Source organism: Schistocerca americana, chromosome X, assembly GCF_021461395.2.
Source record: "Schistocerca americana isolate TAMUIC-IGC-003095 chromosome X, iqSchAmer2.1, whole genome shotgun sequence".
In the NCBI taxonomy this organism is placed as follows: domain Eukaryota; kingdom Metazoa; phylum Arthropoda; class Insecta; order Orthoptera; family Acrididae; genus Schistocerca; species Schistocerca americana.
Window position 1 is genome coordinate 452,378,412 of NC_060130.1, and position 144,179 is coordinate 452,522,590.

General features: G+C 42.4%; 1 protein-coding gene across 1 annotated transcript; it reads left to right on the plus strand.

Annotated features, from left to right (window-relative positions):
- The first annotated feature begins 28,410 nt into the window (after positions 1-28,410).
- Positions 28,411-102,904, plus strand: LOC124556070 (toll-like receptor 7). The gene is made up of 4 exons (XM_047130099.1): positions 28,411-28,432; positions 43,760-43,966; positions 44,352-48,418; positions 102,385-102,904. Exons 1-3 carry the CDS (start codon positions 28,411-28,413, stop codon positions 48,398-48,400), a joined length of 4,278 nt encoding a protein of 1,425 aa, XP_046986055.1. The 3' UTR covers positions 48,401-48,418; positions 102,385-102,904.
- The last annotated feature ends 41,275 nt before the right edge of the window (positions 102,905-144,179 follow it).

The following is a 144,179-nucleotide window of genomic DNA, read 5'->3' on the forward strand; positions in this document are numbered from 1 at the left end:
CCTCTTCTCCTCCTGAGTCCCTGCACCCCCTCCTTGACTGTTTTCCTCTCCCATCTCTTCCCTCCCCAACCCTCCTTTGGCACGCCCCCCACCTCATCTCCCATTCTCTTCCCTCCTTCGCGCCTCCTTTTCTCTTCTTCAATGTCCCCCCCCCCCCCCCACTAGATCCTCTCAGGTTTTTCTTCATTCTCAAGTGTGTTGCATTAGTGTTGTGTTCGGTGCCATTATAGAGTGTAATCTAGTGATGCGGTTTTAATTATGTGCTTGACCTGTATATAGTCGAGGATTGTTGGTGTGCTTTCTCTACTGTGGCCGGCTTTTACGTTATTTTTGCCTCGAGTGTTTTTCAAGTGTTCTTTTAACTTTATGTCGACTTTTAACTGTCCCCCAGTGCATGTCCCCATATTATTGTGTATTTTAACTCCCACCATCTCCATATCTAGTGTTTTTTACGTACCCCTTTTTTATCCCCTTTTTTGTGTAAGTGTTCGCCTTTGTATACTTTATAAAGCCGTCTGGCTGAAGAGCTATAGTCTGTGCTGCTGCCAGCCCTCCCCTGCCCGTATGGAGCGGGGGAATGTAATTGAAATAACAAAAAAAAACGCATAAAAAGCATCAATCACATTGGGTTTTAATTGTCTGGAGACCAAAAACCGCGCAAAAAGCATCAGTCACATCGGTTTTTAACTGTCCCGAGGCCATAAACCGCATAACAAGCATCAATCAAAATCAAAGCGGATTATTAATTTCTGTGTGACCTGCACAAATCATGTTCAATATGCTGTCCACCGTTTTCTGCAACAAATTGAAATCGGGAAACATCATGTTGCACAAATAAAAAAAATGGCTCTAAGCGCTATGGGACTTAACATTTGAGGTCATCAGTCCCCTAGACTTAGAACTACTTGTAATGGTACTTGAATTACGTAACCATTACGGCACCTGACCTTAACCTCTCGATACCAGCAATATTCTACTGTGTTTCTGTAAAGTAGTTAACATATTTCTGAGACAACATTCAGATTTGATTTCACTAATGTAGAGGTACTTTAATACATCGATATGTTTATGTTGCAATGATATTATTCTTATGTGTATTTCTTTTGTCACTATGATCTTTGTCGTACTTGTATCTCTGATTTTTGGGCGCGTAAGCTGTTATTAGAATCAAGTCTTGGTTGTCATGTTGAAAAGACGCAAATTGTAGTCAGTTTAAAAAATGTGAACTTTAACAGTGAGGAAGATATTTTCAAGTATGTTTTATATTGTGAAGTGATGTTTTGTGAGTTACGCGATATTGCAACAAAAGTAATAAAAAAGGAGTGTAACTAAAATTCGGAGTGCTGATTACTTTTTTTACATCACCATTGTGGTAACTTGCAAAAGTTTAATCTTCAAAATGGTTCAAGTGGCTCTGAGCACTATGGGACTTAACATCTATGGTCATCAGTCCCCTAGAACTTAGAACTACTTAAACCTAACTAACCTAAGGACATCACACAACACCCAGCCATCACGAGGCAGAGAAAATCCCTGACCCCGCCGGGAATCGAACCCGGGAACCCGGGCGTGGGAAGCGAGAACGCTACCGCACGGCCACGAGATGCGGGGCTTTAATCTTCAAGAATGTTTTATGAAACACATACATAAAACTTTTGAATATCGCAGAATAACACCTAGGCCTCTTTGCATCCGAGCTAGGAATCATCACCACCTAGATTTTCGACGATTGAGCCATGAGTTCACAACGAGACCAGCGTAAGAAACATGAAAAGATGAGTGCCTAGTTTATCCATTATTTCATAAAATGACTTTATTAACTGCCACATAATATAACTTTGTTGTTGCCCGAAAATGCAATATCTAGCAGTGTGAGCAACACTACAAATCATAATTAATTTTTGACCTTTGTTGTGGTAGGGTTGTTAGATACTTTAACCGAACTAACCGAAGTATATCACACACATCCATGCCAGAGGCAGGATTCTAACCTGCGACCATAGTAGCCGCGTGGTTCTGGACTGAAGCGCTTAGAACCGCTCGGCCACAGCGGCCGGCGGTTCAACTACTGATCGAAGCGTTTCCGATGTCACGTTCAGAATTTGTTGGGCAATGCGTGCTTTCAAAGCAGCTAAGTTTGCAATCGGAATACTGAACACATCTTTCAGATAGCCCCACAGCCAGAAGAAACATGGATTAAGATCAGGTGGTGGGGACAGTCAGGCAGTAGGGAAATATCGGCTTATAATTGTAGAATGTCCGAAATGACGCTTCAGCAGCTGCTCCACTGCTTTTGCAATGAGCGGAGGTGCGCCATCTTGTATAAAAATGATCCCATCCACACATCTACGCTGTTGGAGAGGTGGAATGACGTGGTTGCGCAAAACACACTCAAGGTGCTTACCAGTGGCGGTACAGATAACAGGACCGAAAGCAACTGACTCTTCGAAAAAATATGGGCCTATGATAAATGATGCCATAAACCCGCACCACACAGTCACCTTTTCAGGATGAAGTGGTACTGGTTGATATGCGTGTGGATTTTCCGTTGCCCATATTCGACAATTCTGTATATTGACACATCCTGTCAGTTGGAAATGGGCTTCGTCTGTCCACGAAATCTTCCACAGTCAGTCATTGTCCAAATCCATGTGAGCAAGAAATTCTAAAACAAAACTCTCTTGTTGACAGGTCTACAGGAACAACTCGTGCACATAGGTAACTTTGACTGGATATCAAAGAAGGATGTTTCGTAGGATTTTACGCACCGTGCTCACTGGTATGTCCAATGTTTGGGGCAATTCTCCGTGCACTACACGTTTGCACACCACTACTCGTCTTCTCCTGCATTTCTGTTACCACCTCCCTCAACCAGGCTGCACACGAAAAGAGCCCGTCTTTTCGAATTTACGTGTCATTTTCTCCAGATCCACGGCAGTCATCGGACAACACCTTTTTTCAGACCCTTCAGTGTCCGGAACATCTGCAGAGCGACGTGTGCACAGTCATCATTCTTGTACTACAGCTTTACAAGCAGAGCCCGAACTTGCACTGAGACACTCACAGCGAACGTCGCAGACGTGAAAGGAGGAAAAGCCGTGTGCCCGGCATGTTTATACCAACTTCAGTGGCGCATGACAGGTGTTTTCATTTACGTATTCTAACACATACAGCACCATCTATTCATCAATTTTCACACTATTTTTTTTCCTCTGACATACGTTTTCCACCTTCTCCGATAATATTCCGTTGCAATTTGACGCCATTCTGACCGGTGGTGTTACTTCTACAGCGTTTTGAAAGTTTAACTGTAATCACTCTGTATAAAAAAAGGTAAATGCTAAGCAACTACAGACAAGTCGTGCGTGAAGAGACCATTATCTGACATTTGTTGTGTCCTATTTTGTTTTATGGACTCTCAGATCCCTTGTTCTGTTTGCAACCCAGTTTCCATATGAACCAAAAACATTAGAAGAGAATAGTTGAGACGATATTTATTGCACCTAACGTCCACGACACCGCTTTGTAAGACATTCCTTTTACTACTGATCAATGTGCCAACATCGCCGCTGCACTGCGTTATTATTCACGACTAAACTGTAACTGTCATGTGATAAATACAGTACTACCAAATACTTTTAAAGCGGAGTATATATGAGACAATTGCCCATAAGTTCTTGATATTTTGACTGCGGTGAAAGAACTCATCACTTACACAAATAAATGTGGTCTTCTCAATGCTTTTGACAAATAGCTGGAATAGTCCAATGATGCTCACTGGAATAAGCGGTTGACAATGTTACAATTCGTAGAAAGCCAATATTCTGCTTTGAGAAAAAGCTCTCTGAGTAGGGAGAAATACCTCGAATCGAAGGAACTGATATCACGCTGAGGAGCTAACTAATTTTTCTCTCACAGCATGTATACTATTACGTTATTGTAAGTCTTATATGTTATCGTCTAGTCTGTAACAAGCCATTTAAAATGTAAGGCTTTTTGCAGCTTCTCAGGATAACGTCCGAGGATTTAGACCTGGAGAAGTTACCTATACTGCACCTTCTGTTGTCATGGAAGGTGACACTTAGAATGATGCCTGACGTCTTTAACTACTGCAAAGTACTGGTAGGATCAGCTTCGCAAAATATCTCTTTTGTAATTTCCCATATCTTAAGAATGACTATGCAAGTAGAGCCTACGTTCGCTTGCCTCTAACTGGTACCAGACACAAAATTTATGATTAATGGGCCAAATTTATTTAAATATTAATTTACTGAACTGATAAAAAGGCGCCACCACACAGAACATTTGAAGATTTAATAAAATACTAATCCATATATTGGATATAAAATAATCATGGTAAGTGGAGGTGCAAACTGACTGATTTTAAAGATCCTGACTATGGAGCGGAATGGCGCTGTGAGACGTGATACCAACGACTTTAGCAATATTAACATTTATTTCGTGATGACTGGGTGTTGTGTGATGTCCTTAGCTTAGTTAGGTTTAAGTAGTTCTAAGTTCTAGCGGACTGATGACCATAGATGTTAAGTCCCATAGTGCTCAGAGCCATTTCAACCATTTGAACATTTATTTCCTCACGAAAAGTAATACACACACACACACACACACACACACACACACACACACACACATGTTCAATTAAAATGCAGTTACAGGGACTACTCGAGCGTGAAGCTCGACACATGGCACATTATACAAGGCAACAACTGGACTGACACCTGTGGGGCAAGTCTGCTAATCACACACACCTCGTTCACATTGATCACTCACACATCGTAAGGCAGAATTTACAAGAAAGCTTCCCTACTCCATAAGTAACCTCACGAGATCAGAGTGTGACTGGCTTTAACGGTCAGTTTCAGAGAACAAATCCCACTTCTGAATTCATGTACAACTCAGTAATTTCAAATAAATTAATCAAATATTAGCACATCTATTCCGCGATGAAACTGAGGCTTCTATTCGAATACGAGAGGTGTTTACGACGAATTGAAGCCTCATGGTTTACAAAGTAACGCATGTGATGCAGCAGAGTGCGGGCTACTAAGTCCGTGAGAATGAAACACAAGTTGGACGGCAAATTAAATAAAATTTAACACAAGCATTCCACTAAACACACAACACATTCACACATAATATACGAAACTAACTAGAGCTGTACATCACGCGGCGGCACCGCTCATCTACGATAAGTTGCAGCTGCACAAAAGATCTCTTCGAATAAAGTGAATACTAATAAAATTAATGCTGTTCCCTGACTAAAATAACTGGTGCAGCGTGATTATCAACGCCACAGACCAGAGAGACTACTAGAAAATCTCAAACAAAGCTAATTCTTACGCTTTTCAACTTAACAACTAGAGATGCTACTCAGAGCATACTTACTCACAGGTGTCCTAGGGAAGAGTAAAATTAATCTACCCCGTCGCTGGGGTCTACACAGCGACCCGTTAGGACTCAGAGAGCGTAAGCGGTTTCTACCTGTACCAACTTCGCAATGGATGCTGACCAGTGATCAGTAATGCCTCTCTGACCCAACTTAGCCTTATTCAAAGCTCTACAGAAAGGTGGGCTAAACTGCTCTTAAAATTCAAGGAAACCTTCTGGGATCTAAGGAAGCCTTAAGAGCCAGCTACAGACAAACCACACATTCATACTATCAGATGACAGTGGGGGCTAATGGATTACACGGTTACATACAAAACATAGATATGAATTTGAAATTGAAGCAGACATTCTCCTGTGGCGTTGAAATGCTGCTGTAATATCACGCACCCTCGTCGATCTTTCTCTCCAGGCATAAGCCGGCCGAAGTGGCCGTGCGGTTAAAGGCTCTGCAGTCTGGAACCGCAAGACCGCTACGGTCACAGGTTCGAATCCTGCCTCGGGCGTGGATGTTTGTGATGTCCTTAGGTTAGTTAGGTTTAACTAGTTCTAAGTTCTAGGGGACTGATGACCTCAGCAGTTGAGTCCCATAGTGCTCAGAGCCATTTGAATCTCCAGGCATAATCATACTGAACATTTGAGTCATTAAGAATTGTAGCAAAACCGAAGGTTGCTTTCCAAGATCAATGGATGGCTCTGAGCACTATGGGACTCAACATCTTAGGCCATAAGTCCCCTAGAACTTAGAACTACTTAAACCTAACTAACCTAAGGACATCACACACACCCATGCCCGAGGCAGGATTCGAACCTGCGACCGTAGCAGTCCCGCGGTTCCAGACTGCAGCGCCAGAACCGCACGGCCACCGCGGCCGGCAGATCAATGGAATGGCTGACATGGAGACGTTTCACTATTACAACATAAAATTACTCCGTTCCATCTTGGCGTAGTGGTACACCAACATTATTATTGCCGCTATTTAAAAACAACAGCAGGCTGCACAGTGTTCTTTATTAACTCGAGAACGATGCTTTTTCGCCCGGATAGGGCATCATAAAAGTAATGTCGTCCTACCCATAAATTTTCAGATAACCTGATGATGCGATATCCAGGCGTAACGCGTCGTTGAGAACACGGTGAAACCTACGACTTTTTTTTTTAAATTGTGTTGGTACAACCTTTGGTTGAGGCGCCTCACGATAGAGAAGCCTCTGAAATAGGACTTTTATGTGAACGCCTCAAATTATACTTAGAGGAAACGTTAACTGTTCAGAGTTGCCATGAGGTAGAAACTTTTCTCTGGCCACCATTTCGTCATTTGAAAATAATATCTAATGATAAGAGGTCTGAAGTCACGACAGAGGTAAGACGTACAATCCTATTAGTCTTCCCAGTAGCCAGTTAGAAACGGAACTGCCGACTCAGTAACAGCCAACAGTGAAACCGTCACAGAATCGAATACAGGCCTTACGGGCTCAGAGTCGGTGTTCCCTCGCCTAATGAATAGCCGAATATAATGTCGACTGCTCTGAAGAGCACCGCTGCAAGTCGATCGAAACATTGGCAGTTTAGTTGCTTTAGTATTTTACAATGACGCACCGTAAGACCCAAAAGAATTTTAGTCTCTACGAGAATACGTTATCAGATCACCTGATCGAATTTTTTAGCGACCTTGGCGGAGCCATGAAATTCATTGAAATAGCTCAGATATCTTCAACAACAGACAACAGAACATATGATTTTATTTTCAATAAATTTTCGTATTCAGAGTAGGGCTCATATTGGCGCTTATTTTCAGAACGATATACTGAACACCCTTTGTATTTTTTCAATGAGATAAACGACATTAAGGTGAAAGAGGCGTGTACGAGCCACGAAGAGCCAATTTTTTCATCGAATTCCACAAAAACTCCCTTACCGCCTGAGTTAATATGTTTGTTTTGTGGATAGACGTCGACGATTGCTTTACTCCAGTAGATGAGTTAAAGAGACATTTAAATCAAAGTAGCAAAATGTAAGTAGCTTCTAATTGGAAAACGGTTGGACCAAATTTTTCCGACTCTTCAGAAAATCTCCAGAAAAGTATTAGGTATACAAGGATCGAGCTCTACTTCTGGAAAACGCTAGGCGGTCACTTTTACCCCCGGACAATACTGGTGCTCTCCTTTTTATTACCACTAAGCGATTCAGAGAGAAATGAGCAAAAAGTATGCTGAAACTCTTTTCGAATATTAATTGCCGTTTTCCTTTGTTTCTAGTGGTGAAAAACATTTCGTTTTTGCATATTTTGTTGTGTATGTTTGATTTACGTGCACTGTTTTTCAAACTAGTTTTGATTTTTTGAAATGAAGTAAGACTTAGTTTATTTCCATATTATTACTGAGCAGTGGGCTAATATTGACAGCTTTATTTCAGCCTTTTCCATATTATTACTGAGCAGCGCGCTAATATTGACAGCTTTATTTTAGCCTCAACTTTTCAAGTTTTAAAGTGAGTATTTAGTAAAGTACATCATTTTATATTAACCTGTTTCGACTGTACTGAGTCATCATCAGAACTAAAACTCCAGCATCTTGTTACGAAAGTAATATATGAAATCGTCATAAAACACTGTGGCAGTTTAAAATATATCTGAAAAATGCGATCAAGACACCTGCGAATACAAAAAATCTTTCAGTGAGGGCAGGTGAGTGTGGGACACGCATGACGAAAAGTAACGCTAGGCGTGTCGCTTGAGCGCCATCGGTAGTGCGCTATGCCTACTTAGGGTTGCCCGCGCTGTGTCTCAGCACGTCCAGTGGCTGTGAAGTGACCACGTCGAATGCGACAGCAGAAGCTGCGAGCTCTCAGTGCTGCGTGGCGGACTACTCTGCACTGCTCTGAGCAGAACACGGCATTGAAAATGAACATAAATTCAATTATCATCAAACGAAAGTCCCGGCTACCACCGATAATTGTAGGGAGTCGATTTTCAAAGAAGTGACTGACATCCGTGTGACTGATAATGTAATCAATAGGAACACGGGCATCCAAATAAGCAGGGCATGGGAGCCAGTACTATGGTCCATCAAAGTAAAACGCGACATCCGGACGCGAGAGGCGACAGAGTAAGCGGGCGGAAGGCCACCCCACCGTCGCAGCTGCAGCCCCTCCCCCTCCCCCCACCCCACTCACTACCGAGCACGGTGAGTGGCTGGCGAGTCCCGAACTGTGGACCGTCAGATGTTAATGCCGCCAACATACATCAGACTCTCCTCGTTAGGGGTCATTAACAATCTATGCTAAGGTCAAACTAAGCACACAGCTGTGGGGCGTAGCCACACGGTCTAAGGGGCCTTGTCACAGTCCGTGAGGCTCCCCACGTGGGGGGTTCGAGTCCTTTCTCGGGCGTGGGTGTGCGTGTGTTGTCCATAGCGTAAGTTTGTTTAAGTTAGATTAAGTAGTGTAGTGACTCTGAGCACTATGGGACTTAACTGCTGTGGTCATCAGTCCCCTATAACTTAGAACTACTTAAACCTAACTAACCTAAGGACGTCACAAACACCCATACCCGAGGCAGGATTCGAACCTGCGACCGCAGCGGTCGCGCGGTTCCAGACTGTAGCGCCTAGAACCGCTCGGCCGCTTCGGCCGGCCTAGTGTGTAGTCTTAGGGATTGATGACCTCAGCAGTTTGGTCCCATAAGACCTTATCACAAATTTCCAAAGCACACACAAATAACGCAGTATCGGAGAGCTCCTGCAATACAGCATATCTGACCGACACTGCCAGGTGAGTACACAGCCAACAAACGAGATGAGATGAGAGTGGTGATGTTTACCCGTCGCCGCTCGGATTTGAGAGACAGACTGACCATCAGGAAATCCCTTGCAGCAATCACATCAGGGACACATTCGACAATAAGTTAACTGCATGTACAGGTTAAGAAGCTGACGATTTTACACATTATCCGCCGACTACACCCCCTACTGTCCAGGGTAACAGGGTAACAGTCCTCCCAGCTATTTTATATGGTTGTCCCACGTGGGGGCAACCAGCCCCTCTAATTTGAAAACCACCCAGACTCGGCAAAACGATGTCTTTGACTGATTCTTGGGGTTTCCAGGTGGGCAAGAATCCTTGACCTACGTGAAGAGCTTAACCAACCAACCATCGAGGAAACCATCATCCAACACACGCGCAAGCTCCTGGTCAGAACAGAAGCCTTACAGCTCACGTCACGTCCCGTAGAATGTGATAGATCAGTAGCACCTGGGCGCTGGCACCAAGTCTGGGTGCCTCGGACGATAATCGAAATCCCGCAGTAGCTACCCGCCTTAACTTTCATATACAATGACCAGCCAGAACAATATGACAACCGACCTACTACCGATATACACCGGTCCACGTGACAGTAGCGTCACCTTGCGGAGAATGACTGCTAGTCAGACTCACGTACGGTGCACGTAGTATCAGTGAGCGAGCTATCCGTGTGTAGAATGGGGAAGGTGCGCCATCTATCTGAGTTTGACCGAGGGTAGATTGTGATGGCGTGGAGGCTCAGGACTAGCATTTCGGAAACGGCACGACTTGCCGAGTGTTCGAGGTGTGCTGTGGTCCATGTCTTCAACACGTGGCGAAACCAAGGTGAAACCACGTCCAGAAGTTGTGGTTAGGGCAGCCACCCCTCATTACAGATGTCGGACGCCGTAGGCTGAGCGCGGGCTGGTAAAACCTGACAGGTGGTGAACTATGGCGGAAAAAAACATCAGACTTTAATGCTGGGCAGCGTACAAGTGTGTCTGAACACACAGTGCACCCAGCACTCCAAACGATGGGATTCCGCCGCCGACGACGTACGCATGTACCAATGTTAACACCACAACATCGGTAACTACGAATGAAATGTGCATGTGACTCTACGCACTGGATGTTGGCGCAGTGGCAGAGCATTGCATGGTCTGATGTATCCCGATATTTTCTTCCTTATGCCGGCCGCGGTGGTCTAGCGGTTCTAGGCGCTCAGTCCGGAACCGCGGGATTGCTACGGTCGCAGGTTCGAATCCTGCCTCGGGCATGGATGTGTGTGATGTCCTTAGGTTAGTTAGGTTTAAGTAGTTCTAAGTTCTAGGGGACTGATGATCACAGATATTAAGTCCCATAGTGCTCAGAGCCATTTGAACCATTTTTCTTTCTTATGTCGAGGTGGGAGGGCGCGAATCCTTCTTCCTCCAGAGGATCAGCTCCTTGACACATGTAATGCTGGACGGAGACAAGCTGGCGGTTGGTCCATTATGCCCTGGAGAACATTCACGTGGGCATCTATGGGTCCAGCGGGGCTCGTGCTGGGCACTATGACGACCAAGGAGCTTCATACACTGGTTGCAGACCACGTACGCCCCTTCATGACGACCATGTCTCCCAACGACAGTGGCATATTTCAACAAGATAATACACCATGTCACAAGACCAGGAGTTTGATGGAATGGTTCGAGGGACACAGAGGCAAGTTCTAATTGATGTGCTGGCTTCCCAACTCGCCATATCTGGACCGATCGAACACATCTCGGATGTGGTTGAATCTGGCGTCAGAGCTCATCAGCCCCCCCCCCCCCCCCCCAGAATTACGGGAATAAGGTGACTTGTATGTGTAGACGTGGTGCCAATACATCTAGCGACCGACCAAGGCCTCACTGCTTCCATGGTTCAAATGGCTCTGAGCACTATGGAACTTAACATCTATGGTCATCAGTCCCCTAGAACTTAGAGCCACTTAAACCTTACTAAACTAAGGACATCACACAACACCCAGTCATCACGAGGCAGAGAAAATCCCTGACCCCGCCGGGAATCGAACCCGGGAACCCGGGCGCGCGAAGCGAGAACGCTACCGCACGACCACGAGCTGCGGACTCACTGCTTCCATGCCCGAGGCGTTGCAGCTGTGATCGATGCCAAATTTGGACATACCGGCAATTAGGAAGGGGGTCATAATGTTCTCGCTGATTAGTGTACATGCTATAAGGGCCGAAGGAAACCGAGCCTAGTGCCCCTAAGAAGACTGCAATAAAAATGAAGTTACCCACATCCAGACACTAATCACTAAGCAATATATATATATATATATATATATATATATATATATATGTATATATATATATATATATATATTAACGCAAACAAACCGCACTCAGTCTTCACACAGAGAGGCCGATTTCATAATTTAATCGACCACTCAGATGACGACTCGGCTTGTTACAGGTACGCAGACGCTGAAGCTGGCCCGGCTACATCGGTATCTCTCACAGACAGGTTTGACACTCCCACGACGAACATTGGTATCGATCATTACACGTTACCCACTACTAACATAATGATAGCCTTGCACGATATTTCGAAGATAGCAACAAATCCGCTTCTGCTCTTACTACCCACCTAGACTTTCGCAGAGGTTTTTCCTGCGGCTCCAGCCATGGCACATTTTTCTCCTCTGTCCTTAAAATCGCTCTTCTGCAAACAGCTTTCCACCACTTCTGTCACACGATCGGCCCTTATTAGTGCGTAATCCTACCCAGGCATACGGACAACTTCACAGACCTGCACCCTACGAACTCTTCGATGCAATTACTCAGTTGCGGGTGTGGAGGGGCTCTAAAAATAAAAAAGTCAGATACATCATTCCATCAGCATCATCTGATGATGGTGGAATGGCTATTCACAGAAATACCATGGGCTTTCGGCGACTGCAACCGTTAGTACACCCGATTATCTTGGAACTTGGAAGCGCTATACAAGGTGGTCCTCTGATCGTGACCGGGCCTAATATATCACGAAATAAGCGTCAAACTAAAAATCTACTAAGAACAAAACTTGTCTAGCTTGAAGGGGGAACACAGATGGCGCTATTGTTGGCCCACTAGATGGTGCTGCCATAGGTCAAATGGATCTCAACTGCGTTTTTTTTAAATAGAAACCCCCATTTTTTATTACAAATTTGTGTACTACGTAAATAAATATGAAAGTTTTAGTTGGACCACTTTTTTCGCTTTGTGATAGATGGCGCTGTGATAGTCACAAACATATGGCTCACAATTTTAGACGAACAGTTGGTAACAGGTAGGTTTTTTAAACTAAAATACAGAACGTAGGTACGTTTAAACATTTTATTTCGGTTGTTCCAATGTGATACATGTACCTTTGTGAACTTATCATTTCTGAGAACGCATGCTGTTACAGCGTGATTACCTGTAAATACCACATTAATGCAATAAATGCTCAAAATCATGTCCGTCAACCTCAATGCATTTGGCAATACGTGTAACGATATTCCTCTCAAAAGCGAGTAGTTCTCCTTCCGTAATGTTGGCACATGCACTGACAATGCGCTGACGAATGTCGTCAGGCGTTGTCGGTGGATCACGATAGCAAATATCCATCAGCTTTCCCCACACAAAGAAATCCGGGAATGTCAGATCCGGTGAACGTGCGGGCCATGGTATGGTGCTCCGACGACCAATCCACCTGTCATGAAATATGCTATTCAACACCGCTTCAACCGCACGCGAGGTATGTGTCGGACATCCATCATGTCGGAAGTACATCGCCATTCTGTCATGCAGTGAGACATCTTGTAGTAACATCGGTAGAACATTACGTAGGAAATCAACATACATTGCACCATTTAGATTGCCATCGATAAAATGGGGGCAAATTATCCTTCCTCCCATAATGCCGCACCATACATTAACACACCAAAGTTGCTGATCTTCCACTTACCGCAGCCATCGTGGATTTTCCGTTGCCCAATAATGCATATTATGCCGGTTTACGTTACCGCTATTGGTTAATGACGCATCATCGCTAAATACAACGCGTGCAAAAAATCTGTCATCGTCTTGTAATTTCTCTTGTGCCCAGTGGCAGAACTGCACACGACGTTCAAAGTCGTCGCCATGCAATTCCTGGTGCATAGAAATATGGTACGTGTGCAATCGATGTTGATGTAGCATTCTCAACACCGACGATTTTGAGGTTCCCGTTTCTCGCGCAATTTGCCTGCTACTGATGTGCGGAATAGCCGCGACAGCAGCTAAAACACCTATTTGGGCATCATCATTTGTTGCAGGTCGTGGCTGACGTTTCACATGTGGGTGAACACTTCCTGTTCCCTTAAATAACGTAACTATCCGGCGAACGGTCCGGACACTTCAGGATACCGAGCAGCATACATAGCACACGTCCGGTGGGCATTTTGATCACAACAGCCATACATCAACACGATATCGACCTTTTCCGCAGCTGATAAACGGTCCATTTTAACACGGGTAATGTATCACGAAGCAAATACCGTCAGCAGTGGCGGAATGTTACGTGATACCACGTACTTACACGTTTGTGACTATTACAGTGCCGTCTATCACAAAGCGAGAAAAGTGGTCCAACTAAAACATTCATATTTTTTTACGTACTACACGAATAAAAAATAAAAAACGGGGGTTCCTATTTTTAAAAAACGCAGTTGATATTCGTTTGACCTATGGCAGCGCCATCTAGCGGGCCAACCGTAGTGCCATCTGGTTTCCCCCTTCAAGCTAGACGAGTTTCGTTCTTTGTAGTTTTTTCGTCTGATGCATATTTCGTGAGATATTTGGCACGGTCACTATCAATGGAACTCTCTGTATAAACTTTCTTTTATATATTCGTGTTTTAAGTGTTGGCATCTCATGAGTCCGTTCAGAGTCGCGGAAAAGTCTACAGATGCGTGTTTAAAATAACACAATAATGGTATTCAGGGTGGCCTGTGTATCATACCAACGGTCTTTAATCTCACATCGCCGGCCGAAGTGGCCGTGCGGTTAAAGGCGCTGCAGTCTGGAACCGCAAGACCGCTACGGTCGCAGGTTCGAATCCTGCCTCGGGCATGGATGTTTGTGATGTCCTTAGGTTAGTTAGGTTTAACTAGTTCTCAGTTCTAGGGGACTAATGACCTCAGCAGTTGAGTCCCATAGTGCTCAGAGCCATTTGAACCATTTTTTTAATCTCACATCCATTCCTTGCGGGTTGTCGCTGTGTGCGTTAAGGTATTTAAGTAGAATTATTACATGTGGTTTACTGTGGTTTCTTCACTGCGAAATATTTGAGCTGTGTGTATAATCGGTACCGAATTTTGAGGCTTATCCTACTTTTTATACTTTAATATTGTGAGGTTTTGTGTGTAGAGACAAGGTCGATATGCCTGTAGTTCTCTTTGAGCGATGAGCTGTTGACTGGATGATGGGCACTGTGGCACAACGGTGTGGTAGCAGATGCACGGGAACAAGCAACAATGCAGTGGTACGAAACAGTAACGGGACGTGAACACAGCGGCAAGTGGTCACGCTCTGACGGAAAAAGGATAAGTCCTGAAGTGCAGATGCGATGCAATGAGACTTGTGAGGAGTAAAGAGACATTTAACTCTAATTTAAGCAATTACCCTTAAATCAGAATTTGTTTTAAATTTTTATCGCTGTATTGAAATAGTGCATGCTACCTGTTGATAATGACGAGAGCTTTGACGCTTGAAATACTTTATTGTCTAACAAGAAAGATTATTTTATTGATTTATTGGCCTCTGAAGACAACCAGTCGTGCTGTTGCCGTAAATAAATGAGAATTACATACAACTGGTATATATAAAACCAAACTGGTAAAACAAACCATTATGTAAGTTGAAGGTGGAGGGGGGAGAAATAAAGGAAACGAAAGAAGAGAAACTAATTATATCAGCTGCAGCGGGACTTTTTGTGGAATCAGCGGCGACGAGTGGAAACGTGTGCTGGAGGGGGACTCGAACCTGGATATCGTGGCTACTAGGCAGCTGCGTTAACCATTGTGCCATCCAGACATAGTGTTCTGCGCAACTGCGCGGAGTGTCTGGACCCGCTCCGCGGGCGACTCACATTCTCACCTAGCACCACCTACCCAAAGTCCCTGTCCATGTCCTCCATGCTCGATAATTTTTCGATTCCCACAGGAGGTAACGTAAATGTGAATCTGCACTAAAGGCTGTTGATTCATTAGCCATCGAGGTGAATCGATTATTTTGTGATGTCTAAGGCATGAAGAGAATTCTCAGCAGCTGTCCAGTCCAGGCTCCTTACAAAGAAAGAGAGCTGAGTTAAATTAAAATAACGTCTCCAATCGCGAGTTCTTATTATCTAGGCAATCACATATTCAATGACAGTAGTCACAGGCCGATAAATCATTTAATTGAAAGGCCAATGATATTAATCAGTCAATTTATGAATTAAATTAAATGTTTCCCGGCCAACTACAACCACCGATGCTTCACCTGTATAGAGGACTATCGAATGGTGGACAGAGCATTTGTCACGTTCACCAGTCAGTTAATTCAGAAAATTCGCAAGATGGTGGGAATTTGTTGCAGTTGAATGCTGTTACAAATTCAAGCGGGAGTCACGCCGAGAGGTAAGAAAATCAGTTATGCCTGCATTCGGAGAACTGACACCACCAAAGGGTCACCAACCTGAGTATCAGGGGGCCAAACTGCCTCAATTGCCGGTGCTCGCTAGTATTGAAAGATGCAATCGCCATCCCCGAATTGCTGTTCAACTGTGGGAAGCTAGATGGTGCTTATAATATCAATGTAGGCCTACGCTGTGACAGTGCCACGCAAAACAACAAGGAGGGCAAGCCCCCTTGACGAAAAACACAACCACACCGTAACACCGCCGCCTCCGAATTCTACTGTTGGCACAACACACGCTGGGAGATGACATTCTCCAGGCATTCCCCATACTCACACCCTACCATCGGATCGCCCGTTTTTGCACCGTGATTCGTCACTGCGCACAACGTTTTTCCACTCTTCAATCGTCCAATGTTTACTCTCCTTACACCAAGCGAGGCGTCATTTTTCCACTATCCGGAGATCAGAATGTAAGGTATGCGTTTTTTCCGTAACTTGGTGCAGTCGTATTCCGAGATGGTTTACATCCAGCTGACACGGCCGACCATGCATCCCCAGTCCGAACATACACCTCGAACGATGCCATTATCCACGGGACGTTAAATCCTAATTACACTGCCCCCGTCTTTCGAACTATGGACTAGGCATCAGAGCAATGAGTCTGGATGCCTAGCAAGGACGTTACTTTGGTGATGGGGCTGGAAGTCGTATTCGTAGATTCATGTCAGTCATTGACAATCAGAACGTCAATACGGCAGCTTCCGTTCATGCTGCAGCAAAGGCGAATACAGCATCGGTTTGTGAATTAGTTTTACGAGCTCCAAATACGAGAGATTCGTATTTCCAGTTACCTGTGTGCTTAGTAGTTCAAATCTTAAATTTAATAGCGTGTTTTGCGGTTACTGGGTGCAGTCTATGTTTTAATAAATGTGTAGTATAGAGCTCCGCCGTCTTTAGTGCTGAAAGTGACTGTGATGGCTGTGTCTGGATGCACGCAGACTTGCTGACCTTTCGCTCAAAAATCCAGGTAGTGCTGGCTCGGTCAAGCACCCTGATGCTGTTAAAAATGGGGTCCCATCACTGTGATGTGCCGGACGTGGGGATTCGAGGCACGTCCAGCACTTCCCAAGTGATCCCTAGTCGGTCCATTACAGTGGCCACCCCAGTTACTGTCCGCATTGAGGTTCACCTCTCACCCGTGGTCCAGTGGAAGGTCGTTCTAAGGTGTAGCAGGAAGCGAAAGACTATTTGGATGGGCATCGAGGAGGGGGGGGGGGGAGGAAGGGGGGGAGTAAGCGATTGGAGGACCTCCCCGGTCCCACTGTCAAACACTAAAGGTGCCACATTGAAACTTTCCTCTGAAACAGTGTGTGTGCTGATATGAAACTTCGTAGCAGATTAAAACTGTGTGCCGGACTGAGTCGCGAACTCGGGACCATTGGCTTTTCCGAGCCAGATGCAGTCGCTTGTGCTCCTTAAGAGGAAGCCCCAAAACCCGCAAGGTCTGGATACTTACAGAGGGTAGGATACTTGGTAGTTGGGAGCCCTTTAGAGACATGGCTGCCAAGTAAAGGAAGAAATCCGGAGTGCACTCAAGGAGTCATTCCACATGTGGAACGGGTGGTATAGGATGCCTTCAAGAGCACAGGATACAGCAAACAGCGGGCGGTGGCTCGTGTCGGAACTAGTGATGTTTGTAGATTTGGATCGGAAGAGATTCTCTCTGGTTTCGGGTGGGGCAGAGCTCACCATATGTAGTATCATCTAGAGGACCATTTTTGGGTCTTTAGTACAGAGCCGAGAAGAGAGTCTGAATGAGAGACTCAGGTGATTCTGCGACCGTGTAGACAGCATATTCCTCGACTTGCGCCTTGGGCTTGTGGCGTTTCGGGTTCCGCTTCATAGGTCAGGGGAGCACTACACATAGGAGGCAGCACACAGGTAGCGTGGACTGTGTAGAGTGGAATAGTCGGTTTTTTAGGTGGGAGGGTCACGGGAAGGGACAAAAAGGGCTTCATGCTGAAAGGGTGTACGTCAAACAAAGTATGAGGGTTGACATAGGAATCGTAGGTATTACAAGAGTAAATTGTCGCATCTGTGTAGCGAAAGAAGCAGAGTTCCAGAACTAAGAGGAAGCAATGACTCACATAAAGGTGGTGGCAGGAGGTATGTTCAGCCAAAATTATTACAAACACCTAACGACTTTCAGAAAGTATAGATTAAATACAGTTGGTGGTGACTGCTGTTAGCAGTAGTCTGTCTCGTTGCGAAATTGAATCAGATAGTTCATGAGAGTTAGTATGGGTAGATGTTACGCTTAATAACCGAAATAAATTAGTAACTGGTTTCTTTTAGCGACTTCACGACTCAGATGATACAGTTACCGAACAGTTCAAAGAAGGCTTGAATCTCCTGTCAGATAAGTAACACAGTCACAGAATTTTACTTCGTGGTGACTTCAATCTATCCTCGATATGTGGGCGAAAGTACGCGTTTGAAGACTGTGTTAGGCATAAACATGACCTAAATCGTACCAAATGTTTTCTCCGAAAATTATTGTAAACATTGAGTTCTCGAGCCCACTCGAATTGTAAACAATAGCGAAAACATACTTGACCTTTCTGTAACGAATAATCCTGAGCATATAGAGAGCATCATAACGGATACAGGGAATAGCGACCACAATGCCATTGTGGCGAGACTGAACACTGTAATATCAAAACCCAACAAAAATAAACGCAGGACATACCTACTTAAGCAAGCAGATGAAATTGCGCTTGACGCCTTCGTAACAGCCTTCCTTACTTAGGAATTAACTATCTAAGCGTAGACCAGGTATGGCTTAACTTCAAAGAAATAGTATCGACAGCAGTAGAGTGATTTATACCAAATAAGTTATTAAGGGATGGAACTCATCCCTCATGATAAAAAAAAAGCGTGACAGGTTTACAAGCTGGCAAAATCCTCAAGAATGGTGAAGGTTTACAGATGCTCGAAATTTAGTGCATATTCAACACGAGATGTATTTAATATTTCTCACAACAACTGATACCTTCTCTGCGTGACAGCAGTGGTAATGTTACCGTTGACAATCCCTCTAAAACGGAGTTATTAAACACGGTTTTCCAAAATTCCTTCGCCAAAGAAGGCGAAGTAAATATTCCAGAATTTCGACCAAGAACAGCTGTCAACATGAGTAACTTAGAAGTAGATATCTTCTGTTTAATGAAGCTACTCAAGTCTCTTAATGTACGCAAGTCTTAAGGTCCACATTGTATACTATTCAGATTCCCTTAAGAGAAAGCTGATACAAATTGCTCTGAACTTATCATTTACGTACAACTGCTCGTTCGACGAAAGACCTGTACCTAAAGACTGGAAAATTGTAAAGGTCACACCAATACTCATGAAAGGAAATATTAATAATCCGCTGAATTACTGTTCCATACCACCGACGTCGATCATTAATATGATTTTGGAACATTTACTGTGTTCGAAAACTACGAATTACATCGAAGAAAACGATCTAATGACACACAGTCAGTATGGATGCAGAAATTATCATTATTGTGCAACACTATTAGCTATTTATTATCACGAAGTAATGAGTTATATCGACAGGGGATCTCAAACTGGTGACATATTCCTGGATTTCCAAAGGGCTTTTACGGTTCTTCGCAAGCGGCTTCTTATCAAATTGAGCGTCCATGGAGTACCGTCCCAGTTGTGTGTCTAAATTTGTTATTTCCTGTCAGAAAGGTCACACAGTTCGAAGCAACTGACGGGAAGTTATCGAGTAAACCTGTAGTGATATTCCCAAGGAAGTGTTATAAACCCTCCTCTGTTCCTAACTTTATGATTTAACAGACAATGTGAGTAGCCACAGTAGATTTTTTGCAGATAGTAAAGTCGTACGAAGATCAAACCCAATAGCAAACTGAGATAGGCAACATATCTGTATGGTGCTAAAAGTGGCACTTGAGCCAAATAACGAAAAGCGTGAGGTCATCCACATGAGCACTAAAAGGAATCTGTTAAATTTCGGGTGCACGATAAATTACACAAATCTGAAGGCTCTCAATTCAACTAAATATCTAGGAACAACTTCAACGAATATTTTAAATGGGAACGATCACATAGATAATTTGGCACGAAAGGTGAACCGAAGACTACCTTTTATTGGTAGAACACTTGGAAAATGCAACAAATCCAGTGAAGTGAAGTGTCGTGTGGCTAGGGCCTCCCGTCGGGTAGACCGTTCGCCTGGTGCAGGTCTTTCGATTTGACGCCACTTCGGCGACCTGCTCGTCGATGGGGATGAAATGATGATGATTAGGACAACACAACACCCAGTCCCTGAGCGGAGAAAATCTCCGACCCAGCCGGGAAGCGAACCCGGGCCCTTTGGATGGACCGTCTGTCACGCTGACCACTCAGCTACCGGGGGCGGACTAACAAATCCAGTGAAGAGACTGCTTACACTACGCTCATCCATCCCCTGTAGAACACTGCTTTGTGGTATCGGGTACTTACAAGAGATAAGTGACGGAGGACAACGAAAGAGTTCGTATATAGGGCAGCTTGTTTTATATTATCGCAAAATGGGGGAGAAAGTGTCACGGATATGCTAGGCGAGAGAAGGGAGCTATCATTAAAACAAAGGCGTTTTTCGTTGTTGCGAGATATTTTCACGAAATTTCAACCTTCAAACCGAGTGAGGTGATGCTGTGGTTGACACACTGGAATCACATTCGGGAGGACAAAGGTTGAAAGCCGCGTCCAGCCACACAGATTTAATTTTTCCGTGATTTCCCTAAATCGCTCCAGGAAAAGGCCCTCTGAAAGGACACGGCCGATTTCCTTCCCCATCCTTGAAACAATCCGAGCTTGTGCTCCGTCTTTAATGACCTCGATGTCGACGGGACGTTAAACCTAATCTTCCTTTCAACCTCCAACGTTCTCCTCCTAATGCGAAAAGATTCTGTTGACATCCACCTACAAAGGGAGAAATGATCATTCTAATAAAATAAGAGGTATCGGAGTTCGCACGGAAAGATTTAACTATCTCATATCCCTTCGCTCTGTTCCATAGTGGAACGGCAGGGAAACAGAGTAAAACCGATTCGATGAACCCTCTGTCAGGCACTTAGATGTGAGTTGCATAACAGTGATGTAGATGTAAATATAGATGTACTGACATTTGGTTCGATGTTGGACGCCTTCTCCTTTGATGAATCGCCCGAGAGCTGCGGTAATGAACTATTAATATTACGCCCCATCGGCCTCAACTGTAACACAATGAGGAGCGTTCCTCTAGCTATAACTGCGGCGGAAACAAATTTATCGTAAAAACAGAAGCGTCGGCGACCTATAATAGTGAGTTAGATAATGGCAGGCAGCTCTGCAGGGAGTCCCTGGTTAATAGCTGCAGCCAGCCGGCAGCGCACGCCCCGCGCCAGACTCCTGCGGAAATTAAGTTTTTCCTCCGTGTTGCCGTCGCTGCCTCGCCGCCGCCGCCGCAGCCGCTGCCGCTGCCGTTGCTCTTCCAGACTGACATCTCTGTTTATTTCGTTCTTATTGTCTTCCTCCTTTTGCACGTGCCAACGAAGTTACGCGGAAATCCACCGCGACACTGCCGTGCTCGTTTGTGAGGGCCTGTGTAGCATCGAGCTCGCAAATGATTCGAACGTCGAGGCTATTCATTGCGAGTCCAACTGGGTCACACCGTGTACGTCGCTACCTCACGGTATCCAGAACGAATTGTTCGATCTGCGACACAGTGGTCGCACTAAACGTAAAAGCTTCCTAACAGATTCAGAATATGCGCCTGACAAAGACTCGAACTCAGAAAGGTACACAGGAGAGATGCAGTAAAATTTGAAGCTATCAGAGGGGTATGATAAATCTACATCCACATTTACTTCTGTGTTCCACCAGATGTCTAGCTGAGTGGATATAGTGTACTGGTCTCCACTCCTATTCGAGTCACGACAATAAAGACTGCAGATACCAATTTCTCTAATTTTAGTGCCGCTGTCATTATGCGATATGTAAGTTTCTCCTTGAAACATGGGCTATCGGAACTTTGTAAGCACTGGCGGATTCTATATTTATAAAGTTATGAAAAGCATTCGACACGGTACTCCACAGCAGACTGTTAACGAAGGTACGTGCATATGGAATAGGCTCCCAGATACGTGATTGGTTCGAAGACTTCTTACGTAACAAAATCCTGTATGTTGTTCTCGACGGCGAGTGTCCGTGGGAGACAGGGAAGTGTGACAGGACCGTTGCTATTTTCTTTATACATAAATGATCTGGCAGACAGTGTGGACAGTAATTTGCGGCTGTTCGCTGATGATGCTGTGGTGCACAGGAAGGTGTCGACGATAACTGACTGTAGGTTGATACAAGATGACCTAGACAAAATTTCTAGGTGGTGTGATCGATGGCTCTTAATGTAGAAAAATATAAGTTAATGCCGATGAGTAGCAAAAACAAACGCGTAATGTTCGGATACAGCATTAATAGTGTCCTGCTTGACGCAACCACCTCGTTCAAATATCAGGGCGTAACGTTGCAACGTGATGTGAAGTCCCATAGTGCTCAGAGCCATTTGAACCATTTGAAGGCGAATGGTCGATTTTGGTTGGTTGGGAGAATTTTAGGAAAGTGTGTTTCATGTCTAAAGGAGCTCGCATATAGGACGTTAGTGCGACCTATTCTTGAGTATTGCTTGAGAGTTTGGGATCTGCACCAGGTCTGATTGAAAGAAGACATGGAAGTAATTCAGGGGTTAGGTTCTGGATAAGATACGAGAAATTAGGGATCATACGGAGGAATACACATAGTCGTTTTTCCCTCGCTCTATTTACGAGGGAACAGAAAACAAAACGACTAGTTGTGGTGAAAGGTACCCTCCGCCACACACCGTACGGTGGCTTGCAGAGTATGTATTTAGATGTAGATGTAAACGTAGATTTTAATAGATTGTGTATAGTGCCTATGTAACTGCTTCTCGTAGTCGACGTGTCTGTTATTCATTCCGTAGTAGTACGCAGTAATGCCTCGCAAGCAATTTGTGCTAATAAATGTTTTGTTAAAACCAAGAAACTGTTCAAACTGATTATCAAGTTTCATATTACGTCTATTCTCATTTTGTATATTTGTCACGTTACCATTTTATGGAGCGAAGTAAGATTCAAAGCTGAGAGTGAAGCGTCCTGTCGCCGATGAGCTCATTCGAGAGAGAGGACAAGGATGGTAGTATGCGTTGAAACCGAACTGTGGAAGCCACAAAATACCGAAATTATGATAACCGTACTGAGATTTGAATCGTGTCCCCTCCTAGTCAGATAACCTCGTCAGCAAGGAACATGGCAGCTTCGGTGAGATGCGTAGCACAGGAACAAACTGTGCTATCAACGAGCACTGAGATTATTAACAGTATTTCACTTTTAAAGAGAATGATTCTTGACTCTGAAAACTCTTCAGGTCATTTTTGGACACCAGGTGTTTTACGTTACGGATGATTTTTGTATCAATATATCCGTGTCTCTCGGGGTACCATTTAACACATGAATTATCCGTGCAAGAGCACTAACACCAATACAGTAAATATATAATGTAAAATTCAACGGTTACTCTCGCGAAGCATTTTCGAAAGTATACTTTTAAGAAGATGCGAATAAATGATTTTGAAACGGAATGACTGTATTAATGTGTGTGTTACCTATCAAAAACCGACATGAAAAGTAAGCTTTTCACTGATATATTTATATAAAGTTAAATTTAGCCTACTCAGCCATATAGCCAATTAGTTTTTGTTGAATATCAGCATTTTAGACGAATCACTACGCATCGTACTGATTTTCCTCAATTAGTTATGTCTCTCAGACGCGCGAATCCACTTCGCATGTATACATGTTTCTGTTATTCACTTATTATCTACTGAATGAACCAGTAAGCCTTCGATAAAGTTCAAAATGTGATGATACGGACGAAAGGAAAAAAAAATTTTATTTAGCACAAGCTCGCTTAAAAATCGAGAGAATTCGGTAAAGAACCACATGTTCTGTTTGTAGATTTCAAGAAGACCTATGACCGCATACACCACAACAGCCTGTTCCATTGTCTCAAAGCGTTCGGGATGCCACAGAAGATCATCGACCCGATAAAGATATGTCTGAGTTAGACAGGTAAAGCTGGAAAACAGACTAAGACATGACTATAAAATTGTGATAGGTCTCATGCCACGAGATGGCTTGTCTCGTACCCTGTTCAGTTTTGTCCTTGAGAAAATCATACGTGAAACTTTCAAAAATAACGTTGAAGGGATCCAAGTCGAAGGGATATCTAGTACACGCAGATGATATCTGCTTAATCGGCAGCTCTGAAGACGAATTGAAAGAAATGACCAGGGCACTTGAGATGGCTACCAGCAAATGTGTGCTACTCATGAACAAAGCCAAGACGGATTACCATGTTATCACTCGTCGACAGGCTCAGGATACCGAACATCTACAGTCACTGTGGTGGGAGGCCGTTCCTACAAGAAAGTTCGCGAATTTAAATACTTGGGAGCACTTCTCACGAACAAATAGTTATACGAAATAGAGATACCGACAGCGAACTGACCCTTCTACAGCCTAACACAACTTCTTCGGTCCAACTCCTTCTCATGACAGTTCAAGATTCGGCTGTATAAAACCCTGATTCAGTTCGTGGTACTATGAGGCTGTGAGACGTGGGCCGGCCGCGGTGGTCCCGCGGTTCTAGGTGCTCAGTCCGGAACTGCGCGACTGCTACGGTCGCAGGTTCGAGTCCTGCCTCGGGCATGGATGTGTGTGATGTCCTTAGGTTAGTTAGGTTTAAGTAGTTCTAAGTTCTAGGGGACTGATGACCTCAGAAGTTAAGTCCCATAGTGCTCAGAGCCATCTGAACCAACTTTACAGATAGACTGGGTATGCGTTTTTATTTCCGTGATTCGAATATCGAGTCAAATTTTCAAAGAACTTGGGCAGTATGACCCCACTTATCAGTATGACGCTGCATTACTTCTACGCAGAATGGATACACTGATTCGGTAGGGAAAGGTTTCATAAGGCCCTTGTATCCTCTCCTGAGGCAAGCTGGCACACAGTTGTTGCAAATTGTCCTTGATATCCTGGATACTGTCACTGGGTGGGATTTGACATCAGAGCTGGTTGCACACGAGCTCAAAAAAAAAAAATAAATAAATAAAAAAAATGGCTCTGAGCACTATGGGACTTAACTGCTGAGGTCATCAGTCCCCTAGAACTTAGAACTATTTAAACCTAGCTAATCTAAGGACATCACAAACATCCATGCCCGAGGCAGGATTCGAACCTGCGACCGTAGCGGTTGCGCGGTTCCAGGCTGTAGCGCCTAGAACCGCTCGGCCACTCCGGCCGGCGCACACGTGCTCAAATCGGTGAAAAATCTGAAACTGTTGTTGACCATAAGGCTACGTCAACATGACGTAAACAGTTCACAGAGACACATGTGCCATCTGTGGAGGGGCATTGTTCTGTTGAAAAATGTCACCACAATACTGTGGTAACACATGAAGACTCTGGATGTCCATGACGTGTAGTTGTGCCGTCGTAGGTCCCTCAGTCACTATCAGCCCTCACCATGATGGTAAAGGTAACACAGCTGTGACTTTTCCGATCTTTGGCAGAACGGGATCGCTCCTCATCTCGTCGCCATACTAACCAACGATGGTCATCCGCCGTATTGCAGAAACCTGATTTGTCTCGAACACAGTCCATGCTTCCCCTTCACGGCACCGCTCCGAACGCAGTCGTTTGTGTTGTGGTGTTAAAGGCAAGCTACGCGTGGGAGGGTAAATCCCTTGTCCACCTACTACTATTCTCCGATCATTTGTAGAGGATAATAGAGACTGTTGCAGGGAATCCATAACTTTTTCTTGGATGGCAGGCACAAATGTGAAGTGGTTACGATACGCTTGATACACAATACGGCGGTCCTCTCTTGTGGTGGTCAGGCGTGGTCGACGGGAATCTTGCAGACGAGTATGCTTGCCCTTACGTTCCCACGCGGCCCAGGATAAGGCCACTGTTACATCAGACTGGTCCACAAATCTGAGTTCTGCCCGAGCCGACTAGCCGGTCAAATGAAGATCCACAATAAAGCACCTTTCAAATTCTGTCAGGTGCTGATATACTGTCTCAAACGAGTACGTGTCATCTCCGTGTTCTTAACAGTAATCATTCAGCATCTGACGCTGTTCGCACTTTTATATACTCTACCAGGCCTGGTAGCAATAGTAAACAGGAACATCTGTAATACAGTAATGTAGGGCAAAAGTAAGCAAGTGTGCTCGTCGACGGAAAGAAGCGTGTTGAGTAGAAACAAAGTTAGAAGTTAGGATCGCTACGAGAAAGGTAGCGTTTTGTTCACATTCTGCATGCTATGATACTTAGTGAATCCACTGTGAGAACTGTTCTTGGATATTCGGAATGAATCCGAAAAGCTGCTCAACCTTCACATAACGTATGTGTGAATAGAGTGATCAAATTTCGCCCAGAGGCGGTGGTCAGAATGGAAGAACTGCTACGCTATTGGATTGAGCCTGCCTCTTTCGGGAGCTACTATTCAAGCTGAAGCCGAGACCGTGAATGCAGATTTAACGAAAGGAGATAACGATATATCACCTTTGGCCAGCTCAGATTGGTTTGATCGCTTCAAGCAACGTTTTCGCTTTCACAACATTAAAATGACAGTAGAGGCATCTGCAACAGACTGGAGCCGAGGAATTTAAAAGACAGGTTTAGAGAAATATTGGCAGAAGAAGGCTACACTGCGAAACAGGTTTTCGTCCTTGATGAAACGGTTTCATTTTCGAAACAAATGCGTAGCTGCTCATTGATTCCTACTGGAGGTTCAAAAGATTCTAATGGTTCAAATGGCTCTGAGCACTATGGGACTTAACAGCAGAGGTCATCAGTCCCCTAGACTTAGAACTACTTAAATCTAACTAACCTCAGGACATCACACACATCCATGCCCGAGGGAGGATTCCAACCTGCGACCGTAGCAGGCGCGTCGTTCCGGACTGAAGCGCCTAGAACCGCTAGGCTATGGCGGCCGGCTTCTACTGGAGGAAAAACAGCACCAGCATTTAAAGCTACCAACGATCAGTGCACCCTTCTTTTCGGTGGAAACGCTTCAGGAATTGCAAATTAAAAACCCCTTATGATCCGCCACTCTCACACCCTAGGGCACTAAAGAGTTGTGATAAGAGCAGGCTGGGAATTCACTGGAGACTGAATAAGAAGGTTGGAGATTTATCCTACTTCCAGTGACTATTTTTTAATTAACTAAATAGAGAACCGAAGGCCTACGGTGAGAAAGAAAAGAAAATCTCTTTCAAGATTCTTCTCCTCCTTGACAATGTTCCCATCCGCCCACATTTTATCACTGATTCAAATGAAAACACTGAAGTTCTATTTCGTCCACTTTTCATTATTGGTTCAAATGAAACACTGAGTTTCTGTTTCCGCCACCGAACACTACATCCTTCCTTCAATCCGTGGAACTTTATTTCTGCACTAGAGGCATATTATCCGCATAAAGTTTTCTCCAACCTCATAGAAGAATGTGATTCAAGTGACGAACTTATCATCAAGATTTCTGGCGACAGTTTAATATTAAGGTGGCGATAGATGTTATTACAGACCCGTGGACTGGCATCACTGCAAAATTTATAAATGCTGTATGGAGGAAACTTTGCTCCGACACTGTGGTAGTGCTAGAAGAGAGGAACTGCGGACATAGCACGGGAGATTGGAAACACTGATCTCGATGAAGAGAATGTGTGTGACCTCCTAAACTCTCATTCTGAGGAACTGAGCTACGATGACTTGACTGTTTTCAGTGAAAATAATAATAAAGAAAAAAAACAGAAGTCGGGGAAGTTCAGCCTGTTAGAAATCTGACAAAGAAGAAAATGGGCAAGTCTTTCTGAGTGATTGACGCTGCAGTAACTGTTTTTGAGGAACGTGATCATGAAGAAGTAACGACTGCAATAGCGAAGAGAGAAGTTGTACTTTCTGTTAAGTTTTAAAGACAGCTGTATAATCAACAGCCAAAGAAGATTGCACAGCTGACAATTAAACATTTCTATGCAAAACAATGCGAGACTTCAAATGAATGTCAAGCGCCTAGTGAGAACACTTCTGGTACAAAAAGATTTGAATGTAAGAAAATCAGTCACGGAAATTAAACTGACTATAGCACCATCAAATTCTTCCGATGTGGATGATCCAGATGCCATTTAGGATGCGTATTTAATGACAATGATGTTAGTGTACTATTGTGTGCTTCAGTGTTAAATTTTAAGTGCATAAATTTTGCATTAAAACGAGTTTCAGAAAGTTGATATTGATTATTTTGTGTAATACCACTTAGAAACTCTGCTACTTTAGACTCATTATGTGAGTAAACGAGAATCTAACACCATATTTTACGTAGGCCCACATAATGTCACCAGTTTTACGGGAATTCGGTATGCGCGACGACTCCTCGGAACGTAACTACCGCGTATAACGAGATTTGTCAGTACATTATCTCGTCCACTCCTAACCGTGATGCAGCTTCGCGCTTTCCACATTAACAAATCAATGCCGGCTTTGAAATAAATGACATGTGGCAGGAAAAATACGAGGCCCCAGATTGAATGCCGAACATTTGGCTGGGTGGGAATTTACCCACATAGCCACCTAAACACACCAGGAATAAAGTATAACCTTTCAGATCTTAAAAATTCAGCTATAACTGGCTGGATTCCTTGATAATGACTAGCGGTTTCAGGATTAATTAAAGTTAGCACTCTCCGGGAAAGAGACAACCTAGATCTGCAACCATTAGATACAGTTTTAATATTTACATTTTCTCCGATCTACGTCCAGCTTGTTTCAGATGTTATTCTTTTCAGTCGACTGGGGAAAACAAGAAAGATTGATGTTTAGCTTCAGATCGACGAAGAGAAACAATAGGCACAAGTTCGAATAGGACATGGATGTGGAAGGAAATTGGCAGCGTTGTTTTCAAGGAAATCATCCTGTCACCACCGTTAATTGTCTTTCAAGGAAATTCCTTAATGCCAACAAGGGTATTTGAATCCCTCCTCTTCAAAGTGCGAGTCCAGTGATTTAACTAGTTCGCAAAACTTCTGCTTCCCATGCCCGGGTTCCCGGGTTCGATTCCCGGCGGGGTCAGCTATTTTCTCTGCCTCGTGATGACTGGGTGTTGTGTGCTGTCCTTAGGTTAGTTAGTTTTAAGTAGTTCTTAGTTCTAGGGGACTGATGACCATAGATATTAAGTCCCATAGTGCTCAGAGCCATTTGAACCAATTGAAAACTTCTGCTTGCAAAACTTCGATTCCTACTTCAGTTACATTTTGTTACCAGTATTATTACTCTGTCACGACGTCGCAAATGCAAGTGCCCGTTTGTAATTATTACATTATTTCGCGTAGTATAAACTCTTTTTCTGGGATGTGTGCCAGTTACGTTAGGTGGTTAAATGGCGACTCTGATGAGACATTTTAATACAATTTAATTTCATTATGAGGTTCTTCATATCGTATAATTTATACTCTATAAGAGAAAACTACATCTTTCATGTTGTGCATGACTTTGTGCCCAATGGTAAGGTTCAAATGGCTCTGAACACTATGGGACTCAACATCTGAGGTCATCGGTCCCCTAGAACTTAGAACTACTTAAACCTAAATAACCTAAGGACATAACACACATCCATGCCCGAGGCAGGATTCGAACCAGCGACCTTAGCGGTCACGCGGTTCCATACTGAAGCTCCTAGAGCCACTAGGCGACAACGGCCGGCCACAATGGTAAGGAGAGGTCGGCTACAGACTGGTGTGGCAACAGTCGTCTTAGAAAAGCTGGATGGAGCAGAAATGATTGGCGGACAGGTTAATACAACAATTTCTCCAAGTGTACAAAGACTCGATACGAATAATGCGACAAGAAATAGAGTTCAGCTATCGCTGTACCAAGGGAGAAGCACGAACTAAGGTGTCGAAGAACAGTGGCTCCAAGCGCGAGTGGGGTTAAGGGGCCGTCGCAGGCCGTCCCATAACGCGGCGGCAGAGGGCGCTCGTGGTCTTGAGACGGTGGAGGTGTGGCTTAGTGACCGTGCTTCATTGGTTCTGCCAGATACTGTGCGGCCGCTACCGGCTTCAGTCAGAAACTTGCAACTCCGTTGCTATGACGCCCGCGGAGTGGTTCTGATGCGTGATACACTTGCATACTGCGCATTTTGTGAAATGAAAACCTCACAGCAGCATGTAAGATCCTCTCTTTGGAACCAAAACCGGTTTCGTTGCTTCAAGCTGCAGATTCAAGAGGGTATCTAAATACAAATGGGAAATATCTGTTGAAAAACAGAATGTCCCCTCAATCAGTAATAACAGCAATAACTACACGATAGAAAACCCGAATGTGGGAATAGATAGAAGACCCAAAATTCATTATTCGGATAATAATACTCCGTCAAGTGAGCGTACCGTCGAACTGTAAATCGGCTGAATGGTGCCATCAGCATCCTCCAAAAACTGAGCTGGAACCGACAACATAATCAGACTGAATGCAAAAACGATGGGCTATACCCTAAAAAACCGCACCCTCTGTGTTGATGGAACTTACCAAAATTCAAGAATGAGACCGCATCGCACTTTAAGAGCTCGAGCAATAACATGTTAGTACTGAACTTGCAGGAACGATCCAGAAGCTGTCAACGTGGCGCATACGCGCTGGACAGGCCCACGCCGCGCCACCGCAGTTACGCCGTGGGCACATGGACGGTGCTTTCGAACGTCAACGCTGAGCGTGCCAACGTGCTGCTGAACGTTCAGAAACGATGTGACTTGTGCATACGGTAGGTGTCGTGATGACTGGGTGTTGTGTGATGTCCTTAGATTGGTTAGGTTTAAGTAGTTCTAAGTTCTAGGGGACTGATGACCATAGCTGTTAAGTCCCATAGTGCTCAGAGCCAGCCATACGGTAGGTGTGATGATGTTTGGTTAACGTCGCGCTCAACTGCGCGGTCATCAGCGCTCGTAAAAAAACCCGTCCCAATTCTTTCCCAGTACATTTTTTTACACAGTCCAAAGTAGCCACTGTCACGAATGAGGAGGAGGAGGAGATTAATGTTTAACGTCCCGTCGACAACGAGGTCATTAGAGACAGAGCACAAGCTCGGATTAGGGAAGGATGGGGAAGGAAATCGGCCGTGCCCTTTCGAGGGAACCATCCCGGCATTTGCCTGAAGTGATCTAGGGAAATCACGGAAAACCTAAATCAGGATGGCCGGACGCGGGATTGAACCGTCACGAATGATGATGATGACGAGGTCAACACAAACACCCAGTCTCCGGCCAGAGAAAATACCCAACCCGGGAGGGATTCGAACCCAGGAGCCCGTGATGCAAAGGCAGCTACGCCAGCCACTAGACCACGAGCTGCGGACGCCGGGAAATGTGCCTGAAAGTGATATACGCGATCGCAGTGCGTTTCAACGGCAGTTGCCTGCTGTAACTGGCTCGCAAATCACCCTGTTTACGAAACTGACGGGCATAAAACTCCTGCGTTAGCTCTATTAAAACTCACATTTCCTCCCTTATCCATTAGCCAGTCAGGTTATTCTGACTGTAGTACACATAAATAAATATTTCCATATGGATGAACATGGCATACGGCCAAAAGGAATGTACCATGGCCAGTCAAGAAGGACATCACCTTTTAAAAGTTCCATTACAAATACTGCGATGCGAAGATAAAAAATATATAATCATTCTCACATTTAGTAAGACGCTAAGGTCATTCTTAGTTGATCACTATTCCTATTCAGTAGCAGAATTCTTGTAAGAAGCGAAATACAAAACTTGAAACAAGAAAGTGCCAATATATTATTGCACCTAGTGCAAGCTGTCTTGTAGATAAAGGCAACCGCAGAAACTCACTCTTCAGAAACCGCACACTTACATTTACATAACACGGAATACTATGGAATATTCTTCTACTAAACTAATATGAAAGTATCAGAACATTTTACAAATGAAAAGGTTAGTAAAAAAAAGAAATTCGGATCTAGCGGGACGCGAACAAGCAACACATAATGAGTCAGATTGCTCATCTATACCTCTACTCACTGCGCTAAACTGACAAAAAAAGATTTTTCTATACTTTGCATCTTAACTTGTCCTGAAAGCGAAAGGCCACCTGTATCAGATGATACCAGCCCTCTTCAGTACAGTCTCGAGACGAAATTTTGGATTTCAGTTGAATAGGGTGGTCATTGATAGTGACCGGGCCAAATATTTCACGAAATAAGAATCAAACGAAAAAACTACAAAGAACGAAACTCGTCTAGCTTGAAGGGGGAAACCAGATGGCGCTATGGTTGGCCCGTTAGATGGCGCTGCCATAGGTCAAACTGATATCAACTGCGCTTTTTTAAATAGGAACCCCGATTTTTTATTTTATATTCGTGTAGTACGTAAAGAAATATGAATGTTTTAGTTGGACCACTTTTTTCGCTCTGTAATAGATGGTGCTGTATAGTCACAAACGTATAAGTACGTGGTATCACGTAACATTCCGCCAGTGCGGACGGTATTTGCTTCGTGATACATTACCCGTGTTAAAATGGTCCGTTTACCAATTGCGGAAAAACTCGATATCGTGTTGATGTACGGCTATTGTGATCAAAATGCCCAACGGGCGTGTACCATGTATGTTGCTCGGTATCCTAGACGACATCATCTAAGTGTCTGGACCGTTCGCCGGATAGTTCGGTAATTTAAGGAAAAAGGAAGTGTTCAACCACATGTGAAACGTCAGCCACGACCTGCAACAAATGACGATGCCCAACTAGGTGTTTTAGCTGCTGTCGCCGGCCGCCGTGGCCGAGCGGTTAAAGGCGCTACAGTCTGGAACCGCACGACCGCTACGGTCACAGGTTCGAATCCTGCCTCGGGCATGGATGTATGTGATGTCCATAGGTTGGTTAGGTTTAAGTAGTTCTAAGTTCTAGGGGACTTATGACCACAACAGTTGAGTCCCATAGTGCTCAGAGCCATTTGAACCATTTTTTTTAGCTGCTGTCGCGACTAATCCGCACATCAATAGCAGACAAATTGCGCGAGAATCGGGAATCTGAAAAACGTCGGTGTTGAGAATGCTACATCAACATCGATTGTACCCGTACCATATTTCTATGCACCAGGAACTGCATGGCGATGACTCTGAGCATCGTGTACAGTTCTGCCACTGGGCACAAGAGAAATTACAAGACGATGACAGATTTTTTTTCGCGTTCAATTTAGCGACGAAGCGTCATTCACCAACAGCGGTAACGTAAACCAGCATAATATGCATTATTGGGCAACGGAAAATCCACGATGGCTGCGGTAAGTGGAACATCAGCGATCTTGGCGGGTTAATGTATGGTGGGGCATTATGGGAGGAAGAATAATTGGAGCCCATTTTATCGATGGCAATCTAAATGGTGAATTTCCTACGTAATGTTCCACCGATGCTACTACAAGATGTCTCACTGCATGACAGTATGGCGATGTACTTCCAACATGATGGATGTCCGACACATACGTCGCGTGCGGTTGAAGCGGTATTGAATAGAATATTTCATGACAGGTGGATTGGTCGTCGGAGCACCATACCATGGTCCGCACGTTCACCGGATCTGACGTTCCCGGATTTCTTTGTGTGGGGAAAGTTGAAGGATATTTGCTATCGTGATCCACCGACAACACCTGACAACATACGTCAGCGCATTGTCAATGCACGTGCGAACATTACGGATGGCGAACTACTCGCTGTTGAGAGGAATGTCTTTACACGTATTGCGAAATGCATTGTGGTTGACGCACATCTGTTTGAGCATTTATTGCATTAATGTGGTATTTACAGGTAATCATCCTGTAACAGCATGCATTCTCAGAAATGATAAGTTCACAAAGGTACATGTATGACATTGGAACAACCGAAATAAAATGTTCAAACGTACATACTTTCTGTATTTTAATTTAAAAAACCTACCTGTTACCAACTGTTAGTCTAAAATTGTGATCCATATGGTTTTGACTATTACAGCGCCATCTATCACAAATCGAGAAAAGTGGTTCATATTTCTTTACGTACTACACTCATGTGTAATAAAAAATGGGGGTTCCTACTTAAAAAAACGCAGTTGATATCAGTTTGACCTATGGCAGCGCCATCTATCGGGTCAACCATAGTGCCATCTGATTTCCCCCTTCAAGCTAGACAAGTTTCGTTCTTCGTAGTTCTTTCGTTTGATGCTTATTTCATGAGATATTTAGCCCGGCCACGATCAATGGACCATGCTATATATCTATATATATACCGACTGTTAACAGCCGACCGGTGTGGCCGAGCGGTTCTAGGCACTTCAATCTGGAACCGCGCGACCAGCGACCTCTAGGGTCGCACGTTCGAATCCTGCCTCGGGCATGGATGTGTGTGATGTCCTTAGGTTAGTTAGGTTTAAGTAGTTTTAAGTTCTAGGGGACTAATGACCAAAGACGTTTAGTACCATAGTGCTCAGAGCCATTTTTTTTAGTGTTAACGTACCGTTGCAGTGCCTCGTTGACGTTGTATCGTCGTTGCCTTATGCGGTATGTTCCTGTGTATAGGTCATTGAAAGCAATCAGCATTGACCTTGCTGGGCAATTTAACCCTTTGTTGCCTGACGGTACTTAAAAGTACCAGTAAGTTTTGACTCTAATTATTTTCTCGTGGTGCAGTTTCGTGATCTGAGAGCCCGTCGGTACGTAACAGTAACTCTGCTCTACTGTTTCATAGATGTTATTGTGCAATACATAGACCTCTCTGTCGGTCGGAGCTTGAAATTGTTTTTCGCGCGCTGCTGTGAAAACAGAAGATCGTATGTGCTTGTTTCCATGGTGTTGCCTGAATTTGTGCGCAATTTATTGAAACTTCCGTTGAGTTTTCCATTGTACGTACTTACCTTCTTTGGTTTTTTTGTAATAGTTTGAAGCATTACGTTACAAGTGAATGAGATAAAGTGGAAAATATAAAGCGGACTTATTAGTACCGCCAGGTTGTGCGAACACTTTATTGTAGCAACAACGCGTTACCTCTCACTAGTTGTTCTGTCCACTTTTTCTCACACAGAAATCGGTAAATACATTTGCCTGTGGAAAAATTAGAACAAACAGGAAAGGTTTGCCAGGGAATTTACCTAAAGAAAAATGTCTAAATCAAATCACAGAGTGTCATCTTTAGAACTAACAGTATTTCAATGGAAGGAAAATAAAGTAGTGTATTTTGCGTCAAACTTCCATGGCACTGAACAGAGCGTAGTGACAAGAAAACAGAAAGATGGAACTAGTATGACTATCCATGTCCAGTTATTGTATGTGATTACAATAAAAACATGGGTGGTGTGGATCATGCAGACAGATTACATTCAACTTATGGTCTTGACAAGTGATCAAAGAAATGGTGGTACCGTCTCTTCTGGGGAGCAATAGAAATTGCTTCTGTCAATGCTTACGTCATTTTCAGTTATCTACATGGGGCACTGCCACTGCTGGAATTCAGGTGTGCTGTGGCACTAGGGCTAATGAATGAACAGCAAGTGCCAAATCTCAAAAAGAGAAACTCTGGTAAAGATGAAATAACTCTCCCAAAGAGAAGGAAGGATAACTTTTCTGTTCCGAAGGATGTACGTCTTGGCAACCGAGGAAACCATTTTGTAGTGTTCAGTTGTAAAAGAGGACGATGCGAAATGTGTGCGAAAAATAAAATTCAGTCGAGACCACATTCACAATGTAGTACATGTAAAGTGTGTTTGTGCTGCAATGAGAAAAAGAACTGTTTCCTACAATTTCATGAGGTATCAGTAAATATGTGATATGTATATACTGTCAAAAATGTATAGCTAAGTTGCTATGTATTGTGAAGTTGCTCTAGAATAAATTTATGCGAAATTAAAAAAAAAAAAATTCAGAAATATCATATTTCGGTTAATTAATTTTCTAATGTAAAAATATTTAATATTTATGTGGAACAAGGTACAAGTTATAAAAATTGGAGCATTTTCTGCGCGTGTTGTGATTCTGTACATGGAGTCTGACGGTACTTCTAAGTACCAGGAGAGAAAAAAGTTGTGAAAAATAAAATAAAATTTTACAAAAAATCCTACCGTCATTTGAGGCTACAATAGCATAAATTCTGCAAAGAAAATGTTAAAAAATAAATTTTTTCTTATGTCAGGAAACAAAGGGTTAATAAGCAGCAGGTTATTGGCGGCCCCTGTGTTTTCCGTGGACTTATGACGCAGTTTACTTGTTTACTTGTGATGTATCAGCAGTGTTTGGAGGCAGTACATGGTTGACCCTGGCTGTTGTATGGGGCAGTCATGCAGACTAGTGTGGCCTTGAAGCTTTTCCTTATGCAAACATTTTGGCTTGGAAGACTTGAAGTATAGCGGAGAGTACAGGACTACTAGTGAGATGGTCCAAGAAACGTAGTCTTTGTATTTCATGATCTTTAAGTTATGACTGTCGTAGCCACTTATAGAATAAATAGGCTCTATTTCAGGCTGCTTTTTTCTATTAATATAACAGCAAATTATGGTGGAAAAATGTTTGTATTTATACTTTCTATTCGCTTAGAAAACTATTTCCGGGTACTATTTCACTGAGAAATATTTAAAATTCCTTATGAAACGTCATATGATTGCTCTTTTCCTTCTTACGCAGTGTATGAAGGTATGTTTGATACCATGGAACGAGTGGCCATGACTGGTTTGTGGCTAATTATTTGAGTGATAAACGGCAATGGGCGCCCTACTGCATTCGTGAAAGTCTTTCCCTGTTTCAACTACGCAGAGAATTTCACAAGCGCCATACACAGTTTTATGTGTATCGCAGTGTGTGCATTTGTCAGTCCGTGTGGGCACCTTGTGTTTGAGTATGTGTTTCAGCACGTTTTGTGCTAAAACGACAATGTATACCTTCGTGGTATTAATAATTTAACAGTTTTGTAGGACAGTTTTTCATCGTATGTTTTACAGGCAGTGAGCTTCTTCTTCTGCTGAAACCGACTTTTTGCAGCCTGTTCTTCCTTTCCGTATAAGACTGTCATCATACGAGAGGCCTTCAGTGAGTAATGAAACACATTTTCTTCTCAGCCAGTTTCGGTTGACAAAACGCAGAATTTGTTGCGGGACATCGTGGAACGTGGAATATTCCCGCTTCAGCCCTACAGTTTCACGAAGTTCCGATGGTGGTGGCGCAATACGTAGTCTTCAAAGTGGCGTCTGTAGCTTAGGTACGTTCCAAGTAGAAATCTGTCATCGAGTTTCTGTCGGCAGAAAACTAGAGCATCGCAGATGTTCATAGGCGCTTGTGGAATGGCTACGCGGACGTGGTAGCGAACAAAACCACAGTGAGTCGTTGGGTGAGGCATCTGTTATCATCGCAACAAGGTCGCGCAAACCTGTCCTATCTCCCGCGAGCCGGCCGGCAGCACATAGTCTTGGAACGTGCAGACATTCCCATTCGAGGTGATCGATGGATCGCAGTCGCAGTCAAACATCTCGCAGCACAACTGGACGTCTCTGTCGTTAGTGCTGACACACTCGTCCATCGCTCGTGCTACTTAAACGTGTGCGCCCGCTGGCTTCGTCGCCGTCTCACAGAAAACCATAAAGAGCAACAAAGGACCGTATGTGCACAGTTGTCTGTGCGTTACGAGGCTGATGGTGACTATATTTTGTCGAACATCGTTACAGGCGATGAAAGATGGATTCATCACTTCATTGGATACGATGTCGACTAGTTGAGCGGTACTATGGGCTAAAAATGGCTCTGAGCACTATGGGACTTAACATCTGAGGTCATCAGTCCCCTAGAACTAAGAACTACTTAAACCTAACTAACCTAAGGACATAACACACACACATGCCGGAGGCAGGACTCGAACCTGCGACCGTAGTGGTCGCGCGGTTCCACACTGAAGCGTCTAGAACGGCTAGGCCACTCTGGCCGGCCGGTACTATGGGGACGTACAAACCGTCCCACTAATGTGGACGTCGCATTCACCGGAGATTACGTTGAAGTAAGTGGTGAACAGTATGACGTATTGAAATCAAGAATGAAACTATCCTACTTCTTAAAAAAAATTGTTGCATTACCTACTAAATGCCCCTCGTTTATCTCTATTTCGTTTAATTCACATGACTACCCCAGAGTTTCTCCTGTCGCTACGTCAAATTCTCTTAACTAGTTTTGGATACCTGCTCTCTGTTCCTCTCGTTTCATGCAACCTTATCTCTGACAGACGTCGATAAACTTCACGTATAGCGATTTGTCAGGCAAAAAGGGAGGACGTATATATGAACATCTATAAGATACTTGTACTGCAATGTCACGAAAATAATATGCTGTTGAATACTTGTACACAATGCCTGTTCAGAGTAGACGAAGCTTCACGAAAATATAAGCATCACCTTCGCCACGTTATGCTGAGGAGTAGAAGAGAGTACAGTTAAAAAAAAACTGTTAGCGATTACATACAAAAATTTGTGATTGAATACAGGATTTCCTTTCAGGTAAAACTCAAGACGTCGTTTTTAACGGAGCATTATCGACTACTGTAATTTAGGGACTGCCACAATGGAGCGTTTGAGGCCAGCTGTAAATGACATTTTACGTTAACGCTCTAGCGGATAACGTAGGAAGAACCTAAGGTTATTCGCGGACGATGATGATATCTATGGGAAGGCTGCAAAGCTAGAAGACTGTAGCGAAATTCTGGGAGAACTGCAATGGATCCACGGCTTGTGCAGGGACTTTCAGTTGATGCTGAATGTAAACAACTGTAATGTGTTGTGCATAGATAGGCTAAGAGATCCACTGCTCTTCAAATACGCTATAGGCGACCAATCACTGGCACCAGCAATTACTGTAAAATACCAAGACTAATTATATGGAGTGACCTAAAATGGAACAACCATATAAAATAATAACAGGAATAGTAGATAACAGACTGAGATTTATTGGAAGATTCTTAAGGAAAGATAGTTAAGTTACAGAGAAGATGCAACGAGTAGGGGCGTGTTTCGTCACTAGATCGTTTTCACGGCGGGAGAACGTTACAGAGATGCTCAATGAAATCCAGTGTCAGACGCTAAAAGAGAGGCGTTGTGCCTCACGGAGAGGTTTAATGCTGAAATTTGGAGACCAAACGTTCCAAAGTGAATCGGACAATGTACGAGGGGCGTTCAATAAGTACTGCAACACATTTTTTTCTCAGCCAATTCCGGTAGAAATTATGCGGAATTTATTGAGTGACGTCGTGGAATATTCTCGCTGCAACCCTACAGATTCATGAAGTATTGGTAGGTGGCGACGCTATACGTAGCCTTCAAAATGGCGTTTGTAAAGGTGGTTCCTTCCAAGTAGAGAGTTATCATTGACTTTCTTTGGCGGAAATCCAGAGAATCTCAGATATTCATAGGCACTTGCAGAATGTCAACGGAGACCTGGCAATCAACGACAGCCGGGCGAGTCCTTGGGCGAGACGATTGTCATCATCGCAAGATCGCAGAAACCTGTCAAATCTCCCGCGTGACGGCCGGCCGCAGGCAGCTGTGACTCCTGCATAGTTGGAATGTGCGGACACTGTTATTCGAGATGACCAACAGATCACAATCAACTACCTGGCTGCATAGCTAGAGGTCTGTGTTCGTAGTGCTGACACCCTCCGCCACCACTCGGGATACTCAAATGTACCGGGTGATCAAAAAGTCAGTATAAATTTGAAAACTGAATAAATCACGGAATAATGTAGATAGAGAGGTACAAATTGACACACATGCTTGGAATGACATGGGGTTTTATTAGAACCAAAAAAATACAAAAGCTCAAAAAATGTCCGACAGATGGCGCTTCATCTAATCAGAAGAGCAGTAATTAGCATAACAAAGTAAGACAAAGCAAAGATGATGTTCTTTACAGGAAATGCTCAATATGTCCACCATCCTTCCTCAGCAATAGCTGTAGTCGAGGAATAATGTTGTGAACCGCACTGTAAAGCATGTCCGGAGTTATGGTGAGGCATTGGCGTTGAATGTTGTCTTTCAGCATCCCTAGAGATGTCGGTCGATCACGATACACTTGCGACTTCAGGTAACTCCAAAGCCAATAATCGCACGGACTGAGGTCTGGGGACCTGGGAGGCCAAGCATGACGAAAGGGGCTGCTGAGCACACGATCATCACCAAACGACGCGCGAAAGAGATCTTTCACGCGTCTAGCAATATGGGTTGGAGCGCCATCCTGCATAAACATCGTACGTTCCAGCAGGTGTTTATCACCCAGGCTGGGGATGATGCGATTCTGTAACATATCGGCGTACCTCTCACCCGTTACAAAACCAGAATCACGCATTTCCTCGAAGAAAAAAGGCCCGATAACGGTACATGTATATCCAACCCATACCGTGACATTTTCGTCGTACAGTGGAGTTTCCACGACAGTTCTAGGATTTTCGGTAGCCCAAATTCTGCAGTTGTGGGCGTTGACAGCCCCTCGGAGCGTGAAATGTGCTTCGTCGGTCCACAACACGTTACTCAACCAATCGTCATCTTCCGCCATCTTTTGAAACGCCCACACCGCAAATGCCCTCCGCTTCACTAAATCACCAGGTAACAGTTCATGATGCCGATGAATTTTGTACGGATAGCATCGGAGGGTACGCCTAAGTGCCAGCCAAACAGTAGTGTATGGAATGCCGGTGCGACGCGCTACTGCACGAGCGCTGACTTCCCCGTGCATAGACAAACCCGCTAGAGTCCCCATTTCTTCCTGAACTGTCTCAGCAGCATTACGCCTTGTGCTGGGTCGGCCACTACGGGGTCTATCGTCTAAACAACCCGTGGCTTCGAACTTTTAAATCATTCTCGCCACAGCTGCATTTGTCAACGGACTTTTACCCGTTCGAATCCCCTTCCTATGGCGATAGGATCGTAACGCTGAAAATAGCACATTCCCCATTCTGATAATACAGCTTCACTAAAAGCGCCTTTTCAGGTAACGTCAACATGCTGCGACTGCTGGCGCATCTGATTCTCTCTCTCATTACAGCTCCTTTTATACACGATTGTCATGCGTAGTCACTGACGTTTTGCTGTCCTGCGCCATATGTCGGACATTTTGTGAACTTTTTTTTGCTTCTAGTAAAACCCCATTTCACTCCAAGCATGTGTGTCAATTTTTACTTCTCTATCTACATTATTCCGTGGTTTATTAAGTTTTCAAATTTATACTGACTTTTTGGTCACCCGGTATATCACCGCTGGGTTCCTTGCCGCCTAACAGACTGTACAGAGCAACGAAAGACCATCTTCGGGGATTGTTTGCGTGTTACGAGGCTGATCGTAATAATTTTTTGACGAACGTCGTCACAGGCGGTGAAACATGGGATCATCAATTAGAAGCCGAAACAATCGGGACTCCACGGAGTGGCGCCACACCACCTCTCCTCCTCAGCCGCTCAAGTCTTGGCTACGGTCTTCTGCGACTCTGAAGGGGTTATTCTGTTACATGTCTGCTAGCATGATGCAACGATCAACTCTGAAGGGTACTGTGTTTCCCTCTGGAAATTGAAGAAACAACTTTAGCGTCCTCGTCACCACAAACATGCAAACGAGCTTTTCTTTCTCCATGACAACGCAAGACCTCCCACAAGTCTGCGCACCCGAGAGGAGCTCACAAAACTTCACTGACTGTCTTTCCTCATCCACACAACAGCGCGGATCTCGCACCTTCCATGCAGCATGCACTCTACGAGAAGCAGTACGTGGATGGTGGGGAGGTTGTTGATGCAGCAAGACGTCGACCAGTAAAGTGCTACCATGCGGGCATACAGTCCCTCCTAGTGGGCTGGCGTAAGACCTTCGCACCGAACGGAGATTATACTAAAAAATAGGGTTTTGTAGCCGAAAGAGTGGCGAATAATATGGTGAATTGGAATCCTGAATTAAAGCAACCTACTTTCAGAAAACAATATGTTGCAGTACTTATTTACCACCTCTCGTCTTACTTCCTCCCGCATACCTCTGGGGAAATAATCATGGCGAGAAAGTTGAATGAATCAGATGTCATGCGGAGCTTCGTCCAGCGTACGGTCACGCTTCCCACCCGTCATCCGCAAATGGAACAGGAAAGCCGGGAAAAAATGCGGACATCAGAAGTACCCTCCGCCATATCCCGTAAGATGGTTTTCGGAGTACAGACGTAGACGTACCTTTTTGTCGCCGTCATAGTGAGCCTGACACTCGCCGTACATCCAAAAGTGATCCGGCGGTACATTTTCTTATACGTTACAAGGGTTTTGTGAAAAGTATTGCTCCAGAATTTCTTGTGTGAAAATTCTTAAAGTTTGCTACCCAGAACTGCTACGTGTAACATGACAGCGTGTAACGTAACTATATCGGTGCGTGACAATCAGCGTGCTGTAATCGAGTTTAGAATTGGAAGAGTTCGTTCACACACGGAGCACCTTCTCCTTCACCATGACAATGCCAGACCAAAACGACTGCTGCGACATTTGCAACAACCAGACGCTTTGGGTTGACTCTCATCGATCTTGCTTCGTACAGTCCCGACTTGGTCTCATCCGATTTTCATCTGTCGCCCGAAACTTCAAGAACACCTTCGCGGATACTTTGATAGTGAGGAAACGGTGCAGAGGTGAGGTTTTGGTTCCGTCAAAAAGCCAAACATTCAATAGTGACGGTATCAACAAACTGCTTTCTTGTTGGGAGAAATGTATTCGTCGCCAGGATGACTATGTTCAAAAATAAATATATAGGCACGAAGAATAAAGATACAGAATGTTAATAACGCTTGTTTTATTTGTAAGACCTTTGAGAGTTCTCACATAAAAACGCAGAGGTGTTACTTTTGATAACGCCCTCGTAGATAGTTATCGCCTTAACATAAATTCAAGACGTTGTTATATTTGTTTAGCGTGCTGATTGTAACCATCGCAGTTCTGTCTCAAACTCCTTCTTCAGTGCATCCGTCCATTTTTAGTGATCTAAGATAAATTCTAAGCATCGGTACATCGAGAAGAATGTTAATTATTTTTTGTACTTGTTGACATAGCGTCCTTTTCGATAAGAATGTAATAGTTTCTGTCATTTCTTTCGGTCTGTCTCCCACCTCGCTATCCTTCATCGGCCTATCGAAATTAATTCTTTATTTATTTATTCCTGTCTTTTCTTCCATTTACGCCAATTTCTTTGGCCCTAAACTTACTGACTAACTATTTCTTATTAAGTTTGTTGATGAAAGCTTTAATGATTAGAAATGTAATTCTGACCCCCCTAAGACTGTTGATTTTAATTTCATTAACACATTTTAAACACAGGATTGTGTTACTTTTCGTTATTAAACTTATGACTTCTCAGTCATCAATTTTCATATGCAGTACAATTCCACAAAGAGAACGTGATGTAGAATTCGTAATACCAAGTAACAATTTGTCTGAAAGTTCTAAGACGGCCGAATCAATTACTTCACAAAAATATTGTCTTATTTATTTCAAAAACACTGCAAAATAGAAACCCTGAAGTAAAAATGAACGATGGTTCAAAGGGTGTAATGTGTACGTTAGTTGAAACGGCCCAGTAGGTTAGTTTTACCCACATTTTTCTCAGGATAGCGCACGCAAAGAAATGGACATCGGTGCTTTTAGCCATGCTCGAAAGTTTACTGTCAGTTTTGGGAGTTGGGCTTTTTTGCTTTTTACAGTTAAACGGCAGCGCCAGCCCGCGCGCGGCGCGGCGCACACGTGCGGCCAGGCGTTATCGTGGCTGCGTCCGGTGAAAATCCGAGGGAGCGTGCACCGTGGCCTGTTAATAGTCCCAGGCCTGTCAGCCCGTGCTGCCGCCTGGCGGTGGCGCGCCGCCACGCCTCCCCCCTCCACGGCGGCCGGCCCCCACCCCGCCACCACAGCCAGCCGGCAAGCGCAGTTGCGCTAAGCGTTAGTCGCGTCTTCGGTATATACTAGTGCGCGCGGCCACGATCGCGCCAGTTGCGCCGCAGAGCCAGACGCGGTGTGGCAGCAGCGAGGTAGGGGGGATAGACAGTCGCCTGTTCTTACGCGTGTGGGCGTGCTGGCTCCTGGCGCCAACGGGTGCATTTTCAAGTAACTGACTGAAAGAACTTTCTCTACCTATTCGACACAGTTATGTAGCGGGACTCGAGTATTTTTTCACCAATTTTAATCTGCAACGTGTGCACCCGGGACAGTTTTGACGCCACAGCGGACAGCAGTAGAGCGCCGTGCACGGCCAGTGAGTGCGGTGCCGTCGCACTCGTGAGCTGTCGTCCTGTGCGTGAGCCGGCGGCGATCGGCCGCCAAACGCAGACCTGGATTCCTCGGCGGGCAGGCGACATGTGCGCGCGTCAGTGTACGCCGTGTCCACGTTCCTGGCGCTGTGGCTGGCAAGCGGCGCGGCAGCGGCCAAGGAGCCCGACATCTGCAACTACGGGGCCGACAACGGCACGTGGTGCCGCATCAGGACGCTGGACGCCTCCGGACCGGCGCTGGCCGCACTGCAGCTGGACCCGTACACTTCCAAGCTGCGCCTCACGTGTAGTCCCGACCTGCTATTCGACAGCGCCTTCACCACCAAGGCGTTCAGCCGCTACCCTCAACTAGAAGACCTCACCCTCGTAAGCTGCAAACTGCGCTCGCTGCCGCCCGACGCCCTCGGAGGCCTTCCGGAGCTGAAACGTCTCAGTATCAACAGCCACAACGGCGACTGGGGCCCAAGTCACTACCTGGAGCTCGCCCCTGGCAGCCTCCGCGGTCTCAGTGAGCTGCAGCACCTCGACTTAGCCTTCAACAACATCCAAGCTCTTCCGGAAGGTTCCTTCTGCAGCCTGACGAACCTGCAGAGCATCAATTTGACCTGCAACCGATTCACGTCCGTCGAACTGGCCGGCTACCCTCCGCATCCGGCGCCTCCAGACTGCCTCGGAGGGTTTGACGTGCGCATCCTCGACCTCTCACGCAACGAAATAGCTGTGCTGGGCGGGGACTCGACGGTCACCAGGCTGAAGCGACTGCAAAAGCTGTACCTCGAGTACAACGCGATCGGAGCCGTCTCGGGAAGCGCCCTCACTGGTCTCACGGAACTGCGCATGTTCAACATATCGTACAACAAGCTTCACTCACTGCCCGGCGAGCTCTTCGCCACCAACAAAGAGCTGCGCGAGATCTACCTCCACGGCAACGAACTGCGCGACATGGGCCCCGGCGTCTTCCACAACCTCGAACAGCTGCTCGTCCTCGACTTGTCCCAAAATAAACTGACTGAGCAGCATATCAACGAGCACACCTTCGACGGGCTCATTCGGCTCGTCGTCCTCAACTTGTCCAACAACGAAATCAGTCGAATCGGCGGCCGCATGTTTAAGGACGTGTCGTTCTTGCAGATACTAGACTTACGGAACAATACTCTTATGTACATCGAGGACAATACCTTCCTGCCGCTTTACAACTTGCACACCTTGAATCTGAGTCACAATAAGTTGACCAGCCTCAGCGCAGCGACGTTCAGTGGTTTGTTTATTCTGAATTCATTGTCTATGAGCTACAACGAAATCGCTAGCATCCACCATCAAGCATTCAGTAACTGTTCAGGTCTCAAAGAACTTGATATGAGCAATAACTTGATGGACTCTGTACCTGAGGCACTGCAAGCTCTTTCGTTCCTCAAGACGCTCGACTTAGGAGAAAATCAAATTTCTTACTTTCAAAACGGCTCCTTCCGTAACCTGAACCAGTTGACCGGCTTGCGGCTGTTGGGTAACAACGTCGGAAACTTGACGAAGGGGATGTTTTGGGATCTCACCAGCCTGCAGGTGCTCAATCTGTCCAAGAACAAGATCCAGCAGATCGAAAGAGGTACGTTCGAACATAATTATCATATCGAAGCTATAAGGGTCGATTCGAACTATTTGACTGATATTAACGGCGTTTTCACGTCGATTGCGACCCTTGTGTGGCTAAATTTGTCAGAAAATCATCTAGTTTGGTTCGATTACGCTTTTATTCCGTCAAATTTAAAATGGCTGGACATTCATGGAAATTTTATTGAAGCACTGGGAAATTATTACGAAATCCAGGATAAAATGCATATTAAAACAATGGATTGTAGCCACAACAATATAACGGAACTCAATCCTCTGTCTATTCCAAACAGTATAGAGCTTCTATTTATCAACAACAACGAAATAACTGTCATTCAACCGTCAACATTTGCAGATAAGGTCAATTTAGTGAGAGTTGATATGTACGCTAATAAGATTCTTTCGATGGAACTAGACGCTTTACGCTTGCCTGTCATGCCAGAAAACAGATCTCTTCCAGAATTTTACATGGCTGGCAATCCCTTCCAGTGTGACTGTCAGATGGATTGGTTACCGAAGATAAACAATATGACAAACCCTAGGCAGTACCCGAGGGTGATGGATCTGTCGAGTATTGTGTGTACAATGACGTACGGCCGACACGGCTACGTTGTTAATGCTATAGAAGCCCAGCCATCAAACTTTCTATGCTCTTACGAAACGCATTGTTTTGCCCTGTGCCACTGTTGCGATTTTGACGCGTGTGACTGCGAAATGACGTGTCCGGAGAACTGTACTTGCTACCACGATCAGACATGGGCTCACAACATTGTAGACTGTACTGGACTGAAGAAAACAATTATGCCACCGCGCATCCCCATGGATGCGACCGAAGTGTACTTGGATGGCAACAATTTCGACGAACTGCAGGATCACGTCTTTATCGGCCGGAAAAACCTCCGCGTCCTATTTGTAAATGCTAGCAACGTCAGAACGATACAGAATCGCACTTTTAATGGCCTGCGCTCTCTCGAAATTCTTCATCTAGAAGACAATATGATACGAGAACTGAAAGGCTACGAATTTGAGCGTTTATCGCAGTTAACAGAGCTCTACTTGCAGAATAACAGGATATCTTTCGTGGCCAACATTACACTTTTGCCGCTCATGTCGCTGGAGGTACTGAGACTAGACAACAATCGCCTGATGACATTTCCCGTATGGCAGCTGAACTTGAATGGCAGGCTGTCTGAGATCTGGCTGGGCTACAACCCGTGGACGTGCAGGTGTAAGTTCCTACAAGCGTTGCAGGCTTGGGTCTCCGACAACGCACGCAAGGTGATGGACGGCGAGAACATATGGTGCTATATCAATGACACGAAACCGCCACAGCGACGGGAGATCGATTTCAATAGCACCACCTGCAGCGATTACTACGCCAGCGTTTCTGTTATCCAGAGTATCATGATATCCGATTATCTCCCCATGGTAATCACCACACTTTCCGTGTTTATCGTAATACTGACGCTGACTGTCGTCATGTTCGTCTTCAGAGAGCCAGTGAGAATATGGGTATATTCACGATACGGTATACGTCTTTTCGAATTCAAAAGCGGCTCGAAACAGTTTGCAGAAGAGAGGGAGAAGTTGTACGACGGTTACGTGTGCTACAGCCCCAAGGATGAGGATTTCGTGCTGCACTCTATCGTGGCAGAACTAGAGCACGGGGACCCGTCGTTCCAGCTGTGCCTGCACTATCGCGACCTGCCGCACCAGGCCTACTTCCAGCACTCGACGTCGCCGGTGGTCCTGGAGGCGGCCGAGGCGAGCCGGCGCGTCATCCTGGTGCTGTCTCGCAATTTCATGCAGACCGAGTGGTCGCGCTTCGAGTTCCGGTCGGCGCTGCACGAGGCGCTCAAGGGTCGCGTGTTCAAGTTGGTCGTCGTCGAGGAGAGCAGCAACCTGCCGGAAGCCGAGGAGGACCCGGACCTGCGGCCGTACCTCAAGACGGGCGCCCGCGTGCGCTGGGGAGAGAAGCGTTTCTGGGCCCGCCTGCGCTACGCCATGCCCAACCGCGACAGCTACGCGCGCCACCAGCACCATCACGCCAAGAACAGCAGCATGTACCGGCGCAACATCAACAACTACACGCTCGAGTCGACGATGAGCAACGGCAACCAACACGGGAATGCGAACGACAAGAACCGGCGCCTGCAGCAGCAGGGCCTGGGGCAGCTGGTGCCGCTGCAGCAGCTGCGGGCCAGCAGCGCGAGTGCCAGCAGCAACAGCGGCGACGCGCCGCCCAGCTACACGTCGCGCCGGGCGGCCGACGACTCGCCCGCCGCCTCCGCGGCCACGGCCGGCGCCGCCAGCCGCCCCAATTCGGAGCACATCTACTCGTCCATAGACTCGGACTACTCGACGCTGGAGCGCGACGGCTCGGTGGTGCTGCGCGGCCTCTCCAGGCCGCCGTGGCGCACCGCCGCCACCGCCGTCACCGAATCGGGCGGCGTCCAGGCCTACCTAGTCTGAGCCACCGCTCTCCCACCTGTAAGTACACCGCACGCTTATCTTCTTCCACTTCCCGCTTCCGTGTGAGAATGTGTACATTTTCCCTGCTAATTTTTCCGTAGACGCAAATCTTCATTGCTCTTGAGTGCCACCAATTTACATTTTCGTATCACTTCTTTTAGGCGTGGTGTTTTCTACTTCTTTTCTTCGATATAAACTGACTTTTGTCTCTCTGTGGCCATACTTTGTCTGTAACTACTGTGTGACACAATATTCACTCATCGTATCTTCTTTACTTCTGCAATGCCTGTCGTGTTTCAGAACAAACACTACACTGAAATTTAATTCCTCGAGAATGCTTTAAATTCGAAGCGCGCCGCCTACCAAACATCTAGTGACTGAACACCGTGCGTTGTTATTTAATACTTCAATTTTCTTCCTTAGCGTGTCATTACTTAGATGTGCCTTACCTCATTTCCATTACGTTAACAGCTGCTTTTCTTCAAAAAATCGTTGCATGGTTGTAGAGCTCCAAGTTTTGTTGCTACGTTTCTCTTTACAGCCCATTTTCCTTCACAATTCAGAATTGGACATCAAAAATCGCATATAGCGCTCGATCGACGGACATGCGTACTTCTTCTGTCGTTTATGTAGTGTTCTCAAATGTAAACGCCCTATGTGTGGTAACAATATTAAATTTTTGTGCACCATGTGTAGCGAATATAGCGTCCGTCGTAGTAATTCGTGCTTCAGATTATTAGTTGCTTCATATTATTGCAGCACGTACTGGGCGTTGCGAGCTCGCTTTATTTATATTTGTTTGCACCGTCTTCACACTAGATACAGTCCCTAATTTAGTGAGACAGGTGTGCAAGACACAAACAGAATATATCCCTAAATCTAATTAATATTTTTCTAATACTTTATTAAATATTAAACGTCACTTTACCTGGCAAAACGCTCAACTTGAAGTGACAGAGCTACCGTTGCTAACAGGCAACATGTGAACCGTAGTGAAAATGAGAAAATTTCTAATGAAATACAATATATTTTTAATAGTTTTGATGCATACTTTCAATAATTGAGGGAACTGGTCTTAAGAATATTGGTGTTGCGCTAGCTGTGTGATGTAATTGGATAACTTGGTTATATAATAACTGCAATTATATCTGCCAAGATATATTTCAGCTAAGCGCTTTGACAGTAAAATAATTAAGAAAAATTTGCTGCACATCGTTCATGCCTCATCGTTATATTCCAGGATCATAAGTCTTCTTCTAGCGTTAGTTTCACTGGAATTAACGGGGTATGTAGAAGTTGTATGTAAGATATGCCTTTGTGAAAAATAGTTTTGGTCGAAATTCACCATATTAATTCGCGACGCCCGCTGAAGCTTTTAATATTGACCTGAATAATGATAAGGAATCATATTTCTATTTTTTTTAATAAGCAGATTATACTGTTTTTCACCAAAAATTTAACCTGAAAATGTAAAGGTATTATCAGAGCACTAACGCTTGTTGGTTAAAGTGAGTGTAAAGGGATTCACTATAAAGTAAATACGATAGAAGATCTAAAAAATTTTATCTATGCTCAGGGATTACTATTTCACTTCCCCCACTATTTTAAACAGCACATTTAAACAAGCAAATGGCAGTGCTCGTCCGATTAATACGTCTATTTACACAACTCTTTGTGTGGCGTCCGTAATTCGTGAAATTAACTTTGTTTATAGCGCATGCCGTATCAAGAAATTTAGTGAGCGCAAAGCGCGACCCGTTACAATGAAATCTAGTTTCATTAAATTTCTTCTGCTGCAACGATACGTTCTTCTCTTACTAAACTCATGCCATATTTTTAAATTAGATAAAAGATGGCAGTGTATGTCAACGCCGCTCGACCCTCAATGTAGTAAAAGATTCTAACAAGTGGGTCATCTGATCAGAAGCAGGTACTTCTTTGTTGTCGTTTTCACTGCATGAATGATTCATTAGTGAGCCGAGTTCGTTGCTTACGGGACGCTAATAAAAATTCAACACTCTATGCACTAGCGCTGCGGTACCGCCGCACGATTGCGCCGTCGTTGAAGTGATTATTTATTTCTCCCTTCGACAGTGTACATTCAGCAATTGAATATATGAGATAAATTTTGTGTGTTTCGCAATGTTTTTCACGCTCTGAAATTTATGTCCTTTAATAAATGAGAGTGCAACATTTACTATATAGTAAAATTGATGAGTTTATGAAAACAGAAAAAAACTTGCAAAATTAAGAGGAACGTTTGTGAGAATTGGAATGCAAAATGTGACCGTAGTATACATCAACGAGGATTTCCTTTTTGGTTTCAGACGTTCAAAAAAGAAAGTACGTTTATAAAATAGCACACTTCGTTTCTGAAATGTCTTACGAATAATTTTTCTCTGGAATAATTATCACAAGTTTATAACTGAGTTTTCCTCTCTGTTTTCTAGCGAAATTCGTTTACAAGTGGTGTCCTACGTAACACAGTGAAATCCGTTAATTTCTCAGTTCTAGAACTATTTCTGTTGAAAATAAAGTCCCATCTTTCCACGTTCTTTGGGTTATTTGTAAGACATCTGCGGAAATTCGAGTACGTTCCATAACCCGCTGTGAGGTTTACTCCAGTTATATACAAGACTTAGCGCTTGTTTCGTATTAATATTTTTCACATGTAACACTATGCGTCTATGTTAAATGTATTGTGATATGTGGTCGTTCAGCTTAGGGAAGAGCTCCGAAACGAAAGCATTATTTAGTCGGCAGCTCTGTAAGGAATTCGTGATCGGTATTTAGTTCATACACTGTGTTTCACAAAAGAACATTTTAATATCTTTAAGATTTATTAAATACACTGCAGGCCTTCAGGTGCACTCGAATAAATATTTTGGACGAGCGCACGGAATGTCTGCAATTCATCTAGGTGAAGCAGGATAGATAATTCTATTTCTGGGTGGATTGGAATTAGGAGTTAGAGAAGAAAAATGCAATAATTTAAGGTAGACCTAATGTCTCACAGGTTTCCAGGTACGACGTATTGTTGAGAAATAATAGAAACGCATTCGAGATCTTGTCTTTCCTAAATTTAGGCTGAGAAATATTTTAGGTAGTGTGAAAATAAAAAATTCAATATAGTCTCACTTTTTTTTTCACTCGCGCAAATCGGCACTAGTGGATGGAATACTGTTCAGTGCTTAGATGATGCGAATGGGAACATCGATTTTTACGCTCTGTCTAAAATGCCGTGCTATGCGGCCGAGGTCTCGATTTTCTCACTGCGCTCCTTGTTTCGCCCGAGCGCGACGCGTCCTAAGTAATGAGCAAACGGACGCGTTATGCGGGGAAAGTGCTCCGTAAGTAAGGCTTGGCCCGGTCACGCGAGCGCCGTAGCGCCGTCGTGCACGCCACTTATATCACTTTTAATACAAAGGCCGCGAGCTTTTCTGCCAGCTATTTCTGGAATTAAGATAACAAATAATTTAACTTGTTTTGTGGTGTTCCGTCTTTCGTGGAGACATTTACGCCGTGTCAATAAATACGCACCTTGTAGGCGTCGTTAGGTTATGTCCTCTTGCTCGCTTTCCCGATTTCCTTCATATTTTGGTTCCCACAAGTGTACCAATGCTATTTTTTTCCTTATTAACATTGTCTTCTGTTTGCACTGGGTAACTCTGACGTTAACATTTCGTCGTGGTTATTCTCTCGCTGCACGTAAATTTTGGTCCGGAGGTATGAAATATGCCTGTGACGCTAATAAGAACGAGGACCAAATATTGGAAGCTGAAGAAGTCGCTTCTAAATTCCGGCCATAATTCCTTTTTATTTGCTGCAGGCAAGCGTACAGCTAGCCCAAATGTGTTCCTAATGTAAAGGCTTACGTTAAATCAACGGCGAGACACTTGGGTGTTGTATTTTGATACCCAGGGCAGCGGTTATAGCCACGCCGTGGTTAACATTCTGGTTCGTTTGTTTACTGCTGAGCCTTAAGGCACATTCGTATGCTCGCAGTAAGAAGTATGATAGCATCCCTGCTATAACTGTCAAATATCTTTATGTTTTAAGTTAAAGTTGTGTCTCATATATATGATTAACAATAGGACTGTGTGTGTGTAGGCTGAAGGCAGAGGAACGAGGTGCAGTTCTGACTACCTGTTGAGAAGCTCATTAACCAAACGCTATTCTCGTACAGAATAGAGCTAACCTTTCAATCTATTAAACATGGTGCCTCCACAATAATTTTCTAATGCGATAACAGTATATCATTGTTATTTATTCCGCGTCATGTGCGATTCTTCTTTTGTGAATGGCAGCCAAGCAACTAAAATATGAATTCATTGCCTTCTTTTTCTACAACAATCATTGTCGTTAATTTCATCCACAGCACAACTCTCTCGCCCATGTCTTGCCTACAAAAGTGCACTATATCAAAATAGCTAAAATTTGAAAAGCGTGTGTGCAATTTTTGTACAAAGAGAATTTTTTCCGCAGCAATTACATTCTCGTCATTATATCTTATGTCGTTACAATTCTTCCTTCTTTCTCTTTCTGAAGAAACGCCCTTCAAAATGCTACTGTTTTGCTAATCTAAAGTTACATCATCAAGGTGAAATAAAAAGTGCACTGTTTTTGTGCTACTGATTTTTGTTTATTTTCAAACTAGTTTTCGGCTTATTGAGCGATTTTCGGGTAAAAAGTGACTAGCATATGAAAGGAACACTAGTTCTTAGGTAATCAAACATTATGAGCAAAGAGACAATCCATTTGCATGGAGTTTTGTGCATCAAACTTGTTTCTTATCGTTGAAATTACGCTTTACACAGTGGACAATATTAAACGCAATAAATAAGTAAACTGCATAATGTTACCGATTAAATGGTTACAATACTAAAGTTTGTTTGTCAGACAATGTCAAGACCTGACAAACTTTAGCATTATAACCATTTAACTTGTAACTTTGTGTAGTTTAATTATTTATTGTGCTTAATACGGTAGTATTCATTGAGTAAAGTCTAATTTCAACCTTAAGAAACAAGTTTGATGTACGATACTCAATGCAAGTGGATTGTATCTTTGCTTGCAGTGTTTGGTTACCTAAGAACTAGTATTCCTTTCATACGTTAGTCAGTTTTTTTCTTGAAGATGGCCCAATAAGCCGAAAACTAGTTTGAAACAAATAAAAATCAGTAGAACAAAAACATTGTACTTGGTATTCAACCTTAAATATGGAACTGTTTACCAAGAAGTAAAGGAGGAAACCATGAAAAAGTAACATCTTTTAAAACAATAGCTCTTTTTTCCGCATTTACAAGGCAGCTCTAATAAGAAATCGTTGCGCGTTGCAGTATATATTTTTCAGTCACACGTGATACAACAATTTGAATACGTTATTGGGTAATCGTCAGTTCTTTTTAGTGTACTTATTCAAGATTGCCCACTAACTGTTCAAACATTTATGAGTAACAATTTAACAAGTAAAATACGTATCTTTGTAAACTGAAAATAATAATTGTGTCTCTCAGAAAGCTGAATTTTATTACCATTTCTTCCTTATATCTCGGGAGAGCGACACAATATATCACAAATTTTTGCAAATCCTGCTTTTACTGCTAGCCGAAAATACACTACTGAAAGCAGTTGCTAGACTATATATTCAAGTTCAGTGTTGACTTTGTTCTCATTATGTCTTCAGGATTGCATCATGTTCGCTCATGTTGAAAGTCAAACATACAAACTTAGCCTCTCTTTCGACAAAGTTACTAACAGTTCATTTAGTGCCATTCAGCTTTTTCACATTCTCAGTTTTGGTAAAAAATCTAAACAGCGGAAGAACTGTGGAATTACTTTAAAAAGTGTTAAACTTACGTTAATGGACTGAATCTGAGTAAATTGTATGTTCTTGTTATTATGTTTGGAAGCCTGAACACGTACAGATTTACGAAATGATGCTCGCATCTCGTATTTATTGGGTGCTATCAGATAATTAATCTGGTTTAATTTCCGTGTAATGCTCTATTAATAACGTTTAGAAATAAAAACGTAATTCCGCCTCAGCCATCCGGCAAATATGGATAGCTATCGATTGAATGCTCGAGAAGAATTCGTCTCGAGTTGTGACAGTTGAATGGTCTCCGAATAGCTTGAACGTGCGCTTAGTACTTAGCACAGCGCCAGCGCGTCGTTTCCAATTGATGCCGGTAGCCTGGGTTATTGGTCGCTTATCAAAGCAGGCGCTATTACAATTCGAACAGCGCGCCCAGAAAGAAAACAAAACCCAGAGGCAGGTAGCCACGGGAAGAAGGAGAAGGAACTTAGTCATTCCGAAGCGAGGCGTTATCTGCCACACTTTTATAACCTATTTCGAAAGCGGACTGTGGAGAGGTGCGCCACAATAGCGGGCCACAAAAGTGGGCTCATCTCCTGCTGGCTTTCGAAATTATTTATCTGTTTCATTTTGGCTCCCCAGCCAGGCGCCTTGTTTTAAAATGTGATGAGCTGCATCAGTGGCGGCCGAGGGAACCCCCCGGCGAGAATGCGACGGAGATTTATATCCCGCCCGTAGTGTGAACACTAACTGACAATCAGCCGCCCGCGCCCACACTGCAGCCGCCGAACTTGGACGAGTTGTGTGCTGTTTTGTCTCGGGGTGTGGTCCCACAATATTCGTGCCTTCCCGAACGCGCACACCATAATACGTTTTGTTTCCCGGACTTTTTCACAAGACAAGAAAACGGAGGAATCTTCTAGTTATTGTCAAAGAAAAGTTTGTGTGTAGGAGATACAACAAGAAGTACAATATGTCATGCTTGAATTGGAAAAGGAAATGCCGTGTGGCTAGAGCCTTCCGTCGGTTCAAAAATGGCTCTGAGCACTATGGGAATTAACTTCTGAGGTCATCAGTCCCCTAGAACTTAGAACTACTTAAACCTAACTAACCTAAGGACATCACACAAATCCATGCCCGAGGCAGGATTCGAACCTCCGACCGTAGCGGTCGCATGGCTTCAGGCTGTAGCGCCTACAACCGCTCGGCCACACCGGCCGGCTCTCCCGTCGGGTAGACCATTCGCCTGGTGCAGGTCTTTCGAGTTGACGCCACTTCGGCGACTTGCGTGTCGATGGGGATGAAATGATGATGATAAGGACAACACAATAGCCAGTCCCTGAACGGAGAAAATCTCCGACCCAGCCGGGAATCGAACTTGGGCCGTTAGGTTATGACATTCCGTCGCGCTGACTACTCAGCTACCAGGGGCGGACATGTTCGGATTAACTCATTTACATTCCACTATTTATAAATATGACAAACAAAATTTCTGCGGCTCGTAGAGTTACACATTTACGTTTGCTGTTTCTGTATGACGCTCCCCGCATGCTTTTTACATCTACAGTCTCATACTGAACTGAAAATTCATCTCTCTAAATTTCCGTGCTGTTTGTCTCAGGCCGTAATAATTCTAAAGACTGGGCCCTCTGAAATTCTCTTTCTACTTTACGAACTAGCGCTGTATCCGTTGTCAACGAAATGTTTACACTGCATCTAAGGCAACGTATCCAAAAACTGAGCAAGTAATAGCGTTCATTCATTGTTCGTAGGTTGTACAAATAAAGTATCAGAGAACCACTTGAGTTCTCGATGGCACTTCCAGTCGTCACAGTCAGGCCCTTGGCTGCCTGTTGATTCCTTGCGAGAACGTCAGTCGATACCACAAAACTTTGGTTGTCGCCACTGAATGTATTTAAAAATTATAACTTGATTGTACGAAGTAGTTCTGTTCTACGACTTAACTCATGTGCATTTAAGAATTACATTGGCCTACGTAACTTATTGAGTTGATTGGCGTTCAGACCGTGCCCATGCAGCCATCTCAGTATTGTAATGGCAGATATGACGGCAGATACAAACGTAAGGACAGTACAACAACTAGTCCGCGAGCGAAGAAAATCTTCTACCCGGTGTGGAATCAAATCGGGGCCCCTTCGCTTGAAAATCCGCCGCGCTAACCGAGCACCTACCGAGGCAGACGTGCATAAAAAAAAATTGTATGGCGGTATTCACATACCATTTCTCAATACAAAGGAGGCAAGTGCGAAGACCTGCATTTCGTGGGTCCAAACAAACATATAATCATCTACATCAATAACATGGAATTTTGATACTTCTATTACTGTTTACACGATTTCAAACGATTTGCCACATGCAAAGAGAAAACGAACTTTACCAGCTGGTTATCTTAAAATACAGCCTTCTGATTTCTAACACGTAGGTGTCACATGAGTTCTGTATCAGCACTCATAAGATTTTGCTCACAATGTAAGCAAAAGTGTTGAAGTGAGAAAAATCACACGAACCGAATAACCAAGACATTACCATCGCTGATCCTGTTTTCTCTGATGTGGAGAGTCGTCGCTGAGTATTAGATCAATCAACGAATACTATTTAAATAGCCAATAAATGAAAAAATACATACACTCTGTTATTTTCCAATCTTTCTGTTGTCACTCTTCATGATTATATTAGTTATGCCACACACCTACTAATAAATACAATGCGGTCTGTATGACGGCATTCCTAGACTTTTTCGTTACAGTCCTGAGCTGCCACACGACGTGAAATATCTTCTACATGAGCTATAATTAAGCAACTGTTTCCAGTTCATAAGGCTTTTGGTAGCGATGCTTGTGCAGCTGGAAAATGCAGTATGTACGTACACCAGATGCCATTCACTTTGTCTTCTCAAGAGCATCACGCACAGTTGTTCCAATTTCCTACGTCTGCTTTTGGAATTTTTCATACATTTTCACTCTCAATTGAAGCACCTTTGATGTGTTCGCCAATATTTTCTGTTATATTTAACTCCAGTCCTTTCTTTCTGTCATGTTCTTACTGTCATTCGTTGCGAGTACAGCACGCAATGAAATAACGTAACGACTAATAGACTACGGTTCTTGATTAACTGCTTCGAAACTAATACATCGAGTGAAATTGATCTGTATATCATTTGATGTGCCTGGAAATTGTATTCAGGAAGTTCCATTTATATTGTCATGTAGTAGTGGGCTGCACGTATCTTTGTTTTATATGAGTAGCGTATTGTCTTTTAGTAAGACCCGTACAGGAGATTATATCCGCGCTCTGTAATATCCTGTCCCTGTCCTCTGCGCCGATTCTTAGTGGTAAGCAGCTTTATGACACCTGTGAATAAGAGCATCTCATTAACAACTAGTGACCTCAGAATGACTGTTGGATGTCTCGTTTGGCTACTTTAATGAATACTCAATAAAATATAAATCCAGGGGACCAGTAATGGGCTACAAGTTCAAGTTCAGTAACTTTATGTACCCGCACCGCCATGGTCAATATTACGTGGTTATCACCTCGCACCTTTCTGTTGGCGTTTGGGGTGATGGTTAGCCTCGGAAGGAGTGCTGGGGAAGAGAGAACTTTAATACATGTGGATATGAAATGCATTATCGGCAACAATTTACAGCAGATTCTACCCGTATTTTTAAAGTAACTACCGATTATGGTGTGCAGTATATGAATGTTTATTGTACTGTGATTAGATGATAATGGTGGAAATATCTGCAACATAACTAAGCTGCTAGCTAAATTAACACACTGTAGTACTTAATAAACTTCGTGTATTTTACATCTATAAAAGTTTAGTGTTGTCTGTAACCAGTATAATTCAGTAAACATCTGATTCTATTAAACTTCGAGAAGATAACCCAAAAGACAAGATTATTCTCTTCCGCAACTTTGAAGATATAGGGATCAGAGGACGTTTAATAGTAAATATACACACCGCATGTATGTAAATATAACGCAGCTTCAGTTCACCTGTTAGCCTTAGTTAGCGACCTGAGCGACTGTACAATTGAAGGATTGTCACAATCTCTTACCCTGTGTTCTGCAATTCAAAATACTGTTCACCACCTCAGACAAATTGTTCCTCGATTCGCAGACAGATTTCCCACATCGTCTGTGAACTGTTCGTCCTGATACCCGTTTTCCGCGTGCTGTTGGTACAGTTGGTCCAGCTTGTTCCTTATAAATATTTCTGTTTGAATTAACTGCTGATGCAGCTTGATGGGTCTGTCCTCGTTCCTCCTTTGCTTAATATCACATTCATCTACATAAAAACTTTTCCTAATAGAGATTATTAGACTTCCAGGTTGATTATCAGCTATCTATCTTCGGATAATCTTAAGTAGACGAAACTGAATAACTTTATATTTTGTCCTGTGCTGATCGTTCTTTGGAGAGATGTGAAAATGTATGATAAACTTACGCTGAAATACAAGAGGTACAAGTCGTTTCGCAGCAATCTGTACAGTTCCATACTGTTGTTCGAAGGTGAATATTACCCTTATTACAGGGAAAGCGTTCTGTCGTAACTCGTTACATTGTTATGCTGTGCTACATAATAGCCCTTAGTTAAAACAATATCCATCCTCTAGTAGAAAATTTTTTGAGACATCAGTACGATTTGTTGGCAATTCTACAATGATTATAAAACAATAAACTTTCATCGGAAAGTCTTCTATCAGTATTTCGACTAAATGTGACTTATATTAATGGCTGTATAAATGTTTAACAATCTTAATAGTCCGTTTTCAGGCGTTGTCAGTATGTCAGACTGCCTACAAAAAAGGGCTTAGGTTTCTTCCTGCATAGACCCTGCTTTTAGTGGAATGGATGTTGCGTCACTGATTGGAAAATTTATTCTTCAAATGAAAATGTGAATGCTTGATCTGACCTGGGTGCAGGTGCAGTCTCCACATCTTGGAATTCTTCCACAAAATAAACGTTGTATCTTTTTTTTTTTTTTTTTCAACATCCACTTCAGTCTTGACTGTGTAACACTAACGAATTCACAGTACTTGTTCTTCTACTATGAACGTTTCAAATTTTGTTTCACGCCTTTCCTTATACAAGAATAATTCTGTCAGTAATACTGTCGTCTAAGAGTCGTAGTGACACCTAGTGAGAGGAATAGTTCTGTCAGGCATCATACAATCTTTCTTTCTACTCTGTGCCATAGACAATAAATAGGTTCAGAAATATGATGGAAGTATTCCCGCATTTCTGCAGATTTATCTGCTCTCTCTTTTTTTTTTTTTCAGGCAGACCACTAGTTAATATGAACAGCAGAAGAAATGAGTTAATCTTTAGTCCTGTTGAATGGTTCTTCGCTGTATATTAAGTTGAATAATCCGCTGTCTGCTGAGGGAATGCAAAATACCACGTGCCAGACAGCCGACCAAACACTATTTTACAGCATATGCTTTGAAACAGCTACTAGCCACTTTGGTTTTCAAGCTTATGTTTGACACAGACTATCTTGTACTGAAATAATAACTTCATTAATAGAATCTTGAAGACGTTTTTACAACGAATGCTGCATGGTTGGTGGAATTTTGGAGAACAAATCTTTCTTTTAATGAGGAACTGATGCGAGCAAAATAAATCTTTTCTGCTTTTGAAAGTAAATCAATGGATCTTCACAGTTTTAGAGCTGTATCGAGTAATCACACATGCAATTTCATACCTTAGTTTCCAATGTATAAGAAGTCAACCACGGGAGTTCTGAAATGTTTGGGAAAGAAACGGAACTAATAAGAGCGCGGAAATTCATGCTAAATTTCAAATTTTTATTCAGTTAAAATAAAAGTACCTTAAAAAGTATTTGAAACATAGAAAATATCGTTGCAGTGGAACTGAACAGTAGCAAACTGTCTCATGAAGAATTAAAAAGGGAATCAACCATGGAAGTTCTGAAATGTTTGGAAGAGGATCGATACTGACATGAGTAAGGGCATTCATGCTGAATTTCATATCTTTATTAGGATAAAACAGAAATAGCTTAGAAAAATGTTTGAAACACAGAGACAATAACATTACAGTAGAAATAAACAGGAGCAAACTGTCTCATGAAAATTTTTAAAAAAAGAAAAAAATCTCTTACAGAACGGAACTTGGAGAAGAAAGATCAATATGAACGAAATATTTAAGACGCAGTAACATGATAAATAAGAGGCAAATCATGTAAGAATAAACTTCTAGTCGCTGTGGTCAAACACTTCCATAGTCAGTTTTCAGCTATTTATTTATTTTGTAATTAAACTTTTGCAGAACAGTGAAATATGAACTCGAGAGGAGCGGTGAAACTGCAAGTAAGCTGGAAATACATGAAACTGCAAATTTACCTAAAAACATACTTAGCAGTATAAAACTGAAAAAAGAAAGTGGCACATGGTTTTTGGGGAAACATTTCAACACTGACAAGGGGTAAGACGTCAGAATTTTGGCAGCAGTTTAGTAAAGTACGTGACAGCAGAACGTCAGAATAGTGTAAAGATGAAAATAATTGCTTCTCAAACATGTCGCATTTGTGATATTGTGTGTCACGCTTAGTCTCCCTTGTATGGACTTGTAAAGGAAAGAGGAAGAGGTGGCAGCATTAAACTCGCCCTAGACTGATAAATTAAATATGTGAAAGAGAAAGAAGCCCTCATATTCTTGACAACAAGGAAAAGTTATGTCACCTTATTCAGGAGATGGGAGCTAAGAGATGCTGAGTAACTCTTGAGTTGCGTTTGTGTGGCCCGTCGCACTCGGTTGTCCGCAGAATGGCGGGAAGGTGGCGGCCGTTGTAATTGGTTGTCGCACGGCGGTTGCGCGCGGCGGCGCTCGGAATTCCGCTAGCGCCGAAATAAATGCGTCACGTCCTCTGGGCTTCTTGGCCGCACTTGTAGGAGTTCTTAAGAGTACGCAATCTCGCTCACGCACTTTACAGCTGCATGTGGCTTCTACACCTGCTCGTGCTTGTATCAAAGCGAAATGTCTTCAGTCGGTTGCAAACCAGTGTCTACATTCGATGCCCTTAACACAGCAACGAGGCGAGATGGCTGAACCTATTTGTGGTAGTAGAGTAATGTCAGAATTTTGTTCGTTGTCATTAACGTTTTCATATTCGTGCTATATTCCGCCACATACTTGGTTGGTTGCCGCTCGTCTATTGTTCTGCATGCTTATGTCACAGAGAGGGAAGTTTCAGTGTGGAGAGGCGATCATGAAGCTAAACATCCAGAGATTTTTCGTTTTTACCGCCAGTTACTTCAAGACAATGCTGGGCTCACGTAACGTATTATGACCTGCTGTGGATCGCTCATCTGGTTCTGGTGATGACTACACAAACGCCGGACATTTACAGCAGAAAAAAATGGAAAAATTCTTCGTCACAGTATCACTAGGATTCGTGCTCGGTGTATGTCTTTCAGTCTGCACTTGTCTACTGTTATTTTGATCCAAGGCTTCTCATGTCACTATACTAAACAATTTTGCCTTTTACCCGTTCCCTGTTGGGAAGGTGAAGTAGTGGTTAAGAAACTCGACTCACCTCCTGAAGCAGCTAGAATTTAACCTTGGAACGGTCATATAATTTAACGTTTCCTCTGGTGTCCCCAACATACATAGACGAATGGAGGGGTTTGCCTTTCCTAACGAGACAGTCTGTTTGCTGCCTCACCCCAACTAATTCGAACTAGTTCTCATTTCAGTTAAAATTGGCTCATCCTTCCAAATCAATTTCGGTTTTCTCCTTCCTTTCACACATCAAAATGATTTTCTTTTTTGGTGAATTCTAAGAGTCACGAATTACACAATAATTCGGGGTCGCTATCAGTTGTGTGTCTCCCTGTAACTGCCGGCCGGAGTGGCCGTGCGGTTCTGGGCCCTACAGTCTGGAGTCGAGCGACCGCTACGGTCGCAGGTTCGAATCCTGCCTCGGGCATGGATGTGTGTGATGTCCTTAGGTTAGTTAGGTTAAATTAGTTCTAAGTTACAGGCGACTGATGACCTCAGGAGTTAAGTCGCATAGTGCTCAGAGCCAATTTTTTCTCCCTGTAACAGACTGGGTGATTTAGTGTCAAGATCGGAGAAAGACAAGACCTTACTACCACAGATACGATTATGGGTACTGAAGCACAGTGACTGCGGTATTTTTTTCTTTCTCTTTTCTTTATCAAATTGAAGTATGTGTTCCAGTGGTGCCTTGTTTCTAATTTCCGCAAATCCCTTCTAGCTATCAGTCGTCGTGCGTTTCCTTACTTTGTCATTCGTTCGTGAAAGGCAGCAAAAAATAAATTGGAGACAGATAGAGAAATGGTGGACATGAAAACTGACCATATCGCTCTCGGTGAGAACATCTCGACATCCATTTTACAAAATTTCGGACAACCGCGTAACATCCGAACGTGAATAAGTTAAAATACCTATCGACGCATATGCCAATCCAGCGTTTTAACCACTGAAACACTTCGCTGGGTAGAAATAGGAAACAAAGAAAATGAAAAAGGTTATAATCGGAAGTGCCACGCTGTAAGGTTACCAATGAAGAGCATGACCCTTCCTCATTGTTCCCTAGAAAGTGAAATAATAGCCTTACAAAAATGGAAAGAAGGACACACCACACAGTAAATAACTCAATGAGTCTCGCTACTGTCCACCCGGTTGGTGTTATCTCGACGTCCTTCGGAAATGCGTTGTTATTCGATGGGCAGTATTTCCGCCGGCGAAGCGAAGGCGTCTGGGAGCGAATACAGATTAGCATGGGCGGGGGCGGGTGCCGTGCTCACAGCGAGCTGACCGCCGCCCAGCCTTATTGCTTTCGTTCCGGAGACTTGTGCTAATCAGCTGCGCCGCCTTGCGTAACGTGCCGGTAAGTCTTCCCGCGCCGCGTCTGACATAAAAGCGGAAGGTGAGCTCAGGGCCGCGGCTGGGAATCACTTAACGGCGATAATAATTTGACTCAGCCGCTCGATTTCAAATGTTTCAACACCTCCGCATTGCTTAGGCAACGGGAATACAGTGCTCATCACCTCGAAGGTCAAGCCGCAGTTCTTCACATAGTTCACTCCTATTAGAGTTAGTATTACTTTCACTCTTCGTCACGCCTGTGAACCGACTTCCCCAGTCAATTACAGAAGGTATCAAAGTTTAAACTGAAATTAGATCTACGGTCGAACATGCCACTTTTATCCTTATTTGCTTATAACTGGCTTGTGAAAAGGTCGTAGTGACTCGAAAGAAAAGTATTCTGAAGCAAACCAATAATCCAAACTCAGTTTTCTTATCATTATGCAATAACATCCGCAAACCTAAAAAAGAAAAGGAATCGTAAGAAAAGCCTGGAATCGTACTTCGATCCTTTTTTATAAAGATGTAACAACGCGCACAGATATATGTTAACACTTTTTTAGTCATGAACGGTTTTAGGTACCTGCCTTGCCCTGATTATGGTTTGAATAAAGCGGCTCTTTATAAACATAAAACTGCTACTTTTGAAGCTTTATTTCATCATGTGGTGAATACATTTACGGAGAAAAATCTAATGATCGTACGGCATGGATGGATTATTGTCCGGGAGACACTGTCTAAGGTTTTTCGGTTGCCTAGACTCCACTTAGATGACTTCCGCGTCGATGATGATGAAAATAATAATGAGAACATCACAACACCCACTTCATCCAGCTGGGAATCAAACCCAGGCCTCCTGCAGGGCACTGACTGGCGCCAGCCAGTCAGATACGGAGTCGGACTGTTTCTAGAGATAGGGGGAAGGCTTGGAGTTTATGTCGCGTGGACGAAGTAGTCATTGGAGTCTGAACGCGAGTCCGAGCTAGGATCGATAAGGAAGGAAATCTAACGAGTCCTTCCAATGCAAGCATTCTGACATTTGCCGTAAATTTCTAGGAAAACCACGGAAAACCTTGTGCCGTAACAACCACTACCATACCTAGCTTTGTATATTCAAGGAGTTTGACAGCTTTTATGTTTTATTTTTACCCATTGCGCCTCCAACCCTGTGCGTTTTGCTGTACTAAAAGACTTGAAGTGTAATAGAAATATCAACCAAAGCAGCCAGCTTCACTAGCGGGCAGTGACACTGCACTTACTCTGTGTTAGATAGTCGCATTCTGAGCCGCAACTGTTACTCACCAGCGCACACAGGCAAGTATTCGCGTCCTCGAACGCGAAAGACCGACTCATCCGACGCTTGGTGTGACCTACAAAAAACAGCGTTTTTAAATTCTTACGTCACTCTCTTCTACACGAACTCAGACTTATATATAATTACGTCCCATTTAGGGCACAGTACACACACTTCACGAACTTTTAAAATACTGTAAGCATTTAGGATAGCATTACAAAGTTTTCAGTTACACGATACATCCTTATTCCCCAAGAGGACGTAAGAAAACTTACGTTACGACTACAGTCCTCCGGCGACACATTCACTGATAACCTAAGACAGAGGTAATAAGAAAAGGATGTTACGGACTACGAGACAGAAGATAGAGGACACGATAGAGAACGGAATAAATAATGAGGCGAAGAAGTTACTAAGTCTTTCCCCTGCGGTACACTTCTCAAGCACTGAGATCTTCAGACGCAAGGCACACTGTCTTAACTACAAAAGAGAGCCCTTCTGTATGACCCTTCTAACACCTCAGAAGTGTGGTAAAACTGTCCTGGACGATCAGCGAAAGATTATATGGTTATTAACACAGGGGGGCACATTTCTGCATCGGTCATTGTAAATTTCGTCGCATTTTTATCAAGAAATATTTGCAGTAGTTCAAGCTATATGCACTGTTTCCTGTGATGTTAGTTCCATGGTTATATACTTCGTAATGTGCATCTCTATGAAGAGTCAGTTACTGTCAGAACATTCAGAGACGCTGCAGTAGTTCAGTTCCAATAGAATGAATAAGATATGGAGACCGTTGAGCGAGTAGTTTGGAGGTATAATGGTAGAATTATATTAGGACTTGGAGTTAGTGATTTCACATCACTCTTGTCGTAAGCTGATTCACGGTATCTTGGGAAGCATATTTATATGAATATGAAGAGTCACTCACAAAAATATTCCTTCCCTCCGTTCAACACTATTATTTTATCTGCGTTTCATTAATTACACTTCTGAAGTCGGCCCCATTTTCGGTTTCTAGGCCCATCTATTTCACTGTGACTGCATACATTCATTCGTGACGCGTCTGGTACGTTTATGATGTCACTTTCTTCTTTCGAGGTGGGTGAGAGTGGAAAATTCAATTTACAATACAGGCTTTGTCAATGACCGTATTTTCTTTTCTCACCGAGAAATGCTCCCCGTCGTTTATATCAGTTTCAAAGAATATCCGCCCATTGAAAACGCTAGGTCACTTTCACTACAGGTGTTGCTGTATACGAAAACGAATGGTATCTATTGTAGTTTGAAAACCTGTAGTTTCAGTTCGATGAAATCATTCTTCAGGTTTAGAGGAGAAATCCATACTTATCAACCAGAAACTGTGAAAATTGTGCTATACACTCTTCTACCTACCCCCGTCCTCATTTGGGGAGTCAGATGAACTGGCACAACACAAGGAAAGGTTCAGTGTTTCACTTGTACTGCAATATCACCGAACGTACTCAGCACAGACCGAGCGAGATTGCGCAGTGGTAAGTTAATGGCCAAGCACTGTGGAGAACTACGGTTTTTGTACTTGTCTGGTCATCAAGATTTAGGTTTTCCGTGGTTTCCCTAAATCGCTTAAGGCGAATTTCGGTGTGGTTCCTTTGAATATAACCTTTGTGTGTTGTCTCAAACAACCTCGTCGACAAACGATAAACACTAATGTTCATTCCTGCTGAGTGTAGGTGTGGTAGGATTCTTTCGAATTGATTTTCGCCGAAGTTCAGAACGAACAGGCTACATACGTCTCTAGTCACCCGTGAATCGATGCAAGTCTTCTGTGAATAAAATCTTCCACAGCGAAATTGTCTTCTGACCCGTGAATCGATGCAAGTCTTCTGTGAATAAAACCTTCCACAACTAAACTGGCTTCTGACCCGTGAATCGATGCAAGTCTTCTGTGAATAAAACCTTCCACAACTAAATTGTCTTCTGAGGAGAAAACATTATAAAATTCTGCAATTAAGTCGATAACTCAGTAATTTGAAGTGTTCGTCTTTGGTGTCGGCTGATGTAAACTGAAAACGCTTCTTTCATGGCCCATGCGTGATCGGATATCAGAAGGAGGCCAGACGTTCTTCATCCTGTCGAGGACAAAATCATCACGAAAGTAGTTGGAAATTGATGGGTGATTAATAAATTACCTTGACGCGTTGTAAGGAGCATTACGACTCTCACTATCAAAGAGCACCACATAACACTTAAATAAATGTGGGAGGTTGGGAGTGTGAATCATGAATCTCCCGAATACGAATTCATTGTTTTAACCACAGTGTCTTCTCTCACCGATTGGTTTCAGTCCACGGCAGTAGATAAGCGATTTTCTTATTAATGGTCGAGGTTCCTTTTTTTCAACTTTTGATGCCTGACTGCTTACCTTCGCGTGTTGCTTCCTCAGTCCATTTCATGAGGTAGGTTTATAGTCTGTGCTCTCCTTACTAAAACTATCTGCGTTATGCTCAAACAGTATTTCTTTTTCCTATTCACTTATAACTGATTACTCGTTTCAACATTCTATTTTCCTCCATTATTTTGGTATGGTGTGCTCATTTTATGTGCCGTTGCTGTATTTTTCGCTCATGCCATTTACACTGTTCGATCAAATGTAAATGGATATCAGTTACTGGACGTTAATATGGGATATGTCCACACTTGGCCTTCGTGACGGCTTGAACTCTGCTGGAGCTCACTGAGGTTTCTAAATGTCTGTGGAGGAATGACAGCCCGTTCTTCGTCAAGAGCCGAAGACGAGAAGTGATATTGGATGCCGGGTTCTGGAACGAAGGCGACGTTCTAACTCATCCCGAAGGTGTTCCGTTGGATGCAGGTCGGTCTCTGGGCTAGTCAGTCTTTTTGAGGAATCTTATTGTTCACCAACTATTGCCACACAGGTGTTACTTCATGGCATGCTGCATTGTCATGCTGATACAGTCATCGTCTCCGAACTGTTCCTCTACTGTACGCAGTACACTATGCTGCAAAATGTGTCCATATCCAGTATTTTCTTAATCGCAATAAAGGGACCACACCATAACCACGAAAGACATCTCCATAGCATAACACCACTTTCTCCGGATTTCACTCACTTTTGGCCTACAGCAGACGGCAGGTAACGTTCTCCAAATATTCGCGACACCCAAAGGCTTCCATCCGATTGCCACAGGTTATGGCATAATTCATCACTCATTTCGAGCCATCCACTGTCCAGTGACGTCGCTCTTTGCACCACCTCAAGCGTCGCTATCCAGTGACTTCAGAAATGTTTGGCTGATGGGTAGCTGCTGGACCATTGTACCCAACTCTTTTTAACTCTCTATGCACAGTAACTGTGCTAGTTGGACTGCTCGTAACGCTTTGGAACTCATGAGTGGTTCCTTCCGCTTATTCAATGCGATTTTTACAACCACCCTCCTCAATGCACAACGGAGTATTTCCGTTAGTACATGAGGTTCGCGTGGTCTTGGTTTAGCTATGGGTATTCCTTAGCTTCACCAGCAGTCGCGTTGTACAGCTTTAGAAGGATTGAGATGTCCCCGATGGACGCGTTACTAGCATGACATGCAATGACTAGTCCACCGTTGACGTCACTAAGCTCCCCTGGTCAGCCGGCCGAAGTGGCCGTGCGGTTAAAGGCCCTGCAGTCTGGAACCGCAAGACCGCTACGGTCGCAGGTTCGAATCCTGCCTCGGGCATGGATGTTTGTGATGTCCTTAGGTTAGTTAGGTTTAACTAGTTCTAAGTTCTAGGGGACTAATGACCTCAGCAGTTGAGTCCCATAGTGCTCAGAGCCATTTGAACCATCCCCTGGTCAACACATCTCGCTGTTAATGATTCTCTGCTGACAACTGAACACTCCCCGCGCCTTTTATGCATCTCGTGGCATCTCGTGATCATTTCCGCATTATGTATGGGTGTCTGGATGCTTTTGATCATACACTAGTAGCGTATGTTATCTGTGACGGAAGTAAAGTGGTTACGTTCTAGGAACCATCCTAGCGATCACATTCTACGAAATTCACGGTAAATTTGGACGGAAGTATACGAAACTATTGCTTTAAGTATTGTGTAGCTTCTTTTGGTGTGGATTCACTTCAGTCCTCGCCATTAGATTAATTTCGTCCTGAGTCACCGGAGCGAATTCCGCAGTTGGTTTTACTCAAATGAAATTCAGTGGCTCTATTTGTATTTGCGGAACTGAATTGAGAAGCGACTATCGCTGTTGCGTTCAGAGGAAATGAGTCGTCCAAATCCGAAGTTTCTGCCATGTCCACTAAGGGAATGTGACGTTCAACGTAGGTGAAATCCGCCAGTGTCGTGGCGTAAGGTTACCTCCGCCGCGCTGTGGGTAGCGCAGGGGCGGCTGGTCGCAGGCGCCGTAGCGGTGCGGAAGAATGTCTGCCTGCTTCATAACGGCGGCCGGCGCGAGAGAAGTTCGCGGTCGAGTCGAATCGATAGCTCCCCCACGTGACGTCACGGAGTGCACTGTTGTTAGCCGACCGTTTATTAATCACGATTTATCCTTTGGCGGAGATGTTTCTCGGCCTTATCTGAGTGGCGGAGGGCGAGCAAGTAACGGTTTCTAATCCGCCGCTCGGAGATTGATAGAATTGTGTTGGCCGCGTCCATCGGGCGCACGCCACGGTCCCGTCGCCGCATTATTACTTTACATTGCGGAAATATGGTCCCGAGAACGAGTTCTCAAGCCACAACAGCAACAGTTACGAGTTACTCCGGCGGGAGATTCCCACCTGCTGATACGCCTCACCTCTAAGGAGCTGCATTGGCCTGTAATTAGAAATATATCTTCCAGATACCACTCAAGCTCGTTTGCTAGTGCTCTGGATACGGCTAAGGATCACGCAGGGTTCACTTCGCACCTGTGTGTAGGTGCTAGTCCAGTTGGCACCTCCGTTCCGTACTACAAAAGCGTATTTTATTCATGCTTCGTTAGCATCACCCGGCTGTATGAAATGCTGTCATTAGGATGACTGTTGGAAAGCGATTTATGGTTTAAATTATAAACATCAGAAATTAAGTTAAAATCTTCACTGCGTAATTGGCTGTAACTATGACTTGGTAGATATGTAGCGTTATAAAAAATAAGAAGCATTGCTCTTTTTTTTCTACATCTCTACTGCTGTCATGCGCTCTACATTTTCAGTCTGCATGCGAGGCTGTACACCGCACTAGTATTGTAAGTAAATGGGTACAATTTGGGTACAATGTGTAAATAGTAGTTGTATATTCAAATAATTTCTTATCCATCTTGTCAAATAACCATGATTTACACAGAGAAATGTGGCGTAGTTGTTACGGCACTGAATAGCACCAGAGTTTGTTATTTCATATTGCTTTCGTAAAACTCGCACATTGTTTCAACCCGTTTGATGCCCACGTCCAGTAAAGAACTATCTAAGAGTTTCATTTTCCATCATCAAAATTATTTATTTTATAGACAGAAAGATAGCGCGACTGTACCAGTGTAGTGGGGGCAATGTGTTGCAGTACCTGCCTCCTGAGGTAGTGATTGATAGACAACTTTAGCATGAAGGACATCGTGTAGTTTGAGTCTGTTTCCTTCAAATACAAATCCAGTGACTTCGCGACTGCGGCACCACGTTCGGTAAGGAGTAATAGGAAAATTCCTTGCTCGCACTCCTTCCTTTCCACTTCCCCACCCCTCTCCAGTTCATTCAAAACCACGGTCACACACAGAAAATAATGTAGTGTTAACATTTGTCCCCTAGTTTGGTACCGCAGGTAGAATGCTTCGAATTTGGTGCTCTAAGTACTATTGTATACTGCACCAAACACATAACCGTCAAAAGACAAATCGTTTTCTTATTTGCGTTTATTTAGCTAGCTAGCATTGTATGCAGATGCGGGGACTTACAATGGCACATATTTTACAGAATATTTGTCACTGTACTGTTTGGACGGAGAGCGTTAGCCTCATTTCCCACTGAGATAAGAGTTCCGAATAAACTGACAGTTACGTTTAGGTTGGCATCGCAGGTAGTTCCGTTGGCCAAGCGTCGTTAGTTGGCTTAAACGAGAATCATGAATAAAATAATACTCCTTTCATTGATGACACAGTGTTATGTTTTTTGTCACTTCAAACGAGCAGCAAATAAGAATTACCTTAGCGGTCGACGAACATTCAGCCAGCGACAGGTTAAAGCAATGGGTGCGCGGGCAATTCAATGGGCCGTGGGCAGCGCTGCTAATTCTCTGCAGAGCATAATGCAGGAGATGACGTTGAAGTGCACTCTACCGTTTTCCCACCGTAAACTCTTTGGTGAGTTGATATGCACTTTCCGCTGAGCAAGAGGCGACCATTAACTCAAATGATCTCGTTATAGTCCTTACAACACGGCATTTCTCGTCGGTCTCAGGCAGCATATCCTCTGCTGTCCCTCGTGCAACGCTAGAACGCCGTGTTCGGGTGTAGCTTCTTGGCAAGAATTCCGCTAATCAGTGTTAATGAAGACATTCTCCTCGTCGACATACCTGTTTAGGGTTAACCTGCCCTGCGAGTCATCAGGTTATTCGAGCCTCTACCGCAGTTAGTGCGCGGCAAGTCAGCTTTACCGTCGAGAGGGTGAAGAGTGCAGCGCTCCGTAAATAGCGCCAATAAAAGCGAAATCGTCTGTTCCGCTTACGGTGAAAATGCGATTCAGTTCCACAAACCGCGGGGCAATCTCTCTTTTCGAAGTTATTTCCTTACACCTCACAATCTCTCTCTCTCTCTCTCTGACCCTCATTTAGTCCCGAACGCATTTAGTCAGCGGTCTCACGTTCGAGTTCTGGCCGTCGCGGAGAATGTTAATGCAGCCCTTATGTGGAATTAATGGCAGCGTGGCGGAGGCGAAGCCAGCCGCCCCTGGGCGCGCATAATTACGACAGATGGAATCGGAGACTTGTCAAGACGGCGCCATTTGATAACGCCTTGAATAGGGGGCTTCATCTTTATCGGACTCGCATCGAACGCGCCCGCACCCCTTCCCCGTGTCGACGCTGAGACCTGTCAGAATGTCATCGGCTCTTCCAGCCGGCGGAAGGAAGCATCCGATCGGAATTCAACACCGAATAGTAATTACATGTCTTCTGGCGCTTCTTCAACCGAAATTCACAGTTGCATAGCTGCACATGTTGGCCTCAGGGTGACAAGGGGCGTGGACTGCTTCACAGATATCTTGTCAGAGATTAGGACGGCGGAAGGCAATATCTTCTAGTGATGGACAAGCTCAGTTTTCTCCAAGTATTGTTACATTTCTTAAAATTCAGTTGGTACTCTTTCTGGAGCTATCGAGTTTAGTGTGCCAAAAGTAAGACGCCAGTTTGATATTCAGAGTTCTCATGTGTACTACGTTTTCCTATTCTATCTTGTTAACTTACGTGAGTTAATTAGTGAATTGCAACAGTCCTTCTTATATTTCTTTATCTTCTTCTCTGCAACATATCACGGTTTCTGAACTTTTCTTTACGACGTATTGTTGTCCTGTGCTATCCATTCATCTCAGGCCAGCACTTGTACCTTTGATCCCTAGTTGTTTTTTTCTAAATTTTCCGAGTTCGATCTTCCTCCACAGTTTTTACTCTCTGCGGGTCCCTCAGCTACTATGGAAGTTATTCCTTGTCGTCTTCACACATGTAATGTCGTCCACTCCTTCCTTCTTATAAATGTTGCTCACATGTCCCTCTCCTCGTCGATTCTAGGAACAAACTCCTCATTTCTAATCTTATCAGTCCACTTAAACAAAATCGTAAGTGTTCATTCATGTTCTCTCTAAGGTCTTTCTGTAACACGATGTTGTTCTTGTATCAACTCTTACAGAAACTTCGGTTTTTCCTTTCAGAATGATGTATGATAGTTAATGATTTACGTTGCACATCAACTGTTCCATGCAGGCGGTGTGTCTGTAGGTGTCTTTCACAATATTCACTTCAGAGTACTATTTCGTTCTAACTTGTTCTGTCTGAAGACTCTCAATACTCTCTTGCGAAACCTTAGCTTCAACATCTCCAGTCGGTTTGGAGTGTCCATTTTATGTGCTCCTTTCCATAGAGCAGAGTAATCAATACTTAATATTTCATTATATTTTGACGTAGTTTCAAATTTAACACGTTTAAGTTTAAAGAATTTTAAAAATCAAATCACACTACTGCTAGACTTACACTTTCACGCCCCTCCCCGTCATGTCCATGTCTCTAATTAGCTGATTTTCAACAGCAAATAAGTCTCAACGCGTATAGGAAATATATCACAGTTCAACGGCAACAGCGGTGATAAGCGTTTCTGTGTTCCAGGCTGCCGGATTTGTAGCGCTAGAATTAATCTTCATTTGAGAGATGTCAGTCACAGTACACTGTAAAACAGATTTCCGTAGAAAGTAATGGCGCCGTTGTCTGTTTCATTTGTGTTTTCGTATAGCGATTATTGTTTTCAGGGTATCTGACATTTTGCGGTCGTTTGTAAAGGCAAGCCGCGCGGTCTTAGCCGAGCGGTCTGGGGCACTGCAGTCATGGACTGTGCGGCTGGTCCCGGCGGAGGTTCGAATCCTTCCTCGGGCATGGGTGTGTGTGTTTGTCCTTAGGATAATTTGGGTTAAGTAGTGTGTAAGCTTAGGGACTGATGACCTTAGCAGTTAAGTCTCATAAGATTTCACACACATTTGAACAATTTTTGTAAAGGCAAAATATACCTCGTTTACATTTCGTTTTGTTGACCTCAGCCGGGTGTTGTTGCCGAGCGGCTCTAGGCGCTTCAGTCCGGAACCGCGCTCCTGCTACGGTCGAAGATTCGAATCCTGGCTCGGGCATGGATGTCCTTAGGTTAGTTAGGTTTAAGTAGTTCTAAGTCTAGAGGACTGATGACCTCAGATGATAAGTCCCATAGTACTCAGCCATTTGAACCATTTTTGTTGACCGCAAACTTCATGGATCCACGATTCTGAATATTACAAACTGACTTGTTAGACATTTTTGAGGTTGAGGTCCACTCTCTATTTCTTAATTCATTTAAAACAGACACTGATTGTTGACGTGTACTTTGAATAGCTGCTGTTTACTTCGTTTGAAAATTTCTCTAAATAAGTGGTTCAAATGGCTCTGAGCACTATGGGACTTAACATCTGAGGTCATCAGTCCCCTAGAACATAGAACTTCTTAAACCTAACTAATCTAAGGACATCACACACATAAATGCCCGAGGCAGGATTCGAACCTGCGACCGTAGCGGCCGCGCGGTTCCAGACCGAAGGGCCTAGAACCGCTCGGCCACATCGGCCGTTAAAATTTCTGTGTTTTGCGTGAAGCTTACTATGGTTCATTTGAGAAAATGTTTCTTTGCTATACTAAACTATACTATATATGTTCAGACAAAAGGGATACTTGTGCACTGATGAACGTACGTCACTTGTCCGCCTCGGCAGTTGCGCGGTCAACGCTGCGAATTGCTAACCGAAGGGGTTCGATTCCTGGTCGGCTCTGAAATTTTTCTCTGGTCGCCATCAGGATGGTGTGTTGCCCTAACGTTTGTATCGTCATAATTGACATTTCATTACAGAGATGGCTGTATGGGCACGTCCCGAAAGCCAGTACCAAAAAATAGAAAAGCTTAAGTCGCTTTCCCTGATACATTTGAATAACATCAGAGTGATCAAGTTCTGTCACATCTCGTATGTAGCCATAAAAATACTTACTCACCCGAAGTGACATACGGTACTTCTGTCCCGTAAGAAGTAGAACTGAGGATACGTTGTCTCTAAATGGTTTAAACACCAAAGAGATTTAAAATCTTACGACAAAAGTAGGTTTTGACGTTGTAATGCAGACGTACATTAATTTTTAAATTAACATTGTCGAATGGATTTTTCACTTGACTAACGGGACTACAGACACCTGGGTGCAGTAGGCCGGTGTGACAGGCGCCCACGCCGGAAATTGAACTGGCTGCGTCTTGCAGGCGGGAGGCGCGCCCCAAGCACCATCTCGATCTCCGCCGGCCGTATCTGCCCCACCCTTCCTTCTACATACACTGTTTTTCCCGAGTCCATGAAATCTTCCTTAGGAAAGTCATCGTATGTACCGTCACTCAATTCGCAAGTCGTATGAGTCATCAAAATTTCTAGAAATTAACCTGCGCTTGTATAGCGGATCATAATTTTTTATTTCATCTGAAGAGCTAGGACAAAAACAGTACAGAGGCTGTAGGCCCGCATCTTGTATTCTCAGTTCCAATATTATTCGCCGTTGAGCTCAGGGCTTATTCGCCTAGTAACACGCCTGAAACGCGAAGTTCTGGCGGCTTAATACAACTGAAGTTATCCAATAATGTAAAACTAACGATCGTTAATCCGAAGAATATATTAAATACACGTCTGGGTCAGCTCCCCAGAGTATTACACTTTCAGACTACAAGTACGTGAGTGCTTAATATTAGTCAGTAACTACCTTATTTACCTAAAGATAACTGTTACCTCAGCTAGTTCCCATTACAAATTCAAAAGAATGTGGGATTCACTCCTGATCCCGGAGACCGAATAACAGCTTGAACTTTATGGGTGCAATGCCGAACGTTACGAAGACGTGCGGTTCGACTTACAGCCGACAACAAAGCGAATGCGAATCCATAAAATATACATTTGTAATGACCTCTTTTGATGTGTAATAAACCGCGCTTAAAATAATTTACGCCTGAGCGACTTTATCCATCTTTCGTGCAGTTTCACAACGGCAATCTGAAAATTGCGGGGACGCCCGGAAGCAGATATTTTGATTATCCCATGCAATCCTCCATACGCGGGACACTATCGTATCTTACGACTGTGATGCCAGCATCGACAGACGTCCGGCGGTGCTGTGGAAGCTCTTAGCGGCAGGTATAACCGTTAAACTGCCAACGGCGGCAGGTGCGAAATGAAGACATATTCCATATTGCGGGCGACGATTCGATATCACTTTGGGCTCGTTGGCGGCCGTCAGGGTCCGTGATGCGGCCGCTGTATTTCACCTGCTGAAGTCCCTCCCACGAGGGATTTATGGGCGGTGCGGTCATTGCCACCCCGACATTTATCTCCGGCATTCTTCGTCCCCTGCGCTGCTGCGGTCGCACGCGTACTTGCCGTGCCTATCGATTCTCTGGTCCACCGAAAGGGCGGCGTCGGACAGCCCTTTTCCGCTCTCGCAAAATCGAGCGATTGCACCACCCATTTCACCCCAACACAACCGAAGGTGATTTATTTGTTTAATTTGCAATTAGACATTGCTGTGCGTGCCGCGCCGCCGGCCCGGGCCACCTCTCTTTCCGTTGTCCCTGCGCGCTCTCATTATGAAGATGTCCGAATGAAAATGTGCAACTCGTGTCCAAAGAGGATACCAGAGTATTTGCGCAGAGCTGTATTAAAGAGGAGCAACGTCTTTTCAATATTCCTTTGAACAAACATAACAACAATTGAATTTATCTAAGTAGCAATTAATATATTTCGTCTTTAACTCATAATAATAAGTTTCCCTCTCCGACGAGAGTATTTGCAACGTGGTCGTTTTTAGTATGTTAAAATAGGCTCCTGACATAAAACAATTTTCTTTTTTGTGGCTTAATCCGGTTTGATGCAGCTCTTCAATCTAGTCGGTTGTGGACAAGTATTTTCATCTTCACGTAACTAGTGCAACAAACTACCATTTGAACCTGCTTACTGTATTCAAGCTTACGTCTCCGTCTACAATTTTTGCCATCCAATTAACTATTCACTGATGCCTCAAGATGTGTCCTATCTATATATCCTTGCTTTTTGTCAAGTTATGAAATGAAACTATTTGTCTCCCCGATTTGTTTCTCTACCTCTTCATTAATTATACAAACTACACACCTACTGCCGGCAGAAGCGGCCGAGCGGTTATAGGCGCTACAGTCTGGAACCGCGCGACCGCTACGGTCGCAGGTTCGAATCCTGCCTCGGGCATAGATGTGGGTGATGTCCATAGGTTAGTTAGGTTTAAGTAGTTCTAAGTTCTAGGGGACTGATGACCTCAGAAGTTAAGTCCCATAGTGCTCTGAGCCATTTGAACCATTTTTTGACACACCTACTCTTCAATATTCTTTCGTAAAATTACACTTCAAAATCTTCTAAGTTCCTCTTGTATGTTCTGTTTAACGTCCACGTTTCTCTTCCCTGCAAGACTACGTTCCAGACAACTACCGACACGAAGCAACTTTGTATATTTGACTTTTTTTTCTTTGAGGAAGTAACCATACAGCCTTCTCAACAGTGGAAATGTCAGTTATGACAATACGAACGTAAGCACAATACAACACTTTGTTTCCTAACGGAGAAAACTCCCGACCCTGCCAGGAATCGAACCCGAGCCACTTCGCTTAGCCATCCGCCGCTCTGACCTCGCATCTATCGAGGCGGACATATTCCATGTTAACATTTCTGTTTTCCACAGAAGCTTTTCTTAACAGTTGACATTTCATATCCTCTTACTTCTGTCATCGTCTTTTACTGTGTCTGCCGCTTTCTCACTCGCTTTTCAACTACCGACTTACTTTCATGTCCTTGTACTTTTACAACTGCAGTCTGGTTGCTGTACAGGTTGTCTATTGCCTTTCGTTCCAAATATTTTATCGCTTATAGTTTGAGAATTTAAAACGTGTACTACACTCTACATTGTCGTAATACTTTCTATAATCTACAGGTTGTAACACCCAAAAAGTGGGCATTTTCTGATATCTAAAATATTCTGAACTATTTTCTGTGCCAAGAAAAAATAGCAACAACTTTTGGATTCTACGTGTAGCTTCTTATTTAACGACACACGATTTCTCAGGAAAAGACAACCACATAGTTGTGTAACACATGTTAACGTTAGTACTAAAAATTTTTGAAAAAGGTAGGTCGAAAATGATCGGAATGTAGTAGAGGTGCCTTAAAAAGGAGAATTTTGTGCTTCATAGCAGTATAGGGCTTTAATGACGGCTGAAGCTGTGCTGTTTGAGCATTTTGCCCTTCCATATAGGCCATTAACTGCCACAGATGTAGTTCACTTATCATCACTGCCAAGTGTTATGACGATGGGCTTTATTTTTCACGAGCTGTTCAGTTATGTCAAGAAGTATTCAAATATATTTAAAAGTCACGCTTACCTCAGTATCTTGGTAAATTAGAAAAAGTTGCTAGTATTTGCGTTATAATAAAAGATCCCTTCCTTGTGAACTATCACTTTCTTAAACCATTGCTCGATATCTCTAACCGATTATAAAACGTTGCTAATGCCAGAGAAAAGAACAAACTGCCACACCATAGGAACATTTCTGGCTTTTGTAATATCCATTGAAAGGAGCGATCCACCTGAGGCGATACACCCTAGAATTCACGTGACAGCGGATAAGCGAGACTTAACTTGAACACTTGATAGTCTTAAATTTCGTTTAGTAAGTTTTTATGTATTAGTTACCTCAAAGAAAGTTTCCTTTTAACTGAACGGATCGTAGAATTTCTCACCGTATACAAATTATTAGAGTCCCCCAAAATATCGTACACAACGCAACTCGTGCTGTAAAATAACCTTTTTTGTTACTGTGTTCTCTGGTAAGGGTATTAGTGCGATAGCATTAACAGAAGTCTCGGCACCTGGTGGACGTACCGTTGATGATCTGCCATTAGCGGAGCGATCCCTTTCGTCGCTTACCAGTAGATAATACCCTGCTAATGAACTCGCGCCGCGATAATTGTAACCATTAAAGCTGACGAACAGGTGTCTGTTATGAGTTACAAGCACGTGACGTGTGGGAAGCCCGTCACTGCCTGAACGGTGCGGCTCGGCTGACGTGCACTTTAATGCCGGGTCGACAGTCCACTTTCTGCCGGCACGGAAGCCCGCTGTGGCGCAGAATGGCCCGCTTTATCTGCCTTTGTGCCGATGTCCTGACTGCGCGTAAACAAGCCTTCCCGAAGAATCCACCAGGTAGACACCCAAGGCGCTCGCAGTTTCGTAGTCATCGCTATGGAGCCCTACAACCGTCATTTTTTTTTCAGGCCGTTGATTATGCGGATAACATGACGTGGCAGCGACAATGTAATCTAACAAGAGAAATGAAATTTATGCCAGTAACCAAACTTCACGGATGTGCAACACCTTTCTGTCTTACATAACTTAAATCTTCATACAGTCTATTCCGTTAGCTCCGGTTCGTTGAAATCGGAAAATGTGATTTTCGACATTGATTTATCTTCCGAGATGACATATAGTTTCTCACCCTTTGCACTGTGATGTATTGCACAGAGTAACTAACCTAAGGAACAACTTATTTCACTTGTATCTGATATAATGTTAAATTATGAAGCCCTTTTTGCAATTCAGAACAAGAAGCTGACGATATCTTACGAGAGATTAGGATACTCCGTGGTAGTGCAGTGATGGCAGAAAAGTGTCTGTTATTCTATTTTGCTTTTTCTTGAGTTCGGGGAATAACGTATGTGGATTATAAAGGAATATTCTGTACGTGGTGTGTAAAAATGTCTAAACAAATTTTTATGAATATATATACTCTCTGAATAATACAGAAAGCTGCTATGCGACAAACACGAGCTATGCTTTGTAATTGCGTGACAACGCTGACAAACAGCAGATCGATCCTGTCTTATTTCTCATTTTGAAAGCAACGTACGCATGTAGTAGCAACACAGCTTCTGTGTTTAGTGCATTTCCAAAAGCATCAATACTGAAATAACTAAGTGCGTCGTAACCGGAAGGACGAAAAATGAGAGTTAGATGGCCAGTCGACTGTGAGGTCATTCGAGACGGACCTGTAGCTCGATCTGAAAAGGATGGAGCAGGAAATTACACCGTGACCTATTTATGGGGACAATTGCGATATTAGCCTCAAGTATCACTCAATCCTCACATCGCCTTCCTCAACAAAAATTTTGGCTTGCAATAATATTCGTGCTTAGCACAGAACATTCTCTGTCCTTTTACCCAAGCTCCTTTTGTCTTGAAACCTTGATACTCGGCATCTCCCTCTCACTGCCATAGTCTATACAGGGAGGTCAGAACAGTCTGAAAAGCTTGTAAAGGTGTTGTAGGGTAGCTTTTGCTGAGGAATATTTGTTAGGAAAAAAATCGAAACGTTGCGCTGTTTCCGACTTAGCTAGCATAATCTGGCTGACTGGCTAACTTCAATGCCAAGTAACACGTGCACTGCCTACCGAAGTTTTTTCTTAACAGTTATTTGTGAGCACAACCTACCCTGCAACACTCGTATGTCTTTTTCCTACTGCATCCTTTTCCTCCCATTGACACTTTCTCCTGCCTGGCTCTCCCAGTGTCACTCTCTCCGTCACTTTGTCTCGCTCTTCCTTGCCACTGTCTAGTTTTCTGCCTCACTGCCATTGTTTTGACCAACTCTCTCTTCCATTGCCACTGTCTCTTTCTGGCTTACTGTCTGCTGTCTTCACCCACCATTGTCTCTTTCCACACATGTCCTTGGGGATGATTTGTTCGGGGTTTTGACCCTAGACCAAGAAACTAACACGTGGGTGTAGGGGATGTGGAAAAATTTTTTCGTATTAAAGTTCGCAAATTTGGGAGGTTCAGAATCCCCAAGCCTATGTATGGTCTCCACTGATCTCTGTTTTACATTTTCACTGTCTTCTCTCTCACTTGCTGCCACTGCCACTATCTCTATCCACCACTCTTTCTCTTTCAATGCCATTTTCTCTCACTCACCACCACTATCTGCTCTCTCTTTCGATTCCACTGGCATTGTCTCCTCTCTCTTCCACCGTCACTGCCTCTCTGTTACTCTCTTTCAGCACAAAAAGCGCAAATAACCTAGCATATAAAATTTTTTGGTGAGGAAGGTGGAACGAGGATTGATGCAGCTGGTTCCCTATTTTGCTGCCAGAGTCTTGTAAGGAAGATCATATTCGACTTCTCTTCACAGCAGAATTTTTCAGCTCGTTCCCTTCTTTCCCCTGTACCGCAGGGTGTGCTGCTTATAAAAAAAGAATTCTGTAGGTCATTAAAGTTTTTATAGTTAGTTTATATACTTTGAGACATTGACGTACTTTGATACACATAAACAACAAATAAGTACACATAATATAAGAGTAATACAAAATCGTCTCACATCCTAATTTACACTACTTTACACAAAAATGAACATTTTTAGGCTACACCTACAGTGTACCAAGAAAATTGGAAGTTTGTGCAATTACAGCGCCTTTCGCGTGACAAAAGTATTTTTCACAATGTGCTCTGGCCTCCACGTGACAGCGCTGAGTAATTTATAGGTCAAGACAGTTATTTAGGCACGTCATAAAGTTTTATTAATGAAAAAATGGCGACTAAGAACATACTTCGGTGACATGAGTATCTCGCGATTCGCCCAGAACCATCGCCATGTGTTCATTACGTCCGTTAAAATTGTATTTACGCCTCAGACCGCATGATACGTGCGTAAGTACCGAAACCTGATCCTCTAAATCTCGGAAATTAAAAGTGATATCGCAAAAATGTTCGAGGTGGACTGATACATAATCTTAAGAACATATGTTGAAAATTTCAACGATTTTCCATGAACAGAAATTATCAAAGTGGCCATCGCCACATCTAGTACTTCCGGTACCCAAAGATCATGGTTATCCGTTCCTTTTTTTTTTTTTTTTTTTTTTCAGGGACCGCCTATGAACAAATTGTGCTTTTACAAGGTGCATAAGGCTCACCCTAGACCAGACCTAATGCAAAACAACCAACTGCTTTGCTCAGTTTGCCTTGATTTGAGGAAGTGTATAATGTTTAAATTTTGACTGTACTGAACGATACAGTATACCCATATTTCCGACAAATATACAAATGGTCGCTACGCCAAGGGCTACCTAAAACACATGACCCTTTATCTCAGTGATCAATAGAGTCCAAGATATGACCCCCTGAAAAAGCGCATTTTCGAGCTCGACTTTGGTACCGTGCACGACAAAGATCACGATGGTCGGACGGGTATCTACGCCCTGCCGATTTTGAACAGGTGGCACCACATTTGGTCTCTAGAATAGTGTTAGTATGAAAACTATTATGAATAATATATGAATCATTAAAACCATGAGCTTCCAAACACAAGTCAGAAAAACTGTTCTAGTCAACACCACACAATACGGATACATAGTTGTCGTAATAAAAAAAAAGCCATTTATTTGACTCTATTCTACCTATGAAATTATATAAGGATGCCGAAGAAAAGAGCTAAATAGCTGAGAGAATACATTGTCGCTAAAATTATAGCCTTGATTACGATGTCCATTGGTTGTTTTCTTTAACAGCATGTAAAGAAAGAGGTAGTAGCGATGCATTTCTTCCGAGTGACATAACCATTCCGAATGTTTACGCGTTATTTTCATCGGTTTGGTACCGGATGTCCACTCTAAGAACGTACCGTACGTATGAACGACATTAAAGGAATGTTGTACGTCAACTGAATATGAAAGTTAAAAGATGGATGTGCTTTATTTGAAATGAGCGATGTCACGCTGAACAGTTTGGTGTTGACACGAAGAAACGACAATCGATTCCCGCTGCAGGCGTCATTAACGCTATTATAAGACGCAAGAAGTGATGTAAAATTCAGAGAGAGCTTTGGTCTACTGGTCTTTAGTAGAACAGATTATTGTGCATTACGGTAGTCATGGGAGGTACTGTGTACGGCAGTTATTTTCCTCGGCGAGCGGAAATATATGCACGACGACAGTTGTGCTCACTGCAATGACACAGTTTTATTTTGGGTACCGCACCGAGTTCAATAAATGGGAAAAGAAGCTAAGTAGTGTAATACCCTGTTGGCGTGGAGGCCAGTAGAAACGGAGTACTAACTGTAGCCGCCTAGCATGGTGTGGGCAATCGGCCGTCGCTACTAATCGACTATTCTCCTCATGTTATTTAGGATAACGCGGGACAGCTTAAATCTGCACGGCCAAACTGGCTTCCACAACCTGCTAATCGCGCATACGAGCCCTGCATCGTAGCCTCGCTCCGTAGTTACAATGACTTAGTTATAACTACACATGCGTGTATCTAGCAATTATGTTACCTGGCCGGCTGAAAATGAACGATCGTCAATGTTACAGTGATTCAATTTACTTTGCGTAAGCTTTCAACATAGCGAATCCACCGGCAAAAGTAAAATAATCTCATATTATTTGTGTTAGTGTAGAATCTGATTTTTTATTCAGTAACACTCTAGATTATAAGATAAATTTTTCTGAAACAATAAGTTCCAATGTGTCTTCTTCATAGATAAACCTGATTGCTTCCTGCAGCTTTTCTTCTTCTAGACTTATGTTGATTTCGTGCTCCATACCACTCTCTTAAATATTTTCAGAGTCCAAATGTATTGGAATTTAAATGATCGTTGATCACGTTGTATGGTGTAAATTGCATGCTACGTTTGCTGAAAGTATCTGAGTAGCGAATTTCCCAAGTCTTGCTTCTACACGGAGGATGCACGAACAACTTTCGAAAATGGTTCAAATGGCTCTGAGCACTATGGGACTTACGACGCCGAATTTGAACTCAACTACTCTTGAATACGAGTCCAGTGTCTTAATGACTTAATCCCTGCTCTAACAGCCTCAGCAGATATCACTCAGTTTAAGAATTTGCTGTTATCTTCTTTTTAAGAGTCGGCCTATATTTGAAAATGATATATTTGTGATTTCCACTAGATATGTTGCCTCCTTCGTCATTGAAGCTACCTTTCCTGTATTGATATTATTGAGGAGACCTACAAATTGTACTGTCTACAATTTTTACAATGAAAGGCTTGCGCAGTAGCATGAAAGCAAAAGTAAAAGGGAAAAGAAAGTCTACACTACCTGCACAGTTTAAATTACGTTTTCGACTACCTAATAGCATCGAATTCATTTACAAATCGACCTCTTTCATCACGCAAAAGCCGATAATAATATGCTAATGAAGGTGGCGGGTACAGATAATTTTAAAAATTAATGCAGCTGACAGGACCTCCATTAAAATTTACATGGTCGTCATATGATATGTGATGAAAGTTGACTGAATGGAAGCGGCGATGCTTTCATCTCGTTATCGGCCAGCACAGCTAGGCCGCGGATTTGTTCGAAAGTTGGCACTTGTGTAAGCGCGGGGCTTCCCGCGCTTATCCGCCCAACTGAGGAAATCCACAGAAATCCGTCAGCTCGTTAATTGGATCGATTATCCCACGTTAACGAACGTGAGCCGCTGTAATACTGACCATTAACGCAGGTTGCACGTAGCATTTGAGAGGGTGTTCGTTCGCGGTCAGGTAGGAGGATTATTCACATATGAACGAGCTTTAATGTAATGCTGGGCCAAAAGTTGAATCAGCGAGGCACCGCCGACTGACGCATTTTTGTATGATGATAGAAGCCTGTCATGACACTTACCCTGTAATCTTTCTCGTATCACAGTTTGCGCATTTATGTTTCAGTCATTCCATCAGGATGAGTCTCGCGTATTAGTCTCAAGAGTTACTCTCCTACAAAGGAAGCAAGGAAGATTTGAGTTCAACATCCCATCTTCGACGACGTTATTAGAGCTGGAGCTCCGAAAGGAATTATTTCGGTATTCACCTTAACTGATTCAGGAAAACCGCGGAAATTCTAGATCAGCATGGCCGTGAGGCGATTTGCTACTACTGCGCGTAGTTTCTGAAGCACTGCGCCAAATAGCTGCTGTCAGGTAATCCCCCCAAGATCAATCTACTAATTAATATTCAATAGGCAAGAAATAACAAGCACTGACACGTCAGACAACATACTATAATGTGGCTAGAGGTTCTAAATCACACTTTCTTCTACCCTGAGCTCCAGCAAATGGTCATACCGCTTATCGTGTATTAGCCTACTTGACTCGCAATTCAACTACTTCCTTAGTGCCATCATTAAGTACACAGAATGAAGATAAGCGTTACAAAATGTTTGTATCTTCTTAAATGCATTTGATAGCGCTTTTTCATTCACGTCTTCACTAGATGAGGGTGAAGTAGGCGGCAGCTTACTGCTTTTTAAGCAGAAACCACGGTTGAGGACCCATTATAATATCATAATGATTCGATTGTTGGTAATCCAGATTTACTCTTCTCCGAGACTAATGCTAAGATTCATTGAATTGTATCTCATAATAATTCTCCCATCACAGTAGACATTTCCCTTTCTGAGTAACTTTACTTCATCATTAAATATCCAGAAATCGAGAAAGTTTTGGCATTCACGTTTCTCCAAGAAAGGCTCTCATGCTTGAAACGGCGTTTCGAGTGAACTGTCATTAATTGCACGCCGCGTCCTTTTCTTACTTTCTTTGTAATGTTTCGTGACAAATAGGTTGTTCCCTGTCAAACACGAGATGCGTGACATGAGAACGAGAAGCTTTCGTGACAGAGATGTGCAGCGAACGCTCCGTCTACTAATAAACTGAGCTTCGCCCGTCCCTCACAACACAGAAACTCTTCGAATCTTGTTTTTCCAGTCTTTGAAATGCTCCGCCTCACTTGAAGCTTTCTTGGAGTCACTGAAATTTAATGTTTTGGGTGATGCATAAAATAAAATTCGCATGTTTCGCCAGCGCCCTATGAGTCGATGATCTATTAGAAGCCGTGGCGCTCACATGAGGTAAGCTGGATACAAAAGGAACAGCCTTATTTCCGGAACACCGAAACGATTTACACATCGTCAAAACTAAAATGGCTTTATGGCTAGCACTTCAGCGACCAGTTTAGGAAGCTAAAAAGAAAATGGAAAATTTAATCAAAGATGTTGAAACAGCTCACATTTCCCGCTTCCGTGCATAATATAACTGATCGACTGTGGACATGTCGTAAGTGAGTAATAAAATGAATAACGATTTATCTGTAGCTTAGATTCCAGCCCTGTAACACCTTCCGAAATAAACTACGCTTTCGGTTTGATTATTGCGTAGCCGAGCAAACGTGCGTCGTATTTCATTTCGGTTTGACTGGAGAACTAGCGCGCGTCAACTCAAGTCCTGATTACTTTATTGGAGCCTTCCGACCGTGTTGTTACGCCACCGCAATGGACAGGTAATATATTATAATGAGAATTACTTGTAGGATACTGCGCGCTGTTAACCTGAGCGAAGAAAAACAGATTTTGTTGGTTGCCTGTAAAATTCAAACGGTATTTCAGCCCCCTATTACACTGTGACGTACGTTGGTGGTTTTAATGCCGATCGTTATATACTTTTAATTTCTCCATCTCTCGATTTACATAAGCTTTTCACGTGAATTAGAAAAAAAATTGGGCTGTTCGTCTAGTTTAGTGAAAAATATAATGAATGTTTGAAACTGCACATGATATCTCGCACAAGGTGTTTAAAACAAAACTAAACAAAAAAGAAAAAAAAGGAACTTTTTCTCCTTTTCAGTAAAAAAGTTGATAGTGTTGACTGAGAACTGTTTACCACACAGTCAAAATTATACTGTCTTTTCTGGTTTGTGATTCTTTTTCCTTATGTAAGAACCGCTCTTCAGCATGAAACAGCTTTTCAGCATATAGAGTTGACGTCACTTCATTATTTGTCTTGAGGTTGGAAAAGAAAGGAAACTGCGGGTGGTGGGAGGCGGGAGGGGGGGCATGAGAGGGGCGGTGCGTTTGCTAACTTTGAGACTCGAATAATGAGCGAATACGTGGATGTTTTGGCGTGCGCTTTTTATAAAAGTTGTCGTGCAAGTCTGTTTTTCTCAAGGGACTTATATTTTTCCTCCCCGTCAAGTCATTAGAAACTCCTTGCAATGTCGTGAAACAAATCGCAAATCGAAGGAGGAACGGTCATTTATATTTTTTTAAGAACTGACATATTGCGAAACGGGAGTTTATTGTGACAATATGGATTATTAATTATAATGTTCATATTGCCGGTTCCGGCAATTAGCAGGCAGTTGCCGAAACCGGTAATGTGAACATTTTCATTATTAAGTGATCTTGACGAATTAATTAGTACACTCCTTACCATTTTTTCGCTAAATTCTTAAAAATTAATATAGATGTATAAAGACTCACATACGTTTACAGCTATAATAGTTTAGAATTTTCTGTGACGGGTTGTAAAATTGGAAATTTGTCAGAACAAGATGTACGAATAACAAGATATGGATAACGTACCTGAGAGGTTCGGGAATTGTGAAACACCAGTGATACACTACGCGAATGTAAACAAAGGAGCCCTATTCTAAATTGTAAACAGGCGGTTTCCCTTAACGTACTGTGTTGTTTTTATGTCCGTCCGCATTAACGTACATGAGCTAAGAATCAAGCCCATTGGCATAATTTAGTTCAGGACAACGAAAAGTTCTCTTGTCACTCAGAGGTGACCCACGAATGTGAAAACAAATGTGAAGCGAGAAACTTGGGCGCAAATTCCGGTCTACACAAGCAGAGCTCATGTGTCTCACAGCGTGTTCCAGAGAGCTTTATAAATTATTAAAATGCAAAAGCTAAAAGCTTTTTATCCGGTTATGTCGTGGCAGCTTTCCGCATTTTTACGGCCCGACTCCATGCAGCAGTGCGTTTCGGCGTTTCTGGTAATTTTTACAGCGGAAAGTAACAGTAGTCTGAGTAAGAGCAACATTTTTACAATGCCTCAAATCGTGTGTCACGTCACGCTGACATATTAGTTGAACCACAGTTCTCTCTAATGTAAAAGTATGAAGTGTAATGACGTGTCGTTTAAGTAAAATAATCATTATTTTCATACGTAAAAACAGAAATATCTCTTCTAGTAAACTGCGCTTAGGTAGCGAGTAAATCATTTTCATAAAGTGTACTCCGTCATCGCCCTAAACCAACATTAGAATTATATTCAAGATAGGCAGCTACTCACATGGTATGTAAGAGTCCTGAAGTTTTAACAAAACTAAATGGTGTCTTTTTTATCGTAACACATCAATATTTAAAGAAAAAATACTCGTTAATAGGTCTCAATATAAGGAAAGAGGTCTATTATGCCCCTTTCTCGTCATATCGCAATGTTCTTTAAATAAAGCGTGAAACCGTAAATGAATCTGGCCAGGACATGATTGAAACTTCAGTCCTCTAAACGAGGCTCTTATTCATACATAAAGCGCTTTGGAGAATTTCCAAATTAAAATATATTCTACAGAAAAAGAACTATTACGTTATCTGTCACTTAGCTTTTGCAGCTGGATCACAACAATACTGGTACCCCAAGCTTTTCTAGTTTTTGTTATTTCTTTGCATCAGCCTTTCTAGTTTTTGTTATTTCTTTGCATCATACTGTTAGATAAAACATGCCTTAATTCTTAGACATAATTTCCTATTTCTTGTGTGTCCTGCGTAAGATAATCTTCCTGTGTGAGATGAATCAGCTCCCTTTTCTTCAATATTGTCTGTTATTTTAAAAGAAGGAAACTAATTTAGAAACTACTGAACTTTAAGTAGCTACAAGTTCATAAATTTACTTGCAGTTAATCACAACAAAAGAATAGCAGTAGCACAGGCTGCAGCATTTTTATCCGACGTATTATAATACAGTAGCTGCTGCTGGCTGGGACGCTTTGGTCGGCTCTAGTCCGCTAGTCAGTGCTCCGCACTGGTGTGAACAGTTCGTTCTGTGCACGAGCGCATAACGTCGATCTGGAATACACGGAGGAGACCCTATGTGTCATAAAATGATGAATGGCTTCTGTGAAGTAAGATGATAAAACGCCCACTTTCCGTAACGCCCACTTTGGCTATGGTTGCCCCAGATAGAGCCTCTTCTGGAGGGGGAGACACCTCTTGTAACTTCCCCCATATGATAATGGCCTTGCCGACTCGAGTGGCACTGCGTACGTTGGGTTTGCAGGCAACATTTGATGCTAGTTTAGAGTCCAGAATTACATCGGATTCGTCGCTTTCCGATTGGATAGATAGGAGGATTCGAGGTTTCGTCACCACAAGCTTTCCCATTATTCGATTATAGCTCTTTTTATATGAGTTTTGCAGTGCGGGTCATTCCTTCTTATTGGTTTTGCCTATTACTGTTGGCGGGCTACCCAGCATAAAATAACTTTTTACGCTTTCAATAGAGCATATTATTTAGGGAAGCTATATCTCATTATTTTACGGTGTGAGCCGGCGCAGTTGTATGTGGTTCAAATGGCTCTGAGCACTATGGTACTTCGTTGTATGTGGTAGAGATTTGGTTAGACTCCCATCGCCCTTTTTTGCAAAAATACAATGCTAACTACCTCAAATACACCTGTTTAATTCGAACTCGTCCTCCATCTCGTAACTGCCATGTGGATGAGGCTTTAATCCAACCCCCCTTTCTCTCTCTCAAATATTCTCCAACCCACCCAGATTTTGGTTTCTGTGCTATGCCCTTAGTCAGTTTAGTAGAATCTTTCCTACCCCTTCCACCCTTCTTTTTCCCTCCAATTTAGTAACTGTTAAACTGAATTTGTCTTCTGTCTAAAACAACACCAAATGGCAACTAGACGCTAATTCATAACTTTCGTTTCTGTTTTGTAACACGATGTTCTTTGGCAACTGTTTTCTTATACTAATGCTGTGTCTGTTGAGTCACTTCCATTTCACAGATACGCCATACAGCAATAAACGTACGTCACCATCAGAACGTTTCATTCAACCTGATTCAGAGTGCCATTGTGTTGCAGGTGTTTGTAGAACCCGAGATGTCCAATTTTTTTTCTTCGAAACGTGGCAACAGTGCTAAAACACTGTACCAGCTGAAATAGGCAGACGTGCTGCGATCACCAGGGATTCTTTGAATTTAGTTTTGTCAATCCATCTTATGATTTTATAGTTTAATCTCAGTCCCTGCCATCGCTTTCGGCTATTGAGATTCTGTCTTTCAAATATAGATGCCTTTAAAACACAAAAGTGTTAAATAAATGCGTAAGCAGATTGGGAGTTCTGTTCAGTTTGTAGCACACTAGCTCTAAGAAACTGTACCACAAATATGAAATAAAGGTTGCCATCTGACAGGCAACTTGCTACGATTTTAGAGCTGTTTTCCCTTCCTGTTTACGATGTTGAGTGATATTAAATGTTAAGCCTTCATACGTTCGCCGCCACAAATTTTAAGCGAATTATTTAATTATGACATCATATTCCTGTTTAATTAAAAACCATCATCGGTAATATGTGCGGTGGAAATTGCGTCGGATGATCGATGGAGTGATTTCCCTTTTTATTAACAGAAAGCTAAACAATTTACAGCACAGTCTACCTGTAAGCTGATGGCGGATCCGCAAACGTTCCAAAAAAAGAATATTGCCTTTAACAATGAATAACAGCGAAAGAAGAATCGCTCTGCAGATTGTGGTAGAGTGGCAGACATGTTTGTCATTAAAGCCCATTTGGAATCGTTGCTGATGAGTTATATTCATACCTTCCGCACCTCTTTCAATGTTGTATGTTTATGCATCTATCAGCTACTGAAAGCTAAAACATGCTTAGCTAGACTCGTACTAAAATTACGATTGTCCGTTCATTGATGCGAAAATTTTAGTGAACGAAAGAAAAAGGAAAAAGTTCGTAGTTTAACTTCCCATTGGTGTCGATGTAGGCAAAGGCTGAACACAGTATCGGAATCAACATGCATGGAGAAGTAAATCGGCTGTTTTTAAGGAACTACCCCGACATCTGACTTACGTGATGTAGTGAAACTACAGAAAGACTAAATCAGGACGAACAGACGAGCATTCGAACCTCATTTCACCCCAATATGAGGTTTTTATGGACCATTAAGTATTGCCTCTCTGTTAATTTATAAAAATAAGTTACAACCGAAGATTTCTGCCATTTCAAGGCCCGTATTATTTTCTTTCAGTGCAGCTATATTCCGTACACTGGTCAAAATATTTGGCGCCCTGTATTTAGCTATGGCGTTTGTAAGCTCTTAAGAACCCTCACATTGCCCAGTGTGATTTGCTCTTATTTCTGCAAGTGAAGGATGGGCGCTAAATGTAACGATTTTCGGCGCGAGAATATCTAGAGTCCTAATATATATCCCATTAAATACAATCCATCTGCGTTACATATTCTCCAAATATTTTCCTTGATCACTCATCTCTTCCTCTGAGTATGTATGCGAAATCGAATTCTTTTTAATTACAAAAATTACAAACGTCTCATTCAGTTCGCCGTCTACACAGCGAGGAACCTGGCTTATGATACAAGAGAGGTATCGTATTATACTCTTGCGGTCAAACGAACTTTGCCCCACGTTCGATAAAACCGTGCACCTTTAATATGAACAGAAAGCCCAATAATTTACCGAGTTTCAACATCCTAGTTGTGTCGAGACAGTTGTTGCATTTGACGGTCGATGTATCGATTCAGTAACTCAGATCCTCCGCTCCCGTGTTTCTATATGAATACGACATTTAATTTTGAACAATCAAGTCTCCAAGTGTATTATAAAGGCTGGTGTCCGACAAAGGTTGTGTCATACGCAGAATACTTAAATTATTTATCCATTTATTTTCTTCTGCAACTGACTTAAACTGACCTAACAAAAACACACACAGAAATTCTCCCTCAGGCGAGACGCTGTAACAGTAACTGCCTTGACATGTATACTGGAAATTGATAATTCGAACTATAGTCCGTCCATTATGATTTAGGCTTAAACACACTGCATGGATCACTTCGCAAAATAAATTGTTCATACCGCTTGGAAGGAGACGGCGTTGTCATACCCCCTTCCTTACCGAGATCATTGTTCTCCTCCGTATGAAACACTTTAACGATGAATTTTAAACACAGAGTAATAATGAAAGAAGCGCTAACACAGAGGACGTTCTTGTTAACAGTCACCATACGATGATACTGATCATATATATATATATATATATATATATATATATATATATATATATATATATATTTCAAAGTAAAATCGTTCTGTTAAATACTGACTTAGTATATTGACTTAGTGAGCTTCTATTTCGGAGTCGAATGGGAGTGTTATTAACTAATGTGGCCTGTCTTCTTAATCAAGTAGATGACGTTGGTGTAGTGTATACTATGACATTCTACGGATAGTTCTAAATGGGATGCAGAAACTGTACTTAGTACAGCGCTAGTCGTTGCTAGAGTAAAACGAACTGTGCTTAAATCGAAGGTTTGGCTGAGTACGACAGTTAGTTACTGGTCCATCTTTCTTCAAAATATCTATGACGATTTGTTTGGATTCATGTGTGCAATGTTATTCATCTTTTATTCTTACCCTGAGAGAATAGATAAAGAGAGCCGATAACGCAACGATCGTACTCTGCGTTCTAAAGGATACGAATCATTGTGTGAATGATATGCATGTGAAATAATGCTGTTTACATATATAAAGGCTATAACGACAGATTCTTTTTTTTTTCTTTTTTGTGTGTCAAAGGCTACCTCGAATGCACCAATAAAGTGAGAATTCGTATTTATTGCTGACATCCCTTGAGAAACAATGGGTTGATGCAGCTGATGTCAGTATACTGAAGAATACACACGCCAATGCTACAGCATCCATTAGATTACATCAGGAAGATGTGAATATCTGAGATAAAGAGGGTTCAGTGAACGACATTCTATAGCACAAAAATTATACTCTTTAGTCCTAGAGAAAGTTTCCGATTCTTAAACTGCAGAACTTGTATGTAAAACCTTTATTTTGCTTATGACGACGTACTATTTCCCCATAGTGCAAGTAACCTCCAAAAACGAATGGAATAAATTGTAAGCAGACCTGGAATTCAATTACAATAAGACTAAAATAAATTATAACAAACAAGTCGGAAAGAAAATATTAAAATTAGTTATATGTTTATAGAACAAGTTAAGGAATTCTTGTATTTGGAGCAGATGATCAGTTGAAAAACAAATCAGCAGAAGAGTGAAAATGTCCTGGAGTTTCTTTAATAAACCTCACAAAATGATCAAAACTAAGTTTATGATGTGCCTGGAAAGAAATTTTATAGTTGGATACAATGGGACAAAAGAGAGCTATTCAGAAACTAAGGATCACTCAGCGCGTGGTGGACAGCAACATATCTGGAATTAATAGGAGCCGCGAGGGTAGCCGCGCGGTCTCAGGCGTCTTGTCACTGTTCGCGCGGCTCCCCCCGTCGGAGGTTCGAGTCCTCCTTCGGGCATGGGTGTGAGTGTCGTCCTTAGCGTAAGTTAGTTTAAGTTAGATTAAGTAATGTGTAAGCTTAGGGACCGATGACCTCAGCATTTTGATCCCATATGACCTTACCACAAATTTCCAATTAATAGGAGAGAAAGGATCGCAAACAAGTGGACGAAGAAACAGACTGGAATAAAAGATGTAATTATGGCCGTAATGAAAATGAAATGGAGCTTGGAAGTATATGTAGCCAAGACAATGTGTGGGTAATGTACAAAGGAAGTTCTTTGATGGATTCCAAGAAATAACAAAAGAGAAACACGATAACCAAATTGAAGGTGTGTAAATGTCATTAGGAAACATGGTGGCATAATATGGTTGCGTATATCTGAAGACTGTAATACGTGGATAGTGAAGAGAAAGGTATTATCCAGCAGTGGATGACGAACTGCTAATAATGATTATTATGAAGAAGTTGATGATAAAATGACTTCTTGACATTATTTGCTTTTGAAGTCAGGCTTAAGGATTACTCGAACGACGTAACCACGTAGCCAAAAGGGGTATTTCGGTGACTACGAGACACCGAGTTCTCTTCCCGCGGCGGGAGATGTCATCGAAATGACTTTCCGAGTCCCAGTTCGTTTCTCTCGAAGTTCCCTTCCTTCCACCCACTCAGACGCATTAAATCTGCGTTAGTTCCGTTTAGGGAGCACCGTGAACATTGGCGCGACGCCGTAAGCTATTTCGAAATACGTTTTACTGCTTGGCGTGTAATAGACCATTACCGCGCGGAAAAGGGTGCAACAAATGCCTACGGAGAGTAAGCTGTACATCTTCGAAGAGGCCGGTAGCCGGCCGGCATGTAAATGGGCACGCGTTTTGCACGCGATCGCGCCCTCCCCCGCCTCCACCCACGCCAAGACGAATGGCGGGCGGGCACGTTGCGAGCCGGCTGCCGGAGCCTCGGATACGTGTGCGTCGCTCGTTTATTCAGCGCCGCTGTGCTAACTAACGACCAGCCGCGACGCTTCCGGAGATATTAACTACAATCACATGTGCTGAAGGCAGTTCCGCAACAAATTCATCACCGTTCGGCGTTAGGTCCCCCGTTAATCGTATCTAAAAGACATGTAGGAAAATAGCCATACTCTCACCTTTAGATCGTACCAGCATCCTATGAAGTACCATGTGCGCCACTATTTTTAACGCCGGAAATGTTTATGGCGATGTTGACAGCGTACTCGGGTTAATGAATATATAATCGCAGATTTCAGCCGAAACGACAACGCCTAATGCTAGGAATTTCTCTTAATCATTCTGTCTGTGGTGGTGGTTAGTGTTTAACGTCCCGTCGACAGCGAGGTCATTAGAGACGGAGCGCAAGCTCGGGTGAGGGAAGGATTGGGAAGGAAATAGGCCGTGCCCTTTCAAAGGAACCATCCCGGCATTTGCCTGAAACGATTTAGGGAAATCACGGAAAACCTAAATCAGGATGGCCGGAGACGGGATTGAACCGTCGTCCTCCCGAATGCGAGTCCAGTGTGCATTCTGTCTGTGGAGTTTTATTTTATTACTACATAACTGCAGTCGTTGGTATTTGTTCGCATGATATTTTATTCCATTAGTTGGCCATCTGTCGGTTTTCATTTGTGCGTTTCCACCACTTAAAGTACTAAACTCACTACACGTGTCATTGTCGATTGACGTACTGCGGTAACAGTTGCATACTTCGAAACTTTTAGAGCAAATTTAGACGTAGTGTTGTTCATTAAATTCTGCTGTACATATTTCAGCATATCACAAAAAATGGTTTCATTTTGGTAACTTGTTACTCTTCCCATTAGCGAAACGCAGAAGAATTGATTACGATGTGAAAAGTAAGACTGTAAATAATAACTTGCTGAAGTGTGGTTCTGAAGTGTAAACTCATGTTTGGATGAAAATGTAGAAAATAATATTCATTTAAAAAGATGAAAACTGTTTACGAACTTGACAAACAGATTAGGAAGAAAAGCCGCAGTATTACACGCACTACTAAAGATGTCTGCAAATAAAGCGAAGCGCCTCTGGTCTACATAAGACTTTTTTTACATTCGTAAGAGACGGTATGCTATATTATCTGTAAAACTGCGAATACGGAAGTGAGACTAGAAAACCAAATACACAAATTGAATAATGGCGTTTTACAAAAACCTAGGAAACCGATTCCGGTAAAACAGTATGGTATACAAACATTGTAATAGCAGTCTCTTATTTATTCCAGAGACGAGAAATTTTTTGCACAGTGAAAATACTTAGGTTATTTGTACTCTTAAATACTTTTTCGACGTTGTACTTAGAACAACACGTACTAAAAATTTGCCGCTATTGCCGAAGTATTCATGGTGAAACAGCAACATCAGAAGAGGTAATCCAATTCAAGATTTACATATCATAGTCCGAAGGTAGGAAGAATTTATTTTCAAGTTATCAGAAATATTATAAATCACCTTTTGAAGGAGGATTAATCCCCGACGAAGGAATGAATTATCCTACACCTGTTAACTTTAAATGAGAAATGAGGGACGAAAAACCACTGTGTTAAACTTAATACAGTGTGAAATTAATGTTGTAACATGAACGACGAAAAATATACCAAAATCAAAACTGGATCTAATTCATTTGTAGAATGTAGCAGGGCACTCGTAGGGAACGTTGAGTTTTATTATTTTTAAGTTCGGGTCTCTTGAGTAATAACTGTAAACGCGGCGTCTAGAAGTTAACTCTTGTTCAGTTCAGGCTCCTTATCTTTCAGTTGGCTAGGTTACATACAGGAGGCAGTTACTGTACTCTATTTCTGTACTGTAATATGATAAAGAGGGGCATTGATGTTTCCACTTCCTTCCTGTGGGGAAAACACCGGATGGGGTCCATCATGTGCACTAATTACAATTGTAAAACCAACAATGAATGTCATGGAGTAATTTATGAAGGAAATCCTACAACTGAAAAGATGCAGTTTTTGTTCTCAGGGTGTGTCGTGTGAAAGTCTGAGGCTCGAGAAAGGCGAACGTGGAGGATAACGTATAGGAATGTTATTTGTGAATATTGCAAATTTTGATATATTTTGTGTCTTTGTCTATTCGTCTCAAAACAAGTTTCCAGAATGCGATTTGCGCCCAAGACGCGCACAGTCACACTCGTTGTTGCTGCGTTTCAGTAGCTGATAATAATTGCTGTTCAGAATCCGAGGACTACAAATTACTCTACACACATCAGTCTAATTACGACGTTCCATTTTGCTTTTAGCAAAGACCTTTCATGATTCAGTTAACTTCTGCTGATTTTTACTTACTGTTTGTAATAAATATGTTGTTTTCAGAAAGTAATAAAACAGAAAACAAGTAAAGCAAAAACTATTTTTTTTCAAACGTGCTTCAATGGCCTGAATCATTTCTTACGTTACTTTGAATTAGCTTCCGCAACACTAGTTGTTTTCTCTTCAAGGAATTACACGGATATGACATTCCATGGAACTGTAGCATCACGTGTACTACGGTGTTCGGCATCAGTAATATTTCCTATCGCTGCGAAAGTACACGACTTTCATCGCATGTACGAAGTAGAGCGCAATACCTAGAGAGAGAGAGAGAGAGATCTGCGCTATTGCTGTTGCTGCCGTGCAAAAGTAGGGACTCGTTACAGGAGAACGCGTATTATGTTTTATTCGGTACTTTGGTACATTGAACGTATAACGTAAAAAATTGTGACGATGTGTTTCACTGTTAACAATGGAGGGGTTAGTACGAATAGAGGCTAGTTGAGAAGTTCAGAGTATAGCTTATGTTGCAAATTAGTATTGCTTTTCCAGAATATGCGTAAACTGCTGTAGATGTAGCATTACTCAGCGTGTTTCATGCGATGGAGATCGTGCATATTGGACGTAATGTCATGCTGCTCTTCTTGCGGTAGCACTCACGATATCTGGGCGAATACTTTGATCACTCTGTCAGGAGTCGTGATCAATAACATGCTGGCAGCCTCTCGTTCATTACTTCTGCCACAATTTTGCCTCCTTGTGGCGTACATTGAACCGACGTTCTTTGTGCTGAGACCAATAAATTGCAGTAATTTCGAATCTTGCTACCACCGTATAGTGTTTGATATCATAGTATTTTCTGAAGACCTTGTTTGTAACGTATATTTATATTACGAAACAGGTTTTTGCTGTTCGTAACTAAAACTTCAATAGAACCCGTAGTAAAACACAGTAAGAGCATGTCTTTTAGAATGCCATATCGATGATTGATAAGATCTCTTTTATTGTCCATTCGCTGTCGGAGTGTGCGAATGATTCGCGTTTCGGAAATGTGCTGAGTTTACAAGGAAAGACGAATCTGAAACTTGAAGAATAGATGATAGTTGCCACTGATGATGGTGTAGCTAATTGCACAGCGTATATTCCTCATTTCACGATTTAACAGATGAAATGAATTTAAGCATGCTAAAATAAACAGCTGTCTGAGGACATAATTATGTTTCTCATTGTCAGTTGTTATCGCTGTAAATTGCACACCGCATCAGACTTCACAGCGTTTCCTGTGAAGATAAAATTACGTTCCACTTTGCGGCCACCACAGACAACGGCATCCAGGGCCATTGTCTGAAGCCGGTACGGAAGTTAACATTGTGAAGAGATCTACATAAATGTTGCCATTGAAATGGTCCTTCGTGCGTTTTCCAGGTCTTTCAAAATTACAGTAGTCATATGTGAGCACTGCTGCTTTTAGTTTATAGCCGAACTTGAGAAGTACCGTACAGAAAAGGCCGTAGTCATTATATCATGAAATTCGTTAATGTTTCTTAGTTTCAGGTCAATATAATTGTATTTGCTCACGCTTTAAATTCTATTCGGACAACTACATACATATTAAAATCATCTTGTAATTAGCAGATGTGTTGTGCCTTGTGTAGACTGTTCGATGCTGTATTCGTAAACTGGAGAACTGATACATGGTACCGAGTCCAATTGAGTAAATTGATTTTTAAATTAAGTTGAGGTCGTTCCATTCGGAAGGAAGCAACCTGTTCTTCGCCATCTTTTTCGTCGTTTGTTGTCGTTTCGCATGTCTGTGGGCGCTTTGGGATGAATATTCCCTGTAATAGTGTTCCCATGCTTTATCACCTCGTTGCTTCGCAGGACAGCTTGCGCGCACGCAGTGGAAAAGTCGGCTCACATTTGACCAAGTAGTGCTTGGAGAAGAAGGCTTAAGCCCGCGTAGCTGGATTAGGCAAAAAGCTGCGGCGCCAGCGCGTGAAATCTGTTTGTTTTGCTGGGTGCTGATGTTTGCCAAGGCTGCTTATACACCGTGCAACACAATAAACAAGCAGTGCTTGCGCCTGTCTTACGACTCTACGCAGCTGCCTCTCAGCCGAATATCGTGTCTTCTTGTTTAAGTGCGCACCAAATAGCTACACTGAGTCGTCCGCCAATCGACTTTCCGTACGGTGTTAAAGATGTTTGTTGAATATCAGCAAAGTGTTGTCTTAGATAGGAAGAGTGGTATTAATTGAATGGTACGAGTGCAGTGCAAGTGCCTTTGGTGCCTCGTTTACAAGTAAGCATCGTGAAAATTCATAAACGAACACACTGGGGTTTTTGTAGCTTACTGTTTTATAGCGACAGGTGCTTGCTTTACTATAAAGAACCATCCTGTGGTTTGGGGAAAGGACGGAAAACCTAACTCTAGTGCTCCGAGGTGACATATAAATTCCACTTCTCCCAGGTAACTCTGGTGGTGCGTATAGGAATATGAGGAGCTGTTCGAGTACTCAGTGCAGTAGGAAACTAGGAAACATCCTAAAAATGTGTTACGTAAGTATGTATGTGAAAGACGCACTGGGCTTCTGTACGTGTTAATCTTCCAATAAATATGCTTATTCTCCCAAACACACACTTCAGCTGGGCGAGCTACAGCCCCGTGTTGTCTTTTAAACAATCAACATATTTCTTCAAAGCTTTGAACGAAACACAGAGCCTTCCTTCACTCTTCAGTTTTGAAAAAGTAAACAAAAATTATGAAAATTTTCGTTACAATGTAATATGTTTTAAGTAAATGTATGGTTATTTTCAAATGCTACACTGAAGAAAATATTACCCTGTACCACATAACACAAGCGTCCAGCTATGTCACTGTATGTGGACATCATGCATAGTTTTTGTGTATATTAAGTGGAAATGTTACGTCAGTCTTACCTGTGTCAACAGTACCAAAGAAACCTATACAGTGATAAAGGACCTTACTAGATATGGTACAACAGAACTGAAACACGTTTGGAGAAAATAAAGAGAAAAGAAGTAGCAAGGCATATTAAGGCTTCTCGTGCTATCTGGTGAGTATGTCGTCACACACTCTGCACACACTCGTACACTTCAAGAACGGCGAGCAGCACGATGCGTTACATTTTCAAAGAAACCATCCTGGTTACCTTAATCGGCTTAGGGAAAACACTTAAACGTTCATTCTTGGCGGCTGGGCGGAATATGAAACGAGCTCCACCCAAATGCGCCAGAGCCTCATAAGCTGCCTCGCCCCGTGTAGTGAGAAATGAAATGCTTTTTCCTCAGTGTGCTTACTACAAATATTTCTTTTGTGTGCTTAGACTGGACTCATAGACTTTGGGGAAACACATAAGAAATGCTTTCGAACTCGTTCCGGAAATCTACTGTGCTCTACAGTCTGTATCATGCATACATGGCACGCTGTAGCAACTTAAGCACTAAACATAATCATAAGCAGCTGTACGGGTAACGCTTTCTATGTGATTTAACAGTCCTTAGGCATGGCTTAAGAACGAACTCTTCCGAATGTTCCCGTAGGTGGCACATCTTGATATCGCTTTTATAAGATTTTTAAAAAATTTTCTGTATTTGTTAAATGTGAAGCATCTGTATATTCCCAGTAATACCTTTGAACCAATTCATAGCGTTATAACTAAAATAGGAACCATAAGTGTGTTCGAAAGTTATGAGAAGTGTAAAATATATGTACATGAGCGAAGATAAACTTCTTTTCCAAGATCGCTAATAACAAACTTTTTTCTCGATAACCGGTTACGGTAATCAAAGTGTGACTGTATGCTAAACAATTGTCTTATTGAGTATCAGGTATAGTATACAAGAAAAACAAAACAGTAAAACAACATACCTCGACAGACAGATTATTGCGTATGTCTTAAAATAGCAGTTAAATTATTGTTTCTCATGAATGGGCAAGTACGTAACAGGCTTAAAGACTCATGCATCGACATATCAAAAGTAAAACAACTGTATACACTGTTAATCACCACATACATCTGTCTTATGTCACTCACAACAGATCACTTCATTGCAGCCAGGGCGCCGCTAAACTGGCAGTTGGTGACCAGGAAGGCTAGGCATTGACAATTGGACCGATAGGTAACATGTATTTCTTACTTAAAATCATTTATGTGATTACATACACCGAGCTAACTAAAACGTGGACGAAAATAAATCTAATAGCGTGTTTATAAAATTGCCAAATAGTAATTAAGGCAGACTCTAAAAAAATTATTCATATAACGTTAATTACACCATGTTCCTACGCCGAAGCAGAATTTATGTTTGGTACAGGTACCACAAACTAATTGACTATAGATTACTTAACAATTGACAAAAACCATAGACACACTTACAAGGTCATTAAAATACTTTGAAAATGTTTTAAAAGTTTTAGAAATCGTAAAAATGCTTGGGTAGAAATTACAATCTGGGCTCCTTCAGTATTATTAAAGTGGCGGTGTAAAGTGTGGTTACATGCAAAGCAACGACAATGTACTCAAATTATAACATAGTAAAAATATTTATTATAAAGTGTGGAAATATGATTATCAGTTGGGCTTACACAAGGTCGTTTGAGCAATCTGGGCTTCTATCACGTCATTTAAGCAGCCGTGTAAACTAGGGCTATGTCCAAAGTAACAACAGTGTGCTCAGATTGTAGCATAATAAAAATCAAAACAAAAAAATTAAAACATTATTATAAAGATGCGGAGAAACAGTTATCAGCAGGGCTTACACATGCCTTTTGAGTAACCATCCACGCTGCAGAAAAATCTGAGTGATAACCACATGAGCCAAAAAGGAATAATTACAGCAATGGTGGAAACAATAGTTCAGCGTGGTAGCATTAGATCGACGGTGTGATCACCTGCTTCCGAGATACAGTCTATCCATACACTAGTCACATTATAGCGTGATTGCTAATAACGTGGAAGAGCTCTCAACTCGTGTTTTAAAAATTATTGCCAAATAATTATTATTTGCAGAAGCTACAAAAATTATTCTTGTAGCGCTCATTGCGTAATGTACGTATATGAGGCTGGATTAATATTTGATGCAGTTATTGCAACTGATATATAATGATACACATTTGGTAATTAATAAAACGCACAAACACCGTTATCGGGCCATTAAACATAAACAAAAAATTTTAAACAAATTTCTTATACACTCCGAAAATTGCTGACATAATGTTACAAATCGGACAGCCACGAAGTCTTTTGAGTATCTATGTACGCTGCGGTTATAGTCTGAGAGAATCCTATGTAATCACATAATAAAATGAAAAATAAATGTTTACATAGTTTCCTTTTTTAAAAAGGAGGAAGTATAGTTACAAGCGGGGCTTACATAAAGTCATTTAGGTACAAGTCTACGCTGTGATCAGGTTCTTGTCGGGTCTTCAGCCGGCCCAAACTGTCATATTTCCGCTGTCTACCTGTCCGCCATCAACAGTTATCGGCGAGAGTCCCTTAGCTTTCCTCACCTATGGCGGCCCCGTCGACTGCGGAAATATTGTGTGCAGATGACAGTTCGACCCTGCTGAAGACATGTCAAAAATCTGATCTGTTAATACGCCGGGAAAGTCTACATAGTTACAATCTACGCTGTGATTACATCTAAGTGAACACCACGTGAAAAGAAACTACTGAAACAGTGGTAGCGCACTTGATTCAACGCGGTGGCAGGAGATAGGGGATGTCATGGCCAACCTCAGTGTCACGATCTGTGCTTACCAAGTGTTCTCTTGGGTCTGCTGCTTAAAAGTAGAATATCCAAAAGAGTAAAAGATGGATTAAGTCAGTGAGTAGTGTACTTCCGACGCCAAACAAAAGCACCACAGCGGAAGGGTGGAAAAAATCGAAATACACAATAACACGTGTGCATTTCGTTTAGGTTTTTATTACTGCTTCCTTTTCAATACCTCCTATACGTGGTATGGCGCCACTCTGAAGTCAATCCACGAAAGGAGTGCTGTAAAATCAACTAGTATTTCGCCCGTGCATGCTTTTCCAACCAAACTAACTGCGAGATATTTTTGGTCTGCTGTTTTTGAAAGACAACACGTCTTTAAATAGGAAGGAGCAAGCATTTCATGAACGAGCCGTCACAGGGAGACTTTGCTTACTGAAAACACAAGGCTGGCATCCTCGTCTAAGCATTACTTTTTCTTTTACAGATCTTGTATGAATGAACGAACGTCATTAACGTTCTTTGTGAATGTGACTAACTTCTTTTTTCTCCACTAACAGGCCTGAAAATACTTTCCACGCTGGCCAATCAGCAATCAGCCCTCTTAGAGAAATACTCCCGTGTTGCCATTGGCTCGAACACAAGCATCCCGCTCTCTTTCACTAACAGCCGAGTGTGTGACACTCCTCACTCTACAGCCATTACTAATATATTTGAGAAGTGTAGTGACCGGCTGGAAACGGTAGATTTAAAATAGTGCACCTTGTTGGCAGGGATCCAGGAGGTGTCGGCCGGCGCGGACCAGGGCAAGCTGCGACAACGTCGGGGAGCAGCGTGTGCCGTGGTCCTCCTGCATGTTAACCAACAAACTACGCTGTGATATTAATTTTATTATCTATTCTTTAAATCTAATTGCCAAATGTAGCTCGAAGAGACTTCCTTTTTTTACATTTTCCTCTGCAACGTTACTAGTGTGTGATTATTGTGTATTATTATTTGTAAATACGTAAAGTGAACGTGTGATTGCTGTATAAATAGCGCTACGATATTGCTAATTGTTTGTCGGTTGTTTCCTTCATATTTCAGCCGAATTCTTGCATTCTCCCTTTAAAGAACAAATTTCGCAATTACTAAGCAGTATTATATGTATGATGTGCTGACTGAGTCATGACTTGTCGCTGTAGTGAATGTACTTTTGCATTCTTAAGCGTTTGAGTGTTTTCTCCAGACTGAATATTACCTGTATTTGTTTTCATTGTCAATAAATGTGTATGCCTGTCTTTTATTTAATAATATTATATCTTTATTTTAGCTATCTGAAGCAGTTGTTACTCCCATGATCTTTTAACCGTAATATGCGATCACTCTGATTTTTATTGAGCATCAGTTCCATTCATTTCTGTTATGGTGGCAAAGCTTTCGTTCTTGGTATCACACACGTGGGTTACACTCCAAAACCTAAACACGAAAAGGAAAAGGTGTACGAGATTAACATTGATGTCTTTCATTGTTTCACTGTAACGTCAACATGCCCCGTTCGTTAAAAGGTGCTATGTCCATCAGTACCTTTGGTTCTATGAATACTTTTAACTAGGAAAAAAAGCAGAAAATATACACAGTTTATTTTTTGGCTTCAGCAAATTACCAGTGATTATTTAGGTAGTAATAGATGGTCTTGACTAAAAACAGTACATTTTAGAAGTCAGTATTTCGGGATTCTCCGGCAAAGGCTTAAAATGATATTGGTACGATTCTGTGGCAGAGGGCACAGTAATATCTTTAACACTCGAGCAGGCTGGCTAATAATAATCTCTCAATTAACCTAGACACTCCTAGCAATCCATAAACAACTTAAGATAACGAGATAAGGTTTTGCACATATGACAGCGCGCCAAGAAGTATCTTATGTGCTCAGTGCTCTTAATTGCGCTGTTTATAGAAATATTCAAATAAAAATAGTATTAAGTGCTATTGTGTACATTTTTCACATACTTCTAAAGCCATTTAAAAGAGCCATTTTGGATGTACAGTGAAACGTTTTTTAAGCAAAAGCGAATATGGTGCCAAATATGAAGTCCCATACTGACGACACTGCAAAGCGTAACGGTTAACGGGATGGGGGTTGCAATGAACGTACTTATTTAGCTTTTCACGAAAATTTCACTGTATACTATTGTACTCCTCTTTACATGGCTATTCTTTAGGTGGTTTCTCCAGTGTCCTTTACGGACATAAATGTTTCCAATTGGCGATACTATAACTGATTAATCTCATAAAACAAAAACGTTATAAGGGTTAACTACACTGAAAAATATCATCCGGTCGTGTGGGATATTAGAGATGGGGCAGCATGACGCCGGACAGTAAGTATACGTACAGTAGCAGAGAATCCATCAACAACGATGTTAGTTTGAGAACTACAGTGCTTTACTAGAATTTCTCTTTTTGAAGATGGTCTGACCCTTTATGCCCTGATCTATTCACTAGGTCTCCGAATCACGATAGAGCATATGTTTTGCATGTACAAGTCATTCACAAAAGTGAAAAAAACTATAGGTGACAATGAAACTAGAGCAGTAAGTTGACGAAATCCGAATATTAGTATTTATAGTCTGACCCTTATTAGCTAGGATTTCACAGTCTCCTATTAAATGTTTCGTTGCTTTGGCATTAGTTTGTCTCCACATTAATGTTATATCCCAACTGCACAGCGAGAAAATAATTATACATTGTTTGTTCTAAAGTGTCCGGACACCTATTAGTGGACATTAATATGGATTGTGGCCGCGCTTCACCTTTATGATGGCTTGAACTCTACTAGGGACACTATCAACGAGATGTCTGAGTGTATGTGGAGGGAGGCAGTCCACTCTTCCTCAAGAACCGAAAGCAGAGGAGGTTGTGAATTTGGAAGCTGGGGTCTGGAGCGAAGTCGACTTTCTAACTCGCCCCAAGGGTGTTCCATTGGATTCATTTCGGGACCCCGCGCAGGCCATCCCATTACAGGAATGTTACTGTCCACAAACCATTGCCTCACATATACTGTATCATGACAGTGTGCATTGTTATACTGATGCGAACCATTATCGCCTCCAAAATGTTCCTTAACTTAGTACAAATGCCGCTAAATATATTCATATTCTGACGCCTTTAGCATTTGCTTAATGTACCACCACATTCACCGCGTTACACTGTTGGCGTTACAGGACATGACAAGTAACGTTCTCCAGACATTCGTCGAACCCAAACGCTAAACATCTCTTCAAGTGGCGCTTAGCTCTGACTACAGATCTCTGTAGTTTATGCGGGTCTGCTCGACCACTGTAGCCCATTATTTTTAATCCCATTTTACCCCAATTCCTTTAATACCGTACTCACAGTCATTGCGCTAGCTGGACTGCTCGTATCTCACTTCCTTTCACTGGCTTCATACAATTTCTTACACCCAACTTCCGCAATGCTCGACGGTCCCTGTTAGTCAGTACATGAGGTCTTTCCGGTCTCACTTCAGCCGTGGCAGTTCCTTCGCGTTTCCACTTCACAATAACATCACAGACAGCCGACTTCAGCAGCTTCAGAAGAATTGAAATTTCCCTAGTGGATTCATTCAGGTGGCATCCAATGACTAGTCCACGTTCGAAGACCGAGAGCGCTCTTGACCGACTCATTGTGCTATTACTGCTTTTCTACTGACAACGCTATATCCCTGCCTCCCATTATACTGCCAGGTCCACGTCTCGTCGCATCTAGAGGTCATTTTCGCATTACATAGTGTTCTCCGGACACTTTTGATCAGATAGTGTATGTGAGTAAAATGTAACGTGCAAATTCTATGATTTTTTGCAGTTCAGTCCACTTACTTCCACAGATCGTAACTGAAAACTGTAGTGTATCTTCGAGGCACCACTGAAAACAGATGTTCACTTTTACTTCTACCCTCGAAGCATGTCAAGGAAACCAGATACACGCCGTCACTGAGGCGGCGGAGTGAACAACAGCAGCTGTGCAACAGAACCGCTGTTGTTACGAATCAGCATAAATCCACTATGTTGAATCATTTTCCACAGCTATAACGAACGGCCCGATCGGTGGCATTTTCTTCTGCGTAGCTCGCCGGCCGCCAACGACCAGGTATAGTCGGAAATCGATTGAAATCTTTTTTTCAGGATGCTCTCCAGACATACTAATAACGTTTCTTTCTCCGACAGCATTATTTTTACAGTGGATGCAGCTGTTGCTCAGAGCGTTGCCAGCATTATACATACAGTTTCCCATGCTCAAACTTTTTCCCAGCTAGGACGATGGCTGCAGAAGCGTAGAGAGGAGCAGAGCAGCGCCATCACTGGAAGACGACACAAGTTTCCGGTGCACGGTCAGTTGATATACACAAAAGCGGCCCCTCGTTCCACTTAGGCTATACCTCCCGTCGCTATAGATACAGCAGTTGCCTTTACCTTGTAGGCTTGGCGAGGAATGCAGGAGACGACATCCACATAAATACCAACAAGTGGCACATGGAACACTGGTTTTCTCAGTGAATCGATAAAGTATCACAAGCCAGTACTTCCCTGCGTTATGAAATGTTATTTCTGCGAACAAGTGTCAAGTTTAAGGGATGTTTCTGCATTTCTAAAACTGCACTGTTGTCCTGCTTATCAGTATTCTTCAAGCCTTGTGAGCGGGACTTCAAGCTACTGTCACATAAGAACCCCCCTCTTAGACTTCATGTGTTTGCTGAAGACAATCAACAGTGTTGAGACACATCCTACATCTACAGGCCGTTTCACAATTCATGTTACACACTTATAGAGGTTGTAGAGGGGACTTGGTAGATCAAGTTTTACACAGGAACCCATGTCCAGAAACGTCATCCATCGACACTTGATAGCGTCAAAGTTATAGGTGCAGACACCTGTAAATATATGTATATACAAAATGAAACCTTAATGATGTTACAAACTTTCTAGGATGATGGAGGAGGATAAACGTAACAATTTGACGTAAGAGCCTGTATACTGGAAGCGAACGAGTCGAAAATTATAAGCGAAAATCGTTCTGATCCCTCTGACAGCGGAAAACATGTGCTGGTACTGTTTTTTCTAAGACTGTGGGGTAGGCAACTTTCAGAGGTGGCAGTATGGATCAAAACAAGGAAAAAATGTGTAGTAGACAAGGGCTCTAAAATGCATGCCTTAAGAACTATGAGCACTTGTTCAAGAAAGGAAATTTGTTTCACACTAACGAAGGTGAACAAGTGCCCATAGCTCCGCAGGTATACATTTTAGAGCCCATGTTTACCCGGCATTTTTTCCTTGTTTTGGTCCATACCTCTGAAAGTTGCCTGCGCTGTAATCTAGACAACAACAGTACCAGTACATGTAGTCCATTGTCAGAGGTATCAGAACAGTTTTCGCTAGTAACTCTCGACGCATTAGAACTTCTACGTACCCGCTCTACAATCTATAGAAGTGTGTAACATGAATTGTGAAACACCCTTTATAACAACAGATGTCCGATTCATCTGCGTCCTTTGATTCACATTATTTCCTTTTCTTCGGTTATGCCTCTTTTGTATTAGGGAAGCAAGTTATGTTGCACTTCGTGTCCACTACAGTTTCTAAAGAGACACTGCCAATTTAAGTTTGGGCGGGACTAAAAGTCCAATGGAAGCTTGACATTTTCCATGAAAAGCTCGCCGTTACATAAAATTATTGCGTTTCGATATTATGAGCTTCAATCCGAAGACTGGATTGATGCAGCTATCAGTGCTAATCTGATCTGTGAAAGCGTCCTTGCACAACTGCTGCAACCTATTCGAACTTGTTTTCTACAGTCGAGCTTTGGATTCCCTCAATAATTTGTACACCTACACTTCTCTTCCTTACCAAATTTACGATACCTAGGTGCCTCTGGATGTTTCACATTAACCGAGATCAAAATATGGAATATATTTCATTTATTTTCTCCCGCATGTGATTCAGTATCGCGTGATTAGTTGTTCTGTCTACCTATCGAATCTTCACCATTCTTCGCTATCACCATATTTCAAAACCTTGTAATTACTTCTTGACTAAATTGTTTCCTGTCCGCATTGAATGTGTGTACAAGACTACACTCCAGACAAATACCTTCGGAAGGTACTTAATAACATTTAAATTTATACTCGATGCAAAAAGTTCTTTTTCTTCAATAACGCTTTTCTTGTGGTTGTCAGCCTGTAATTTATGCCCTCTATACTTCGGCCTTCTTTACTTGTTTTACTGCCCAGACAGCAATAGTCATCAATACTTTAAGTTCTTGTTTCCTGATCTATCATTCTCCACATTGCCTGATCTAATCCCACTACATTCCATTACCCTTGTTTTGCATTTGTCGATATTCACCTTATAACTTTTTTTCAAGACAGTATCCATTGGGTCCAACTGTTTTTCCAAGTACTTTGCCATCTTTGAAAGAATATTAATATCATCGGCAAAGTTCAAAGTTTTTATTTCTTTTCTTTGAAGTTTTGAAGTTTATTCTTCGTTTCCGGTAGTGCGCGGACTGGATAACATCACGGATTGGGTAAAACATTTTCTCAATCCCTTCCCAACTACTGACACCTTCAGTATTTTAGAACATTCCAGCAATAAGTGTCAAAAGCTCTCTACAAATGCTACAAACATATGTTTTCTTTTCTTCAGTCGTAAAACAGGAATAAAATCCTTTTTCCATCTTGATTCTTACTAATTCACTGAGAAACACTTTCACACTGATCACGTATTAAAAGCTGACAGCATTAAAAAGCCGATGGCTGCAACTTGATAGCCCTCCAACATATTAAAAGTATGTGATTTACCAGCTTAGTCATCGACATTAAACGTTGGTCGTTCCTAAATATCCGTACATACATCGTTTCATCCCTTGTAGGTGAAAGTACAATCTACTTCCCGAAAAAATTACCAACCGAAGTAGCACTTCGCTTAAGACACTTGACTGGCAATCGGAAACGTCGGTTTCAGGTCTCTAGCTTGAGGTTTTCCACGCTTCTTAAATCTTGTAAGGCAAGGCCGGTTCTATTCAACTCTGACGCTATGCTTGTCCATTCCACGTTTGTGCTCAGTCTTCAATTACCTTTTTGGCCGATGGAACGTGCGGCTCTAACTTGCCTTCCTTCCTTCTTCTGACATGTTTGTCAGTGACGTACAATGCTAGAACCAAAGTAATTGACTTGTCTTTCTCTGCTTATGGGCTCCACAGAAATGTTTACACTTACATAACTTTAAGACATCAGTAAAAAGTATCAAAACCCGTCTGTCTTAATAAGCACTATAGTGATAGGATAGGATGGTTTCTGAAACGAAATCCTGTGCGATACTCGCATCCTACGATTTAGTTTACAGGTTAACTGCAATGAATGAATCTTGTCCGGAAAACACTTGTAGATACACAGACTCGGAGAAGAAGTATAAAAACCGATACAAACACATTATATCTTAACATCGCAGCGTGAAACTGGTAAACGTGAACCACTGCGATGAGGTTATTGATTTTTAATTTTCGAATTCTTGAAACTAATTGAAGTTGGAACATTTCATTTTTGAGCAATTTCCAAGAGAAACAATGTGCGCAAATGAAGTATGAAAAAAATTGTTGGCAGACGGCAAAAACTAAAATACATGCCTTATTGTGTGAAGAAAATACCAAATACATAGGGGATCATAATATTAAACCTATGCGTAGCATAAAATAGTGTGCTAAACTTGATTAGCCTATGAGTAGTACCATTACTTCAAATTATTTAAGTGATTTACAGATTTCTTCTGGGTGTTTGCGTTTTAAATAACTTGGGTACTTGAAAGGAAAACAAGTGGCGGTACATGCTTCATTATTGCCTTTGAGCCTTTGAGCTGTCTCGCTGGGCGTTGGCTTGCTACGTTCACTTGTGTTAACGTGCCACAGCAATGCCTCGGCGACGTGCATGGCGTCGTCGCGGGCGGCGCAGCTTTCCTGTGTATCGCAGTTTGAAAGCTATTGACATTGATTTGGCTGGACAGTTTAATAAACAACAGTTAATTGGAGGTCCAAATGTCTTTCGTGGACTCCATTTGAACTTTACATGTGATGCACAAGCAGTTTTCGGAGGTAGTACATGGCTTACTCTTGCTGGTACATAAGTAATTCAAACGCTAATAGGGAACTACACCGGAAAGAAAGCTTGAAGGGACAACATACTGATGGCACACTGGGACACATTCTATCAAAAGAAATGAATAAGGTAGACCGAAAGAACGAACAAAGTAGTGAATATCCACAAGGCAACAATGGGCAGCATAAATTCAGAAGCAAGATACAAGATGAGACATAACGTTGTATGGAGCAGTACCCTTGGGGGCTAATGGAGATCAACAAAGGTAAAATGCTGGTATTTATTTGTAACAATTTTCCGGACCAGCTGTGTGAAGTTATGCGTCTATCCTTTCTGCAATCAAATTCCGGATAATTTTATAACGATTTACAAATAAACTTCATATACCTTTTATTACACAGAACGTTTCACAAATACACTGAAGTTCTTGTCATGTTCTGGGTTGCCACAACTTTGGCGGTCTCCCTAATTCCTCAGTTTGTGGTTCTTACAAATTCTGAGCAGCTAACTAGAAGTTTAATCCAGACTTAAAAGTAAACTTGTGCCACTACAGTCCACACAGATTTTTATACTATCGTCCGTTGCTACAGCCTCTGCATTAGACCTGATCATACAGCAGCACATCTACATCATACTCCGTAAGCCACTTAATGGCGTGTGGCGGAGGGTACTTTCGGTACCACTACCTGATTCCTCCAACCCTGTTCCACTCGCTAATAGCGCGTGGGAGGAATGATAGTCGGTAAGCTTCTGTATTGGCTCTAATTTCTCGAATTTTCGCCTCCTGGTCAATACGCGATATGTATGTGACGGGAAGTCCTATACTGTCCGACTCCTCCTGATATGTGCTGTCCCGAAATGTCAATAGAAAATCTCTCCGTGATGCACAACGCCTCTCTTGTAACGTCTGCCAGTGGAGTTTGTTTAGCATCTCCCTTACGCTCTCTCGCCAGCAAAACGATCCCGTGACGAAACGCTCCGCTCTTCTTTGGATCTTCTCTATCTCCTCTATCAGTCCTACCTGATAGGGATCCTAGATGGATGAACAATATTCAAGAATCGGGCGAACAAGTGCCTTATCAGCCAATTCTTCTGTGGATGAGTTACATTTCCTTAAGATTCTTCCGATGAATCTGAGGCTGGTGTCTGCTTTTATCACTGTCGCCGGCAGGAGTGGCCGTGCGGTTCTAGGCGCTACAGTCTGGAGCCGAGCGACCGCTACGGTCACAGGTTCGAATCTTGCATCGGGCATGGATGTGTGTGATGTCCTTAGGTTAGTTAGGTTTAATTAGTTATAAGTTCTAGGCGACTGATGACCGAAGTCGCATAGTGCTCAGAGCCGTTTGAACCATTTTTATCACTGTCTGTTTTATATGGTCATTCCACTTAGGGTCGCTCTGGATAGTTACGCCTAGATATTTTACGGCAGGCGCTATCTCCAGCTATTTGTCAACAATATGTAGCGGTACAGTAGTGGATTTCTTTTCCTATGTATGTGTAATATGTTACATTTATTTACGTTCAGGGTCAACTGCCAGAGTCTGCACCATTCATCAATTCTCTGCAGGTCGTTCTTCAAATTCTTACTACGTTCTGGCGTTGCCACTTTGTATAGAAAACTGCACCATCTGCGAACAGCTCTAAAGAGCATCCGACGCTTTCTACTAATGTTGCGATATGCGGTCAACATACCAATTTTCCCGGTACATTATGTCGGTCTACGAAACCGCGGCCGATTCTTTTCAGTTAGTTCCTCAGTAGTCCACGTGAGGCAGTGGCGCAGACGTCATTTCGTTTACCATTCCAGAACATTGTTTTAGGAACCAGCTACACTTAGTTGATGTTTTATTTATCTATATTTCATTTTTTCTAGTAACCCCTTTCTGAAGCGCTCATTCATGTGTACTGCCAACATGTGTAGCAGTAGTCTTGCCTCATCTGCACGAAAAAATGAAATACAAAGGAATGTACCAAAACCAGACTATAGTTGGGAAATTTTTATTTCCAAACGTAATACTTTATTAGCTACGACCCCGCGAGTAGAGATCTTCTTCGTAAGTGATGGAGAAGTTTATTTAAGAATACTCGACAGTCTCAATGACTGAACCTCGTGGTTCTTAGACATGTTGATCGTTCAGCCCAGAACCAGCTTGATACAGACATACTCAGTTGAAATATAAATGTGAGTCAAATGACAAAGGGGCAGACAGAAAAAAAGTAAGAAGTAAGTGAACTGTCAGTAATTTCAAAAGTAGTCGACATAACGGTTAACACATTTACTCCACTGTGAGGCCAAGCAGTCAGCGCCTTCATGAAAAACATGTGTGTTGTTGCCTTAGGAACCATGATTGTACCCATGTGTGCACATGTGTACACCTCTTCATCCGAAGCAAATCAGTGGCCACGAATGTCTTTCTTCAGGGCTCCAAAGACATGGAAACCGCACAGGGAGAAATCACAACTGTGTGAGGATGTGTAAAGGGCTCGCCAGCGAAACTTCGGCAGCGTAGTTGAAACAACTTCGGTAACGTGAGGGGTCCGCCCAGCCTTCTTTTGATCTGTATTTTGTCATCGTGTTTATACACTTCTTTCTCACTTCTTAATGTAAGTATTGCTGCTGTTGTTTCGTTTTCCCCGCTGTCCTTCCTTCTTTTCTCCTGATTTGTGTAGTATCTATCTTTAATGCTAAAATTAGTGTGCCGGCCGGAGTGGGCGTGCGGTTCTGGGCGCTACAGTCTGGAACCGAGCGACCGCTACGGTGGCAGGTTCGAATCCTGCCTCGGGCATGGATGTGTGTGATGTCCTTAGGTTAGTTAGGTTTAATTAGTTCTAAGTTCTAGGCGACTGATGACCTCAGACGTTAAGTCGCATAGTGCTCAGAGCCATTTGAACTTTTTTTCTTTTTTTTTTTTAAATTAGTGTTCGTAGTGCATATTGGCATATTCGAACACGAATTCAAAGAAATATTTCAAATCATGTCAACCTGCTAGTCCATATGGGCAACACCTCATTTCTTTTTTGTGACGTTTATTTTTACATTCAGATGAAAAGTACTAAGAGTTTCCTTTTTAGACTTCGTATGTTGTTTCCTCACAGTAGGTTCATGGCGCTGAAATGCTGTTGGTTTCTAGCCTCATGAAGGCACTGAACCAGAGTTTTGCTATTCTCCATGTAGTAATAAAGTTTCCCACGCCCCTCCCCTCCTCCCTCCCACTCCCACCCCTCTCTACTACTGCGTACTCTTCACGCACCATTCCGTAGTCGCTTTGAATTCTGCATCGCCAGATTTTTAAAAGTTCTTCTGTATCTCCAGCACTTTCACTGTATTTCTTGAGTAGTGGGGAAGGCTTCATAGAGTTTCCATCGCAACTCCTGCATAATGTGCTGGCTCATATCTGTAAACCACACATTCACAGGTCTCTTAAAACTCCTACGTTGTCAAGTAGCATTTTGTAATCTGTTCTTCATCTGACGGCATCTGCTAACGTTCGATTCCTAACTGCCACACAGCTGTTTGGATCCTCGTGTTTCGTTAATGACCACGAACTTAAAATTAGAGTCGTATTGTCCGCGTGAACCAGTTGTGAACTACAAACTGTAAGATGTGTCTCAATGTAATCACTTCTATAACTGCGTCGGTTGTCAACCGTTGCTATTTGACAGTGAAAGTAAACTGAATGCTCTGGTCACTTTTAAGAAATTAGTTGTCGCAAAATTCAAACGCTAACGCGTCTGTTGTGGAAACTGCGTCAGATGTATTAAAAGAACACTATAACTCGTAATTTTAGCGCCTGGAATGGGCTGCTACAGAATGTAATATCATTGACCTCAGTTATCAAAGCTTCATCTCTGAGTGTGAATCGATCTACGGTATATATTTCGAATGACGAATTTTGGGAATAACTAGTCATACAGTCGGTTAGTACAATAACTCTTGGGAGTTAATATATGATGCCTCACGGCTTTGTTCTACTTTTTACGGAAACCTGTGACGCAAACCATTCAAACTGATACAAAATCGGAATATTGGGAGGCGATAACTAGAATCTGTAATGTATTACATGTATTAGTTTTACCTAGCGAGCTATTTGGGGTCTACGGAATGTCTTGTACGAGATAGTGGTTGCACCAGTAGAACCATTTGTACGCTGTCTTAACTCGACAACCGGCGCGGTCGCTGATGTCCAGTATTTACTAGAACCGGTCTAACCTGTTACGATGCGGGTCGAAAATTTGTCGCGAAGGTGAAACTGGAATAAGGAAAAGAAAAAGGCGAGCGGCTGTGGAAAGAAAGTTGACGTGTCCAGTTACAGGGCGTAACTGCTGACGTCCGGCGCTGTTGTGGCGGCATTCCGGCTGTCGGCGGTCGAGACACTGAGGAACGTAAGTCGGCGAGCCTCTCGAGGCGCGCAAAAGGAAAGCTAAACGCACTCAAAGCAGTACAAAGTGGAGCGTAATTGCACGACCGCGTTCGGGCGTCGCGAGGAATTCGTGGCTGCGTCGTGACTAATGCGAACCACGGAGCGCAAGGCGGGAGGTTGGCGACTGCCAGCTAATTTGTGCATCCCTGGCCGCCGCCTGGACACCCCTTGCGGCGCGATCTGTCCCACTGTGGGCTTCCCTTTCCCTCGCGCCTGACAAACGCTACGCAGCTGGAATGTGCACGCCCAGGACCTAATTTCCTTTACACAACTATCCCCGGTAAACTGACGGCACGCCCCTCAGTCGCCCCCGACGTGTGCTGCTGAAGTCGTGGGAGGTGCTCGCTGTCCACAAGGGAAAAACTGGATAAGAGGAAAGAAAATCTGAATCTCTCCCATGGCGCTGCTGCCATATAGAAGCAGTGCCATAGAAACTGATGTTAAATAAAAGCGCCTCGATAAGAGTCGGTCATGTGGACAAGTCCAACGTATAAGATTTACAAGCGTAATGTTTGTTTGTAAAAAGCACCATTTATTTTTGAGAAACCACGGGATACGTAGACCAGATGGGTAGCCGTGGTTTCGAAACCCGCAGCTTATAATTACCTAAACCAGTATGCTGGGTATTGCACCTCCTCACTCGTTATAACTTACAAACGAGATTATTCTCCATTTCTAAATATTTCTGTTTTGGGATATTTTCGTTTTTCATCTAAGTCAGGGGTGTCCAACATACTTTTATGAGCAGCCCAAAAGTACTCGTCTTCTTCCAATGTGGCGCAGGTAAGCTAAAACGTTGGACACCCTTGATCTAAGTAACAGATTCTGCGTCGTAGCTTTTGGGTATTACGCAGTATAAGATGTTTTTTAATTACCTAGCAGTCATTGAATAGGCACTAAGGAATTTGGCGATACTACAGACAGTAGAAATATATTAAGAAATAAACACAACAGTGAAAACTTTAAATGGATGTCGTGAAGTGTGGTCACAGATGTCCATGACAGAGAATCCCACATGGCACAGGACAGCTGTTTATAGTTCCAAACTAGCTGGTGTGTCAAAAAAGGACCGTATAAAAATGTTAGCAAAACGAGAAAATTCAACAGTTTTGCCAGTTGTGTGCCAAGGAGTTAGAAGGAAAGAAGAACGATCAAGGCTTAATCCTCTGAGCCCCAACATTTCCAAAAGTATCCTTTGTTATCAGAGTAAGCAATGATTAAAAAAAAAGAAATTGGCAAAAAGCAAACAATCAATTTTTTAAGGACACCACGAAGGCATACAGTTTACAACCACCCACATTTCCTGTGCTATATTTGTAAGCAAATTCTCAGTTTTCCTAGACACAATCCCACGTTTTGAAATTTCCCTGAACTCATAGCATCTAAAACAATTTATAGTGCTAAATAACAAGCGAAAACCAATGTGTTTAGTGACATAAAGTATTGTAAGTACGTTTAGCGAGTGTTGTTAAGATTTTGTGACTGTAATGTAATGACGTATGCCTGCGGGACCATATGGAGATTAATGAATTCTGTCTCGCAGCTACGTGCTGCCCCACTGCTTTCATTTCCAAACCATTGATAAAAGCAGTTGTATAAAGTCAGATTTACAATAGCTTTAGCTGTTGTTACGGAATTTCACTGCCAGTGACCTCCTCAACGTGGCCGCTGTTAATGTCACAATCTACTACAATCACGTAGCACAATCTCCGCTCCACCTGTTCTTTTGAACGCTGTGTGTGCTGCAATGCTCTACTTTTGTGTAAGTACCTTAGGGTATCACTAGATGTCTGTGTCTTGCAACAGCGTCGGTGGTTTCATGCTAAAGGCACTGGTACTTCAGTACAAAAAATCATTATCAGTATTCTGCCCCAAGGTTGGTTTTCACGTGGTAACTTTCCATGCTCTCCTGTCTTGTGCCATCGTCTTCAAAGTCCGCGTAATTTCCTTTTCCCTTTATGTGGTTTATCATCTTGTATCTCCTTCTTCCTCTCAATCTCCTCTCACGAACTAGACCTTCAAAAGCGTCTATTAGCAGGCACTCACATCTCAAAGAATATCCCATCCAGTTCCCCTTCCTTACTCTTATAATCTGCAGCAGTCGTCTGATCTCACCACTCCTTTCCAACACTTCCGTCACTTAATCTTTCCATCCAGGCCTTTCTCATCTTCTCGTCTCCGTGTCTATACTTCTGCCGCTAGATTGCCACACTGGAGACATAACATTTGCCAAGTCTTTTCCTCAGACCTATAACTAATTTGTCAAATAGAAATCCTTCGCTATAGCAATGGGAGTTTCATGTCCCTGATAGTATCTCAAGTCTTCAGTAATCGTACTTCCAAGATATTTAAATACTCTTACTTGATTAATAATGATTTGTCACATCTTCCATTGACTTTCACCATACTCCTTGTTTTTGTTGTACTGATTCTCATCCCTTATTCCTCACAAGCATCGTTCAGATCTTTTAAAATTTTATTTACAGTTCGTTCACTTTCTGGCACTAATACCATGTCATCAGCAAATCGTATACGTTCTGTTCTCTTTCCATCAATACAGACTCGTCTTTTTCCATCTAAGCCTTTCCCAATAATCTCTTCCAGGTATCAGTTGAGCAATAAAACGGAGAGGCAACAATCTTGTCTGACGCCCCATACAGTGCTGCTTCGTTCAAACATTCCATTCCCCATCCTCTTCATTTTTGGAACACAACATACGACCAGCTTAGAGACAGAAGTGATGACTCTTTCGGCAGGAAAGCAAATTTTGCAACACAATGCTCAATAACGTGCAGTGCAAGCTGTTACTGATTTGTTTGACTGATGGGGCTGCTAAGTTCTATACCACCTACTGCACTCGCTTGACTTAAGCCCTCGTGATTTCAACTCGATTTCTAAACTGAAGGGAATGCTTCAAATGGCTCGGAGCACTATGCGATTTAACTTCTGAGGTCATCAGTCGCCTAGAACTTATAACTAATTAAACCTAACTAACCTAAGGACATCACGCACATCCATGCCCGAGGCCGGATTCGAACCTGCGACCGTAGCGGTCGCTCAGTTCCAGACTGTAGCGCCTAGGACCGCACGGCCAATCCGGCCGGCGAAACAGTTCACGGCATTCGCTTCAGAACTGCTGCAAAATCGTCGGGCAATAGACCGCGCCGCTGGAACTGTCAACACAACTGGCACTGTTAAGAGTATCCTATGACTTCCACATCGCTGGCAACAGATTATACACAATACTGGTGACTACTTTGAAGGTCAGTAAAACTTTGAAAGACGTGTCTATTTTGTACGAGCTGTGAATGAATAGTTGCCACTATTAAAGTTCCAACCCTCGTACATATCACCCCATCCTCACTCAATACTGAAAATATTTCTTTCCTAATAATAACTGACACATCTATGAAGTTTGGTTGAAATACCTCGAAGCACCCGAGTATCACGTCCTCCCTCCATCCTAGTGTTGTTAGGATTGAACCCATTTAAGATAGTGAGGTGCATAGGTACCAAGTTTGGTTAGATTTCCTCCAACTGTTCAAGCTATAGTCTACACACACACACACACAAGGATGTATTTGAAGTACATCATCTTTTTCAGTAATGTGTTGTTCATCCTAGCTGTCTTACATTCGCTGTACTTGTTTCTGTGCAAACTGTGGTTGCTTTTCAGCCAGACATAAAAATCTCGCTATGTTACTCTTATTCTCTGTTTAAATTTTTCTGCGGCGAAAGTAAACCAAATCAGTAGCAAAACACTCTGAAATGCACTACATTTCATATCGATCCTGAAGTTTAAAATCCACTTTCAAGTTCACAGACACACTATCGATAGATGAAATTCCCTTGTCTTACTGCATTTTCATTCCTGAACTGACTTAACTGTATGTATGGGTTGCGAATCGATTTACTGGGATTCGGTTTCGAGTTTCTAAGTTGCTGTCTACAAAGTATAACTTTTTTGATTCTCGAAATCAATAAATCTAAGGTAAAGTCGTAAACTGTATCAGTTGCTTTTCTCTATAACCTTGTCGACATCTTGCAGATGGTTAATTGCAAAATATTGAATTCTAAAATCAGCATCATCCGTGGTTAAAACCAGCATCATCCTTGGTTAACTTTTAATCTAGTTTTTAATTTTTTATGAGTCATTATGGCCAGTTATTTCTTTCTTAAGTCTATTGGTGCAGAAGGTCTGTGATAGTCTTTGTATGCCGCTTAACGGCAAGACGGAGAAGCTAGTGGAGCTGGCTTCGTACTTCGGCTAACCCTTAATCCCGCTGTGAGGAATTAACGCTTTGGCACTGATTTAAGCAGGAGCTTAGGGGACTTGGGCGCCATCCTAAGAGAATTAGAGCAAGGATATACCCCAGTTCCTATCTGAGGCCGTATAACTGATCTTGCATCAGCAACTATACATCGCTCTGTCCGTAACCCTGTGACTTCTCAAGCGATTTACAAGGATACAATGCCGCAGGCGCATGTCAACAGTGAAGTATTTCAAGTTAGATACTGAAAATAGAGAAGCAAGAGAGCATCAGATATCTGAATAAACGATCAGTTGCAGAAAATTAGCATGAATCTATCTTTTTGAATGGTGAAGTCTATAGTGTTAAAACGATGATTCTGATTTGAAAACCGATCTTTGCAGCTTAACATTTTACGGAAATGAAACTTCAACCGTGGAAGAACCAAGAAGACGAAGTGCTAGAACACTTCAGCTAATATTACAGAATGCTGTCCTAAATAGCATTTTTGTAAAACTCGTTAGCGTGTCCTTTTACCTGGTAGAAAATAAGAAAAAAAGGAAGAAATATTTTCTAAAACTAAAGAAACCTGATATCCTAACAGTTTTTTAATCTGGTACTAAGAGAAATAATCATTAGTGTTCATTAGGAATAGTAAAACTAGTAGAAAACGTATAGCTCAGAGTAAATTGCCGATGCGAGATAAATGAAATCAAATCAGTAGCATAAGACGTGGATTAACCAAACGAAAATTTTTCTGACATTTTATAGTGTAGTGAATTGTAGTTCAGTACCTCTCATCCTTCACTCTTGCGCCTTTGGAAACACTATACATTAAAGGGCCCTATTTAGTGGCTAGTTTTGCCTACCTTCTTTCATCTGAAGTTATTACTTATTTGATTATAAACTATATCTTTATCCTGTATCATCTCTGTTGAATGTTTTCACGTAATTGACTAATTACACCCATAAATTTGAAATAAAACACAGGATTGCTAATACTTGAGTAATCTCTTAATATTCAGTCAGTATTATAATGATAATAGTCCGTCTTTCTTCATTTAGATCTTCATTGATTCCAATTTTCTCTGTTCTTAAGCAAATTGTCACTTGCGAACATGCACGACGAAATATAAAGTGGTATTTCCTGGTAGAAAAATTGTAAAAGACTTGCTGTTCTAGCGCGCTAACACCTATGGACAGACGTTACTTTCTACTTAATTAGTGTAACTAAAGGCCCTTCAGTTCTGTGCCAGTCGGTATTTGGGGTGGCTGCATATTATTCTTATTCAAGACGTGTAAGTGAAGGGTGTCCGTACCGGACTGTTAGTTAGCCAGCTGGGCCGTGGACACAGTTCTGCTCCTTTGTGGGCCAGGAGCCGAGGAACACAGCCGTTGGGCATTGCCTATACACTTTGGGCGACGGCTTGTTTATTCGTCCACTGTTCACGGGTGTGTGCACAGTACATACTATTCAATAGCGCAGGCGTTCCGTTATACATCCTAGCAAAGTAACTTAATTTTTGGCAATGTTCTAGGAGAAAAAAGTTAATCGTCTGCACCAAAGTAATGTATTTTCATCTTCTAGGATTTACAGCCTTACAGAAAATTTCTGTTTATGCTGATACAATTATTTGTTTTGGCTTCAGTTGTACATGTTGCAGCACTGCTGTGGTAGTACATGTGTGCCTGTTTTAGTTCGCTGTTGGTTAAAATTTACAATATTTTCAAATTTCTTAAAAGCAGGCCCGAAAACATTTCTTTCATATTACGTATCTCAACACAAACACATTTTCTGACAGACATAAGGATAAGGCAACAGTAATACTAAAATTAATTAAGAGTATTAGAGTTAATATATGCTACGTTTTTCGGAGATAAACTTCATTTTCAAGAATTATTCTTTGAGTTTTTTCCAGCTTACATTTACTCCAGTTTTTCACTTAGCATTAGGTAAAACCAAGTTACATTATAATTCGTGTGTCAGCTTTACAGTAGCATAATTTCAAAGTGGTTTAAAACTGCCCTACAGAATTAATGGTTACTTACTCGTTCAGCAAAAGAGGTAGAGTATCTGATCCACTTATGTCGTTCACCATTTGTATGTGCTACTTGCCACCATCTCTCAGACATTCTGTAGCTGTTTCGATAAACAGAAAGTTCGTGAGTAAAATTTTAAGGGCCACAATTGCTGAGTATTACATGACATACTTTCTGTATCATGCCCGCCGAGTATTTGACATATAATGGCTTATATAGGAGAAAAAAGAAACTCAAAACGATGACCATTTCGTTTATTAAAGCATAACCTTTAACCTCGAAATGATTTCAGTGTACATGAAGGCCAACGTGAAAATTGGAAATGAGGCTGCGGTGCTGAATCTTGGAAACCGTATGTGCATGGGATAAAATTGAGAACCATATAGTAAGCAGATGAAAATGTGAGCTAGGAGAAACACGTTCCATCTAGGTCGACATAGATATGACTTACATATATCTTCATAAATCTGTTTTCAACGAAAAACGTAATTGCGTATTCGACTAGTCAGGGGGTTTGGATCGCAATATACCCGAGCCGCGAACTAGAGGTTTGGCAAATGTACCACACAAGGTTGTGTTTCCTGTTTAAAATTCAAAGAATTATTAATCTTGGTACTTCTACGATAATGGTGGATTTCACATACCTCTTATGTGTCTGGAGTTTTCTTGCGTTGATTATGTCTTTCACTTATACAAGTACATACTAAATCACTCCAACACTGATCCTAAGCTGAATTTTCTGGACCATGTGATCTACTAGTGAATTTCACGCTACTAAAACCTCTAAGAGACGAACTGTGTGACGTGTTCGTATGATATGATCAGGAAGAATTCTTTTTCTGCCTGTGACTGATAAAAATTAACAACTGATGATCCTTTCGTCATTGTTTTACACTTCATCTAAGGATATTGACAACACTCTTTTATTCTGATTCTACAGCTACACCTACATCTACATAGGTACATTGCAAGCCACCGTAATGTGCGTAGCGGATGGTATTCTGTACCACTATTTGTCATTTCCCCTCCTGTAGCACTCGCAAATAGAGCGAGGGAAAAACGACAGTCTGTACGCCTCCGTATGAGCCCCAATTTCTCGTATCTTATCTTCGTGGACCTTACTCAAAATGTATGTTGGTGGCAGCAGAATCGTTCGGCAGTCAGCTTCAAATGCCGCTTCTCTAAATTTTCTCAGTAGTTTTTCCTTGAAAGAACGCCACCTTCCCTCCGTGGATTCCCATTTGAGCTTCCGAAGTATCTTCGTAACACTTACGTTTTGTTCGAACCTACCGGTAACAAATCTAGCAACCCTCCTCTGAATGGCTTCGATGACTTCCTTCAGTTCGACCTGGTACATATCCCAGACTCTTGAGCAGTACCCAAGAATAGATCGCACCAGCAACTTGACTGTGTCAAGCTGGACACTAGTAATACTGTATCCTAACATTACAGGTTTGTTCTTCCTACTCATCCGCATTAACTTAAAGTTTTCCCATTTAGGGCTCGCTGCCATTCATCACACCAACTGGAAATTTCTCTTAAGTCATCTTGTATCTTCTTACTTCGACACCTTTCCGTACACCACTGCATCAGCAAACAACCGCAGACTGCTGCCCACCCTGTCCACCAAATCATTTATGTATACGGAGAGCAACAGCGATGCTAACAACATCGAACCTTCAGTGGCGCACTCCTGACAATACACTTTCTCTGATGAACACTCGCTGTCGACGACAACATATTAGGTTTTTGAGAAGTCTTCGAGCCACTCACTTACCTGTGAACGTATTCCACATGCTCGTACCTTCGTTAACATTCTGCAGTGGGACACCGTGTCAAATGCTTTCCAGAAATCTAGAAATATGGAATCTTCCTGTTGCCCTTCATCCATAGTTCTCAATATATCATGTGAGAAAAGGGCAAGCTGAGTTTCTCACGAACGATGCTTTCTAAAACCATACTGATACGTGGACATAAGCTTCTTAGCCTGAGGAAAGTTTCTTATACTCGAAGTGAGAGTGCGTTCAAGGATTCTGCAGCAAACAGAAGTTAGGGATATTGGTCAGCAATTTTGCGGGTCCCTTCTTTCACCTTTCTTATATATTGGAGTCACCTGCGCTTTTTTCAGTCGCTTGGGACTTTGTGCTGGGCGAGAGATTATTATTATCCATTCGGGAGCCTGTCCGATGGTCAAATGACGGTATGTTTGTACTTTTCTCCTTTGCGAACGGTTTCTTGAAAGTGAAATTTAAAACTTCAGATTTCGTTTTGCTGTCTTTGACTGCCACACCAGGTTGGTCAATAAAGGACTGAATGGATACCTTAGCACCTTACTGGTGCTAAGAGATGCCAATTCATTGTCTAAGTGAGATGTTAATAACTGCTTATCTGCTCTATCTACCAGAAACACTCTCCTAGCCTTCTTGACTGATTTATTAACTTTCGTATGGGGCCAATGCCGTAGAGTACTCTTTGTAAAATCGAACTGGAATTCCATCTGGACCTGTTGACTTATTTGCTTTCAAATGTTTCAGTTGCTTCTCTACGCCAGGTATGCGTATTTCTATGTCATCCATACGGGAGCCTGTCCGATGGTCAAATGACGGTATGTTTGTACTTTTCGCCTTTGCGAACGGTTTCTGGAAAGTGAAATTTAAAACTTCAGATTTCGTTTTGCTGTCTTTGACTGCCACACCTGGTTGGTCAATAAAGGACTGAATGGATACCTTAGACACACTTAGCAATTTTACATACGACCAGAATTTTCTCGGTTTCTCTGCCAGATCTTCAGTAAGGCGTGACGGTGGTAGTTGTATGCTTCGCGCATAGGTCTTTTCACAGACGCACGAATCTCTACTAACCTTCGCTTGTCATCGTTTGTGCGTCCCCTTTTGAACCTAGAGTGCAACAGCCTCTACTTCCTCAGCATCTTACGAATTTCGTTATTAAACCATGGTGGGTCTTTTCCATCCTTTATTCACTTACTAGGCTCGTGACTCTCCAGACCACGATTTACAATTTGCTTGGACCTAACCCATAATTCCTCTACATTCACCTTACTGGTGCTAAGAGATGCCAATTCATTGTCTAAGTAAGATGTTAATAACTGCTTCTCTGCTCGATCTACCAGAAACACTCTCCTAGCCTTCTTGACTAATTTATTAACTTTCGTACTCATAGTTGCTATAATAACGTCATGATCGCTAATCCCCGTTTCTATACTGACATTGTCGATAATGTCCGGCCTATTTGTAGCTACGAGGGCTAAGATATTGCCATTGCGTGTGGGCTGCCGTGCTAGCTGCTCAAAAGCATTTTCAGAAAACGTGATCAAAAGTATTTCGCGTAACTGTCTGTCCGAGAGTTCAGCTGGTTTCATTGTCATGGCGGAATAGCCTCATTATGGTATTATATCTCTTTTGTTCAGCTCTTTATTTCGTGCTTGATTTTTACCTTGGGTAACAGTCACCTTTTTACGTCGTCCCCAAAGGTTAACTTGATCGTTGTGACAAGTCCACTACATTTTTCAAAAAAAAATGTTCAAATGTGTGTGAAATCTTATTGGACTTAACTGCTAAGGTCGTCAGTCCCTAAGCTTACACACTACTTAACCTAAATTATCCTAAGGACAGACACACACACCCAGGATCGAGGGAGGACTTGAACCTCCGCCGGGAACAGCCGCACGGTCCATGACTGCTGCGCCCAAGACCGCTCGGCTAATCCCGCGCGGCACTACATTTTTCATCCAGGTATTAACTCATCTCTTTCGTTCTATTTTTACTGTTGGAGATTTCTACAAAGTTTGATCACATATTTTCGTTCTGTTCACGTTATTTTTACTGTTCGACTGTAAGGCTTTGCTGTCATTGTAGAAAAGTCAACACACGTTCCGCTTTATACTAGAACTGTGATACACCTAATGTTTAATTTTTTAACAGAAGTATGAAATAATGTACTTATAAGAAAATTCAGAAAACTCAGCGGTGATCGGGAGCAACGTGTGCCGGTCGTTTAGGAAACAGAACACTGGCATAGTTTTTCAGTTTTTCAGGACCTTTTGGTAATAGTGCCATGAATGACATGCGCTAAAATATTTTTGTTGTATAACAAGTGTAACAATTAATGTTCCCTAGTTACAGACATAACAACACAACTATTAGAACTACACATGTTCGGACACACCAAAATCTTCACGCGAAGTAATTGTCAATCTAACAAAAACTAGTAGCCCTAACGTTGCTTCTTTAAGATAAGTAGAACGGTATGCATGTGCGTAACTCAAAACCACTGGCTTCAAAAAGAAAATAATTACATAGTCGCTCGTCTCTCCATTGAGACTCAGGCACGCTTGAATTTCAGTCTAATTTAGCTTCATTTTTCTACGTAAGTTATTTGCTATTTCAAACAAAAAGTGAAGAGACAAGAGTCACAACGCATTTTTGTCATGTTCTACCTGTAAACCTCGCATAATTTTTCTATTGCGAATAATTTTCATCCATGCTATTGTAACTCGTCATAATTAGACTTACTCTTTGTGTATCTCGGTATCCAAACATGTAGTATTACAAATATTGTAATGGAGCATGTTGAAAAAATGAACGGGGCACAAGGTTGAATTAGACAATAGCTGGGAAGGAATCAATCTGGCCTTTTGGAAGGAACATTCTAAAATATCGACGGAAATTTTTTTAGGGAAACCATGGTAAAAATACATCATGGGTGGTGAGCTGAACACCTGTCCATCAGATTACAGCTATTGGATTGTAACAATTCGCTCATTAATCCTGCTGGTCGGTATCACTTTGGCGTAGTAATGATGATGCTGTGTTACAGTTACTACACTACACGCAGCTTACGTTCGTGTGGAGCAAATACGCCCTGTGGATATATAACTTCCAAGGAAATGCTGCACTGAAAGTAATTTCGACACAATGGGAATAATAACAAATGAGCCTCTCTATTTTCTTGTTTCAGTCCCTCATTCACGTGTAGGGAGTGTTCGAGACGCTGAGCTGAGACACTGCGTAACACGGAGATCTTTGGTGGCTAACGTTAAAGAATTGAATATTTAGGATGGGTCATGCAGTTTGGCGATGTAAATTATAGCTCTACCAAACATGACCAATGTTAAGCGTGTCTGCGTGTTTCCGAGCTCCTCTATCATATGTTTTCTAGGCTAGTATGTCGTGCGTAAAATCGATGGTAAAATGTACATACTGAATTCCCTGCACTTGCAAATTGCGACTAAAGCTGTAATACATACGTATAACTACTACTGGCATTGAGTCGGGTGCCATTTGACTTATTTTGGAACTGTAGCAGCAAGACTATGGCTCGAGTCGGTCGAGGACAGACTTCAGACACGAGCTTTAATTCAATGATCTCCCGATACATTTGGTATATTTTCACTTCTAAAGTTCATTAAATGTTGACCACACAAAGACAGAGTACACGTAACACGGAGGAGCTTAAAAATAATGTTTTGATACACACAGCTCGCAAGCAGTCATCGAACATTGGACCATAAGAGCGTTTCAATAGACTATGAGCTTCGAATAGTTTCTCTTCTTTCTTTCCCTCTTGCATTTCTCTCGTTTTTAATGTCTTGTCTACAATAAGTTTGTTATAGACAGCACATTGCCTCGGTTCCAACCAGGGTGGGACCATGATCATAGCTGCTAGAGACGACATTATGGGCAGCTGCCGGGTGTGTTATCTAATTTAGGGAGACGAATTGCCATTCAGATGAGATGGCCTGGACTGTTGCTTTTTCTTGGTCTCCGTTAGCGTAGGATAGTTGATTTTCTGGTCCATTTCGACGACTTGTGCTATAAAGACCTTCCTGTCATGAGGTTTCCTTTTTCGGAACACAGTTTTCTGCATCTAATAAGACTGCACTATGTGATATTGAAGTATGCAGGTGGATAACTTTAGAATTTTAACCACTGCTCCCACAAACCCTTTGAGCCCTGCGTTTTGGTTGCATCAACTACAGGATCTCTGTTGCCTTCTTGTTCATTCTTTTCGACCACATACGTCCTTTTACTCAAAGAAGCGCAGTGTAGAACCGAAAGGAGTTGGTGGTGGAGACTGTACTGAAGTAAAATAATAAATATAATGAAGCATTTTCAAGCGATTCGATTTTGATGCTCAAGATATTCTATTGTCTGAGATGTGAACATGGAAGCAGTCCAACATGATGTGCGGCCACAGCAAAATGCCGCACAAGATCGGTCGGTTTTGATTATCACGTGATCCAACTTTTTGTCCCGAAAGTGGCTACTCAATAACCTACGCTATGTAAACGTACCGAATGTTGCCAGATGTTAAGAGTCTTAGTCAGAATATGAACGTTAGGTGGTGGCGCTGGGGGTGGGGATGGGGAGAGAGGATTTGAGAGCCATGCATTGCCGTACAGGGGAAGGTCTTCGTGGCTGTGATTTGTCGTTACCTTCCTCCGACTTGTTATGATGTGGTGGATGTGTACCCATATCGTGTGAGTCACTGAGCCAAGAAGCTACCGAGCCTAACGTCTCCATCCAGCCGACGGATAACTACAACTGTGCCTCAATCTCTCACTCCATAACACAATGAGGAGAGATTTAGCTTTTAATTGAGTTTCAGTCCGTACCGAATTGAACGTTATAAAGGGATTATACCAGTGTGCGTGATAAAACGTGGGCGGGACTTGTCTTGAACCAAGACCGCTCCAGATTTCAGCTTTTAACTCCATGACTTGTGAATATCATGTCCCAGTTTCAAATGAGTCTGGGAGTACATCTCAGATTGTGTGGATGATCGATGCTCTAAAAATTCCGTCTATACTCTTCGGTCCCAAAATGCTATAGCCAAGAATTCCTGTGAAGACTGAGTCCGTTCAAAGCTGCGTAGCTTTGGTAAGGTTGATGGTTGCACTGCGTCGACAGCAGTTTAAAATACACGTTGCAGTCAGAAATTCATGTTTCACACTCCGTCAGGAATACTCTCTCTTTTAATGGGAATTTCATAAGCGGTGGGATTACTTATTTTTAAAATCTTATTAACTTGCTTCTTTCATGAAAAGAAAACTACAACAGAATGACTCTAACAAACCAATAAAATGGCGGCATATAAAATGACGGAGTTTGGAACAACTTGAGGCGACGTATGCTTACAGGCTTTATAACCAAGTTATTTTGTTTCTTGCCGTGAGGTTCTAGGCGCTACAGTCTGGAGCCGAGCGACCGCTACGGTCGCAGGTTCGAATCCTGCCTCGGGCATGGATGTGTGTGATGTCCTTAGGTTAGTTAGGTTTAATTAGTTCTAAGTTCTAGGCGACTGATGACCTCAGACGTTAAGTCGCATAGTGCTCAGAGCCATTTGAACCATTTTTATTTTGTTTCTTCTGTAGGCGGAGATTAATCCGATCGGTAAAAGGACATATCGTATTTTTCTTGTTTTACCACAGTGCCCACGTAATCTCCAAGCCATTGTCAAAGTGCAACACTTCTTTTGGCCAAGCTGTATCAGGAACTTCGACAAATCGTCGGCGAAGAACAGTGGAAATCTCCCTGAGCGCTGTAGACAGTCATATACTGCCTTGGAAAGAAAGATAATTAGAAGTAAATGAAACGAAACTTCATGTATTTAGACGTTATGTGGCTTACAACAAAGCTGGCAGTACGATGATGCGACTGGTCGAGCAGGGACCGACAAACTACTTGTGTAGTTACGGGTGTCACACATCTGGTGTATCTTCTGCTGATACCCTGAAGCATGTGTCCAACAAATGATGTAACCTACGCTCCATATCCAGGAGATTAATAGCGATGTGGAGCTGACGTTAATGCTGGTAACACAACTGTTCTGATATGTGGACCTAGCTAGACAAATGAGAAATATAATCGTCATGCATTCAGTTCACAGCAATAGCTACTATGTGAAGAGGTATAGTCCCTATGAAAGATGGTTCCAGCACTCGGTTTCGTGATGGGAGTGCCCCAGGGAACTGTGATAGGATGTTTTTCTGTGTAACATATTCGTAAATGGTCTGACGGGCAGGGTGCGCAGCAGTCTGCGGCTTTTTGCTGATGATGCTAAGGTGTATGTGAAGGCGTCGTCGTAGAGTGACTGTAGGAAGGTACAAGATTACTTGTAGTTGGTGTGATTAGTGGCAGCTAGCTCTAACTGCAGAAAAATGTAAGTTTGAGTAGGAAAACCCAAACCTGTAGTGTTCGAATACAGCACTAGTAGTGTGCTGTACGACACAACCACGCTGATTAAATATCTATACGTAACGTTGCAAAGCGATATAAAATGGAACGAGCATGCATGGATTGTAGTAGGGGAGGCAAATGATAGACTTTGGTTTCTTTGGAGAAAACTAGAAAAGTGTGGTCCATTTGTAAAGGAAATCGCGAATACAACACCAGTGTGACTCATTCTTGAAGGCTGTTCGTGTGTTTGGGATCCCCACCACGTCGAATTACAGGAAGGTATCGAAGTTGTTCAGCGGCGAGCTGCTATATCTGTTACTGGTAGGTTCGATTAGCACACCGCTATTACGGAAATGCTTCGGGAACTCAAATGGGAATCCCTAGAGGGAAGGTAACGTTCTTTTCGAGGAACAATATTGAATATTGAAAAAATTTATAAAGAACCCTCATCTGAGGCTTACTATAGGAAGCTTCTACTGCCACTAACATACATTTCGCGTAAAGAGGACGAAGACAAGAGATATTAGGGCTAGTACGGAGGCATTAAAGGCAGGCGTTTTCCCCTTGCTCTGTTTATGAGTGTATCAGGGAAGGAAATGACTATTTATTAGTGGTGCAAGGTACTCTCCGCCACACACCACACAGTGGCTTGCGGAGTATGTATGTGGATGTAGATGGGTAACAGGTGAAGACCCAGTATAATCGTGTCGTAACGTTGTGTCACATGTTACTCGTACCATTACCATAGATTGCTTGAAGTTATCAACCCCGAATATAGGGTGGGGATGGGAGGAGGTCAAACCGGGGTATCTGCCCGGAACGGCAATTTTTCAGGGGGCACCAAATTCATATTCTTGAAGAAAAAAACCTGTTTCACAAAGCCCTTAGCATCCAGCGTATGTTGGTCTATCGATTAATCATATGATTTTGAAACGCATCCCAGTTGGTTTTTGAACAAATTATAAGTTGATTTCTGAACGAATCATATGTTGATTTTTGAATGCATGCAAAAGGAGCCGAATAAACCCGAACCGGTGAATGCCAATCGCGTTTGTTTATGTGGTTGATTGGGTGTGCGAATGATCAGCCTTGTTGTAATTGTTAGAGGAATCCACAGATTGAGACTTCCAGAGTGGAAATAAACGACTAACAGGAATAACAGGTTAAAAGGACTAGATATTATCATCTCAGCGTATCCAAGAAAATGAAATTTTAACAGAAATATTTTGCCAGATGGCTAAACTGCTAAGGACCAGTTGTACAGTCCCCGGTTAGCAGCCGCTTGTTCAGTTCTCGGAATAGCGCGAAAAACTCGTTGTACGAACCTATAATAACACCTAACCGGAGAATAAACGCGGGAAAGCTGAACCGATGATTCTGGCAGAGTTAGCGAAGTTAACTGGAGAATAAGTTTTGACAATGGCAGTAATAGCTACAGAATTAGTGATGACAAGATCGTTTGTTAGAACAAGGAAGGAGAAGAGACGGGTACATCACACAAATTATATGGAAGAATATAACGATTCCAAATTCATATGAAAATTTCTTTCTACTACTTTCGATCTCAAGCTTGAGAAACTGGAGCATGTGAATGAAGTGTGAAACTATTTCCTAACATAAAACTTTTTGCTTGTAGTAGGCCAAATAGGTATTTGATATTGGTATTTCGCGAATTATATTCTGTTGTGTTACTTATGTAAGTAGGTACTTAAAAATGACGATTTGTGCCAAAATAGTCTCTGGTATTTGTCGTGTATTACAATTGCTGGCAAACTGGAAAGGTCTGTTTCGTTTTATCTAGCAGACAGTGACCAAATAGACGTCATTAAATCCAGAATCCACACCTGTCTTGGGTGCTATTCGTATTAACAGCTTTTTCAGTATTAGACAATGACATTTTGAGTTTTCACATAGCAAAACGTTTGATGGACATTGATGAAGTAATAGATTCTTTGGCAGAAAGGAAAGCATGCTACTATGTAAAGCTATGTAGAGAGAAAAAAATGCAGGGACCTAAGGGTTGAAGAAATGTGCATTCTCTTGTTTGTTTCTTGTCTTTGCTGGTTTTATGTCTTCATATTTAATTTTATGTCACACAAAAGAGAGTTATTAGCTAGCAGGCAAAAAGGAGTGCTAATTTTCTTAAGAGTTCTTATTCTCCAGGTCACATATAATCCTACCCAGAATTAAATGTGTGTTTTTTTTAAGGGGGTAGGATGCCAAACCGGCCGACTGGGAGCAGAAGAGGCACCACAGGATATTTTGATTTCCACTATCCAGAATATAGGTTTGATGGCTTCCATTACAAAATATACACGTTTGAATTCCACAGAGCGAAATACATTGACATGCGATAGGAGAATGCTATGCGAAGAGGCGTGGCACAGCACTGTGGCACACTTGAAACGAAATAGTATGTCTTACATTTCCTCGAACATAGATGTTTTACTTATCAAACTCTTCCGAAAAATCTGCCCTTCAAAATGAACACATTTTTGAAAATCGAGTTATTAAACTTTTTGACGTCTTATCTGAAACGCTCGAGGGGAGGGGAGGGAAGGGAGGAGCCACTATCAAGTTTTCCCCCATTTTGGAAATATCGTAGATTCGGGGCTGCAAGCTATACTTCATGGCTCCATACACTGGTACGACCCTCGAAAACGATGGCAGAATGTGTTGTGTCTCCAAGGGGCGAACATATTCGTAGACGATTGTCATCCGAGGTAGTAGAGAATAAGAGTCATCGTTGAGAAAGATGCAACACCATTTGTCAGCAGTCTATGCTTCTCGAATGCGGAAGCACTACGAAGCCGTCTGTGTTATGGTGTTGCCGGCAACCTTTCCATGGGACGGCGATGTTTTATGCTCTCAGCTGCTGTTCTGCTATCAGTAGTGCAGGAATACATGGTGTGTTGTAATGAGTCCATAGCTTGCGTACGGGTAGCAGGCACAGACGTGAAGATGTTACGTGCACCTGAAATGCAATATGGGGTTACGATGTTCCTAAAATATAACACAGCAGTCCTTCAGTGTTATGGTCTGGCTTGGTCTCTCGGTATCGTGACGACGAGCGTGCGTTTCTTCTCGTTAAGCAGTCCGACTAAAGTTTGCTTTTACATCCAAATGCGTACGTGCCTGAGATTTGCAGGATTCGACCTGCTAACCACGTGCAGCCCCATGGTGAGGGAACTGTCAAAATCTGTCAAATGCTGTTAGAGTTGTCGCACATGCGTGCGCGATATTGTCGTGTCCCTTGACAGTATTCACTAACCGTCTGGTGCTCCGCACGCCCATTACCCTACCAGGCGTGATAACGCAGGTGCATGGTGGCAATACTAATTGATTCTCGAGGCCGCTCTTAGCCAACACAGATCACTGCAGCTACAATCATTATGTCGCCAGTGACTCGCTCATCTACGACATTAGATTGACATCGCACCATTTCTGCAAGGGGCTTAATGTTTTTATATAGTTCAATGTGTAGCCTTGTCAGTTTTCCAGTACATTTCAAACTTATAACTAAACTGTTGTCGAGCGATCGAGTAGTGATGTAGACGCAGGATTAGTATTTATGAGGAGCAGCGTTCGTGTCACGTACACTTGATCCTGATTCAGGTCATTCGCTGTTTCCATAAACTGCTTCAGGTGTATTCCACGTCCATTGAAAGTCCAGTGACCAATTTCCTAACCTGCTCTTATCCAGTGTACTTGAGATCGACAACCCGTTAAACCATTAATTTTCATCTGTTGTTACGTAGTGAAGATTCCAGTTGTTGTAAACAACAATAGCAACCATGTTATAATTCAGTGATGTCGTTTCCGTCTACCTTTTGAGTGGAAGGATGTTGAAAGCATAGAAATTTTTTTTTTTTCATCTTTGTGCCAGTGATAGTGGCAGTGGGAGAGGCGCCATCGTTAATTCGCAGCGGCGGCTGGCGGCGCGCGGCGGACCACACACACGGCGGTGTTTGCTGCGCTCTCGAGGCACGCCCAGTTCCCGTTCATTAGCGCCTGTCCATTTATACAGAAGACCTGAATTAAGTAACACAGTGGCGTCAACCTTCCACTCGGTGTCCTAATGGCGACTCCGCTGTCGCAGTTATGTGTTTTACAGATCGTCCGCCGTGAGGTCGTTAAGTCCTCTCGACGTATTTACTACTCTCTCGTGTATGTGGAGTTCTCTGCACTAAGACGCTCTTGGCCATCTGGAGGCGAAGCTCGTGGAACATGGTTACTGGACAGAGAAACGATGTGGCGGCACACAGGTTTGCCCACCGGCCTGCTTAATAGGCCACTATGCCCGCCTCTGCAGTGATTAAAACGCTCCCAAGAAGCTGTTGTAGAACATACTTCCCGAAACAATAACAGAATATCAGATATGCGTGCGTACTATCCTCCTTTATCAACTCCATTTTAGCTAAGATTTAAATAGCATCTTTTCATTTCCCTCTTACGTGGACTGATTTCAGGATTTTTGTAGATAAAGACAATAGCTCTGGTCATAAACATCGAGACAGCTACTGATCACAATTTTTCCATTTCGTTCGAAAATGTTTGTAGAACAATCAGTGGCAGTGAAACAGAGTAATACATGTTTGGTTACTCAGGATTCTTGGTAATAAAGTGAGGGAATATCTGAAACGTTGCCAGCTGTTTCAGTCTGGAACAGCGTGACCGCTACGGTCGCAGGTTCGAATCCTGCCTGGGGCATGGATGTATGTGATGTCCTTAGGTTAGTTAGGTTTAAGTAGTTCTAAGTTCTAGGGGACTGATGACAGATGTTAAGTCCCCTAGTGCTCAGAGCCATTTGAACCATTTAAAGCGTTTTAAATCACGAAAAGACCAGATTAAGAGAACGCGTTGGTCAAGTATCGCGGACTACTCTTACTCAGATTTTCCATACATCATTTGCTCTTCATGACGTGATGACATGGAACGAGTTAATTTACAGTTTATATTTACTTTTTTGTGAGTGTGTACCTGCTGCCCATTTAGAGATCAGCGTATTTTATTGTAGCAACGAAAAATATTTTTATTATTCCTTTTCTGCGTATATATGATACAGTTTCAACATAAAAACTTCTTTATGAATTGAAAAATGTCCGTCCTCCTACCCCATCCCCTACCACCACCCCCTTCAAACCACACACATCATGCGTAATAGCCGGCCGGAGTGGCCGAGCGGTTCTAGGCGCTACAGTCTGGAGCTGCGCAACCTCTACGGTCGCACGTTCGAATCCTGCCTCAGGCATGGATGTGCGTGATATCTTTAGGTTAGTTAGGTTTAAGTAGTTCTAAGTTCTATGGGACTTATGACCTCAGAAGTTAAGTCGCATAACTTAAACAACTAAATAATAAAAGTTCATTCATATTTAGCTTCTTCATCTTGAGACACACAAATAACTGGTCCATAATAAGCATTCAACATACGCAGTAATATAATGTTCGTCTGCTCACATGAACTACGACAGTCAAAATACCCTCTTTAGCTGCACAGTCTTACCTGACTTCACAATGTCTCTTCATACTAAGCGAGACAGATAGGAGGGATTACAATAGTAAGCGAAGAATCTAATCACGTACATTGCTGGCAACGGAAGTATTTAAATTGCCCTTAAGTGTATTTTTTACATAAATATAACAAAACTTAGATAAAACAGTATTATAAATGGCTCTATAGTCGTTAAATTTCTGCAGCTATGTTTCTTGTTAATTAACTTCAAAATTGTTCTATTCAAATTGAAAGGAGTAGTTCATAAAGTACAGGATGAGCACAAAGTCTTACCCTGATCATAAAAATTTATATCAGAATAACCGTTTGACATAATAATTTACATTCGATGGCTTTACGTAGGTTAATGTTACTAGCTTTTTTTTTAAAGACCACTTACGTTAGTAAAACTCAACGTGTGCTCCCTTGGCAGCTCGGAGAATGTCGAGGTGGTATTTCAGTTCCCGCCACGTGTTTCGTAACATGTGTTCTGTCACAGTACCCACAGCAGCTTGCATCCTAGCCTTCAGTTCGTCGACGTCAGCTACTGGTGTGACGAAGACTCTGTCCTTGATATAGCCCCAGAAAAAAAGTCAAGGGGCGTAATGTCTGGCGAGCAGGTTGGCCAGGGTGTTGGACCGTTCCTACCAATCCACCGATCCGGACATTACTCCCCTCCCCAGACATTACGGCCCTTGACTTTTTTTTTTCTTGGGCTATATCAAAGACAGAGTCCACGTCACACCAGTTGCTGACGTCGACGAACTGAAGGGTAGGATATGTTACGAAACACGTGGCGCGAACTGGAATACCGCCTTGACATTCTCCGAACTACTAAGGGAGCACACGTTGAGGTTTACTAACGTAAGTGGTCTAAAAAAAAATAGTGACACTAACCTAAGTAAGGGCATCAAATGCAGATTATTATGTTAAACGGTTTTCTGTAATAAATTGTTATAATCTGGGCAAGACATTGTGCTCACCCTGTATATTGCTTACGTAGAAATCAGTTTACATAAAGTCATCGAATTGCTAAATGAAATGATCGGCACTCAAAGGTATCTAGGGGTTCCTAGTATGCAGTAGCCTTGATTACATCACAATCTCCATTTGACTGTATGGTCGAAACGTGCAATATCCAGATTTTTGTGGCAATTAGGTGTGACAGTGGCCCAGTGTTGAAAGGAAACGTGAGGGCACGAAACTCTTCGTCACACTTCCAATTGACCAAATGCGACGAATGTACTGTACATCGTAATCCTTTTACATTTGCGCGTGCTATCCGAGAACAAGTAAAGGAGTCCCTGCAAAATTCTATTGCCATGACGTTAACACAACAACACAAAAAACTGCGTCTGGAATGGTGCCGGGTTCGGGGAGCACGGACTACTGACGAATGTCTTCATATTTTCTACAGCAATGTATTGTGGTCCTGCAGTACCAGGGATGACCATCGTCGGCGAGCATGTCGGCGAGTATGGCGACGACATGGAGAGACATCCCATTCTTCCAGTGTTTTCGAGACGTGCAGTGATGTTGTTACTCATGGCACCATGGTGTTAGGAGGCATCGGGTATGACTTCTGGTAATGACTGACGGAAATCTGGACCCGCAATGGTGCGTCACGGACATCTTACGTCCTCATTTGTTATTTCTCATGCGACAGTACCGTGACGCCTTTCTGAACAGGACAACGCCAGTCCATATATTGCACGTGTCTCAAATTTACTGTCTGAATGATGTTGAAGTACTCCAGTGGCCATCAAGATTCCGAGATCTGTACCAAACAGAACCTCTGTGGGAACAGCACGGATATCTGCTCCGCCCCAGTGTCTGTTCCAGAATATCACGGACTAGTTACAACGGTTGTGGTCCAGATTGCTTCAGGAGAGGATACAGCGGCTTTTTGACACCTCCCCAAACCAGTCAGTGCATGCATCCAGAAGAGAGGGGATGCAACTTCAAACTTATAAGTGGGCTCATACTGCCTACGTCATACCCTCTCAGTCCGTGACGTTTCATTTCGTTTCCTTCTACTCTACTGGGTGCTTCAGCTTTTTTTTGACAAGCAGCGTGATTTTTTTAGTTTCTCGCCGATCCACCGATATGATAGTTTTGCAATTCAACGTTTCATTGCCTAACTTCTGTGTATTATTACATCTGCCCGTATATTACCTGCAGTCAAAAGATCGTGCTGTTAAATGTATTCTGTAGCTATTGCAATTTATATCAAATAGTTTAAGATCACAAAATAAAATTTTTGACATTACTGACTTCACGCCGCTAAAATATGTGGCCATCCTTCCAGTTGAGTGAGTGCCTGACCTGTATCAAAAACTACACTCTGCCACTAAAGGGCAGCGGTTGTTTTTATCCCCAGAAGTGGGATAATCTCAAGACGATGTCTCAGTGAAGAGTTGCGATAAAAATAGTGCCAACCTAATTCTACAGAGCCTTGTAAAACAATCAGTCTAAGGAGGCAACCATCATTATCATCATCATCATCCGTATGGCACGAACATGCAGTACATTTATAATATGTAATGAATGTCACTTTATAAAACAAAAGTAAATCGACTAAATATTAATATCCAGGTTTCTAATCCATTCCACTGCTGTGGCGTTGGCAGTAATAAAATCATTCCACATACTGTTATAACATCGGAGGACCCACTCCTCCCTTATATGTCTGATAAATTGTTTCAGTACACCACAATTACAACTCGGAGACTCCACAGTACCCCATTTATAGAGTGAGTCAGAGACCACATCTTGTGAGGATTCTGTATACTTTGACCCACAGTGTCACAGTTATATTTCTGGAACCATTCTAGTTCTCGGTAATATTCGATGTGTTGACAGTTCTTGTTCCAGAGATTTCTGACTTTCACGTTACTAGCAGTTAGCTGCTCAGCGTACAGTAGTGTCGGCTGTCTCGAAAGAAGCCCATTTCTTCGTAAGAACAGGTATGTTGTGATGAATGGATAGTTCGTTACTCTCTTGCATACTGTGGTAATCTCTAAGCAGGTTCTCAATTCTGCGAATGTGTGGTGGGCAGATACTGCTTAGCAGTGGAAGCCAGTAGACAAGAGTTCGTATGACTGTACCAGTAATCACGCGTATCGTGTTATCGAGGGGATCATCGATGAGGCTGATATGAAAACTATTACACCACACTGAAGCACAATACCTTGCGACTAAAAAAAAACCAGTGCAAGGGCCGATGTGCGCAAGGTCTCCACTGAAGTCCCCCCCTCTCCCCACGGTTGTGCCACACAGCCTCTGAATGATATTGTTGCGAGTTTTTATCTTGGCTGATACATTTGGGTACACCCATGAGTTCGTTCTTTCGGCGTGACAGCGACTTAGCATGTCGCTGTAAAAATTATTCTAACTGTTCAACTACAGAGAGCTTACATCTCCCAGATACTTTGCCTATAGCTTGGCCAGTGTGACATGCTTGTTTCCAAAAGTGAAGTGACAGCTATATTTTTCTGATGAAGAACTTTTACAGCCGTAAGGTGATGAATGAGTCCAGCTACCAGAAGATACTCGACAAAATTCTTTTGATGAGTGGCTTCGAACTGTGAAGGGGTGCGTCAAGTACAGAACAGTTAAATTTAATAAAGTGAAAGAAAATGATCTGTGAATGAAAAGTATCCTAATACCTTTCCCACTCCTCACTGTAATCTGAGAAATATGATAACCCGAACCAAGAGCGTGCGCTGAACAAAGAGATGTGGAACCAAACGAAACTTATGAGGAGAAACATGGACACGATGAGCGCGTGTCTCGGAGGACTTTTCGTCCCCGAGAGCCGACCTGCGGGCATTTACTGATGAGCGTCTCCATCGAATTCCTGGCGCCCACATTTTACCCGGCCACGCCCTAATTTCTTCACAATTAAAGAATGGAGGAGGCAGGTAATCTGGTTGCTGGGTCCCGCCGTTTTTTGTGGCCAGCGCTCTTCGTACCTGCGACTCGCTGCGGGCTACATAAAAACACTACCCACACTTTATCAACATTTTATGACGTGCCAGCATAATAAAGTGAAATAATAAAGCGGGTCAGCGATCCAGTTTTACGGCGTGTAGGCGATTTCATCATTAAAGCCACACAAACCTCATTCCTAAATGCTTTTATTGCGTAGAAGATATTTCCATGAGGGAATCATTTAACCCTGTTGCAAAGGTATCTCCACAGAATTCTGGGATGCTAATTACTCAAAGTTTGTGTTCCAGCGAAATTTTCAATATACACCTCCAAAATGTGAAAATCTTGCCAGCCCATGTTTATAAATTACCGACGTGTTCCTGTATTTGCATACTTAAATAGAGTATTTTCGAAGCCACTTCAGATTAAATGCGGTGTTGATAATTGGGTTGTCGTCAAAGGCCTGTTTATAATGGAACTGCTAAAACTAGGGACGGAATAGGAAATTATGTGTTTCAATTTTAATCTCAATATTTTCCTGAAATTTTATCGGGGTCAGTGGAGACTTGAATTATAAATTTAACATTTTAGAAAATGTATGTTGATTTTGCTGTACTGAGTTCTACTCGTTTATTCCGACTGTTTTCAGTTTTAAATCATTACTCAGGTAAAAGCAAAAAACAACAAGCCTTCTACATTTCATATATAATTCTGCAGCCGAGTGCCCCACTATAGGGCATATTATGATATATATCAACAGTTTTCAGTGAAATATTCTGAGTCATTCAACTTAGATACTGAGACAGTCTCTGTATTTAACATGTATGAGCACAATATTTCACTGATAAGCGTTGATGTATATGTGCCTGGATTTGTGATTTCCTGTCAGAGAGGTCACAGTTCGTAGTAATTGACGGAAATGCATCGAGTAAAACAGAAGTGATTTCTGGCGTTCCCCAAGATATTGTATAGGCCCTTTACTGTTCCTTATCTATATAATCTGAGCAGCCGTCTTCTGTTGTTTGCAGATGACACTGTCGTTTATCGACTAATAAAGTCATCAGAAGATCAAAACAAACTGAAAAACGGTTTAGAAAAAATATCTGAATGGTGCGAAAAGTGGCAGTTGACCCTAAATAACGAAAAGTGTGAGGTCATTCACATGAGTGCTAAAAGGAACTCATTAAACTTCGGTTACATGATAAATCAGTCTAATATAAAAGCAGGAAAAAAGGAATACAAACGTCTCAAAAATGAGATCGACAGGAAGTGTAAAATGGCTAAGCAGGGATGGCTAGAGGACAAATGTAAGGATGTGGAGGCTTATCTCACTAGGGGTCAGATACATACTGCCTACAGGAAAATTAAAGAGACCTTTGGAGAAAAGAGAGCCACTTGTATGAATATCAAGAGCTCAGATGGAATCCCAGTTCTAAGCAAAGAAGGGAAAGCAGAAAGGTGGAAGGAGTATATAGAGGGTCTATACAAGGGCGATGTACTTGAGGACAATATTATGGGAATGGAAGAGGTTGTAGACGAAGATGAAATGGGAGATACGATACTGCGTGAAGAGTTTTACAGAGCACTGAAAGACCTGAGTCGAAACAAGGCCCCAGGAGTAGACAACATTCCATTAGAACTACTGACGGCCTTGGGAGAGCCAGTCCTGACAAAACTCTACCATCTGGTGAGCAAGATGTATGAGACAGGCGAAATACCCTCAGACTTCAAGAAGAATATAATAATTCCAATCCGAAACAAAGCAGGTGTTGACAGATGTGAAAATTACCGAACTATCAGTTTAATAAGTCACAGATGCAAAATACTAACACGAATTCTTTACAGACGAATGGAAAAACTGGTAGAAGCCGACCTCGGCGAAGATCAATTTGGATTCCGCAGAAATGTTGGAACACGTGAGGGAATACTGACCCTACGACTTATTTTAGAAAATAGATTAAGGAGAGGCAAACCTACATTTCTGGCATTTGTAGACTTAGAGAAAGCTTTTGACAATGTTGACTGGAATGCTCTCTTTCAAATTCTATAGGTGACAGGGGCAAAATACAGGGAGCGAAAAGCTATTTACAACTTGTACAGAAACCAGGTGTCAGTTATAAGACTCGAGGGATATGAAAGGGAAGCAGCGGTTGGGAAGGGAGTGAGACAGGGTTGTAGCCTGTCCCCGATGTTATTCAATCTGTATATTGAGCAAGCAGTAAAGGAAACAAAAGAAAAATTCGGAGTAGGTATTAAAGTCCATGGAAAAGAAATAAAAACGTTGAGGTTCGCCGATGACATTGTAATTCTGTCAGAGACAGCAAAGGACTTGGAAGAGCTGTTGAACGGAATGGACAGTGTCTTGAAAGGAGGATATAAGATGAACATCAACAAAAGCAAAACGAGGATAATGGAATGTAGTCGAATTAAATCGGGTGATGCTGAGGGAACTAGATTAGGAAATGAGACACTTAAAGCAGTAAAGCAGTTTTGCTATTTGGGGATCAAAATAACTGATGATGGTCGAAGTAGAGAGGATATAAAATGTAGACTGGCAGTGGCAACGAAAGCGTTTCTGAAGAAGAGAAATTTGTTAACATCGAGTATAGATTTAAGTGTCAGGAAGTCGTTTCTGAAAGTATTTGTATGGAGTGTAGCCATGTATGGAAGTGAATCTTGGACGATAAATAGTTTGGACAAGAAGAGAATAGAAGCTTTCGAAATGTGGTGCTACAGAAGAATGCTGAAAATTATATGGGAAGATCACATAACTAATGAGGAGGTATTGAATAGAGTTGGGGAGAAGAGGAGTTTGTGGCACAACTTGACAAGAAGAAGGGGCCGGTTGGTAGGACATGTTCTGAGGCATCAAGGGATCACAAATTTAGCATTGGAGGGCAGCGTGGAGGGTAAAAATCGTAGAGGGAGACCAAGAGATGAGTACACTAAGCACATTCAGAAGGATGTAGGTTGCAGTAAGTACTGGGAGATGAAGAAGCTTGCACAGGATAGAGTAGCATGGAGAGCTGCATCAAATCAGTCTCAGGACTGAAGACAACAACAATCTAAAAGCCGTAAATTCAACTAAATACCTAAGTATTACAATTACAAACAACTTAAATTGGAAGGAACACATAGAAAATGTTGTAGGGAAAGCTAACCAAAGACTGCGTTTTATTGGCAGGACACTTAGAAAATGTAATATACCTACTAAGGAGACTGCCTACACTACGCGTGTCCGTCCTCTTTTAGAATACTGCTGCGCGTTGTGGGATCCTTACCAGATAGGACTGACGGAGTACATCGAAAAAGGTCAAAGAAAGGCAGCACGTTTTGTATTATTGCGAAATATGGGAGAGAGTGTCACGGAAATGATACAGGATTTGGGCTAGACATCATTAAAAGAAAGGCGTTTTTCGTTGCGGCGAAATCTTCTCACGAAATTCCAATCACCAACTCTCCCCTCCGAATGCGAAAATATTTTTTTGACTGTTCATTCTTTCCGCGCGCTATACCAGATGAGAATAGTAGAGAATTGTGAAGGTGGTTCGAGGAACCCTCTGCCAGTCACTTAAATGTTATTTGCAAAGTACTCATGTAGATGTAGATGTAGACAATATACCCCATAATAGGGCACTGTCTGTAGCATGATATATGAAATTTAAAACTCGTGCTATTTCTTGATTTTCCATGGATAATGGTTAAAAGTCAAATTGGTCGGAATAAATGTGTAAAATTCTATACAGCAAAGTTGACATGCATTTTCTAAAAGACATTCATGCTGTGGACTTCCGCTTATTAAAAATTTTACAAATTTTACATCACCCTGCTGTAAAATTTGTAAATTTGTTTATAGGCGACAGTCCACAGCATGAATGTGTCAGTACACGGATCTGCTACTCATCGTTGATGTATGTCGCTTGACAAGTTACTTTAAACCACAATTACAAGTAACCGAATGTCGACAGAGTGCTCACGTTTTCTCGAAAGACAAATAATCATCTATGGATATCTCTTGGAGTTTGACTCTGATGCAGCTCATGAAACCCGTGTCGCGAATACGTTTGCAACAAGTCACCTCAATGCATCATAACAAGGGAGGCAGGATCCATATAAAGGTATGCATGTCACTATAAATTTTATTTCAAATCATGTTTACGTGCACCCGATTTTACATGGCATCTACGAAATCACTCACCTGACTAACATAGTGAAGACCTATATTCTTATTTCTCCTCTAATATTAATACCATTATTATTTTTAAAGACGCGTTTCGAAAAGATGGCTGGATCAAGGGAATGGTTCAAATGGCTCTGAGCACTATGAGACTCAACTGCTGAGGTCATTAGTCCCCTAGAACTTAGAACTAGTTAAACCTAACTAACCTAAGGACATCACAAACATCCATGCCCGAGGCAGGATTCGAACCTGCGACCGTAGAGGTCTTGCGGTTCCAGACTGCAGCGCCTTTAACCGCACGGCCACTTCGGCCGGCGATCAAGGGAAGCAAAGGAGAAAGGAGACGGCAATTACGTTCATGCTTTGAGTTGCAATGGCATTCGGCAAATTGATTGCGGAAAGCTTATTAATGTTCTGTGAGGAAGAAAAGTGAAGCGAGGTATTACATGCCCCAATTCGTTCGACCACACTCGAAGGGCTAATGGTCTTGCACTTCAGATAATTATGAAAAATATACGCCGGATTTAAAATAGGCCTATGCCACTCGAGTTTTTCTGGCTCTGCTGTCTATAATTTAGGCTTAATTTTCCTAATAAGCAGTAAAGGTACCCAAAATGTGAAAAACAAGTGCGTGGCATCATTAAGCACGTAATTTTGTCAATTCCGTAATTTAGTTCACGAACGTGACCAACCTTAGGACAACTGAAATCTGTTACGGCAGCGGAAAATATATCGCCGTGTTTTGCCGCCTGAATACACAGCTGCGCACTGTTCAGATAATGAAGTCATTCAGATCAATTAATCCATGTCAGTAGCCTCATACATATCCAAGTAGCTCGCTGAGCAGAGGCGGGACACTAAAATACATAGTCGATATGTTATTGTCTCACATTCCTATAAATGAGACGACTTCATTTATTCTGCTTGTTCTTACACGGACGCATTCGAGCTACAAGCTGCAGTCGTGATACGATCGGAGCGCGTGACATCTTTTATTTTGCAGTCCTTCCGTTGTAAGTAGCCTTCGTAAACAAGGTCAGAAGCGTGAGAGCAGCAAACTCGTTTTAGTGCAGTACTTAAGCCGTAAAGAGTCCCAGAGGCTGAAACGTATCTGCGGAGCATATTCTCATTCATTGATGCCCCCCTCTCTTTTCTAACGCCCTGAAATTATTTCTCCAGTTACTGAAATGACAATTTAATTCATAGGTGAACTGTGAGGTGCTGACGAAGCTGAACTATTGCGTTCGAAAGTCTAACTCGGAATGACACGTCTTTCGTATTTCTGTTCACCGAGGAGTGACATGTGAATATCTGAAATCAGCGTTTTAGAAGATCTTCTGATTTAATTATACCAGTACTAGTATTTTGCATTCAAAAGTAAGACGTAGTGCAGTGCTCAACAAACTGTTCTCGAATTCAGAAATGGGACGTACTGAAGTCCACATGTAGTCGTGATACTACCTTCATGTAGCTAGCAAGATATCGCTCTGTAGTCTACCTTCTCCTCTCTGTCCAAGTGTTCCTCCCTCTTCTCTCTCCACCTTATAACTTCCACCGAAATATAAAGTTGCTGGTTCTTACCCCCCACAATAATTATTTCCAGATAGTATGTAACATGTGTACAAAGTTTTGTTGAAATCGATACAGGGGCGGAGAAGGAGTTTTTTCATCCACGGCATTGCCCTCACACGTACATGTCACATGTGTTTCACATATATATGATATATGTCACACATATTTGTGCACATGTTTCACCTGTATCGCTATCGAATTTCGCCCTGTAGTTTCGTTTTCAAGAAGCTCAATGTTTATGACGTCAGATCGCTTGAACTATGTGTTTTACAATGATACATTTTTGTAGGTGCGTTCACCGGCATATCTCTATACTGTCTGCTAAATTTGCTGTGAATGGAGTTAGTAGCAAAGA

Bases quoted from the DNA above. Each gene is read 5' to 3' on its own strand.
- LOC124556070 (XM_047130099.1), top strand. From the start codon at position 28,411: ATGCGCGACGACTCCTCGGAAC. The intron at 28,433-43,759 runs GTAACTACCGCG...TGCTTTTTACAG, and splicing joins GCGCGACGACTCCTCGGAAC to TTAAACGGCAGCGCCAGCCC. The intron at 43,967-44,351 runs GCCGGCAAGCGC...CCTGTGCGTGAG, and splicing joins CCACCCCGCCACCACAGCCA to CCGGCGGCGATCGGCCGCCA.